This window comes from Haliotis rufescens, unplaced genomic scaffold (genome assembly GCF_023055435.1).
Source record: "Haliotis rufescens isolate VD_foot unplaced genomic scaffold, xgHalRufe1.0.p SCAF_9, whole genome shotgun sequence".
Classification (NCBI taxonomy): Eukaryota; Metazoa; Mollusca; class Gastropoda; order Lepetellida; family Haliotidae; genus Haliotis; species Haliotis rufescens.
In genome coordinates, this window is record NW_025964383.1 from 14,291,512 (window position 1) to 14,406,637 (window position 115,126).

Consider the following 115,126-nt stretch of genomic DNA (forward strand, 5'->3'; position numbering starts at 1 on the left):
TTTACTGATTAGAGGCGATGCCACAGTAGCGAATGTATCCAGAGGATTTAACAAAATTATCATCACAGAACAGGAATACACTCAATAGTCAGGCATGCACATGTTAATATAATCCTCATCTAAGGTTATTCCATCAAACATAAATGCCTACTTCGCGTAAATGATGCTTAGTATATATGCTGAAGGTTGACACAAACAAGCACTTTGTGGCCAGGTAAAGATCTGACTATAACTGTCTCTTTGAATTGACAGAGTAGTGTGATTTACCTTATTTGGTAAGTAGTTACCTGCGTCATCCAACATTATTTCATTCCTTTTTTGTACCGGGTGCCCCTAATGCCCCCGCCCCATTTCACTGCGACCGTGAACATCACGAATCACCCCGAGTAGGACATTTTTTTTATTTTCGTAGATAAATCTCAATCATTTCTTGAAGTTCTTAAATGAATCTTTTTTGATTCCCAAACATTCGTACAGTTCGCGGGAGTTCGTCGAATCGACGAGAAAATGTTTGTTTGTCAAAAACTTTCGTGGAAGTGTCCCCGAATTACAATTTCGTGGCTGTATCGTAATACTCCGGGCGGTCGGGTAGCCTAGTGGTTAAAGCGTTCGCTCATCACGCCGAAGACCCGGGTTCGAATCCCGACATGGGTACACTGTGTGAAGCCGATTTCTGGTGTCCCCCGCCTTGATATTGCTGGAAAATTGCTAAATGTGGCGTATAACCAAACTCACTCACTCAATGTATCGTAATCCATTCGTATTCAATTCTTATGTTCCGTAACAGCTTCGTAATCGCTTCTTTTGCATTCTTGGCTATTCTTAGCGATTCGTGGCTCCCAAAATTGCTCGTCCTCAACCCGAAAACAACCCGAAACAGCCACGAATTTCCCGAGTCAACTACGGATCATGTAAGAATTAAGTAAGAACAACATTCAGCATATTCGTAACTTAGTTGTAGGTGATTCTTACAATTCGAGCATGATACGTACATGAATCTTGTAATTCGTACATTTTTCTTAACCCATTCCTGGCATTCTTCATATTTCTCAACCCGATTAGCCACGAAAGTTTGCATTATTGGCTGAATCATCACGAATTTCTAAAGTTTCCGATTTGGGATATTCGTGGTCATAGTGAAAGGGTGGCATTAGGCGGCGTTTACACAGTGCCGATTATGGCTCCCGTTTGAGATCAGACAGCGCTACGACACGAAAAGTGAAAAAGTCGGATTACTGTCATCAATGATCTGGAATGTCCTATCATTTTCTGAACGCAGTCGTATACGTTCGTAACAGAGTCTTACGGGCCGGGAAAAGCCGGAGAGGTCGGCCAGGCACTCCCAACAGTATTGTGCGTTTGGGAAACTCAGCCGATTATGTCTAGTCGGATTACAATCGTGACTATGCCGTTGCAGATTCTACTGTATCGGATCAAAATCGTAACAATGTCCTGTGTTGTCTGGACGGTGTCATGTGGAGAGGGACGCAGCTGTCATGTTGAACGGGCATCATTTGGAGAAATTGTTCATTGCCGTTTCTTGTCGAGATTGCGGCCAGATCTTGCCGAATGCGAACCGTCTTTGTCGGTTCACTGTCCGGCCACTCTCTAACCTAATCGCATTCGGGAGAATCGGGACGCTGTCGGAACTGATTCGGACGTTTGTTAACATGCGGAAGATACAAATCGGATCAGATTCGGATTGAGAACGGGATTATCGGGATGAAATCGGCAGTAAACGGCTGACTCGGGACGCTTCCTGAACAGTATCTGATTGTTGTTTTTAAATAAATGTTTGTACAATTTTAGGAATTTCCCATCACGAATCACAGGATCTTGATCAGAATTTAGACAAATTTTCATCGGGAATGGTCCTTTAATGGACGACAGTAAAACTCCTGGATGTGTAACTGATCCCTTACACCACCAGTCGCTTGAAAGCGAGGGCATGCTCAGGCAACTTGCTTTGAATTAAAACCTCGATCCATAGCATAATACACTTACACGTATATATGTCGTGTTAGGTCCAGATGTTCTCTGTGGAGGACAATGCACCGGGGCCATTTCCAATCTAGGTCTCGATGCCTTCACTTGTGTCTTGCATAAAACTGAGAGAAACTATATGGACAATTGAATACTAAAGGATATATATCATAAACTTCGCAGACAAAGTGACTGACAGACTGTTTTCAAAAGCCCCAGCATGTCTGATTTAGGCACTATAACACTTAAAGTTGATTACCCTTACAACGTACAATAAAAGCGACACCTTTCCTTGCCATAGGAAGCAGAGTCAATTATATGATACCGCCTGCATCATTAGCATGTGTTTATGAATCACTGTCAAATACAAAAGATGCCAAGGTGAACGTATCCTGCCCCTCTGGTGGTACCCGTCACACACATGCGCAAAACCACATTTAGATTTAGGCTGGAAATCGGCGCAAGATTGGGGTACAGACCTCCTTTAAATGAATCAAGTCAAGCCTGCGATGACTGCCAACTAGCCGGTTATGTAAATTACCCTTTAGATACACCACATCCTTCATTATGTAAGACCATGATTAGGCTTGGTACAAATTGGCAGACATGATCTATTGCATGAGAAAGATGCATGAGAAAGATGTCTCGGACGGAAAGACGAGGAACATTTTGAGGTAAAGGATAGTTGTGACACCGGATGTCTGAAGATCTCTTCATGGAACACGACACACACAGGGACCGACACATGCACGGGGGAGTTGGAACTGGAACAGTGTCCCGAAGCGGAAGGTAAAAGGTGAACTTGTATAATACCTATGGATAGTATACATGTAATGTTTCAGAAACTGTTTTAAATATTTCCATCATTACATTTGCATATATATGCATGGCAAAATGCAAGCGTAGGTATATTTGAAAATTTCAAAGTAAAGTATTACATTAAGCTTGTGGTTACAAGAGGTGATGATCACTCACAGGATCCGAGTCAGCGTTGTGTGTCTAGGAGGAGTATCCATATTAAACTGCACGATCTCAGTGGGCTAGCACAAGGAAGTCTGGACAGTACAATCAGTACTCCAGTACTCACTCTGATCTACATCTTCAGAAAAGTCACATGGCCAGAGCGATGGTAAAGGATAACGAGACTGTTAGTCTACACTTGAAGGAACGAGATAATCCTAATATTTGTAATATGCAATTCTTTTAAAACAGTATAACATTATAAGTTGATTTAATTAATGTTAAAATGTTAAACCAAAAGCGTTTCCCCTGCTGAAGCTTTCATCGGCACATACCTTTCACCGGACATTACCGTACTCATTATACTATACTGAGGTTCTATTGCATCGCTGTTGAATATGCACACTCTGGTTATATAATCTGAATTCACTTTCGTTGAATATATTAATATTTACACATGTGTTCTTATTGCATCGTGGTGAATATACACATTGCATTTATGAACTCTGAATATACTGCGGTTGAACATTCAAGTATTTACACATGTAGTCTTAATGCATTACTGATTTTTACACATTATCTAGTTATGCTCTAATACACTGTTGAATATAATAATAGTTTACATGCCACCTTTAAAGGACAATGTCGAACTCGTATTGATATTTTAATATTTACTCACGTCTTGCTGGCGTATTGTTGAATGTTTCAAAGCTTATAACTTCATCGCTGTTGCATATATATGTACAGTCATAATCGTATTACCTAGACATTTTTTATTGGACAGCCTCCAGGGAGAGGAAGTTATTGGTACGATCCCGCGTCATATCAAACGACGTGAAAAAGTCGTGACATTGCTGGAATATTGCTAAAAGCGACGTAAAACTATACTCACTCACTCACTCACTCACTTAGAGCCATCAGATGGCCAGCGTGATTGTCCGGAAATAACGAGACGGTTGATTGTTATTTACACGAGTACTGCCAATCCTATTAATTGTAATCAATTGTTTTTAATCAGTCATATTACACTGTCATGACTGGACTCAATCAATGCTAACTGGTTTTGATCAATGTAAAGGGCGAGACTGTTCCAAAGATAAATGTGTTCAGCTGGCACAGCTTGCCGCGCCGTGTCACATGTCTTTAGCAATGCAAATTAGGTGACTATTTTCTAGACTTCTGTCGATGAATTTATTAACAGTTTAATTAATCCCATGATACCTGTCATGTCTAGACTATGCTGTATTTTGACTTCTGTTTATCTTAATAGTTCACAACTACAACTATTCTAAGCGACTCAACCGACCCACTCTGATATTAATATGTAAATTTAACCCTGTGTGATATACTAAAACAATATCTAGATAGTAAAATTCAAGCAAAGACATGTTTGTTATTTTTTCTTAATGTTTAACTATCTCGAATACATTTAATGTGTTAATGAATCCATAAACGATTAACTGTTAGTTAATCGTAGCCAAGTCGGGATATCGAGTTGGAATTGGCACCGTTGATTGCGTGTCCTAGCAAATAAAAGCGACAAACCACTTTTTATAATCATACGAAATCACCGAAAAATGCAAATATAGAGTCAATTGTATGATTCCGACAATGTCATCAGCATGTGTTTATGAATAAAAAAACAAACAGTGATGATATACGTACACGTATACTGCCCCAATGATGGCACCGTCACAGACATTGATGAAGGCAAGTCGATTATTGGAAATGGAAAAAAAAACTCGGAAAAAATACCAAAGTATGTGAACTTGACTTATGTTTGTATTGTATAACGTATTGTTGAAAATGGAAACCTTTTGGAAAACAATTACCAAAGTTGCTCAACGTGAAAGTTGGAACTAAGATATTCACCTTGAAGGCAACTCCATCTCTGTTTGCTTGATTGATTTTGAAGAAAGTATTTCCCTTTTCGATGTATCAACAAGCACAGCAATGGTGACATGAGGTGGCTCCATTCACCGCACTCATGACAAAAGCCAGATTTTACAGGCTTAAATGGCTACAGCTGCTGCTGACAACTCCCTGGCCTGCCTTATTAACGATTGAATGGCTGGCGTCCAGGAATTGATGACAGTGAACTTGCTCTATCCAATGTTAAAGTTGTAGACATTTTAACAATTACAGCAAAATAGCATAACTGTAGAATAATTGCTTATTTTATAACGGGGCGGTGGGGTAGTGTCGTGGATAAAGAGCTTTCTCGTCACGCCAAAGACACGGTTCAAAACCGCACTTGGGTACAACACGTGTCAAATACACATGTGAATGCACGTCACTATATAAGTGAAGTGTTTTTGAACACGACGTTAAACCCCAACCACCAACCTTCATAGCTCTCGACATCTTCAGGGCAATTAGGGGCGGTGGGGTAGCCTGGTGGGTAAAGCGTTCACCCGTCACTCCGAATGCCCGGGTGCTGTTCCCCACATTCGTACAATGTGTGAATCCCAAGTCTGGTGTCCCCCGCCGTGATATTGCTGGAATATCGAAAAAAGCGTCGCAAAACTATACTCACTCAGTTATATACTAACATGCAGCAGTCCCTGATTATCAAACGCATTACCCTGTGTCTGTGTATCCTGTCTACAGAAGTTACTATCCTTAGCCCTTAGGATAAATCAAATAAGTTACTGTGTGGAGTAACTGATAAGAGGCGAAGCCACAGTAACGAATGGATCAATGGTATTAAAAAAAAGTATCATCACAGAACAGAAGACCTTATTTAACCTCTCCTCTCAACATAAATGCTAACTTAGCGTAAATGATGCTGAGTGTATATCCTGAAATTTTAAAAATAGAAACACTTTAAAGGCAGCGGTAAAGATCTGACTATAACTTTCTGTTTGTCTTCATCAGTGTAGTTTGTTTTTCCTTATTTGCTGACCCGTGAAGATTCCGGGGTAGAATAGGTCTTCAGCAGCCCATGCTTGTCGTAAAAGGTGACTATGCTTGTCGTAAAAGGCGACTAACGGGATCGGGTGGTCAGGCTCACTGACTTGGTTGATGCATGTCATCAATCCCAATTGCGTGGATCGATGCTCATGATATTCATCACTGGATTGTCTGGTCCGACTCGATTATTTACAGACGGCCGTCATATAGCTGGAATATTGCTGAGTGCGGCGTTAAACAACAAACCAACAAACCAACAAACCTCATTTGCTACGTTGTTACCTGCATCATCCAACATCCTTACATTCCTCTTTGTACCGAGTGCCCCTTACACCACCAGTCGCTTGAAAGCGAGGGCATGCCCAGGCAACTTGCTTTGAATTAAAACCTCGATCCATAGCATAATACACTTACACGTATATATGTCGTGTTAGGTCCAGATGTTCTCTGTGGAGGACAATGCATCAGGGCCATTTCCAATCTAGGTCTCGATGCTTTCACTTGTGTCTTGCATAAAACTGAGAAAAACGATATGGACAATTGCATACTAAAGGATATACATCATAACTTCAGCAGACAAACTGACTGACAGACTGTCTTTTAAAAGTCCCTGCATGTCTGATTTAAGTCATACTAACACTTAGTGCTGCTTCGTATTTCCTAAGTATGTCAACTTAAAGTTGATAATTACCCTTATGACGTTCAATACAAGCTATCCAAAGAAACAAGATTCTAGAAGCAAAGTCGACTGTCCGATTTCGACTGCATCATAAGTATGTGTTAATGAATCACTATCAAATAGCAATGATACCAAGGTGAGCGTATCCTGCCCCACTGGTGGTACCCGTCACATATTTGCGCAAAACCACAAAACGATGTTTATCCTTATATTTGTATTATGCCATGCTTTTAAAACATTGTACTATTTTAAGTGGATTCAATTAATGTTAAAACTGTTTTTGTTTATTAATGTTTAATTGGCTGTTCCTAGTATTACTTTGTTTCCCTGTAAAAGCTTTCCTCGGCATGTATCTTTCCAGGACATTAGCCTACTCATCATAGTGAGTATAGCAATATTCCAGAAATATCAGGGCGTGGGACGCCAGAAATGGGCTGCACACATTGTACCCATGTAAGAGATCGAACCCGGGTCTTCTATGACTCTATGTGTTAGAAGAAAGTGAGCGTAACTTCCTCCACCTGTGGCATACGTCACAAACACATGCAAAGGCAAGTCACCCATCTTAGCCTACTGTCTTTTTGGGAAGTTTTTTTGTCACCCTGAATAATGTTGTCACAGATGCAAATATGAAACTGATGAGGCTGTTTCACTGGTCTCTATGTGTTCATTGAACAGGCAGGTATATCATTTGAAGGGACCTGGGTATTTGCCGGGATATAATGAACGATATCAGATCATCGATATACCTGCAGCTAAAGTAAAACGTCTTGGCCAAATTTTCATGTTTTGATTTTACCGATTCGCAAAGAGACTCGTATGTATTCAGAAACCGATCTGCTAGGAAGGGAACTGGTACCCATGGATATGCCTACTACTTGCAATCACACATACATGTAGGCGTCATCAATCAAGTCAAGCACTTCACATTATGTATTCTCAGTAAAATTCAGATGACATTTTCTTTCATTTCAAACACAGTCGAGCGTTTAAAAATATGTCCTTGTTATCGACATTTACTGAATATTCGACACGGTTGCATGCATTTTCTGGCAGCTAGGATGAACAAGAACTGTATTGAACTACTGGTCAGGGCAAGTCTTTTATTCCTGTTAAGGCCTGATACAGATAAAGTGCATGTATACATATTACATTGGTGCATGGATTCACAAGTAACTTATATCATAGTATATATTCTAGTGTTTGCAAAACTTTGTCTCATTTCATTACTTTGACATGGATATTTACATAAGTTTCTTAATAACCTTACATCGTTCGAAGACAGTAGCGTTTTAAGTTTAAAGATATTCGGATTATGGCAATACATTCCAGGCAGATAGAGGTGTCTTATATTTTCAAATGTTATTTTTCATACTTTGCCAATTGACAGTTTTACCTCGAGTTTCGTCTCGATCACTTTGTCGTCACTCACAAACTCGCTCCTCACAAGGGCTGGAATGGCATATGTTGTTTTTAAGGGACAATAACACGGAGGTCTCCACCACTTCGCGAACACCCAGTGTCACCATTGCGATGCAACAGTATTTTAGGCATTCTGTGTCTAACATATTCCATGAGCACAATGTTTACCAATACGCAAGTGGAGATCTACGATTCAAGCTACCAGTCAACTCAACACAGGCGTACATGTAGCTGTTGAGTTTCATTATTCATGATTGTTTTCAGTTCTTTTATTCAGATTCACTGTGGATCCTACCAAACCGAGAGACTGAAGTGAGCGCCATTGTATATAATTATGAGCAAACAACGCAGAACACCTGAAGTCAAAGACAGAATGGAAATGGACGGAGGATACGGATGGGTGATAGTTGCAGGTTAGAGAGAATGAGTAAATATTGTGTTAGTGAGTATGGTTTTACGCCGCTTTTAGCAATTTTCCAGCAATATCACGACGAAGAACACCAGATATGGGCTTCTCACATTGTACCCCTGTCGGGAATCGAACCCACGTCTTCGCGGTGACGAGCGAACACTTTAACCACTAGACTACCCGACCGCCCATATATTGTGTTAAGCTGAATCAGTATAATTATATGCGGCTAGGAAGGCTTGGCCTCAATGGTATGGACCGACCATTTGATATTCTCGGGACAGGCCGGTGCCTTGGATTTTATCGAAAAAAATATATTGTCCTTGAAAATACTTTGTATAAATAATTATGTTTCGGTATGAATAATATATTACGTAATGCCATTAGAAAGTGGTCAAATGAAACAAATGTTGTATTCTCAGAAAACTGCGATTAGGAGAAATATTGGTTTGAATCCCGAATGGGACTCAACCAAAAAAGTACATGAATTTGTATTTTACTAAGAAAGTGTTATCCCAAATATAACATTTGTAACATTTGACCACTTTCTAAATGGCATCGCTTTTTGGTAGCTTTCGGCCATCGGAGCCGTTACGGTACCAATTTACAGTTGTCAGAGGGGTACACAAAGTACGTGATCTAGACTACCAATTGTCGGACTTACATATTTTTTTGTGGAAGCCTCGGTGGCTGAGAGGGTTAGCTCGCTGTGTGCTGGCCATTAGGTGCCTCACTGAGAATGTGGGTTTGAATCGCGAATGTGACTCAACCCAAAAATGTACTAGAATGTGTACTTTACAAATAAAGCGTTATCCCAAATATAACATTTGTTTTGGGTCCCTACTTTCAATTTGTAAAATAAATCTGGTTTTGCAGTTGTAGCTGAAAAGAAATATCTTGTCTCAATACAAACATATTTTCTTTGTATAATATTTTAATGTAAAAAATACATACTTCATCATTTCAGCTTGTTTTGTAAACAACATGCTCGTTATTGGCCTCATCAAGTCCTATGGGATACTGTTTGTCCAGTTTCTGAAGCGGTTTCAAGCATCAACTTCAGTGACATCAGTAATCCTTGGTATCAAGGCTGTGGCTTTCAGCTTTTCGGGTAGGCATCCATGTTGACTATAACTGTGTGTTCTTATATTTGAGTAAATGGCATTTCCAGTTTTCACAATCAAATTTTGATTAAGCCAACAAAATTATTTCTGACGATTCTGATCAACAACGACTGAGTGAGAAATCCGCCCAAACCATGCATCAGTCATATCAACGTTTGACTTGACTCAAAATTGTGAAGACATGTCCATCCCTCTTATGTACTGGAATCCATAACAGGTTCCACAATATAAAAACATCAGCACAAAGTAAGATGTATTGCTGGGTCCAACAAATGTATTACCAAATACCTTAATAAATCAGGTAAGGTCAGAACTTCTTTTATATTCACATAAAGTGTTTGAGACAAGTGGAATTAATACCATATGAATTCTCAAATACTTAAACAATTTCGTTGCATTTGTGCAATCTCCAAGTTCAATTCTGACAATACAATTGATTTTTCAACTCTGTACACCACTTTCTCACACGATAGATCTTAGTGTAAACTTCATTTACTGATCCATTCGTCACTAAACATGGTGACCATAGATACTCTTACATCTCTATGTTCACGACAATTTGACAAACATAATAGCAAATGACATAAGAAGTTTACTGAGAAAATAACATGTAAAGCACTTGACTCCTTTAGTGATAACCTCCATATGAAAATTGGGATTAAGGCGGTTCATGATGCGCAAGATGAAACTGGCTTCCTGTTATATGTTTGGACCTAATCATAAAGATTCAGAGAGACAAAAAAAACTTCACAAGTTTGAATGACAGGAGGGATGCATATGTTTGTGACTGTTGTCACTGGTCGGGCAGGAAACGCTCACCATACCCGCGGAAACCGGGTATCATCACTATGTGATAGCTGTTCATAATCACATTCTTACGATATAGTCGGAATCATACAATTGATTCTACTTTTAGAAGATATTTCTTATGATCTTGGAGAAACAAATGTTGCTTCGATTATTTTCGGTGTCGTGGACATCAGGTTATACATGTGATTCATTTATTGCAGCTATGTTAGCCCTAAATATCTTAATCACCCGGATATCAATCAGGAAGTTATCCCTTGTCGGATCAGCCTTGACATCCGCCGGCATCTTGCTCAGTATGTTTGCAGAGAACGTGGCCTTCATCATCTTCACTCAAAGCATCCTCACAGGTGCGCTGAAAGCTGTAAGGTGTATGTTCATGCGCAACTGCATAACGATTAATTTTGTTGTTGTTTTGGTAAACCAAAACATAGATTTAAAATCCTTTAATTTGAGCAGTAAAATAATGATGAATAATTCGTTGTTCGAGATAAATGGTGTGCCCATATTAGACTACAGCTCAAATATTAAATCTGAGGAGTTGCATCGTCTCGAAAGAGAGGATGTAAACCATCCTCTCTTTCGAGACGATGCAACTCCTCAGATTTGAAGTTCAAGTTCGAAGTGCATGTTGATTTAATGAGTTGGTATTTGATTAACGGTTGTTTCTTATTTACTTCTTTTTTTATCAGGACATGGAAACATTATGAGACCACAATGGTCTTTTTATAAATCTTCGACGTGGCACAATTGTTCTAATAATTTTGAGCACGTTTGGAGGAGAGTGAAATAGTTTGACACATCAACGACGATTGTGATCATGGCCAAGGTAACCTACATATAGTTTACTTTCCTTGCAGGTTTAGGAAATGCATTCGTGTACGGACCAGGAATCTACCTCCTTGGACAATACTTCGACAAGAAACGCCCTCTAGCGATAGCAGTAGCCAATTCGGGTATCAGCGTAGGCCTGATGGTGTTACCTACCCTCATCACATACCTATTTGACGAGTTCGGGTTCCAGGGTGCGCTTATGCTCTTGGGCGGGGTCATGATGCAAACCGTCGTGTGCGCAGCCCTCTTCAGACCACTTCAGCCTAAGGAACTGGGACTACCAAGATCATCACCAGACCCTGATGACATAAGCGGTTCACCAGCACCAAGCCCGGCCACTTATGTTAATACTGACAAGGAATTGGAAGGATCAAATGAAGAGAAGACATCATTTATAGGAATGTCGCGAGGGGATAAAATGCAAATAGCTTCAGCTGATAATTCCTGTTGCCGTGCTGTCAGAGGCTGCATGGCAACTATGGATCTCTCCTTGTTCAAAAATCCCATTTTCGTCTGCATTCTCGGCTTCTCCTTTTTTGGCCTAATTGGTAACGAGCTGTCAGTAGCTTTCATTCCTTCCCTGGCTAAGGAAAAAGGACTAACGGACATGGAGACAGCATATCTCTTCACTGTGGCAGCCGCTCTAGATCTCTTCAGTCGACTCCTACCAGGAATCATTGCCCAGTTGCGACTCATGACACGACCCAAGATGTTGGCAGGCGCCTTCGTCATCATTGGCATCCTCTTCCAGTTCACGGCCTATTACAAGAACTTTCAATTCATGCTGGGTTTCATAATTGTCTATGGAGGATTTTCTGGATTCTTTTTCTCTCTTCTACCCGTCATTATAATCGATTTAATTGGACTTGATAAATTCCCCAAAGCTTTTGGATTTGTGCAGGTGTTCCAGGGAATTGCTGGAGCGTTAACCTATCCAGTTTTAGGTAATGGGATTTTCTTTCATGTATACTGCTCTTTTTCAGGGGGAGTTTAATTATTCCACAATTCTCCTGCTCACATATGTTAGTTGATTGTTTTGTTTATTTGTTGTTTAACGCCCCACTCAACAATATTCCAGCTATATGACGGCGGTATGTAAATAATCGAGTCTGGACCAGATAATCCAGCGAATCACATCATGAGCATCGATCCACACAATCGGGATAGATGACATGCATCAACCAAGAGAGTGAGCCTGACCACCCGATCCCGTTAGTCGCCTCTTACGACAAGCATAGTCGCCTTTTACGGCAAGTATGGTTTGCTGAAGACCTATTCTACCCCGGATCTTCACGGGTCGCTTACAAATGTAGTATGCATATGTAGATGTTACTGGTATGCCATGGTTGTCCTAGTTCATGCATACGTATCATGTTTCTTTCATCGAGTGCCGGGGGTGAAGAATATATTTAGCGACGAGTGAAACTTTCTCCCTTCAACCGTCACTCGTTGGGAAAAAAACATGATATTTGACGAGACACATGGAATATCCTATTTATTATATACTTGTGTAGTTGTCTACCGGAAATTATATTTTTTACAAATGGATAACCTTGAAACGTAAATTCTCTCTACCCAACACGCAGGGACGTTTCACCATCCCTTTTTAATTACGAAACCGCTGTTGGAAGCGATGGAATACACGCAGGCCAAGTAACAAACAGTCTTGAATAAGGAGTTAAATGAGAACATTACAGTATATAATCCATAAATGACCATCTGAGCATTATTTTGGATTGTCAACGTGAAACTTACGTAAAAAAGAAGTCAACAGTCTGTGTATGGGCCAGACACTACGGTAATTTAAGGGGAGTAGCTCTTGCATGACAAAATGTTATTTTCACTGTAGTGCATTAATATCAAGTGTTATGTTTACTGCAATGAAAAAATCAAAACATGAAAAGTTTTCCACACTAAAGTACACAATAAACAGTCTTAATCCAGATTAACTTCAAGTGAATTTGTATCGTCATATAACGTGTTCACTGAAATGCAAGTAACACATTCAAAAGTTTTATTCAAATATTTGACACATACTTAATTGAAACGATTATTTAAACAAGCACTTGATCGAACTCATTGGCAGTCCATTTCCGTTGGTAAAGACGTTCGCTTGTCACGACGAAAACCCGGGTTCGATTCCCTGCATGAGTACAATGTCTGAAGGACATTTCTTATGTCCCCAAAAGTGATGTTGCTGGAATATTGCTAACAGTAGGGTAAAACCATACTCGCTCACTACCTCCATCAAACATCAAACATATATCCTGATCTGCATCATTAAGGGAGCGGATTTCAGACATACACGGTAGAAGAAAGCCATATACATAGACACATTAGCAGATGTTTCGGTGACTCGCTGGGATGGCCTCTTTTCTCGAAATGGTAAATATTTCAAACACATTTACCTTTCCGGTAATACATAATTATTTACTATTTTAGCCCCATCTATGTTTTACCTCCCTGTTAGACTGAAGATACAAGGTGGTCAGCAAGATGACTTCCAATTTCATTTTTGAAAGTCAAGCTCTACTTTCAGGAACATTCAAGGACCTGACAGGAAACTACAATGTCACTTTCCATTTCCTTGGAGCTTCCCTGCTACTGGCCTCAGCTATCATTCTCACAGAACCACTCCTGCGGAGATGGGAAGCACGTAACAAGAACCTGACGGACAACGAAGTTGCTTAGTGTGATGTCATCTATAAATGTAACAGCTCGGAACGTGACCATGGAGCGCAGGGGTGCAACAGATGCTCGACATTCATGTTTACCCAGCCAACAAAGCATAAAGTCTACACAAATTACTATTAAAGTATCGACCCACATTGTACATGTGAATATAGATCCGCTAATTTTCAAAGGGCACATGCAGTATATATCATACATTTATGACAGGGGGACATTCGAACGAAGGGCCAAGGTTATTGAGGATAAGGATCGAACCGAAATAGGATCAATATTTAATGCTGCACGTTACGGAGAGCAAATGTGCAAAGTGGCAGCGTTTGGGCTGGTAATGCCGTGCGCTTTTTGGACCAGTATCAATAGGTTATTAGGCCTGCATTGGCAAATATATGCGATGTTTGATGAGTGCTGGCTTTCTCTTCTCTGATTCATATAGGCGGCAGTGCAGCCTTGTAGTCAACCGACATTATTGCAGTGTGTGATCACAGTTCTCTATATATTTTTATTCAAACAAGCGGGATGGTTCTATATTGTATGTTATAGTATGATATAATATAAGTATATGCTCCCGTGGTTATCGACCAGTGACACAATACTCTTTAAATGCGCTAATGTTGAATATATTAATATTGTAGTGGTATTGTATCACTGTTGAATATGCATACTCTAGTTGTATAATCTGAATGCGCTACTGTTGAATATATTAATATTTATACATGAACTCTCATAGAATCACTGCTGAATATAAGTAATCTAGTCATAGTCCTTCACTGCTGTTGAATAAATTAATATTTTTCTCTAAATGCATTACAGTTGGATATTTAAAAGTTTGTTATGGGACATAATTCCAACATTGTTGAGCATATTTGTCCATAATCGTGTTATGTAGTCGGTATTGGGTCATCTCTGTGGTCTGTGGATAGGGCGGAAGGTCGGTTGTCTGATCCCCTCTCCACATTATACCAGAAGTCAATCAAATATCGACATTAAGGTGACAAAACAAGGGCTTGTCGGCTCGGGGTCAGTACATTGTGTCTGAATCAGGGATCTATATTAAACGACATCATTGCAGACTTGTACAAGGAGCCACACACACTCGTGTAGGCACTCGCTGGGTGAGTGAAACCTTCAATCCTAGTTAACTTCACCTCACCTTATTTTATTGCAGTTTAATACATAGTCTGATTAAACCTCTTTTGAATATATCATAATGTTCTTATAACTAACTGTGCATGGTCTGCTGAACTGCTCACACTGGATTGCCTTGCACAGAGGCATCACGATTTAAAAGTGAGTGAGTGAGTGAGTTAGATTTAACGCTGATTTTAACAGTATTCCAGTTATATCACGGCGTGTCAGCTTAATGTGGGAGGAAAGCCCAAAGTGATGCAGTCGTCTAAGGCGCCGCGATTCGCTGTACAGAGTTGCGTCCCTTGGGCACGCCAGAAACCTATGATTGTGGGTTCGAATCCCGGTTCGCCCCAATTATGATTCTAGGTTTGTCAGCACCATACCCGTGCTCGTGGGTTTCACCGAAGTTGTAAACGTCTGAGACCTGCATCACTTCGGGCTTCCCTCCCACATTAAGCTGACACGCCGCGATATAACTGGAATACTGTTAAAAGCGGCGTTAAACCCAACTCACTCACTCACTCTGATTCTCTGGGCGAATGCCTGTTATTGCTGGCTTCAAAGTGTGAAGAATATGCCTTAGTCTGATGTTTCTGTGGACATCTTTACAATTTTCGCGAACACCTGGTGTGAGCAATGATTTTTCAGAGGTCTGTTCATACATTCCTAACCCCACGTTGTCTTTTACGCCCAATGAAATCTGCTTCTGTAGATAATCAAGACCGATTTAGTTTCTGGTTTGGACATTACTTATTTGTTTTTTTTCACTGGGCTGTCGGCAATATTAAAGATATGTGACCGCAGCCTGTAAATCGAGTCGGACCAAACCAACCAGTGGTTGACATAATGTACCCCGCCTTACGCACTCGGCAACTAAGTTTACATGAAGTTCGGGTAAAAAATACTTCACTGATAGAATTGTCACGATATCTCAAATATGATTTTCGAGTAGTTATTGATATGTTCTGAGCCTCACGTAAAAAGACTTGACCTAAAGATAGTGAAAGTAATTATTTTTCAACAAAATCACCTTCCACTTTTGACAGACTTTTGCCAACGATGGTGGATATTATCCCAGTGTCGTATCAGTCCTCTTGGCTGTCGCGAATGTTCTCGTGCGAATTCAAGCAGAAACACACATTTCACCTCGCGTCCCATAAACCTCGAGGGATGTGGTGTAGCCTAGTAGTTAAGGCGTTCACTCGTCACGCCCAATACCCGAGTTCTATACCCCAATCTATTTCTGGTGTATCCCGACGTGATATAGCTGGAATATTGGCATAAGACCATGCGCACTCACTGTCAAACAAAATCGCGAAAAGGTGCTGATACTTTCATCTATTGGGATCGATGACATGCATCAACCAAGTCAGCGAGCCTGACCACCCGATCCCGTTAGTCGCCTTTTACGACAAACAGTCACCTTTTACGGCAAGCATGGGTTGCTCAAGACCTATTCTACCCCGGAATCTTCACGGGTCTTCATCTTCGTAAATGACACTTAAATGATACTTAAATCTATGATGAAACTTAAATGATGTTAGTATGTTGTTAAAATACGGAAAAGGCCCAATGAAAGTAAGCAACCAACATGCTCCCAAACATGTTATTAAATTTACAGAAATTAAGTAATCACCCATATTTAAAATATTAATGTTTGTATAATCGAAATAGGGTCGCAAATTCACAAGACAAAATCACAACTTAGTAACGATACGTACGGTTATAATAAAACATTTGGAGATGAAAGTATCATTTACGTACAGGAAAGTATTATCTACCCAGATGATATATTCTTTTTAGACGGTGGCACTGATATGGTTCCATAGTTTACCGCTTGTTGTTTGTTGGTTGGTTTCACACTACACAAGGTTCTTCTTGTACGTACAGATTTCTGGGTTGACATATTGTTTCAATTTCGGAATCGACAGGTAACATGGGGCACGAAATACTGGAATAGGGCACCAAATGCAGGAATGGGGCACGAAGCATTGACGCATGCTCGCCCTTTTACAGCCTTTTCCATCTTAGTCAGATAGGGGTAGGGCCCGTGAAGATCCGGGGTGGAATGGTCTTCAGCAACCCATGCTTGCCGTAAAAGGCGAATATGCTTGTCGTAAAAGGTGACTAACGGGATCGGGTGGACAGGCTCGCTGACTTGGTTCATGCATGTCATTGTATCCCAATTTCATGATGTCAATCACTGAATTGTCTGGTCCAGACTCGATTAATTACAGACCGCCGTCATATAGCTGGAATATTGCTGAGTGCGGCGTTAAACCACAAACAAACAAACAGATTTGGGTAGATACCATCATTTTTATTTCACATTATAGCCCCCTGGTATTCTCTATCAGTACCAGGTGCGTAAGTAAGGAAATTCCCTTTGAGAAATTAACAATATAAGTTTACTCCTTAAATTGTCTATTGACTACACATCTCAAACGTCCGATATTACTCGACAATAATTCTTCATGAGACACGATACATTATTAACACTTGGTTCAGATGTGCATCTGTTTGATAGGGTAGTTTCAGTAAGGAAACTTTTCATTGAATGTTTCTTCATATAGCCGATCAAAACGTTCGCTCTGTGCCACAGTGAACCAATTCTTCCATTCGCCCGACTGACCTGTAAAACACAGATATTATACAGACATGATGTTAAAAATTCATTATTAAATCGCTTATACATGTACAAGGTGAAAGATTTATCGTAACTGCAGAAAAGGTTAACGTCATGCATTTAGAAGATACATAGGAATCCATATGAATAAAGCAGTGTATATATGGTGCCCATACTATAAGGCTAGTTCAAAGGTTGGTTGGTTGGTTGGTTTGATGTTTAACGCCGTACTCAGCAATATTCCAGCTATATGACGGCGGTCTGTAAATAATCGAGTCTGGACCAGACAATCCAGTGATTGATATCATGAGCATCGATCCACCCAATTGGGAACAATGACATGCATCAACCAGGTCAGCGAGCCTGACCACCCAATCCCGTTAGTCGCCTTTTACGACAAGCACAGTCACCTTTTACGGCAAGCATGGGTTGCTGAAGACCTATTCTACCCCGGAATCTTCACGGGTCTAGTTCAAAGGTACCCATCATAAATCCTTCTGTATCTTTAGGGGCGGTCGGGTAGCCTAGTGGTTAAAGCGTTCGCTCAGTCACACCGAAGACCCGGGTTCTACCCGGTACAATGTGTGAAGCCCATTTCTGGTGTCCCCCGCCGTGATATTGCTGGAATATTGCTAAAAGCGGCGTAAAACCATACCAACTCACTCTGTATTTTTAGCGCAATATTTAAAGAGCAATATATTGGTCTCGTTTGATTCCAACATGTTCGTTCTGGTATTTTTATGTCTTTATATTGTTCATATTCATTTAATTTTCTTTGATTAGGTAATCATTAGCCTCAAATGATCCATACAAAATATGTATTGTTGGCCTCTTGCATCGAAGTATACGGAGCGAGTTTATATGTGCTCATGATCAGAATAAAATATTTTATTTGAACATGCGTATTGAAGTACCCTTTCTAAAGTATCCACTTGATCCTTCTTGCCAGTTATTGTGATAGGTCTGGTCTTTAAGCTTTTCATTGGCATGTTTGAGATTTTCAAAACCGCATGCCTCGGCAATTTCACGGTACATTTCCTCCGACAGGGGGCGCTCAAGGTATTCTGCTATTCGTTTGACTATTGACACACTGTCCTGAAAAATATAATTTGATCAGATACACAGCAACGCTTCGCAAAACCCATAAAAGCATCTACGATACAACTCTATAACTGTGTAGGACCCGTATTAGTATTAGTGTTAATATTATTATTATTTACATATTAAAATGTTAAAAAATGGACCAAGGGGGTTTTGGTGATGGCACAGTCAGGCTGGTTAGGCTCATCATCAGCTCAGGGCCCTTGCTCCCTCTACACGCAGCCCAGACAGCGAATGGGACTTCCCCAAGGAAGCGCTGCCTAGTCAAATCCACCCAGAACTTTTCGGAGAATGTGAAGACTCCCCAACACTGCAGCCTTCTGCATTACCCAGATTGCCAGAAGGGCTTTATTCCTGGTAGCAAACCAATGTCAGTCAACAGATTTGGGAGGTACCAAACCTAAGGCACCGAGAACAATGGGGAGTCCGACAACTTTGTACTTTGGATGAAAGCGTGACATTTCGAAAGTGAGGTCCGTATATTTGGCATCTTTTTCCTGAATCTTGTCAATCACATTTCTGTCAAAAGGGTAAAAATATTTAACAATATAAATTATTTCATTGGATTTATCAAAAAGGACAAGATCCGGTTTGTTGGCCTGAATACGTCGAAGGCTGTATTCGGGCCTATTCCAAAGAATTTTGTATTTATCATTTTCCATGTACATATTCTGGCTCGTACCATGGATGGACCTCTGTGTCAAAACCACAAGCATGGCGAAGACGATAATATGATCGAGCCACTCCATCATATCGCTTTAGATACTGTGTTTGTGCCAAAGCTGGGCATCTGCTGTCAATAATCTACATTTCATATTTACATTTGGATTCAAAATCACACATTGACGGTTTCGAGTGGGAAGCGATTAATCCTGAGCAGCAAACAGAAAGGCCAGTCGACCTCATCCAAACGAAGGACTCGAAGCAGTGGTCGTTCAGATAGCCTCTTTTTGAAAAACTGGGTCTGGGCCGATTTTATTTGGCACTTCGCTTGACTGACAATCATTTCTGTACTGTCCAGTAGTAGAGGACCATCAACAAAATCAACATTGACATTGAGATTATGTCCCACTAACTTGGCTCATTTAAGAAAACTGTGGAATGCCTTGTTTTCATCACGTTTTCATACCCTAGATTTCTTGTTTCGTTCAATCAGCAACAACAAAGGGAGTTTGTCCCTAATCGGCCTCCCTAAGTACCTACAGGCCTGACCTTCCACAAGATGGATAATAACTCCTCCTCCAAGTACTCTGACTGATCCATCTCTTCTTCCTTTCCACGTTTCAGATGAACAATGTTGCATTTTCGAGTCTAAAGGATATGCCAATATCATAAGAAAAGGACTCGACAAGGAGAATTTGTTTCTAAGTGTGGATCCTCCGTTGGCAATAAGTTCAAGGTCATCCGTGTAAAGGAGGCGAGTAAGGGGTGTCAAACTAGATCTGCATGTACTTTTGACACATCATCGTGGTTCTATAATTTAAAGATCTATTGATATGACAGCTTTAAAAAAACATCAAACAGTCAATTCACTGATTTATCAACCTGGACACATTCTTCTCCGTTCTGTTGGAGCTCTTAACTTATCATTGGTGGGTTTGTTTGTTTGTTGTTTAACGCCGCACTTAGCAATATTCCAGCTATATGAGGGGCGGTCGGGTAGCCTAGTTGTTAAAGCGTTCGCTCGTCACGCCGAAGACCCGGGTTCGATTCCCGACATGGGTACAATGTGTGAAGCCCATTTCTTATGTCACCCGCCGTGATATTGCTGGAATATTGCTAAACGCGGCGTAAAACCATACTCATTCACTCACTCACTCCAGCTATATGACGGCGGTCTGTACATAATCGAGGCTGGACCAGACAATCCAGTGACTGACATCATGAGCATCGATCTACGCAATTTGGATACGATGACATGCATCAACCAAGTCGGTGAGCCTAACCACCCGATCCCGTTAGCCGTCTCTTTCGACAAGCACAGTCGTCTTTTGCGGCAAATATTGGTTGCTGAAGGCCTATTCTAACACGGATCTTCGCGGGTAGTTTGCTCTCGGTAACATTGGAAGACAAAATGGTGTGTTCGTTGTCGCAATGTAATATGTAATATTGTGTTTCTTTGTAGCACTGTAAGTTGTATTGTGGTGGGTTCCCTGTAGCAATGTCGGGTACAATACGGTGAGTTCACTGTGGCACGGTGCAGTGTACACCTTTCAATATACTTACCTTCTTCAATTCCTCAAACTGAACACGGCAGACATCAATATCTGTTACATTTTTCCACTGACGATCGTGTTCAAGAATGGACCCAAAAGGCGCTAAAATAGGAAGTGTATTTTTACGATTGTGTGACGTATCGTTGAAGTATATTTATGTACGACGTAGTACATGTCACAGCCGTAGCAGTAGTAGCAGTAGAAGTAGAAGTAGAAGTAGCAATAGTTGTAGTTGTGGTGGCAGTAGTGGCTCGCAGAGTAATGTCTGGTTATATAAATATAACCCTAAATCGAAACATAAATAAAATTTCCAAATAATATCGTCAAACGGATGAAAACAAATTCAAAAGGAAACCCGTTCGTGTCTATATTTGTGAAGAGATGAGAAAATAATCTAAACAAATAATCATGATGAAAATGTCACGTCTCTACTCGGTTGTCTGAGACTTAAAACACACACAGCTGCCCTTAAAAAAACCAGCTATTACCTCATTGTTGTCGTCTCTAGTGTCAGTTTCAGCAACAAAACAAGTAAAAAAGTAATTTAGCAACCGACATTTCTTAGACATACTCCTTCTGCAAGCGCACAGAGTATGTGTAATGTGTCAGCATGACCTTTTTACATGTATTCGAAAGCAAATATTTAACGTTATCAACATTATGAAGACTGATGTAGAAAAAGTGTTAATGATAATCATAATCAAACCAACCACATCCGTCTTGGTATAGAGTGACAAATTCGTCCCAGGATCCGCTGAAGGTATGTTTCCCTGCCGGGTTGTCCTTCCACACCTGCTTGCTGGCCTGAGAGAAGGTCGACACGGCAGCGTCCTTCGGGTTTCTATTGACGTAAATCACCTTGCTCTTCTTCTGCCATATGTCCCTTGGCAATTGTCTGGAAAACGAGATTAATGATTTGGATTTATATATGTATATATATTGCCCATCCTATGGTACGTCTTGAGTAATCTTACTCCTTTCTCACTCATTCTGATCCAGAGTGGAGATTATTGTTTCCGTATGAATACTGCGTCTAGAATAGATGACGTATGTGCAAGAAGTTACGTTCTCGATAAATGCGTCTCACGCACGCACGCACGCACGCACTAACTCACTCACTCACTCACTCACTCACTCACTCACTCACTCAGATTTGCTCGCACCCGCAATATGCATGATTATATCGTAAGTATAATCAGGCTGTTACTACCCAGGACGACGTTGAGTGTGGATTATCCTGGGGGACGGGAGGGCATCTATCTCCTGCTCTGTTCGGCAATCCAACCAGGAAATGTTCTGCCAGTGTTTAGCGTACGTTGGTTTGCCTGCCACGATCATGTGAACGATCTCCCAAACCCAGTGAGTACCTTCAAAAGGATTATTGAAATCTTTTTTAAACTCATGCTTGCTGAAAAATATGCCCTAGGGACAGGAACTGATTTTACGAAAATATGAAAACATTTCACCTCCCGTTGCGAGTTCATGTTCCCCATGTGCATATATTATAATCAATAAATCAGTTTAGTGGGCATATACACTTTAATGAAAGGCATGGCATGGCGATACACAAACACACTAGTGCAAGTACAGAAAGTGCACATATACGACTAGTAAGTAAGGTCCGTACACACGAATATCTTTTAGCCGTAGTATATGTCTGATAGAACAGGAGAAATATCTCTTGAAACGATGTTCTAACTAGAGATAATTTTTAATTAGCATGTCAGTAAACTAATACTTGTATATTGAATTCGTTTATTCGACAAATGTATGTAACACGGTTTGAACATATTTTATATCAAAATGAATAGGAAACGATACTGGCTGAAAAGCCCTTAGCCAACAATGACACAGTTGTGGCCTGCTTGGCTTCAGGGCGACCGAATTGGGGACAAGTTACTGTTTCATGAGGCCGTAACATAGTAGTAGTTGTAACAAATGTTATGTCTGGGATAACACTTTCTCAGTAATGTACAAATTGATTGAGTTCCGTCCGGAGTAGTAGTAGTCTAGATCACGTACTTTGTGTACCCCTCTGACAAGTGTAAAATGGCACGCCTCCCATAGCGGAAAGCTATGAACACAGGGTGTTTAGAAATTGGTCAAATGTAATAAATGTTATATTTTGGATAACACAGATAAGTACAGATTCTCGTGCTTTTTCGGGTTGAGTCCCGTCCGGGATTCGAACCCACACTGCCAGAGTGAGGCACCTAGTCGCCAGCACACAAAGTCAGCGATCTAACCCACTCGACCACCGATGTAGTAGTAGTTGTAATGCATTTATATTGAAGTTGAGGACACCAATAACTTCTCTGGATCTGACCTGTCTTTGGGAATGTACAGATATAGATGTCGTCATCACGGACGTGGCGAGACCTCATCGTCTTCATCTTGTCCAACAACAAGGCAGCCTCCACAGCACCATCAATCATCACAAGGTCTATGCTCCAGCCAGACGCCATTGCTCTATCTGCCGGAGTTGCCATCACGAACACACAGTATCTACCAAAACAAAATACGTCCATGATGTTTATACTCCTTAAGGATGCTGCTTCTTAAGGCAACAACCGATTATCGGGAAAGGATTAATGTACCTTCAACAATGCTGACAATACATCTTTACACAACATTCACCTCAACATGACTTGTCTACAGAACATTGTTAATCATTCTTGTCGATACTGATGATCCATCTAAACATGTTGGCATTATCCTAATAGTGTTACGTCAGACAGTTTCTATTCTTTACATCACGATACTCATATATATGCATTACACACTACATGTACATGGGGTAAGTGGACATTAAATAGTCAAATGAATTTTAAATATGTATGTGAATAATTAAATGCTTGTTTTTAACTTTGGTGATGCTACTATTAACAGACATTATTGAAGGCTCTGTCCAGGAGGTTAAAGTACCGAAAAATATTGCACCTAGCTTTGGTTACTAGTGGCCTATAGCCCGTGTTTTAAAACTGTTTATATAATATTGTGATGCTCAAATATTTTTCATGAATTGTTTCTAAATATAGTATGCTCAAATATGTTTTACAACTTGTTTTTAAACAAAACCTTGCATTAATGACTAAATTGTAAATATATTAACTTGGTCTCGTCGCTATATGGCTGCGATAGTGCCGATGCGACGTTAAATTTTAACTCTCTCACTCACTTAATAGTCAAATCATTGAAAGCAACTACATTGGTGACTGGTAATTCTTTGGAGTTCATATAGCAGAATCTGGTTTCTACTTTGCTCTGTATTTCGTTCCTTCGTACAATCGCAGTCTACAAGACTTGCGTACGTCTTACTCGGTCAACGCCATTTACAGTTAAACAGATCAGCAGGACAGGAGCACAATTTGTGCCCATGTTTATGCCTGCTTCTTGCTGAAAAGTCCTATTCTCAAATTTCACATAGCTGTTATCAGCGAGGAATACCTGCATTGGTATCTCAGTAACTTGTTCTGACTCTTTGAAGACAGAGTTGATCGTTTTGTGAAACGGGTCCTGGAGAATACCCGCGATGTAAAATTGATGTATTATTTTACATAACTTGTGACAAGGTCATCTTCCCGAGGCAAGAGCGTTAACTGACTTTATAATTCAAGTTTCTACCCTTGCCGAACTAGACTGGAATTCCTGGCCTCGATCATAGCGCCACCAGTGTATATTACGAGTTATGTCCATTCTATGCCTCTCCCATATTGATAAATCAGATCCCACCTCTCGCATCACATGCATTTGCTTCAAACACAATGGTGACGCCCAGTCAAGACGATCTGATCGACCATTAAGATATATTTTGAGATAAAACGGTTCTTACTTCGCTAAGTACATCAAATCACTCGAGCACCTCGATTATATGCATGAACAGATTTGGAAAGTATCTGTTGACAACGAGTTGGCGATGCACATGTTTTGCAAATCCTGCAATCGACCGAACTCTGCATGACAGTTTACGAACCGAATTTCGATTTCGGTGCGCGATTTTGATTGGACTGTGCATAGACTGGACTGTCCAGCCAAAATCTAACTACATAATCCCAGCCTAGTTCGGCAAGGGTGGAAACTGGCCTTTTATAGTCAGTTAACTCTCTTGCCTCGAGAATATGGACAAGGTAGGCTACCGTTGTGTTTAAAGCGTTCGTTCATTAGGCTGAAGACCCGGGTTCGATTCCCTTCCGGGTACAATGTGTGAAGCACATTTCTTGATCTGTTGTGATATTGATATTGCTAGAATTCTGCTTGACGGCGTAAACTCCATCACTCAGTCACTTTAGCCAAGGCCAGGCACTCGGTAACCTTCCATAGTGCAAGTAACACACATAACCCTATATCTACTACTACTTAAAAAAATTCTCTTACCATTATGTATACATGTATGTACAGGGGCCAATGAAGAGGATACATTATCTTTTCCCTGGTATGTAATATACCAACAAGGAAGGCATAAGAGGACAGGAGCAGTCTGTAACGCGGTTGGTGTTCTAGCTTCTATTGGATTTTGTTTCATCGTACTTGCATCCCTCCCAAAAGAATGTGGTTAAAGATGGACCCTCTATCAATTATTGTTCGATTGTTTCTTGATAAAATGTATTTTCCTAGATCTCCGGCTTGATCGAATGATCATGCCTTTGAACCACTTTTTGATATTTTCGAAGACCTAAATAAATTGAGCGACAAGTGGCATGACTAGTACATGATCATTCATGGTGACTTTACTGCACGAACGGGATCCCTCCCAGATTAGATCGAGAATGGCAATCCTATATATCCCTGTAGAGGATGGCCTTAACTATACGAAGACGATCCTGTTTATCCTCATATCTCCCAGGATAAATTTGTCAATAGGTGTGGATGAGAACTACTATTTTTGAAACAGGACTGGTTTGAGACTCTGTACAGGCAGGCTTTCGGGGGATAGTGGGATGGGCATAGTTATTTGCTAGACTATGTGCTTTGTTCGGAAAATACATTCGATATGTAATATAATGTAAATGTGTGTGGGCAGAACGTTATAGTCTTTTAGTACCCGAGTAGATTTGGTTTCGTACGGATTTTCAGACAACAGATAATGCATTTGTTTCGGAAACAATTATTACTAAAATAACTTTCGGTATAAGTGAATGGTCTATTGTGCCTTTAACCACCTAAAGGCTGCCCTTTATTCTTATCAAGAAGTAGTTTGTTGTTTAATCTTTGAATTGCTAATATTAAGTGAAGAGCCTCTCGTTTAATCTGAAACATATATTGTAATGTATCTTTGGGTGATTGTTTAAGTGGTCACACAGCGTTTGGCTATTGGCGTTAGGCAGGGATGACAGTTGTCACTATTTCTATTTTCATTAAATGTAAATGATACATGTGATTACTTTGAAGTCAAAGAAGTATTGACATAGGCATATATTCATCTTGCTCTTTGCATAACGATATGAACTTCGATAGTACATATCGTCCACAAAGAAGACTTGACAAGTTATCTAAATACTGGAATAAATAGCAGTAAATGTTGATAAAACTAGGATCGTCCTATTTAAAAAAGGCTGGAAGATGACAAAAGTACGATAAAATGTATTTGAATGGAGACCGTCTAGAAATTGAACTGAGATACCAAAACCTTGGAGGCAATTTCTCAAGTATAGAATTTTGGTATGCAACCCAGAAACTATTACCCGAACAAGCACTGAAGGTGACTCGCATTGTGAAATCTAATCTATATGATTTTATAAACTTAATTACTAATTCATGTATTACTTTTGTTATGTTAAAATAGTATCTGATTTGAAGTAAAGAACAGACGTTTTGAGCTTGTACCCATCACTCGACATAGCCCTTTTCCATGATTATGATTGTAAAGCAATCCTTCAACTGGGTAGTAGTGACTCTAGGAGGACCGCCATCGTGGTCTAGTGTTGGAGCGCCCGCCCGGAGAGCGGAAGGTCCGGGGTTCAATCCCCGACCGCGTCATACCAAAAAACGTTATAAGATGGTACTTGTTGTCACCCTGTCTGGCGCTCGGCATTAAGGGGCTAAAACAAGGACTGGTCGGCTCGGAGTCAGTATACTGAGTCTGAGTGGGGTATTCATGTTAAACTGCGGCATGGTATCTCAGTGAGCTAGCACTATAAAACGGCATCAGTACGGACTAGTACAAGCAGCCACACACACACACACACACACACACACACACGTGCATGCACGTCGCTATATAAGTGCAATAATCTTGGACGCGACGTTAAACCCCATTACACCTCACCCCACCTTCAACTGGGTAGGGGTAATTGCACTGTGGCTCGTGGTGAGTTGAGTAGCAATATGATATGACTGAAGGTGCTCTTATTGTTGGGCATACACAGTTAAATCTTTATTATTTAGATATGAATTTTGACATGTGAGGGCAAATCCAGATGTTGGATGTTTTTACTTCTGTTCAGGAAAAGATTATTGAGATTGACAACCAAATGAAGATTGGAAATGTTGCCCTATTTTTTTAAAAATTGGATGTGGATTTGTATAGAAGTATTAAATCAGAAACTTCATTCGAAGAAGTATTCAAATGTATAAATCTGCACAGTGTAAACTCCGCTGCTCAAGACATAATCTCATGATAATAAGCGACGAAAATAAAACATTCCTCAAAATCAAAGATTATGTCTATTTTGAATAATTCTATGCATAAAATCAGAACTTCCTTTTTTTCCTCATATGTACATTTTATTGTGACCTTTGAAAACACACACACACACACACACACACACACACACACGTCGCGTCCTATCGACCAAAATTTATAAACATAAAACGTCAAGGCCATAAAACAAGCAGTTTCGATTTTCCGACGAATCAGATTCCACTGTGTGAAATGGGCAAAACAGCTGTGGAAATGGATCACTGATAATCAGTCATGACGCCAGGCGTTTATATAAAGGGTAAGAATGTCCTGCACACACCATTCACACAATTTGCACAACTTGCAACGAACATGTAATGTATTTGTTGCCAACCATGCACAACAGAGTGCCCCTGTCATACAAAAGGCTGTCGCTTCCCTGCACAAAATGGAGTTACTTGTTTGAGAGGCATTTAGAAGTTGGAGTCCTAAGTAAGGATAGGATTTATGGAGTTGTGGCCGGTTGATGTAATGTTAATCTATTACAACTGCTGCCACTCCTGTTCAAGGTGACATTTTGGGACGGTTGGGTAGCCTTGTGTTTAAAACGTTCGATCGTCACGCCGAAGACCCGGGTTCGATTCCCGACATTGGTACAATGTGTGAAGCCTATTTCCGGTGCCCCCCCCCCCCGTGATATTGCTCTGGAATATTGCTAAACGTGGCGTAAAACCAAACTCATTGCGTTCCACCAGAAACCTTGTGATAGAGAATGGTTTATCTTGCCAAAGAGGTCAGTCGTGATTGACACACAGTTAATTTTTCGCCATCTGTCTCCTTCCCCTTAAGAATCAGAATCCAAGTCTTGATAACGGTCGACGAAATATCGAAGCTTGAACATAAACTTAGTCTATTAACTGCTTCTCGACGATAGTAAACAACCAAAAGTAGTTTCATACTATTAAAGTGATAATAGATACATGATTTCAAAGATTTCACTGCCCAATATTGTTGAATGATTAATCTGTATTGTTAGCATGAACTAAACCAAGTATCTCCTCGGTATTTCGTGATTCGTTCTTATTTAATATCTCAGTCTTCAAGAGATCAGATTGAGTGAGTGAGTGTCTATGATTTTACGCCGCTTTTAGCAATATTCCAGCAATATCAAGGCGGGGGACACCAGAAATAGGCTTCACACATTGTACCGATGTCGGGAATCGAACCCGGATCTTCGGCGTGACGAGCAAACGCTTGAACCACGAGGCTACCCGACCGCCCCAGATCAGATTTAGAGTTGAATGCAAGCACAATTGAATAAATATTGTGTTTTCTCCCATTTTGACTGTTTCAACTCCGTATCCAGCTTACCCTTGGACCTGGGGTGATAGGTGGTGGGGTTACGCCGCACTCAGTAATATTCAAGCTTTATGACAGCGGTCTGTAAATAATCGAGTCTGGACCAGACAATCCAGTGATTGATATCATGAGCATCGATCCACGCCATTGGCATCGATGACATGCATCAACCAAGTCAGCGAGCATGACCATCCGATCCGATTAGTTGCCTCTTACGACAAACAAAGTCGTCATTTGCGGTAAGCATGGGTTGCTGAAGACCTATTCTACCCCGGATCTTCACGGGTCTTAACCAGAAGTAAATATAGCATGTACTTCACTTGATACCAGAACTACCGGGACCCAAAACAATTATTCGATCGGCCTCTCTGACTGCACTGCAATAGTGTCTATAGAATAGGTAACCCGCATTATTTTCCTGTCTGTTAGAGGCTGCTATGGCTGACGAGGTGGGCAGACTCGTCACGGTGTATGTGTCAGCTTGGAAGGTTGATGTGAATCCGATTTTTACAGGTTATTTTGATATCAATCACGCACGCACTCTCGCAGTATGAATGCATCTATATAATTCGTGTCGACAATTATTTTGAAATCTAAATTGATTTTTTATATTCTATGACATGCATCCTTTCGCAATAACATTGCCAGTATTGACATAGATTTAACCAGAGCGACAGCTGCCTGTTGACATAATTGAATCAAACTGTTGCAGAACAAGGGGACGTCGATCCGTCGTAACTCGTCAATTGACACATATTTAGCTCAACTTTGCTTCACTTCACATGCATGATGTTTTTTTATTTGACGCCATTAAAATTTCAGTTTATACAAGCGGAGAATAGTTTCCTCGCTTCACTGACTATCATGGGAAATAACAAATAAACGCAAACAAAGAAGATTTTACCAAAAGAAGTCGTCATTGTCGTCATCTCAGGCTAAAATTGGCGTGGGGTCAACTGTCAGTTCACAGGTCAGTACCGAATTCGACCACCATTAGCAGAGACACGAGCTTGACAACGGCGCCTCATTGATGACACAAAATTGTTGAAGTAGGCTTGTGGGATGTTATTCAAGATCTGGACCAAGGCCAGTAGCAGCTGGACTAACGTCACAGGTTGATTTGGAAGTCGCCGGAAACGACGTTTCATTCCATCCCAAACATGTTCGATGGAGAACAGATCTGGACAAACACCAGGCCAAGTGTAGGGGTGTTCTGTTCTGTGACCGTTATCAAGACTTGGATTCTGATTCTTAAGGGGAAGGAGACAGATGGCGAAATATTTGACCGTTTGTCAATCACGACTGACCTCTTTGGCAAGATAAACCATTCTCTATCACAAGGTTTCTGGTGGAACGCAATGCCACCTTGGGTGAGTGATTGAGTATGGTTTTACGCCGCTTTTAGCAATATTCCAGCAATATCACGGCGGGGGACACCAGAAATGGGCTTCACACATTGCACCAATGTCGGGATTCGAACCCGGGTCTTCGGCGTGACGAGCTAACGCCTTAACCACTAGGCTACCCGACCGCCCCTGTTGTCCTATGAAGTCTGTCACAACACGTGCAACGTGGGGGCGCGCATTGTCCTGCTATAAAGAGACGCAGATGGGTCTGACGGAACGGGAGGGCGGATAAGTCCGTTATGGTATCGCACACCTGTTAAACTGATGACCACTTGAGGGATGATGCAGTGCAGTGATGCCTCCCCGAACCGTTACGTTCACATCACCGAAAGCAGAACGTTGAACAACACACGCGTCTTAACGTAACTTTCAATCAGACAGCCATCACTACTGTCATGACGTAACCTGGACTCATATGTGAAGAGGACAAACCTCCAGTCCTTTAAACGAAGACTCAAATGGACAGGTGTGGAGTTGGATGAGTGAGTGAGTGAGTTAATATTTAACGTCACATCGGCAGTATTTCAGCCATATCGTGACGAGAACTGACATAAAATACAAATGTTTGAATGGAATAAATATCTGTCTCGAAGGACAGTAAAAAATAACTAGAGTATCACAGTTTTGATTTTAAAACTAGTTGAGAACATTAAAAAGAATACATTTTCAATCAACAATACAATATAAAAATGGTCTATAGATCACCAGCAACCAAAGTTAGGTCACCTTACTGGGGACCGTGGGGACTTACAATACTTTTGCTACCTGCACGACTCCCCAGCAGGATTTACACCATCCCTTCAGCCGCTGGTGATTATATGCAATTTAGCCAACACTTAAAATAAACAAATATTCTACGTCTAAAACTGTGGCAAGAATAAATGTACTTTGAATGATGTGGTCTTACATATCCTCTCAGGGGGACAATAATTTTACGTTACTTCAACCCCCTTCGAGGATACAGCCACTGGACTTGGATGACGTGGTAGCACAATTGAAGTCACAGCTGGGCTTTGTGGTCGCATGTTATGCTCTCGTTATCGAGTCCTCAATGCACTAATAGTTCCTAAGCCGGGGATGCTGCAGTCTGAAACCGATTTCGCAGGTGAACCATACGAGCATGGTTATCTTGTCGACCTGACGTCACTCGTGGACGTACAGTGGTCGGTGTGTGGTGTTTTGAGTCTGTTGGTTCTGACCCCACCATGATCGTGTGATGTTATGATGAACACCAAAACGCCTTACAGCAACGCCTTGCGATTGCTCTGTGTTTGAATTGACTCGGCCCCACATGTTTTCTGAATGTACGAATTTCTTTCTTAAAGAATTGTAAAGTAGCAACCGGGATAGACATGCAATGTCTAGGCTCATCATTGCAAATCAAAACAAAGCGTTTGTACCTGTGCTTATCGTACATGATTCTGAAATATCCATGGCAATTGTATTTTATAGTTTATGGTGCACATGATTTTATTCCCGCTATATGACGTGGCATATCGAGTTTATTGTAGCAGAACAGTCGCAAGTGTCGCAGACCTAAGCCTTCAATTATAACCAACACATATTCAAACGTTTTAATTCAGACGGCGATTCTAACGACATGGTTATATTTTCAAGACCAACAACAGGAAGCCCGTTTTATTGCATTCATAGTGTGTACAATTAGCAACAACCATTTTGATGATGCCTGAAGTAAACTGAACGAAAACCTGATTGCATCATGTAGTCAGATGGACTTAACGTAACACCGTATATGCGTCACACAAAAGCGTCTCATGATAATGCTGGAGAAACGCCAGAGCTTAGCAGGTCGTGGATTTGACAATTTGGATGACACATCCAGATACAGGGTCTTGGACTATTGGGTTGTCTTTGCCTCCGAACTGACACAAAATGTTGCACGATAGTACGGCGAATCCAACTGCATATGCCCTGTGGGGAGTTCGGGTTTGGTCGTCAGCAACCCATGTCGGACAGGCTCGGTGGCATCGCGTGTACCCCGAAGGCGTAGATTGTTGCTCACATTGTAAAGGACTGCCATGGGTTGTCTGCTGGTCAAATCGCGATTATTGACAGGTGGCCATCGTATGGCATTGCTGCGTTAAAAAACAAACAACAACACAAATACACACGAAACATTTGGCAGGAAGACTGGTACAGTGCATGTTGCTTCAGGCTTACATAGGTTGGACACTGATAGTTCTACTGTTTATCCAGTTTATTTAATCTAATTTAATTTTCGCTGTGTTCATTGTAATTGACCATTGCCACTGACTTTAAAAGTCCAGTTTCCTCCCTTGCCGAACTAGGTTGGAATTCCTCGGGTGGATCGTAGCGCCACCAGTGGCTATTACGAGTTATGTCCCTTCTATGGACCAATCAGATTCCACCTCCCGTATCACTTGCATTTGCTTCAAACAAAATGGCGGCGCCTAGTGAAGACGATCTTGTCACGTGATCACCTTGATTACAAACATGAAAAGATTTAGAAAATATCGGTTGACAACGTGTTAGCGGTGCACATACTTTGCAAATCCTGAAATCGACCAAAATCTGCTTGACAGTTTACGAACCGGATTTCGATTTCGGTACTCGATTTTGATTGGACTATACATAGACTTATTAGACTAGCCAAAATGTAACTCCATCAGCCTAATTAGGGGGGTGGAAACTTGACTTTTATAGTCAGTTTACTCTCTCGCTTAGGGAAGATGTGTAACGGATAATGCGTCCAGATAAACCATGTCAGTCATTCATATTCACTGGGTCACAACGCAGGTCTCCGGGTAATACCAATTTGTAGACACGCAATATATAGAAAGTGGTGGCAGATCCATCCCTTTCATTAAATAGCAATACGACCGTGTTCGGGCCTCCTGTAAATGACTCCGACGCAACCAAGACGGTCGTGTTATCTTCAGCTTGAAGTGAGAGCATATATTCTCATAAAGTAATGTTTACGTTTCTTAGCGTCCTCTGTGCTAATATTTGTCAAAACGTAAATCAATATTAGTTACGAAAACTATACATGTCCTACCTTTAAGATTAAGTCCTCTGGTCTAGTCAGTTGGTGGGTTTATGGAACAGATATGTCACGTACCTTCTACTGTGACGCCAACATGATGGAGCATTATGCAAACTATGGCAACATGACTCAACATCGAACCATCTGCGGAAACAATGAGTCAGCAATTTGGAACTGATTCAGCAAAAAATGAGTCTGCAAGGTCTTTGCTCGATTAATACATACAAACATGAAAGCCTTTCTTCAACGAGGCAGTAATGTGTGCAAATTAAGCAGATTAGATGCAAATATGTCAGCATCTGCCATTTAAATTATGTACTCAAACTTGTGTATGGCTAAACCTACTTTATCGATGTCATCAAGGGACGGATCTTCCATGGACCTGTCCCCATTGTCCTCAGTATGGTGACCTCACCTTAGTTGCTGGTGATATATAGCCCAATTTTATCTATTGTAATGTTATGAATTGTCATATTTTATGGTTATGTACTAGTTTTAAACATATATCTGTGATAATCTAGTTGTTTTACTGTCCTTCATCGACAGATTTTTATACAGTTTACATATATGTTATTAAAGTCAAATTTTATCTCGTCACGATATGGCTGCAATATTGCCGATGTGACGTTAAATATTAACTCACTCACTCATTCCATGTACCTAAGCAACACACACCCTTGGAAAATGCGGTTAGAACACGTTCTCAGCAACCGATGCTGACTGCATGACCGACTGAATGGGTGGTCAGGATCGTTGCGCTTAATATCAATGACTGGCTTGTCTGAACCAGACTTGATGATTTACAGGCGGCCGTTCATAGCTCGGATATAGCTGACTGCTGCCTAATATTACTGTTTGGCGTTCAACAACAAACAAACAAACATGATAAACAACTACATGTACTTATAAGTTGCCCTCAACTCTTGCCAATGAAGTTTTTATTGACAGCTACACAATTCCATACTGCTTGCCAAAGTGATTCAGTTGTAGTTAATTCTTTTTACGAAAAATGGAACGTTTAAGTGGTTGGTTTGTTGTTTTACGCCGCACTCAGCAATATTCCAGCTATATGACGGCGGTTATATATAAGCGTTAGTCGCATCTTACGACAAGCATAGTTGCTTTTTACGGCAACCATGGGTTGCACGGCTGGCCCAGTCGTCTAAGGCGCCGCAATTCGCTGTGCAGAGTTGCGCCCCTTGGGCACGCCAGAAACCTATGATTGTGGGTTCGAATCCCGGTTCGCCCCGATTATGTTTCTAGGTTTGTCAGCACCATACCCGTGCTCATTGGTTTCACCGAAGTGGTAAACGTCTAAGACCTGCATTACTTGGGGCTTTCTTCCCACATTAAGCTGATACGCCGTGAAATAACTGGAATACTGTTAAAAGCGCCGTTAACCCAAACTCACTCACACTCACCGGGTCGAAAGTATAAGTGAGTTGGGTTTAACGCCGCATTGAACAGGATTCCAGTTATATCAGGTCGTGTCAGCTTGACGTGGGAGGGAAGCCCGAAGTAATACAGATCTTAGACATTTACCATTTTGGTGAAACTTACAAGGTATGGTGCTGACAAACCTTGAAACATCATAAGGGCGGTAAACGTATGAAAATAATTTTGACACAAAATGATAAATTAATAACATCAATTAATGTCATCGTCATTATATACCAGACTTCAAGCCTGAAATAATATCTACACCAACGCCAGAACATTACGTATCGATTATCTGCCGTAACAGATTCAATGGCCCTTTAAAAGCAAAATAGTGATGAAATGTAAATGAATAAATCATTGAAAATACCAGTCCTGACACCGAGTCAAAAGCAGATAGCACCCGCTACTCACATAATTTTCAAACAACATTATATCATCTCTTTCGGACTACCATACCTGATCCCTTCTTATTTATGCTGGTCTAAACCGGCAGTTAGCTAACCTTGGAAAGAGAAATACACCTAGGCTAAGATACAGGGTAAACATGCAGACAAACAAAGGATGAACGACAACGAATGCTTGGAGGGTTCTCATTATGCTATAAGATATGTTTGCAATGAAGACGCATGCTTTGTCAATATTTATAGCCGAGAGTAAAGGGTAAAGTCACACAGGTCACTGACATTTCCCTGCACATGTATGGTGTTGACAACCTTGGATGAACATCCTACAATCATCGAATCCGACAGCTCTCATTCCTTCGCGCTTGGCATGAAGTATAAACAGGGCCGGATAATCAACATGTGTACCCTATTCCTGAGTGTCACGCTTCATATGGGCGGGCTCTATATTGGGGATTGTATTATGGTTATACTAGCAGGCCCCTTGATTCTGTATTTGATAAATAAAACCGTAGTCCCATAAAGAAATCCGTTTTGGTGAAATGATACGTTATCCGTCCGTCAACTTTATAGTTAGTTCATAAACACATGCTTATGATAGAGTCGGAATCGTTCAATCGACCCTGCTTTATGCAGATATTTCTATTAGATATGGAATGGGTTTTTGCCGTTTATCGTAATTATTTACAGATTAAAATAAAAAATGCAGCAAAGAGGGTTTGGGTGATCCTGGCACAGTCAGGATGGTTAGGCTCATCATCAGCTCAGGGTCCTTGCCCCCTCTACACGCAGCCCAGACAGCGAATGGGACTTCTCCCAGGAAGGGCTGCCTAGTCAAACCCACCCAAAACCTTTCGGAGAATGTGAAGACTCCCCAACACTGCAGCCTTCTGCGTTACCCAGATTGTCAGAAAGGCTGTATTCCTGGTAGCAAACCCGGGTACTCTCCCAATGTCAGTCAACAGATTGGGAGGTACATTGTACCAAACCAAAGGCACCGAAAACAATGGGGAGTCGGACAACCTGGTACTTGGGATGCAAGCGTGACATTTTTAAAGCAAGGTCCGCATATTTGCCATGTTTTTTCTCAATCTTACTAATCACATTAGTGTCAGAAAGGTGTTATTTCAATAAAAGCGACAAAAAGATTTCTTCTTTCATTAGAAATCGTTACGGAAAGCAGTCCGTTTTACGAACCCGAATACAATGTATATCATAAGCATGTGTTCCAATTTAGAATATGGAATCCCCAAACTCACCACCGTTGTCAAATCTGACATAAAATCTGCGCTTTCACCACCTCTCATCAACAGTCCTGACCAAGATATTGCCTGGCAACAAACCAAAACTCCAATACCCTTTATAAATCCAAAGAATGAAGTCGGCCATTAACAGAGACGAGTCAACACCCTACTTTCATTGTATTTAATTGCCTCTCTCGCGATACTCAAGTTCAATGTATGTATGAATATATTACGTCCCACGATCAGTGACACAATCACCACAGTTCCAACTGTCACTTGTTTGTAGACAGTGGAGTAACAACCATGCAGGAAAAGCACAGTTGTCGTTGGCTAAACGACAAGTGCCAACACATAATGTTTCAAGGCAAATATTATGTAGTAAAATATGATCGCTTCTTTCGGAAATCCATCGATACGCCAGCAAGAGTAAGTGGCTTTTATCAAAGGGAAGCTACTCCAGTCTATGTGACGTATCTGTCTGGTCTGTCGTATTATTCCGGCTCCATCCAACTATTTTAGATTCGCCAATAGTCCCAAAGTCGCAGATGTCTTTAACCATTTACATGTAAACTGATCTGTCTGAGTGGGGTCTCCGTGTAAAACTGCAATATGGTATCTCAGTGGGCTAGCACTATAACACCGAGGTAGTTCAGGTGAGTGAGTGAGTGATTTTGGTTTTACGCCGTTTTTAGCAATATCATTGCGGGGGACACCAGAAATGGGCTTCACACTTTGTGCCCAGGTTATCAATGACATTTCCCAGTATTGGTTCTCAATAAACTTTCAATGACATTTGCTTTTAAATTCTATAAACGTGAAAACATATTGTAGCCAATTTTTAATAAGTCAACACAAATTATTTCATAGACTGGTTATTTAATCATACCTGGAATCGGACCCGGGTCTTCGGCGTGACGAGCGAACGCTTTAACCACTAGGCTACCCGACCGCCCCTGGGTAGTTCAGGACTAATACCAACAGCCACACACGTGCATGCACGTCTCTATAAACGTAGCATAAACATTAACGAGAGGTTACTGGAAACATATACTTGTACAAAATATAATATCAAAACTTCAACGCCAGAAATAAAACCAGCGTCGATCATGCGCCGAAACAGATTACATTGGGAGTGAACGGCAAAGTTAGCAATGAAAATTATATCCATAAATAATTTAAAATCAGTGATGACAGCACGTGTTCGAGACAAGGATAAGCACACCCTGTCCTTCACCATGTTCATGCTGTAGCTCACGCCAATGTCCCTGAACACATTTACTCTGTTATTACGCCTACCATTAGGTGCGCTGAAATCGGGTTTAACGTCGCGTCCAAGATTATTGCACTTATATAGCGACGTGCATGCACGTGTATGTGTGTGTGTGGCTGCTTGTACTAGTCCGGACTGATGCCGATTTATAGTGCTAGCTCAATGAGATACCATGCCGCAGATTAACATGAATACCCCACTCAGACACAGAATACTGACACCGAAACCCTCAAAAGTTGTATACCAACCGGATACGGCAAACACGAGAGTAAACTATCAAGTAATACTATGTAACCATAACCTATTACAGCTGGGAGCCTTACACTACATCTAAAAACTTTCGTGACATGCTCACTTTTATATTGTTTTCGACACTAAGTGCTGAAATCGTTATTTCTTCTTCTGTATTCGACATTTTTCAGCAATTCTGTTTATTCATTAATGTAAATTTATGTAAACTGTACTCAGACATCAAAAGTAACCCATTCAGCATCCGTGCATCTACCTTGTCAACACTGGCACCTGATAGGGTGACCCGTGAAGATCCGGGTCAGAATAGGCCTTCAGCAACACATGTTTGCCGTAAAAGGCGACTATACATTCCGTTTTACTGTAAGAAGAACGGTTGCGACCTTACTAGACACGATATCCATGTGATTGGTGAAGAAATAGGTGCACGTAAATGACTAACTAACTTATACACATATGTAGTAATGACAATTCAGAGTGTGAGTGTGTGTGTGTGTGTGTGTGTGTGTGTGTGTGTGTGTGTGTGTGTGTGTGTGTGTGTGTGTGTGTGTGTGTGTGTGTGTGTGTGTGTGCGTGTGTCCGGACTAATGTTCAGTTTATAGCGACAAACCACTGAGATGACATTCTGCAGTTTAACACGAACACCCCACCCAGACACAGTATGCTGAGATCAATGCAGCCAAATATTCGAGTCGACCAACCTTGTTTTAACCCCTTGATGACGAGCGCAAGGCAAGGTAACAACAAGTAAAATATTTTACCGTCTTTTGGTATGTCGCGGCCGGGGATCAAACCCCGACCTTCCGCTCTCCGGGCAGACGCTCTACTACTAGACGACGGTCATGTATACACATAGAATGTAGAGTCAAACATCACATTTACGCCTTAATATAAATGAAACACTGTTTAAAGCAGCGTACACCCAACTCCCTCACTTAAACATCACATTTACCGTATTTAGTGAAACAAAATGGAGCCAAAGGTTATGTACATCTGGTTACAAATTAAACAAACACGCAATTATTACGAACAATTAATACGATTCTCACGCCCTGGAAGGATGCATATGCGTGTAACGTGACATGGGCAAATGTGTACCGTGACCTGCAACACAGTGTTAAATGTGAATGCTCACAACCCTACCCTAATGGTACAATTCAATGATCAAGGCTGTACGTCACTGTGAACCTAGCAGAGGAGATATGTGATGTCTGCAGGTACATCGATAGTAAATGAACATCTTACTCTGCTAAATCACTTTGCCAAGTGAACAATTGTTTGAATCACTGCTAGGCCAGGTGAATATATGTGTACTGACGCTAGCTAGGTTCTTCAATAACACAATGTTAGACTACGCAGAGAACAACAATCTGTGTTACTACATAACACTACTCAATGCAGAGTAATGATTTAGGCGAGCCTGCTATTAATCAATCGCACATTGTACTTACCCCTTGAGAAGCTATATAATGGATCATTCAATGCAGTGAGAGAAGTCGGTTTTAGGTCAATGTGTCATCTCGCATATGCTGAGGTCGAAATCCTGGCCTCGTAAATGAACCGCAGCTTTGTCGGTCACCAGGTTTCTTTTCTAAATATAGGCCTGTCTTTATATCAAGAACGCTACATAGCTGAAATGTATTCGACATCCTCATAGTTATTCATTCGAGTGAGTGAGTTGGGTTTAATGCCGCTTTTAACAGGATTCCAGTTATATCACGGCGTGTCAGCTTAATGTGGAAGGAAAGCCCGAAGTGATGCAGGTCTCAAACCTTGAACCACTTCGGTGAAACACACGAGCTAGGGCATGTTGCTGAGAGACCTAGACACATAATCCGGGCGAACCGGGATTCGAACCCACAATCATAGGTTTCTGGCGTGCCCAAGGGACGCAACTCTGCACAGCGAATCGCGGCACCTTGAACGACTGGGCCACCCGTGTCCCCTTATACATTCGAAACCAAGCAATACTTATTGTTTGTAATTCATCTAAAGATTCGTTGCTTAGAGTGAGTGAGTTGGGTTTAACGCCGCTTTGAACAGTATTCCACTGGCAGTTATATCACGGCGTGTCAGCTTGATGTGGGAGGAAAGCCCGAAGTGATGCAGGGCTCAGACGTTTACCACTAAGGTGAAACACACGAGCACGGGTATGGTGCTGACAAACCTAGAAACATAATCGGGGCGAACTGGGATTCGAACCAACAATCATAGGTTTCTGGCGTGCCCAAGGGACGCAACTCTGCACAGGGAATCGCGGCACCTTGAACGACTGGGCCACCCGTGTCCCCTTATACATTCGAAACCAAGCAATACTTATTGTTTGTAATTCATCTAAAGATGCGTTGTTTAGAGTGAGTGAGTTGGGTTTAACGCCGCTTTGAACAGTATTCCACTGGCAGTTATAAGATTCGTTGTTTAGAGAACAATGGAGGAGGTTTCAAGATGTGATCATGTGATAAAGAAGGCTAAATTTCCAGACAAATTAAACAAACAAGAAATGGTTATTCGATTATGATATACTAGTATTTGACATAGGTATCTCAGTTATGATCTGTGCCTTAAGTTTGCAGTATTTCGGCAACTGTTTTCAGCCCAGTAACGTTTCGATAACGTGTGTTTTTTTTGGTCAAATCCCATTTCCGAATGCATGCTTTCTCATGCCGTCAGTTTATTACGTTCATTGGAATCATTATACGAATATACTGTAGACTCCATGCTAAGTTGACAGAACGATGAGGGGGCGGTCGGGTAGCCTAGTGGTTAAAGCGTTCGCTCGTCACGCCGAAGTTCGGGTTCGATTCCCGACATGTGAAGCCCATTTCTGGTGTTATTGCTGAAATATTGCTAAAAGCGGCGTAAAACCATACTCACACACTCACAGAACGATGAGAGTAAAGGACTGTGATGAATCAAGGCAGATAATGCAGTCTTTATGCTGTAAACGTCATGTAGTGGGAAGATACAGATTCTTATTCAGTGTGTTCGGAACTAACATCAGATACTCGACATCAGGAGACCGTTCGATGTATAGTCTAAATTGAGCCAAGACTAAATTGTGCCAACGATTTAGGTTTTTGGTGTGGGGCTCACAGATTTTAGGACTAATATGACACGAATATTGCCCAGTCGTCTCAGGCGCCGCGACTCGCTTTGCAGAGTTGCGTCCCTTGGGCACGCCAGAAACCTATGGTTGTGGGTTCGAATCCCAGTTCGCCCCGATTATGTTTCTAGGTCTGTCAGCACCATACCCGTGCTCTTGTGTTTCACCTAAGTGGTAAAAGTCTGAGACCTGCATCACTTCGGTCTTTCCTCCCACATTAAGCTGACACGCCGTGATATTACTGGAATACTGTTAAAAGCGGCGTTAAACCCCACTCACTCACTCACTTAATTGAGGGGCATTTTGGCTTGAAACTGGTGTTACCCAAAGGCAGTAACGTTTCCTTTTCAAATTGTCATTTGTTGTGTATTTGTCGTGATACTCCCAACTGGTTTGCTTTGGCAGGATGGAGAGGGACGAGATCTCGTGATTTTAAGAGAATTGAAACTACTAATTATAAGGGTTGGTAGCTCACGGAGTGGATTGAGAAAAACCCGCGTGTATCTTATACACCAACAGTGACACTGGACTCTCTCCACATGCAGCGTTTCACCCTAAGTAAACCACGAATGGATAATTATACACCCTGGAATTCAACCTATAGACAACCAATAACCAACCAAATTCAACATTGATATCTGATGTTGATTCAACGTTGACATTTCAACTTCCAAATCCAACCAGAAATGTCATTTCAACGTAAACCGCGACATTGTTCCAACATTGAGTTCGTTATAACCGTAACGTACTGTATATATGGATTCAACATTGATTCAACATTGTCCTGACCGCTGGGTAGTAAGTTTCAATAGTTTCAAATATACCTAAATGTTTCAAATACCAGTACTTAAGGTCATGTATCGAACGGAAAGCATAATGAGTTTCTACACTCGAATTTGTAAAGGTCGCCATGATGTGTCATAGATATAATCTGAAGAAGGAGGTAAGATAAGGTATTTTATCAAAATCACGCGAACCAATAATATGTCAACATTCTGACATGGAGGTAAGATAAAGTATTTTATCAAGACCACGTGAACCAACAAGATGTCAACATTCTGACATGGAGGTAAGATAAAGTATTTTATCAAGACCACGTGAACCAATACTATGGCATTATTCTGACATGGAGGTAAGATAAAGTATTTTATCAAGACCACGTGAACCAATACTATGTCAACATTCTGACATGGAGGTAAGATAAAGTATTTTATCAAGACCACGTGAACCAATACTATGGCATTATTCTGACATGGAGGTAAGATAAAGTATTTTATCAAGACCACGTGAACCAACAAGATGTCAACATTCTGACATGGAGGTAAGATAAAGTATTTTATCAAGACCACGTGAACCAGTACTATGTCAACATTCTGACATGGAGGTAAGATAAAGTATTTTATCAAGACCACGTGAACCAATACTATGGCAACATTCTGACATGGAGGTAAGATAAAGTATTTTATCAAGACCACGTGAACCAATACTATGTCAACATTCTGACATGGAGGTAAGATAAAGTATTTTATCAAGACCACGTGAACCAACAAGATGTTAACATTCTGACATGGAGGTAAGTATTTTATCAAGACCACGTGAACCAATACTATGGCAACATTCTGACATGGAGGTAAGATAAAGTATTTTATCAAGACCACGTGAACCAATACTATGGCAACATTCTGACATGGAGGTAAGATAAAGTGTTTTATCAAGACCACGTGAACCAATACTATGTCAACATTCTGACATGGAGGTAAGATACAGTATTTTATCAAGACCACGTGAACCAACAAGATGTTAACATTCTGACATGGAGGTAAGTATTTTATCAAGACCACGTGAACCAATACTATGTCAACATTCTGACATGGAGGTAAGATAAAGTATTTTATCAAGACTACGTGAACCAATACTATGTCAATATTCTGACATGGAGGTAAGATAAAGTATTTTATCAAGACCACGTGAACCAATACTATGTCAACATTCTGACATGGAGGTAAGATAAAGTATTTTATCAAGACCACGTGAACCAACAAGATGTCAACATTCTGACATGGAGGTAAGATAAAGTATTTTATCAAGACCACGTGAACCAACAACATGTCAACATTCTGACATGGAGGTAAGATAAAGTATTTTATCAAGACCACGTGAACCAATACTATGTCAACATTCTGACATGGAGGTAAGATAAAGTATTTTATCAAGACCACGTGAACCAACATGATGTCAACATTCTGACATGGAGGTAAGTATTTTATCAAGATCACGTGAACCAATACTATGGCAACATTCTGACATGGAGGTTAGATAAAGTATTTTATCAAGACCACGTGAACCAATACTATGGCAACATTCTGACATGGAGGTAAGATAAAGTATTTTATCAAGACCACGTGAACCAATACTATGTCAACATTCTGACATGGAGGTAAGATAAAGTATTTTATCAAGACCACGTGAACCAACAAGATGTTAACATTCTGACATGGAGGTAAGTATTTTATCAAGACCACGTGAACCAATACTATGGCAACATTCTGACATGGAGGTAAGATAAAGTATTTTATCAATATCACGTGAACCAATACTATGTCAACATTCTGACATGGAGGTAAGATAAAGTATTTTATCAAGACCACGTGAACCATGACTATGTCAACATTCTGACATGGAGGTAAGATAAAGTATTTTATCAAGACCACGTGAACCAATACTATGTCAACATTCTGACATGGAGGTAAGTATTTTATCAATATCACGTGAACCAACAAGATATCAACATTCTGACATGGAGGTAAGATAAAGTATTTTATCAAGACCACGTGAACCAACAAGATGTTAACATTCTGACATGGAGGTAAGTATTTTATCAAGACCACGTGAACCAATACTATGGCAACATTCTGACATGGAGGTAAGATAAAGTATTTTATCAAGACCACGTGAACCAATACTATGTCAACATTCTGACATGGAGGTAAGTATTTTATCAAGACCACGTGAACCAATACTATGGCAACATTCTGACATGGAGGTAAGATAAAGTATTTTATCAAGACCACGTGAACCAACAAGATGTCAACATTCTGACATGGAGGTAAGATAAAGTATTTTATCAAGACCACGTGAACCAATACTATGTCAACATTCTGACATGGAGGTAAGATAAAGTATTTTATCAAGACCACGTGAACCAACAAGATGTTAACATTCTGACATGGAGGTAAGTATTTTATCAAGACCACGTGAACCAATACTATGTCAACATTCTGACATGGAGGTAAGATAAAGTATTTTATCAAGACCACGTGAACCAATACTATGGCAACATTCTGACATGGAGGTAAGATAAAGTATTTTATCAAGACCACGTGAACCAATACTATGTCAATATTCTGACATGGAGGTAAGATGAGGTAATTTATCAATATCACGTGAACCAACAAGATGTCAATATTCTGACATGGAGGTAAGATGAGGTATTTTATCAATATCACGTGAACCAACAAGATGTCAATATTCTGACATGGAGGTAAGATGAGGTAATTTATCAATATCACGTGAACCAACAAGATGTCAATATTCTGACATGGAGGTAAGATGAGGTATTTTATCAATATCATGTGAACCAACAAGATGTCAACATTCTGACATGGAGGTAAGATGAGGTATTTTATCAATATCATGTGAACCAACACGATGTCAATATTCTGACATGGAGGTAAGATAAAGTATTTTATCAAGACCACGTGAACCAACAAGATGTTAACATTCTGACATGGAGGTAAGTATTTTATCAAGACCACGTGAACCAATACTATGGCAACATTCTGACATGGAGGTAAGATAAAGTATTTTATCAAGACCACGTGAACCAATACTATGGCAACATTCTGACATGGAGGTAAGATAAAGTATTTAAACAAGACCACGTGAACCAATACTATGTCAATATTCTGACATGGAGGTAAGATGAGGTAATTTATCAATATCACGTGAACCAACAAGATGTCAATATTCTGACATGGAGGTAAGATGAGGTATTTTATCAATATCACGTGAACCAACAAGATGTCAATATTCTGACATGGAGGTAAGATGAGGTAATTTATCAATATCACGTGAACCAACAAGATGTCAACATTCTGACATGGAGGTAAGATGAGGTATTTTATCAATATCATGTGAACCAACAAGATGTCAACATTCTGACATGGAGGTAAGATGAGGTATTTTATCAATATCATGTGAACCAACACGATGTCAATATTCTGACATGGAGGTAAGATGAGGTATTTTATCAATATCACGTGAACCAACAAGATGTCAACATTCTGACATGGAGGTAAGATGAGGTATTTTATCAATATCATGTGAACCAACACGATGTCAATATTCTGACATGGAGGTAAGATGAGGTATTTTATCAATATCACGTGAACCAACAAGATGTCAACATTCTGACATGGAGGTAAGATGAGGTATTTTATCAAGACCACGTGAACCAACAAGATATCAACATTCTGACAGGGAGGTAAGATGAGGTATTTTATCAAGACCACGTGAACCAACAAGATGTCAACATTCTGACATGGAGGTAAGATGAGGTATTTTATCAATATCACGTGAACCAACACGATGTCAACATTCTGACATGGAGGTTATGGAAAAACATTTCCGTGAGGAAATCGGGATAGAATAGATCCGCAGCAACCTATGTGAACCCGTTGATAGTGTGACAGTGTTAAACAACAGACTCACAAACACACAAACCAACCATACACCGACGTCGTGACTCGGGTTTCAATCACTGGATTGTCTTGTCTAGACTCGGTTATTTATAAGCCGTTGTCATAGACCTGGAACAAAATTGACTTCTATGGCTTTAAAAAACAAACAAACAAACACATATCCAAAAAGATCACACTGTTTATATTGCTGCTGTAGTGGGGTAATGTTATATATTGTGTAGAATGAGAGAGGACAAGAGAGATAATCCCGGTAATTCATATGAACCATCTCTACACAGGTTATTCTCTGGATGTGACGTTTCATCGAAATAATGCTGATTAGAAAATAAAGAAAGCATTACGTTTGACAAGGTGTACATGTTCCTGTTTATTTGCTGGGTAGTCCTGTTTACAGTCACAGGAAAAAGATCAACACATCAGATCTGGAGTAATGAAATATTTCTAAAATTCATTCACTTGTGTATTAATACTGTGTTTATATAACTTCAGTCGCTTCTGTTAGGAGTACCGTGTTTAACATATTAAGTACCCTGCTGCAATAACATCACCACCCCCGTGTTTTAGTAAGCTCCACCTTTGTCATTTATCTAAGCACCCGGCGATTGCTCTATGTCAGTTTATTTCACACCATGACCGACAGTTTTACTGCCCTGAGACTGCCCCTTAATTAGTCTGGAAATGTGTTTCAGTACGGGAACGGTTTCTTTAGCTTTGCTTCGTATATTTTATCGAACTTCTCGTTTTGAGCCACTGTAAACCAGTTCTTCCAGTCACCGGATTTTCCTGTTAAGTAAAAAGATGACATCGTATCATTACGCATATTCTGTGGAAATAAAACTGTATTTTAACAATATGGGTCCCAGGTTTTATGGCATTTTGAGAAACAATGGCATTCATAATGTTAAATACAAATTAAATAAATTACAATTTATGTGATTTACAATAACCATGCAACTGAGTATTATGTACATGAACCTTATGATTTAGCTCTATCCTGATATCCTGTTGGGGCAGGAACACCTGGTAACAACACTATGTGGTAATGATTGACAAACACACAAAGCCTACTTCAAGCGTCCCTAACTAATGTTTCACTTTCACATTATTCACGTGAAGACCCGGGTTAGAAAATGGGTCTTCAGTAATCCATGTATGTTATAAGAGACGACTATGCTTGTCGTGTACGACTTGACGGGATCGACTAACAGGCGGTGGTTAGAGCGTTAGCACCTCACACCAAAAAAACGTTAAGATTTCCCAAATAAGTACAGTGTGTGAAACCCATTCCCCGCCGGGGATATTGCCAAATATGTCAAAAAAGCGGGTAAAGCCATGCACAGTTATGTATTCATGCACTGTTGAAATTATGAAAACGCACACGTTGAAAAATCAAGTTGGAGTTAATGTTAATTCATATATCTTCACTTGTCTAGTGAATGGTATTGCGAATGTCGACTTTCATTTGTCTTTAGGTGGAGTAGTCACCTTTTCTGAAGTATCCACTTGAACCCTGTTGCCACTTGAAGTGGTAGGTCTGATCCTTGATGTTCTCGTTGGCGTGTTTCAGGTTGCTGAAGGAACATGCTTCTGCTATCTCAACGTACGTTTTCTCCGGGAGAGGGCGGTTAAGATATTCAGCCATTCTTCTTATCTCGTTCGCGCAATTCTTTTGAAGTAAAACAGATATTGTTGACAAATTAGATTTTATATCGTCTGGAAATTATCATGACCTATTTGTATACACTCTTTTATCCATCTGTGAATATGCTGTGTATGTTTGTTTATTGTTTTACGCCGCACTAAACAATATTCCTGCTACATGAAGGCGGCATGTAAATAATCTGGACCAAGCAATCAAGTGGTTGATATCATGAGCATCGATCCATGACGTCGGGGTGCGATGACACGCCATCAACCAAGTCACGGAGCCTGACAACCCGATTCATTTGCTCCCCTCTAACGACCAGCATAGGTACAACGTTTAAATCAATGTTAGTATATGTATAAAAACAACAAAAACTTTTCTTGGGACGCACCTTTTTCATATCTTCATACTGAACCTGACAGATGGTTAATTTCTCAGCTGTTTTGTTCCAATCATGCGTATAATCAAAAATCGATCCGAACACAACTGAAAAGAAACCAGTGAAAATAATGAAAACAAGTTAAAAAGTGCGAATATCGAACAGTACTGAAGTAGGACCTTCTCATGGTTATTACATTATGTACAGACACTATGTCAAAGACGTATTTTACCTTCCATCAAGGTAATTTATATATGACTCGGACACCCTGGTCTTCATCACACAATGCATGTCGCAAGGGATCGGATGACTAGTGGGATCCGATGGCCTGGCTCGTTGAAATGGCTTATGCACGTCATCGTATCCCATTCCGTAGGTCAATGTTGATGATTTCAATAATTGGATTGTCTGGTCCAGACTCGATTATTTATAGATATCCGTTATATAGCTGGAATTTTGCAGTATTAGACAACAAACATACAATTATATATTTATCTATGTCTTCGTAAAATATGTCTTACTATAACCATCCTGATACAAGGAAAGGAAGTCATCCCATGACCCTGTGAAGTTGTACTTGTCCTGGGAGCCGTCCTTCCACATCTGGCTGCTCTCCTGACAGAAGCTGGACACAGCACAGTCCTTGGGGTTTCTCCAGACGTACACAATCTTACATCCCAGCCTCCATACCGACTCCGGCAGCTGCCTGCATGCATGGGGTGTACATGAACATTGATTTATACATTGATTATTCCTGCGATGTTTTGCAAACGTTACACATCTTAGGTGAATAAATACAGATCTTTCGTAAATACAGATATAACAGCTAAGTAAGAAAAGGACAAAATGTAGAATAAGGATTACTACAAATGCGGATATCCCTATTATACATATACGTGATTGTATATGACTCTGGTAGTATTAAAACCATTCGTACCTTGGCAGTAAATGGGTGTGGAATATCCTTGGTGATGCCAGTTCCTCCAGTTCTTCCTCGGTCCTGTATTCCAACCATGCGGAGTTCTGCCAGTGTTTGGTGTACTCAGCCTTACCTGCCACGATCATGTTGAGGATCTCCCACGTCCAGTGAGTGCCTTGCGTTATTATAAGACGCACATTACGATACAGTTACATTCTTGTAATCTCGGTCATTCAACGTCCCCGTACATGACAGGATAGAAATATAATTTATTGAAATGATTGACTGGAGCCCAGTTTGTTCTAATTCATTGTCTGTCATTAAGTGTTATAGCTTATCTTCAATAGCCATGTTACCTGACTTAGGGTATGTACACAGAAGGATGTCATCGTTCCGGAGGCGACGTGATTTCAACGTTCGTACCGTGTCAGCAATCAAAGTCATTTCAGGAACACCGTCTACATCTGTCATGTCGAAAGTAAACCCGCCCGCCATTGCTATTTTCGCTGGGGTAGACATCTTGACAAACTGTGAAGCAAGGAGGAAATTTCCGCAAATAATCCTGATAAAACCCTTAGATATCAAAAACTTTTATTTGTTGACAATTTAAATGTGTCACAATGAAATAATGCGTAATGTGCCTCGAGGTACATCGATAACTAACGATCATCTTACTCTGTTAAATCAACATTTCTGTGAATCACTGACTGGCCATGCGACTAGATGTGTGCTGACGCTAGGTACTTCAATAACACTATGTTTGACTACTCAGAGAACAATACCGGCGTCACTACCAGGCTAGCCGATTAGACGTATACTTTCGCTAGCCACTTCAAAGTCACTAAATATTACTTCCCAATGCAAAAGAGCGCTTTAGGCTAGGCCGCTAGTAATAATCCGCATATTGCACTTACCCCTTGAGAAGGTATATAAGGGATCCTTTATGCAGCTAGCGATGTCGTTTTCAGTTCAATGTCATCTCGCATATGCTGATGTCGAAATCCAGGCCTGTTTGTCACGGTGACATAAGTTGCAGGTTTGTCGGTCACCAGATTACATGTGCAAATAAACACTCATCAGGCCTGTCTTTATATCAAGTACGCTACATACATGTAGATGAAATGTCTTCGACAGCCAAATAGTTATTCATTCCAAAACAAGCAATAATAACAGTTTGCAATTCATTCGTTGATTAGAGGACGGGGGAGGAGGGTTTTAAGATGTGATCATGTGATGACGAAGGCTAAATTTCACAGACTGTTGACATGACCATGACACTGAACTATCCATGTCAGGTTGACACAGATAACAGGGCAAGATCGACGTCAAAGAGAGATCGTTTCGCTTTACTAAACTACTCAAAAGAAGTTAAGGATCACCCGATTCTTTCATATTGGTAATCTTAATCTGTCATGGCATGAGAGATTAACTATTGTAATATGGAAGAATCAGGTGATCCTTAACTTCTTTTGAGTAGTATATATATTCCAGCAATTCTGATGAAAAAGAATAAACAAATTGCAAGAAATTCTGTGGCATTTGATTGGCTCACCAAACAATTGTTTCGCGCTCATGTTCCTATAAACCAAAACTGACTGCGGTTTCTTGTTTGGCTGATACTAAAATGGTTGGGGCTGGCTGGCATGGCGCTGGATCACATCACCAATGTCATATTTCTATTTCAGTTTTTTTTGTGTAATGACCATATAAGCAGTCTGTTAATTTATTATTGTTGATTAATCTACTTATAAGAATGGAATACAATATACTTTTGGCGCATTTAGAAAATGAAAGCAAATGTCACCTGGAGTACTAGTATACTGAGACAACAATACTGGGAAATGCAAGACGTAGGTATCCCCATGGTAACCAACTGTGTTTCCCTCTCTGCTGATATGTTTATTCATGCATATGAATCGGATTTTCTGCTGATCTGTCTATTTATGCCTATGAATCGGATTTTCTGCTGATCTGTTTATTCATGCATATGAATCGGATTTTCTGCTGATCTGTCTATTTATGAATATGAATCGGATTTTCTGCTGATCTGTCTATTCATGAATATGAATCGGATTTTCTGCTGATCTGTTTATTTATGAATATGAATCGGATTTTCTGTTGATTTGTCTATTTATGCCTATGAATCAGATTTTCTGCTTGGAACAGCAAAATCAGGAAGAGGAATTTTGACAAAAAGTTTCACTTCAGCTTCAGGTATATCAATGATCTGATATCGTTCAATAATGGTCAAGTAGTCAAGTCCCTTCTGCAGATTTACTTATAATTATCTGAACAAGAAAAAAAGAGATCAGTGAAACAGCCTACTCTCTTTCTTATTTTTTACATAAAAATTCAGAGTGACAGAAAAAAATGTCCACAAGATTTTGGGACACGATGGATGACAACTTTCCAATATATCCTTTATGTCGAGCAATGTACCAGCAGCTCCAGATTTTGTTGTCTACATCTCAGAACTTTTGAGGTACAATCAAGCGTGCTTTTTCAAAGATTTCAAAGAGCGTCATACTACCCTTGCTAGAAAATCTTTTGATCAAGGCATCAACATTGTACCATATGTACCCAACACCATTGTACCATATGCTCCCAACACCATTGTACCATATGTTCCTTACACCATTGTACCTTATGTACCATCAACATTGTACCATGAGTACCCAACAACATTAAACCATATGTACCCAACAACATTGTACAATATGTTCCCAACATCATTGTACCGTATGTACCAACACCATTGTACCTTATGTACCATCAACAGTGTACCATGTGTACCAAACAACATTAAACCATATGTACCCAACAACATTGTACAATATGTTCCCACATCATTGTACCATATGTACCAACACCATTGTACCTTATGTACCATCAACAGTGTACCATGTGTACCAAACAACATTAAACCATATGTACCCAACAACATTGTACAATATGTTCCCACATCATTGTACCATATGTACCAACACCATTGTACCTTATGTACCATCAACATTGTACCATGAGTACCAAACAACATTAAACCATATGTACCCAACAACATTGTACCATATGTTCCAAACATCATTGTACCATATGTACCAACACCATTGTACCATATGTACCATCAACATTGTATCCAATGTTCCCGTGGTTATTTTTGCCATTGCCTGTGTTTGAAACTCACTCACTCACTCACTCACATTACAGGTGAATGGTGAATCATCTTGAAGAGGTCAATATAAGCAATATTTGTCTGCATCCCTACATGTAGACAAGGCTTATAATGCTGTTTTGGATGGGAGGGCAATTAGGAAAGCTGCACCGTTACTTACACTTCATGACGGGATTATCGGGAAAATTTCTATTGAATGCACTACTAGTGAGTTGGGTTTAACGCCGTTTTTAACAGTATTCAATGCATATCACGGCGTGTCAGCTTAATGTGGGAGGAAAGCCCGAAGTGATGCAGGTCTCAGATTTTTACCACTTCGGTGAAACCCACGAGCACGGGTATGGTGCTGACAAACCTAGAAACATAATTAGGTCAAACCGGGATTCGAACCCACGATCATGGGTTTCTGGCGTGCCCAATGGACGCAACTCTGCACAGCGAATCGCGGCGCCTTAGATGACTGGGCCACGAGCTCCCTGCTGGTAGAGAACCTTTATTGTCCAGGTAGAAGAAGAGCAGGGACTTGTTTCACATATCGACGCCATGGCACATTTTGGGTGCGGCCATACTAGGCTGAGGTAACCACTATTGCCACAGATCTAGCAATTCATCTTGGAAAGAAGTCAAAGGATGACCCTATCACTGCAGTGGTTCTATGGATTTCTAAGTGATGGCCTGATGTACCTGTGAAGAAGCCTCGATCCCTCGAGATACAGAGAGCGAAAGCTACCTCACTCATTACCTGGCTCGGAGACCGTCACTTGTTATTTTAATGAGCTTGGACACATCATGGATAAGTACAACCTGAAGATATGCCCTCGTTGAATTTGGAATATTGATGAAGAAGGAGAATCATAGCCCACCATCAGTAGTCAAATCGAATCAGAGTTCTCCAGCTAATGATAAGATCAAGATCAAGTACTAAAACTGCTTTGCGGCAATGCATCTGGTAGTTCTATACCACAGTATTTCGTATTCAAGGGCGAGAGGATGTAAAGTTGTAAAGGTGGTCGTTATGGTTCATTCACGTTAGTGACTTAGCCGTATGACGCTGTCCTGTGCTTTGTAGTGATACGTGGTCGACCGGATCTAGGAAGGTCACGTGTTGTCCCGTGTGTCTGAATATGCTTCCACAATCTTGTAATGGTGCTTTGAGCGACGTGGAAAAACCTGGCTGCAGCTGAAGATGATTCTTCTGTTTTTCATTCGGCCGATGGCTTTGTTGGTTTGGGCTTCCGTCAGTCGTGGCATGTCGTCGCTGTTCACTTGCTCCAAGATTGTCATGGCATGCAAATGAAAACCCAACGTTTTCATAGCCAAACAAGTGTTGTTGCACGTGCATATGATGTGGTGTGTCTCGGCGCTAGGCTCTGACGTTGTGTTTTTTTTCCTCCATTATCTCAGCAAATTTCAGCAGCACCTCTCCACACAAATAAATACCTGAGCAAAAGACGCAGAGACACCTGTTTTCCGGACTTACCACAAAGTAAACGATACTCATCTGGAAACAACTCGAACATGAATGAAAATAAATTAAATAAAATCAGCATCAATATCAATTTTATTCGGTTATTTGGTTACCAACGCATAATCATTCCCTGTTCTCCAGGTTGAAGTCAAACAATAGTAAATAATTACCACATGTTTTTCCTTACCTGGGGGGAATTTAGATACATGTTATAAATTCTGTCCTTCATGCCAAGCTTACAAAGACCTCTTTGGATTTCTATTGCACATTTTCGACAATAACGATTTCCCCAAAAGCCAGAACCATTCCGGGAAATGTATTTCAGTACGGGAACGGTTTCCTTAGCTTTGTTTCGTATATTTGATCGAACTTCTCGTTTTGAGACACTGTAAACCAGTTCTTCCAGTCACCGATTTTTCCTGTAAAGTAAATAGATGACATCGTATCATTACATAGATTCGCATGGGAAAAACTGAATTTGTACAGTGTGGGTCGCATGTGAAACAGTTGCCTTCTTGACACCTTCAAACATAGCGAATTAAGAACCAATTATGCATTCATAATGCAAAAATACAAATAAATGGTAAATTCTTTGAACAACGGTAACGACACGCTGGCCACATTTGTACAGTAATCGTTGCATTGTTATAGTATTCATCAACCATAGCTCCGTTCCTAACGACGACGTTACCGCAACGACTTTTCCAGGTCATGTGACTTAGCTTTGTGGAACTAAACCGTGGTCATTAAGGCCTGAGCTAGGTACAGATGGCACATTGACTCTCAAATCCTGTTTCAAGCACCACATGACGCACATTTCGTTTTTACATTACACATACAGCATAATTAGTACCAAGACAGATAATGGTCAGGTGAAATGGGATTTAACGTCGCGTCCAAGATTATTGCACTTATATAGCGACGTGCATGCACATGTGTTTGTGTGTGTGTGTGGCTGCTTGTATTAGTTCGGACTGATGCCGATTTATAGTGCTAGCTCACTGAGATACCATGACGGAGTTTTACATGAATAACCCACTCAGACACAGTTTACTGACTCCGAGCCAATCAGTCCTTCTTTTAGCCCCTTAATGCCTAGCGCCAGACAGGGTAACAACAAGTACCATCCTTTAACGTCTTTTGCTATGACGCGGTCGGGGATCGAACCCCGGGCCTTCCGCTCTCCGGGCGGACGCTCTACCACTCGACCACGAAGGCGGTCTAGACAGATAATGGATTTCACCACATAGGAACTGGTTAAAGCATATGTTTAAGGTAGTCATTCTGTGAATTAGTATGACAGAGACACCTTGAACATGATGCTCGATGCTATCCCATTCTATGACCTTTTAACACCTCCTTGCTCATTTGCGCTAATTTTTTAAATGGATGCTCCCACGTCCAACCTTTTCATCTGAGTTTGAATGATCCTTTCATTCAATTTTGGCTATTTTGCCTTTTACACTCGATGTTTGTTTCTTTGTTGTTTAACGCCGCACTCTTCTGTTTTCAAGCTACACGACGGCGGTGTGTAAATAATCAACTCAGGGCCAGAAAATCTAGTGACTGACCTCGTGAGCATCAATCTACCTAATTGGGATACAATGACATGCATCAATCACGTCAGTGAGACTCACCCCGATCCCGTTTGTCGCCTCTCACGAAAGGCAAAGTCGCCTTTAAAGGCAAGCATGGATTGCTGACTCCATATAATCTGTTTTAGATGACATTCGAGACCAATTATTCATGATATTATTTGTCCTACAATCAATGCAGTTACTTTTCTCAGCTCTTTGTAAGATTCTCTGATTTCATATTCTCATCCTAAATTGATGGCGGCGTAAATATGAAACGTCATTGCAGGGGCAAAACCAGTCTTGATTATCCGCCGAAACAGATTCAATTTTGACTTCGGCCGTACGTTCCCACGAGTTTTTCAGGTGAACAGTTGGCTTTCCTTTGCGTGTGTTTGTGATGAGGCAGGACATGCTGAACCTTTACCGAACATCTGGTATCATCAATATTTGATAGTGATGTAGAGAAAGGTTCTTATGATATAGCGTGCATCGTACAAGGGACAATGCTTTCAGTAGATATGTCTTGTGATGATGTAAATGTTTTGTCGCCTCATCTCATTCTGTAGTGTTCTTGTAGTTACCTTTTCGGAAGTATCCACTTGAACCCTGTTGCCAATTGAAATGGTAGGTCTGATCCTTGATGTTCTCGTTGGCGTGTTTCAGGTTGCTGAAGGAACATGCTTCTGCTATCTCAACGTAGGTTTTCTCCGGGAGAGGGCGGTTGAGATATTCAGCCATTCTTCTTATCTCGTTCACGCAATTCTATTGAAGTAAAAACAAATGTTGTTTACATATTACGTACGTGTTTGAGGAAAGGGGATGAAATTTTATGCTCATTGGAAATGTTTTAACACCACATACATTGAATATATTTCACTTACGACAATGGACAATGATGTCAATAACATTGGAAAATTACAAAACTTAAAAAATACTGCTAGGATTCATAATTGCTGGAACGTTTAGGAGTGTGTGAGTGAGTTGGGTTAAACATAGCTTTTAACAGTATTCCAGTTATATCACGGCGTGTCAGTTTAATGTGGGAGGAAAGCCCGAAGTGATGCAGGTCTCAGACGTTTACCACTTCGTCGAAACCGACGAGGACGGGTATGGTGCTGATATACCTAGAAACATAATCGGGGCGAACCGGGAATCGAACCCACTATCATAGGACGCAACTCTACACAGCGAATCGCGGCGCCTTAGACGACTGGGCCACCCGTGCACCCTGGAACGTTTAGGTCTTTATCTTCTCAGCATTAGCACGAAGAAACGTTTAAAGTGTTCTATTGTTGAGTCACTAAACATTTCTTATCCTAAAATGGGATCATCTATTTGCCTACATATTTATCTGCCTGTGTATAAGCAGAACATAAACAATTTATTTCATATGTTACTTTTAAAAAAGGTGTTATATTATTTGTTATGTTATGTCTTATCATATTGCTCACCTTTTTCATATCTTTATACTGAACTTGACAGATACTAAATTGTTCAGCCCTTTTCGTCCAATCAAAAATATAATCAAATATTGACCCATATGCAACTGAAACAAAGACAATAAATTTGAGAACAACTGCATGTAAATGAGGTTCCGTGACGCTTTGAACAATTACTGGACAGATGTATTAGCGATGCGAAGTCGTAGATGTGTCCGACTTCGGTGAAACAGACTGTCTCAAGAAAGATGATGCCACTTTTTTTGTTCTGTTACTTTCATCTAGACACATGAAAATACCAATACTCCAATAAAGATCACTGATCTTCTAAGGTAATGTATTCCTTACTGTAACCATTCTGATACAAGGAAAGGAAGTCGTCCCAAGACCCTGTAAAGTTGAAGGTGTCTTTTGAGTCATCTGTCCAGACCTGGTTGCTCTCCTGACAGAAGTAGGACACAGCACAGTCCTTGGGGTTTCTCCAGACGCACACCACCTTACATCCCAGCTTCCATACCGACTCGGGCAGCTGCCTGCATGCATGGGGTGTGTATGAACATTGACACACACTTATATCATTCCTGCAATATCCTGCGAATGTTACGTATTTTACGTATATACAGGGACAACAACAACAAAATGTAAACTGACAAGAAGAACAGAAATTGAAGAGAGTAGCACTTTGCGTTACAAAATAGTAAAACAGTGAGGGCCAAAGTACAAACCTATTTTATACTAGTGGCTCTGTATGAATTTGCTGATCAATACCATTCCTACCGTGGCAGTAAATGAGTGTGAAGGATCCTTGGTGATGCCAGTTCCTCCAGTTCTTCTTCAGTCCTGTATTCCAGCCAGGCAGAATTCTGCCAGTGTTTGGCGTACTCAGCCTTGCCTGCCACGATCATGTTGAGGATCTCCCACGTCCAGTGTGTACCTTGTTTTATCATGAGACAAACAATATTATAGAGATGCATCATTAAAGAGTTTATCATTCCACGCCTTCATGCAACGACGGGATACAGATAACAAATGTTAAATACTTGACAGGAAGGTGAATTTCGGCACACTCTTTCTGTCCATTTAGAGACACATCTATTTCACAACTCTGTTACCTGACTTAGGATATGTACACAGCAGGATGTCATCGTCCCGGAGGCGAAGAGACATCAAAGTTCTTAGCCTGTCTGCAATCAAAGTCATGTGAACAACCCCGTCTACATCCGTCAAGCCGTAAGCAAAGCCACCTGCCGTTCCTATTTCCGCTGGGGTCGACATCTTGAAAACTGTTTATAAAATAATTAATGATGAATGAGAAAATAATTGCTGATGTGTTCACTGTGCTCTATACAATAACGAATGGAAGGTTGAATGTTGCCGCCTATCTTGAGTGGATTCTTTATCTGATTGAGATTATGAAGGTGCGTTGATTTCATTCTCCTGAGGACAATGTCGGCAACATGGAGCCAGAATAGTCAAGGGGTATGCATTGACGGGCATGTTCCCTGGAATTGAATCCAATCAGCTATGCTGTGGATCATCTCCAGCTACGAATACAACCTGTTCAAACAAAATATGTTCACTTATCTAGAATAGCCTGACATGAATATGGTCAAATCACCTTTGTTTGATATTTTCAGACAATGTTGTAGGTTGTGGACTCATATGGTTTCAAATAGCTCATACGTGTTAGTCCCATGAATGATTAAACCCAAATCCTTACAAAAGTACGTTTTAATTTATTTATAATTTGACCGGAGGAAAATAATTGATGTGAAGGAAGGAATATATCACTTATCTACTGATGAGGATTGCTATGAATAATCTTGTCAAAGTACAAAGTACAGGATAACACATGAATGAATCATCGAAATTCCAGCGACAGTTCAGGACCACATACTTCATTATATTTCTAAATAATCCATTCCTGTATATTTTATATATCAATTTAACCTTCAAGTAATACTGTCACTTAAACATTGACATGACGCAGAGGGTATATCTAATGTTGAAGAAGACAGGTCTAGTTTCTAAAACAACGGTTCTGACCCTACCTTAACATCCAAGCCGTTTCGACTCCTTAGGTGAATGTGTACAGTGGTACACGAAATCTTCAATGTAAATCATGCATGAGTCATCCTTGCATGACTTGCCATAAACAATATCATAATGATTCGGCAATAGTTAAGCCACGTCACGGAGGACTGCTGGAGAGCAACGTGGAACAATGCGTATACTGTGGCCTGATTCAACCTAGAATAATGTGTCTCTATTGCCCTGGCACAGAGTACAAAACGTTATCTTGGCTGAGTGTTTATCTGTCTGTTTTGTGATATGGAAGAGGTAACTGAGGATGATTCCATCATGATTTATGGTGAATATTGTCAAAACAGTATTGCTGAAGAATATCGATTTTCATGTCATTCCATTATTGTCAAACCTTGATCAAACAACTTCTGAGGAAGAGTCGTATGGCTTTCTTTGAAATCTTGGAAGAAAAAGAATGCTTGATTACTCGAAAGATGTAAACACCAAAGGCTGGAGCTGCTGGAATATTGCTCGACAAGAAGGGAAAATTGACTATTGGAAAGTTGCAATCATCCCTAGGCCTCTTGTCATACAATCTTTTGGAGAGTGTTTTGTTTTGTAAGCTAAAGATATTTCCAAAGGACATAGTTTTCCTACCAATGTACACAGTGGCCCATTTAGCCATAGAACATGGGGCTGAAACAGCATTAAAGTTGTTTAAATAATTACGTTAAGGTAGAGTCTGTGGTAATTTACTACCAGAAACATTAGAATGTTTCCGCGACTTTATAGTAAACATGGGATAAGGAGTCACTATCCAGCAGTGACAATGCCAGGTATTTTCTCCATTGGTAGCACCCTTTACAAACACATGCAAAGGCGAGTTCCTCTGAAAGGTTCGATAATAGTTAAGTATAAGTGTACCCTTATGTAACAAACATGAATCTTATATGCTACTCAAAGTTTGCTTAGGATTACCACTTTAAAAGGAAATATGTCAAAATGAATGCATCTGTTGAAATAGCCAAAAACAATATTTCATGAAGACATGTATAATATACCATAGTTTTCATTTACCACACAATGTTAGTCAGATCACCCGCCAAAATGAGAAAAAAAAGATTAAAATTGCCAAGTTCTTGTAGAGTTGCCGTAAGGACATGGCTTCATGAGAGGGCGATCGGCAGCTCTTTCAACATTTGTTCCAGCAATTGGGATCGGTGACATGCATCAACCAAGTCAGCGAGCCTGCCCACTCGATCCCGTTAGTCGCCTCTTACGACAAGCATAGTCGCCTTTTATGGCAAGCATGGGTTGCTGAAGACCTATTCTACCCCGGATCTTCAAGGGCCGGTCACTGTAACAGTGTGCACTCGATTTCACTTTCAGCTCCCTCGGCCTCGGAAGTTTATAACCCAAAATGCCTGTGATGCGCTTGAAGGTTAACGTTTACATTACCATCTCATCGTGCCAGGTACCCATTAATAGTTGGGTGAACAGAAACATATTTCGAACAAAGTCCCTTGCCTAAGAAAAAAAGCCATGTGCTACATGTGATTCCGTGTTGGGCATCATCAAACCCCCAGAAACTATCGGGAGCCAAGCAGTCACCCATCGAATTGCTCTACGTGACCAACGTTGCTTAATGTTGTCTGATTTGTGACCTATGCGCTATACACAGGACTACGAGTCACCACATATTAACAGATCAATGTGGATACCTCACTGAAATCTATTATTCTGTCAGCGAGCCAGATAATCATGTACTAAAGTATGAATAGTCTTGTAGAGCCGTAGGCATGCGCTGAATGCCTTTAACTCCTTTGCCCTTTACAACCCGGGTTAGAATTTATCTTCATCAACCAATGATTGTCAAGAAGAGGCTAATGGGCTCGGGCGGTCAGGCTCGCTGTCTTGGCTGATGCTTGTCATCGTATCTCAGTACGTAGAAGGGTACTCATTTGAATCGTGGATTGTCTGGTCCAGACTTGTCTTACGTATACTTGCATGTCGTAAGAGGCGGCAAACGGGATGGGGGGTGGGGCTCGTTGACGTGTTTAATGCATGTTATTGTATCCCAAATGCGTAGAAAGAAGTTCATGATGCCAATAACTGGATTGTCTGGTCCACACTCGATTATTTACAGACCACCGTCATACATGTTGAGAGCGGCGTTAAACAACATCATCACCATCGTCTGCTCGGAGAGAAGCACGAAAACACGACGCTCTCTATAGGAGAAGCTTAAATATTATTTACAGACCGACGTCATATATTTTGAATATTGCTGAGTGCGGCGTTAAACATTGTAACCTACAAACCAGATTATTGGCAAAATAGTATGAAAACCGACTGCAAGAATATCTCCAATGACACAATAGACATACTAAATACACATTCAATTGTTTATCTAACTGTGTAGTCTTACAGACAAACAGGTTTATTTCAGCAAAGTAGGCCACAGGTCCATAATGCATACCAATAGGTTTTTTTCTTGCATTCTCGATCGTGCTGGTGTATTTCGCAATAATGTTCACAGTAATACAGTATTAAAGCAATAATACAAGGGATCAATAGAAAGATAATTTACAAATTTATTTTGAGTTTCCTATTTTTGCACTTTACACCAGTAGCACCTTGACAGTATCATATTTGTGTTTTCACAAGCCATTCATCAAATAAATGTTTCTGGTGAACGGTGTGATGTGATTATTAGATGGAAAAACATACTTGTAGAGATTCACAGGATTGGTACAATATCTTCAGAAGTTTTTAAGAAATAATGTTCACTGTAGTACATTATTAAATTAATGATACAAGAGAAAGATAGCTACAAAGTAAAGATGAATTTCTTTTTTGTACTTTTCACAAGTAGCATCCAAGTCATATTTGTGTCTTCACAAGCCATTAGTCTAATAAAAGCTGCCCGTGAGTTGTTGAATGTAATATAAGGTGGAAAACATTCTTCTCGTACTGATTCAGAAAATGACGTGGTATGTGAATGACAATATATTATCAACTGAGGGAGTATTACAATGTCTTCCTGTTTCCAAAGCCAATCTAAAGTAATTGCATCCAAACCTACATATAACCTGCCTGTAAAAAAATAAATTTGGAAGACCGTGGTCTAGTGGTAGAGCGTTCCCCGGAGAGCAGAAGGTCCGGGGTTCGATCCCCGACCGCGTCATACCAAAAGACATTAAAAGATGGTACTTGTTACTACCCTGTCTGTCGCTCGGCAGTAAGGGGTTAAAACAATGACTGGTCGACTCAGAGTCAGTATACTGTGTCTAAGTGGGGTATTCATGTTAAACTGCAGCATGGTATCTCAGTGAGCTAGCACTTTAAATCGACATCAGTCCGGACTAGTACAAGCAGCCACACACACATACACACACCTATGATTGTGGGTTCGAATCCTGGTTCGCCCTGATAATGTTCCTAGGTTTGACAGCACCATACCCGTGCTCGTAGGTTTCACCGAAATGGTAAAGTCCGAGCCTTCATCACTTCGGGCTTTCCTCCCACATTAAGCTGACACGCCGTGATATAACTGGAATACTGCTAAAAGCGGTGTTAAACCCAACTCACTCACTCACTCACATTTCCGCTATCAGCATGAAACTACAAACAATTTAATAGCTGTAGTCGTCTGGCAACACCATGATGTCCATTTGAAAATACATACTGGTAGCTGTTTGGATGCATTTGCTCATCATGACCAGTAACTCTCTCCACTTCATCTTCTCAAAGAACACATTTCTTGCGACAACCAAATCCATGCAGAAGTTATGGAGTTAACATGCTCACATCAATTATGAGATGTACTTACGGACGTACATATTGGGCCTATTGGTAATTAAAAATCGATAAGATGGCCATATAAATTATGAATTTATGCAAATGATCAATTTCATGACTGTCATGACTGATACAGCTGGCCTATCTTTAGGTTCCGCAACGCAAATTGGAATTTGGTACCAAACGTGCAAATAAGACCCTATCAGTTTCTGGGACAGATTTGGTGAAAGGTTTGCACAAAGGCAAAACACCTTTTTACCTTTTCTGTCAATTGAATCAATGCTGAGTTTTTACGCCATTTTCTGCAATTTTAAGGAACACATTGTCTCATTATTTACTTGGTCAGGTGATGAGGATATACTGCATGTCAGAGGGAGACGTTATGAAATGATAAAACATTGATTTGTACTGTACATGTGTGCTTGATTTATTTTATTTACTGCTAATCCACAGGTTAAAGTTTATGTATTGCTATTTGGTTTGAAACTTACATTTCAGAAAGAAAGATCTATTTACGGCAGATGTCAAACAACTAGAGGTTCATTCAACTTTTCTTCGTATATTTTATCAAATCTCTCGCTCTGTGCCACAGTGAAGAAGTTCTTCCAGTCACCAGTTTCACCTACAAAATAAATGTCATATACTTAACATCATCCATGTTTGAAATAATATTGTTTGTTTTTTCTTTAACGCTGCACTAAGCAATATTCAGCTATCCAGTGATTCACAACATGAGCATCGATCCACGCAATTGGGATACGATGACATGCATCAACCAAGTCTGCGAGTCTGACCACCCGGCACTATCATTATCTCATAATTTATTCCGAAGACGGTAGACATGACATGTCAGTGTGTCAAGTTGTGTTGATGTTCTTAACTTTGACATTACTCTCTTATGATCGTTTTTCCATGAGTTTCCCGACTGGAAAATATCGCCTCGCTTGTTTGAGTACCAATACCACCACTGTATTTCAAAACTTCATCAAGTGAAAAACAGTGTTGTGAATCGGATACGGTTCAGCTTCGAGGAAGAAGTCCCTTTAAATATATATTAATTTCGTTATTGTGCAACAGCAAAACAATGGTCTAACGTAGATTCGATCGATGCCATTGGCGGAAGAGCCAAATTCGGGAATCTAACACATCATGGTTGAACTATAATTATTGGTCGTTATATTACTTTCAGTCTAATAATAATCCTATTACCTTTTCTGAAGTATCCGCTCGTCCCTTCCTGCCATTTAAAGTGATAGGTCTGATCCTTTACCTTCTCGCTAACATGTTTGAGCTTCTTAAAGGAGCATGCTTCAGATATATCCTTGTACATTTGATCCGGTAGAGGGCGTCCAATGTATTCAGCCATTCTTCTTATTTCTCTCACACAATCCTGTACAAACATAAATCTAATTGATAAGCTATAAGCGATTGCCTGTCTGTTCAACTCAAACCAAGATGACTTTATATAGTGAACAACAAAATTTCCTGTGACATTGAATAAGATTTCATGCAAAGTTATGTTTTTCACCAAATCTGAAACAATTTCGGTTTGCAACAGTTTTACTCCTGTAAGTGTTCAAGTGGTTTAATTTGCTAACTTCAGAAAACGCGTGATTTCATATAAAAAACATGAACATGCCAAGATGTCAATTCACAAATCAATAGCGTGTGTGTCCACCTCTGGATGCGATGCAAGCAACACATCTTCTTCTCATGGAATGGACCAAGCGTCGCACAAAGTTCTGTGGGATATCTGTCAATATCTGCTGGAGCATGTTTCGAAGTTCCTGGAGTGTCTGTGGAACACGTGTTTGACGTCGAAGGCGCCGATCCATCTCATCCCACATGTGCTCGATTGGTGAGAGATCAGGGGAGCGAGCCAGCCAGGGGATGACATTCACGTTGTTTTGTTGAAGAGAATCCTGAAAAAGTCGAGCAATATGAGGCCGGGCGTTGTCATGTTGAAAGGTAATGCCTGGGCCATGACCATAAAGCGATAGAACAACAGGGCCGATGATCCCGTTGCGGTAACGCAGTCCATTGACATTTCTCTCTACCACTATCAAACGGGTCTTCTGTCTTGCTGTAATCCCAACCCTATACCATAACGCTGCCGCCCTCGAACCGATCTTCTTCCATGACACAATGATTGACGTAACGTTCACCTCGACGTCGGTACACTCGAATCCATCCATCGCTGTGGCTGAGTTGAAAACAAGACTCCTCAGTGAATAGAACTTGTCCCCACTGCATGGCCGTCCAGCGTAGACGCTGTCTGCACCACTGTAGACGTGCTTGGCGGTGGTTTCCTGTCAAAATGGGACGTCTGGTGGGTTTTCTAGCGACAATCCCTGCACATCTGAGGCGACGACGTACGGTTTGTGAAGATATTCGTCGAAGGCCAGGGATGCTTTTTGCAGTCACTGTTGCTGGCTGGAATCGATTTCGTAGGTGTGTTGTTCAAATCCAGTTGTCTTGTCGATTATTGGTTACGCGTGGCCTGCCACTCCGAGGATGACTACATTCGTCTGTTGCCAACGTTGCCATAAACACCAAATGGTGTTTCTGTGGACGTTATATTGTCTTGCAACATCACGTTGACTCGATCCTGTTTCAAGCATAGCAATGGCTCGCAGACGCTCATTTTCGGACAGGCGAGGCATTTCGTAATGTTGAATAATTGCGTAATTTCGTTGTTTGTCTGAGTGGTTGTTGTCAGCACCATGCTAAACAATGCATATGGAATCCCATTAACGCACATGTTTTTTTTTATATCCATTCTTTGGTAGTGAAATGCATGAGGCTTGAATAAAAGTCAACTTATGCATGGAATGCATGCTTTTCTGTAGCAATTCCGTTTTTGTGACTTGATTCCATACATGTATTACAATATTGAAAACCAAACTTTACTTGTTTGAAAGATACACTAAAATATTGGTGTCACAGGAACTTTTGTTGTTGAGTATGGATACTTGTCTGGATTTCCTAAGTAAAATTCGGGATTTCTACTTTCAGCAATACTATTCATGGATATTAGGGACATACCTTTTTCATGTCTTCATACTGCACACTGCATACTTCAAAGCCTTTGTAGGTGTTGAATATATTGGTCATTTCGCGCCTGTAGTCAAAGTACGATCCGCCAGTTGCTTGAAATCACATTTAAAGGAACTAACTACAAATGGGATGGTGTTTGCATGTCGGTAATTCTGACAATGACACTGTAGGTAAAATGTAGGAAAGCTGAAACTGATGTAGGTTTGTTTGGCATGATGGGAGTATATTATATGAGGATGCCGATTTTGACAAAGATGGTGGTCGCTTTAGTCATAGACACGCCCTAGCAATAAGAGATTAATGTATAGTAATACAAGTCGGTGGTGGTAACGAGGATGATGAAGAAGGTGTGTGTGTGTGTGGGGGGGGTGGGTGGGGGGGGGGGGGTGAGGTGGGGGGGGGGGGTACGGTGTGTGTGGGGGGGTAATGTTGTGACGGTGGTAATGGTGGAGGTGTGGGTAGGTGCTGAAACAGTTTTGTTTGTTTAACGTCACGCGACACAGGAGGTGAGAGTTGGTTGTGATGATGGTGGGGTGGGTAGGTGAATGTATTTTTGAGGTTGAAAGGCTTTTGGCGGATTTAAAGTATGAGATTGAAGATGTTGACTTAGCGAAAGTTGCTTGTTATCGTGATGGGTAGATGTTGATCGTTGATGAATAGTTTGTTGTAGTGGTGACTGTTGTTGAAATAATATTGTTATATAAAAAGTTACCTCATGGCATTAATATACTGTTATCGATGGCACCATCTCAATTATGAACATTTACAGTGTGTATGCACTATTAAGCAAACATAAAGTTCTCTTTATAATTAACAGCCTCATCTCTCTCAATCCATCATATACCAATTACATTGTTAATGTATGGCAGCATTTATGTGAAACGATGTCTTCATCACTTACTAAATCCAAGGCCATCGAGAAAAAAATCAAGATAGTCGTTCCAGGAGCCAGTGTAAGTCGGTTTCTGTAACGGGTTGTCTTTCCAGACCTGTCTGCACAGCTGACTGTAAGCGGACACTGCACAATCTTTTGGGTTCCTATTGACGTACACCATCTTACATCGTTTCGTCCATATGGCCTCTGGCAGTTGGCTGCAATCATACGTTGTAAGACCATTATCATAGTGCTATTTGTTTCAGCCTCGCAGCAGCCAGTTGATGTATTCTTAGCAGAAGAACATGAACCAAAATTTCCTTTCAAGAGTTCTTATTGTAAGAACTTGGAAGAGCCGACTACGAGGATCGAGTGGTCAAATTCGGCGACTTGGTTGATTGCCTGTCAGTTTGTTTGTTTGTTTGTTTTGTCATTTAACACCGCAATCTTTCATATTTAAACTGATTCTTACTGTGTAGTCGAGAGTTACCTACCTTCCTTCATAAACAAGGGACAACTCGATCGTTCGAGAAGTTTCATGATGTGACAGAACGCTGACTGCCTATATAAGAATGGCATCAGGGCGAGTCGAGAGCTTTAACGACCTGATCTTATCTACTTGCCACGTGCGGACGGAATCGGTCTGAAAACACTAAAATTCTACAAACTTTGTTGAACGGACATATATCATAATACATAACTATGTGTTTCAATGTAACTAATTATTTGTTATTTATCCTGTATGATCCTTTACTGATTTCACAATTAAGTTCTGAACAAACCGATTTCTGGATTAATCTTTTAAACATCCCACATACTCTAATTTGGGTACTAACACAAGCCATCAGTCAATCCCCCGATCCTGACCGCCCGATCCAATTTATATGCAATCACACACTAATATTGATTGATTAATTGTTGATTGTTTAACGCCACACTAAGCAGTATTCCAGCTGTAAATAATCGAGTCTGGACCCGACAATCCAGTGATTGACATCATGAGCATCGATCCATGCAACTGAGATCGATGACATGTATCAACCAAGTCAGCGAGCCTGACCACCTGGTCCCGTTAGTCGCCACTTACGACATGCAAGCATAGGTTGCTGCACACACTAATAAGCATACTACACGTCTGTATATAATCATACATTTAAATGTATCAAATATAATCTAAACACGAGCTATCAATAGATCCAGATCTATGTCTGGAGTGCCTTTCAATTCAATATAACAGAAGCTCCTACATCATTCTTAAAAAGAAAAAGAAAATATAATTTATATAAATGGCTGGATTTACTTACGACGCTAAAAAAACCGGACCGTTTTATGTGATCATTATATATTACCTGGGCGGGAGATGGGTGTGGAGAATTCGAGGTGATGGCAGTTCATCCAGTTCTTCGTTAGTCCGGTACTCCAGAAACGCCGAGTTTAGCCAATGTTTCGTGTATCCCACGGCGCCTGCCACAACCATGTTGAGGATCTCCCACGCCCAGTGAGTACCTTGTGAATAGGCAGGAGATGCATGTGAAGATTCATTGTAAATGGAATGTTTGTCAATGTACAACATCAACACAGAAGCACAATCCCGATTATCCCTCGCAACAAATTGCATTGGATGTAAAAGGCAAAATAGTGGTGGAATGTACATGGATGGATTACTGAAGTTAACCTAAAGTATTTCAATGAATAGTTTCAAACTGTTCATAACTGGCCTGTTCGTAAGTGATTATGTCAAAACTGATCAAACTCGTAAATGTTTTCCTATTGGTGAAATTGAACAAGGTGTTAGGCTGACTAAATATCATCTGGACGAACACGGATTGAAACTAGATAATACCTCGACGCATATGGAATCAAACTAAATACAACCTGGACGAATACGGATTAAAACTAGACGGATACGGACACAAACCAGATATAACCTGGGCGAATACGGATTCAAACTAGATGAATACGCATACAAAACCAGATATAACCTTGAAGAATACGGATTCAAACTTGACGAATACGGATACAAACTAGATATAACCTAGACGAATACGGATTCAAACTAGCTATAACATGGGCGAATACGGATTCAAACTAGTTATAACCTGGGCGAATACGGATTCAAACCAGATATAACCTGGACGAATTCAGATTCAAACTAGCTATTACATGGGCGAATACGGATTCAAACTAGATATAACCTGGACGAATACGGATTCAAAATAGATATAACCTGGACGAATACGGATTCAAAATAGATATAACCAGGACGAATATGGATTCAAACTAGTTATAAACTGGACGAATAAGGATTCAAAATTGATATAACCTGGACGAATACGGATTCAAACTAGTTATAACCTGGACGAATACGGATTCAAAATAGATATAACCTGGACGAATACGGATTCAAACTAGCTATAACATGGGCGAATACGGATTCAAACTAGCTATAACCTGGACAAATAGGGATTCAAAATAGATATAACCAGGACGAATGCGGATTCAAACTAGTTATAACCTGGACGAATACGGATTCAAAATAGATATAACCAGGACGAATATGGATTCAAACTAGTTATAACCTGGACGAATAGGGATTCAAAATAGATATAACCTGGACGAATACGGATTCACACTAGTTATAACATGGGCGAATACGGATTCAAACTAGCTATAACCTTGACGAATACGGATACAAACTAGATATAACCCGGACGAATACGGATACAGACTAGATATAACCCGGACGAATACGGATACAGACTAGATATAACCTGGACGAATACGGATACAAACTAGATATAACCTTGACGAAAACGGATACAGACTAGATATAACCTGGACGAATACGGATTCAAACTAGTTATAACCTGGACGAATACGGATTCAAAATAGATATAACCAGGACGAATATGGATTCAAAATAGATATGACTTGGAAAAATATGGATACACACAAAACATAGCATGATCAAATACGGATACAAACCAGATATCACCTAGACGGATACGGATTCAAACTAGCTATAACCTGGACGAATACGGATACAAACTAGCTATAACCTGGACGAATACGGATACAAACTACATATAACCCGGACGAATACGGATACAGACTAGATATAACCTGGACGAATACGGATACAAACTAGATATAACCTGGACGAATACGGATTTAAACCAGATATAACCTGGATGAATATTGATTGAAATCTATGACCAGCGAATGAGCAATGCCTTACACTACAGGTCTCACGTATATTCTTGACCTAGATTTTCAGAACATTCAACTATCTCCCTGTTGTTGGTTATATATAATCAATCCGTTCAAAGTAACACGTAGAAACTTGAATGTTCTCGAAGTTTAGATCAATAATATACGATACTCGCTTTCACAGGATTCGATGGCCAAATGATACTTCAATGACAAAAATTTCCTACAGACCTTCATTCGACCTTAAGTCGGCCCTTACGAGGTGAAGGTGAGGTGAGGTGAGGTGAGGTGAGGTGAGGTGAAATTGGGTTTAACGTCGCGTCCAAGATTATTGGACGTGCATGTGCGTGTGTGTGTATGTGTGACTGTTTGTACTAGTCCGGACTGATGCCGATTTATAGTGCTAGCTCACTGAGATCCCATGCCGCAGTTTAACATGAATACCCAACTCAGATACAGCATACTGACTCCGAGCCGACCAGTCCTTGTTTTAGCCCCTCAATGCCGAGAGTCAGACAGGGTAACAACAAGTACCATCTTTTAACGTCTCTTGGTGTGACACGGCCGGGGATCGAACCCCGGACCTTCCGCTCTGCGGGCGGACACTCTACCACTAGACCACGGAGGCGGTCCGCCACTTACGAGGTTTCTAGCGATCACTTCTCACACGAAATGAAAACAGCAGCACTTATTTCTTGGAATGCCTACCTGACTTTGGATATGTACACAGGATGATGTCGTCGTCTCTGATGGAGTACGTCTTCACCCTCTTTATAGCTTCAACCATGAACCCTGCCTGCACATAACCGTCCAGTACCACCAGATCCACATTGTATCCAGACTTCATGGCTCTCTCGGCAAGGGCTGACATCTCCTCTATTGTTGGTGAATATAGATGAATGCTTACCGCTTGCTTTCAGAGGTGAAAAAATGTTTAGATACGATATCATTTGTTTTATCATTTTCATATGAGTGAGTGAGTGAGTATGGTTTTACGCCGCTTTTAGCAATATTCCAGCAATATCACGGCGGGGGACACCAGAAATGGGCTTCACACATTGTACCAATATCGGGAATCGAACCAGGGTCTTCGGCGTGACGAGCGAACGCTTTTACCACTAGGCTACCCGACTGCCCCCATTTTTATATGAATAATACGAAGTAAAAGTGATTGATAAGAATGCAGTATTTAGTTGCTAATATTTCAGTCAGGTTTTGAAATTTTGGTTATGCCTTCTTTAAAAGAAGAGTTGTAGACGTAATATTGCGTTCATTTACAAAGTAGGTCAGGTCATTCACACGTCCTTGAAATAGATCTATGTCATTTGTGTCACAGTTCTAATGTTAACCGTATATCAAAACCAATTTCACAAACCCATCCAGATGAATAACCTACCGTTCATAGTAAATTATATGATCCTAAAATTCGCGTCTGGGTCAGACAAGGCTTTCAAAATGTCCGCTTCTCTTTAAGTCACGCGGCTTAAAATGATAACAGTGGTATGTGTGTGTGTGCACAGACCGTTGTGTTTACAGTGGACGATCAATGTTAAAGGAACACGACAGCCTGTTACAGATATGTGTTTGGTATAAGGGTTAGTTTGTTTTTTACTAAATGAGAGCGCCATTGATGGTTCGTAATGTGGCTAATCCGTGCAATTTGTTCATTTTGTTTTAAAAAGAGCTTAAAATGTTTAGGGTAAATATATCTCATTTCGTTTATGTTAACCGGTCTCTATTTTGTAAGAATAAACTATCGCGCATTGAGCGATTATCTCCTTTAGCTATAGGCGTACATCGTATCTTATTCAAGCTGTATCACTGAGAGTGAGTGGTTATCTCCCTTACCCAAATAGCTCTGTTGCGTACGACTTTTGGAATGCATCGTATGTTATTCAGGCAGCCAGGGAGAACGGTTCAAGGGAGGAAGTCAAGCATGTGACACGCTCTCAATCGACACACTGCTTTTCCAACTTATTTGACATTTCTTTTGAAGTTCTGACAGAGATTATCCACCCGTTCTTTGCTCCGGGGTACACATAGGAAATCAACAGGTTGGACTGTAGTTTGCAATGTTTTTCCTAAGAATGATCAACTCGTTGCGATACACGTATATCACGCTGGATACCGAGTATTTCTGACGGACATTTTCCTAAGATCTGAAAAGTAAAGGCATCTACCTAGGCATCTGCGATATAATTTCGCAGAGATGTAGAATATTAAATTTCCCATCTGATGGTGTAAATTTTACTGCCATGTGTTGTCCGAGAATGCTGTTGAAAAACAGCAAATTTCTCCGCTTTTTATCGTACACCGATAAAAGAACTGTGCGACGATTTTTTTGTTTTATTAAGCAGCTTTACGGAAACTGTGAGCGAACAAAATACTGCCTAATATCTGAACGACATAAATGTATATGAAATGGATTTATATGCTTATGTATAACGTTATACGTTCCATACAAACAAAATCTGCCGTATATGACGAAAACCGGTTTTACTCGATGACGACGAAAGACAGACATACACATAAAAGGGGTCACTGCGTTATTCTTAGCCCTAGGAGGGGGCACGGGTGGCCTAGTCGTCTAAGGCGCCGCGAATTCGCTGTGTAGTGTTGCATCCCTTAGGCACGCCAGAAGCCTATGATTGTGGGTTCAAATCCTGGTTCGCTCCGATTATGTTTCTAGGTTGTCAGCACCATACCCGTGGTCGTGGGTTTCATCGAAGTGGTAAACGTCTGAGACCTGCATCACTTCGGGCTTTCCTCCCATATTAAGCTGACACGGCGCGATATAACTGGAATACTGTTAAAATGCGGCACTAAACACACCTCACTCACCCACTCTTAACCTTTGGATATAGCAACTCAGGTCACTTGGTGAGAATTAGCTGTGGATAAGGATAATATATTTTCGTGGTGTTTTGTTCACGAGGAACCAAACTATTCCAACACAAATATCGATATTGTAATTGCATACGTTTATATATAAAAAAACACATACGAAATGATAAAATAGTACTTCATAAAAAGGAAGTAGTAGCGAAATGGATGGCCCTAACCCTGTCTCACCTACTAATTTAGCCCTCAGATTCCAATATTCTCCTGATTGTGCAATTGTAATCTGACTTATGATACACCATTCAAAATGGAGCACTAGCCTTTTCGTAAAATGTAATAAATTACTGAAAAACGTCGTGGCTTGCTTTATGTCTTTGGCAACGTATTTGGCAACGTCGTAGAAATACGTCATTGGTATTTTGATTAATCTATATCTCCCCTAATGTTCGTTCATGGTATGGAAAATGTCGATGAGTAATATGGAATTTAGCGCTTTTTCGACACAACATAAAATGACTGCTTTTACCATGAAAATATTGTCGTGAATATATAAGCCATTATACGTTTTACCGTGTATCTTAATTTGACACGACGCGCACCTGTTTGACATAAATCTTACGTAATCAAATACCAAAAAGAAAATTTCCAAACAAACAAAATTATCTTCAATATTGGATATGTCTTTGTTCATTATGATGTGATTATTTCTCTTTATCTCGTCTCAGAATCTCGACTCATGTGTCGTGCGTACTCGCCTAACAGGCAGTGCCCTTGTAATGTCGATACTGATGATAAAGGAGTGGTCATCACATCTTCACTTTCTTCATTTAGGGGCGGTCGGGTAGCCTAGTGGTTAAAGCGTTCGATCGTCACGCCGAAGACCCAGCTTCGATTCCCGACATGGGTACAATGTGTGAAGCCCATTTCTAGTCCCCCGCCGTGATATTGCTGGAATGTTGCTAAAAGCGGCGTAAAACCAGACTCACTCACTGCTCCTTTTATATTCCCATCAAAAGATTCAGTATAATAATACTTAGAAACGAGACCTGCATCACTTCGGGCTATCCTCCCACATTAAGCTGACACGCCGTGATATAACTGTCATACTGTTAAAAGCGGCGTAAAACCCAACTCACTCACTCACGCAAAGTGAGGGTTGAAGAGAAGAAGAGAAAGGACATGTCCGAACATCTCTGGCATGATCCAGAGAGGGGAGGGGTTCTACCATTTATCGTATGTATTCCAGATGCTATTGAAAACACATCGGAATCCTAGGGGGACGGCAGCAGTTACGGAAAGGGGCGAGGTTTGCCGATTACAGTTAATTGGTGGCCATTTTGGGAGCAGCGGGGGTTTCGACAGTGTGTATGAGGAAGTACCCGTACGTCGTTGTATGGAATGTGTGTTTGCCTAGCATGGCAGGCGGTAAGGCCGAGTGACAAGGGATATCCCAGCGGACGTGATATTCCTACAAAAGAAATATTTCGAAACCTCGACTAAATTGGCCAAAAATGAGATTGCAGTCGAGGTCGTGCTGGAAGCTGTTCAAAGTGACATATTCAGTTGAGGAACACAGGAATTCGATGATAGCGTGTGTAGCATAATAAATTCGTATAGACAAAACAACACCCCTATATACATACTCACTTTAATTACTCAGTGAGAATGATTATGTAGTGATTGGTGGGCCCACACTCGTGCATTGGGTTACATCGGATTGAACGGGCGTGATCGAGGCACGTGACAGGTGACAAGGGACATATTGAGACTGAACATTGAACTGAACCATAAATAGAGGTCATTCCACCTCGATCTTCCCTTCATCTGACGCACGCTGGTAAGCAATCCTTTCCTCATCACTGGGTTTTCACAACAACTTTTAGCCTAAACTTACTTTTGCAGACGTGAAAAACCAAGAACAAATTTAATGACAGGGAGGTTTTACAAAAGTGAACATAGAGAGTGGGAGATAAGACATTTTAAAGGTATGGACATTTTCACTTGAACTATATCATGTGGAGATTTTTTGGTGGGGTAGCCTAGAGGTTGAAGTTCACACTTCATGCTGACGATAAAGGTTCGATTCCTGTCATGGGTACAATGCGTGAAGCCAACGTCTGATGTTGCTGGAATATTGCAAAAAAGCGGCGTAAAACCATACCCATGTTTGTTGCCACGTATCCATAACATGGTTCCTTATTGGATGATTTGCTTTTGGCCATGTAAGGGCAGAAATACCATCAGTTATTACTGACAAATATCTCTTGAAAACCTTTCAAATGATTCCCTATTGCACACATTACATGTGTGGCTGTGGTTAAATATTTGTTAAGCATGTCACATTTTCGGATCAGTGTTTGTTTGTGTTAGTCAACTGAAATGAAAATGGATCTAGTCTAAAGTTTTCAAAACCCAGTGGTTTCAAATGGCTCAAAGGTAGTATATTCCGAGTACTAACCATTATATATAGCATGTTAAGGAATCCATTTGTATATTATTGACCTGAACAATATGCATATCCAGAAAATAGGTTATGGTTACCAACGTAAACCAAAATAAAATAATAATCAATTACATAAATTGCATCATTTGTTTTGATTTGTTTGCTGTTAACATGGTTAATATTGCACTCAGTAAGATTCTAGCCATATGATGACGGCCTGTAAATAATCAAGTCTAGACCAGACGATCAACCATCGGGGCTAACCACACAATATATTAACTTTTTAACCTCCCACCAATTAAACACTACTCTCTCTTGACTTATGCTCCGGCACGAGACTACACTCTGCACACAACTCTGACATTAAAGAATCTTCTGGGCTGTGACGTTCCTGGGATGTATATTGTCGACATGTTGTGGACCGCCTCCGTGATCTAGTGGTAGAGCGTCAGCCCGGAGTGCGGAAGGTCCGGGGTTCGATCCCCGGCCGAGTCATACCAAAAGACGTTAAAAGATGGTACTTGTTTTTACTTGACTGGTCGGCTCGGAGTCAGAATACTGTGTCTGAGTGGATATTCATGTTAAACTGCAGCATGGTATCTCAGTGAGCTAGCACTATAAATCGGCATCCGTCCGGACTAGTTCAAGCAGCCACACAAACACACACACGTGCATGCAAACACACACACGTGCTATATAAGTGCAATAATCTTGGACGCGACGTTAAACCCCATTGCACCTCACCTCACCTCTACATGTTGTGTATTGCAGTGGATTTTTTACACCCGGGTTTTACCATGTTCATTGTTAAAAGGCCCAAAGCATTTTAAGTTTAGAGGAATTTATATTTAAAAAATCATAACATTGTGCTGGCAAACGTGACAAACATCTCTGTAACTGAATCACAGACAAGTGTTTGTAATTGCAACGAATATTGTGCTAAGATTTTTTTTCTTCAATTTGTTACTTTGAACACAAAGAGAACGATGTATTAATAAACAAATACATTTCAACAATGGTTTACAACATGTGTTCAAGTTCATTAGAACCTTAGGTATTTGTTCAGATACACAAAATATACATCATGTATACAACATTTCTTTACAGTGCAGTTTACACGTTGTACAGCGATGGGACGAGAGGTCGTTCACAACACTGCGAAACTCAATTTCATGATCATAAACATATATGATCTTGGGAATAGTCAGAAAGCTTGACTGCATGCCCGTTCGCGACATAGCATCGCTGTTTCTTTCATAAAATGGAAACATTTTACAAATTCGTCAATATCTATGGCATCTTGTTCCTCCTAATGTCTGAGCGAGTGCACGTTACAATTTAAGTACTTCTTTACAGCTACAGACTTATAATGCTTAACACTTAATTGCGACAAATCAAATACTTCAAATGTGTGAAGCCCATTTCTGGTGTCTCCTGCTGTCATATTGCTTGAATAATGCTAAAGGCGGCGTAAAGCCATACTCACTCACTTTAAATTTGACTATGGTACCCGGTTCTGTCAAATTATCCATTTCCGCCTCAGGTTAGGATGCAGTGATCTAAATACACACATATATCACAGACATACTCATGAAGTCTATTAATGGCATTAAGAAGTGATACACATAAGGAGGAGAATGTATTGACATCAACTTCTTTATCATGACTATCACAACATTTTGGAGTATGTGCTTACTCCTTCTTTGGGTGAGTTTTCATGATTTTACTCCAACTGCATGGATCGATTCTCATTATCACTGGATTCTCTGGTCCAGACTCGATTACTTACAGACCGAGGTCACATAGCTGGAATAGTGCTGAGTAAGGCGTTAAACAACAAACAAATCCTGCCCGACCGCTGGCACCCGTCACAAACACATGCAAAGGCAAGTCAATTGTTCACCTGACAGAAACACGGGAACACATAGTACAAGTCAAAGTAGGGAATTCCTTTGGACATCATTTTTGTAACTGATGTTTCAAATTTGGAAATGTCCGAACGTCTCCAATGACTATAATGTTTCTGAAAGTTTTACTGAAGCCTTGAAGGTTGCAACAATTTCTCAGCATAAGGTATCCTATAAATCAGTCAGCATGGTTGTTTCTAGTCTCAATGTGTCATCTCGCATGCCGATGTCGCAATTCTGGCCTGTTTGGCACGGAATCATTATCTGCAGGTATATCGGTGACTTGATTGTATATGCAAATACGATATGTACCCCCCTGGAGTGCCAAGCACACGACACAGCTGACATTTCACTTATTCCGAAACAAACAATACTTACTGTTCGTGACCGCCTCCGTGGTCTAGTGGCAAAAAGTAACACAAAATTTGAAGATATCCTACGCAAAAATAAATCAAATTACAGGCAAAATTACAATGTTATCGCTTTCAGATATACTAACGATACAATGGTTCCAATGCAGAATATTATATACTTCCTTCCAACAATGATTTGTCAACACTAGGCTACATGGACAGCAGTAGTTGTAGTTTCTGTGCCACAGACACAGAAACACCTGAACATTTAGTCTGTATTGCATCACATCTGGAAACAACCCGAACACTCGCTGTATAACAAACATCAAATCAATATCAATATCAACTTTATTCATGTTGTGCTTAGTTATACAAGTAGAGACACTGACCCAGTAAACATAATCATTATCCTTCAAACACTTGATTTTCTGAAGTAAGCTAAGCAAACCTACCCTATTCCAGGAGTTCCAGAATGAAGTGAAACAAAACTATATGAGAACAAAATGTTCGTTCTTACTCGTGAGTGAGTGAGTGAGATTGGTTTAATGCCGCTTTTAACAGTATTCCAGTTACACCACGGCGTGTCAGCTTAATGTGGGAGGAAAGCCCGAAGTGATGCAGGTCTCAGACGTTTACCACTTCGGTGAAACCCACGAGCACGGGTATGGTGCTGACAAACCTAGAAACATAATTGGGGCCAACCGGAATTCGAATCCACGATCATAGGTTTCTGGCGTGCCCAAGGGACGCAACTCTGCACAGCGAATCGCGGCGCCTTAGACGAAAGGGTCACCCGTGCCCCCTTTACATTTAATAAAGACTGGTCTTGCCATGCTCTATTTCTGTGAAAACCCTGAACACTATTCTAATATGACCATTAAATGCCACCTTTGGGGATTATTTCGGCACATTTTGCCTACGTGTGCCTAGCGTGTTGATAATTATGAATTGTAGGGCATCGTAGTATAAGGGAATGATATAGATAGAAGAACTGACACAAGCTGACACTGGGAAGGATTAACCTATCATCATACAATCGTAGTTAACTTAACCATTCCGGGAAACGTGTTTCAGTAAGGGAACGATTTATTCAGCTTTGATTCATATATTTTTTCGAATTTCTCGCTTTGGGCGACTGTGAACCAGTTCTTCCAGTCACCGGTTTTTCCTGAAAGTTAAATATATAACATCGTATCATTTCATAGAATATGTGGGCATAAAACTACATTTTAACGATACTTTCACAGTACACACAGTTGCTACCAACACAAATAGTGAATTTGCCAACCATGGTGTTCCAGAAAGCGTATGGCAGTTGTTCAGTGAATATGTGTAAGGCCACTTGTGCGACGCTATCCCATGCTGTGGTCATTTCAAACCTCCATACTCACTGGCACGTACATTTAAAATGGAAAACTTGTGAAGTTCAGGTGCTGCCGGGTCCGGAGTAGCAGGAAACTTTACACTTTTCAGTTTCAGTACAAGTGATCCTTTCATATAATTTGCAGTATTTTGCCTTTTACTCTCTGTCATTGTGTGTTTGTTTGTTGCTTAACTCTGCACTCGGCAGTATTCCAACTATATGGCGACGGTCTGTAAATAATCTTATTTGGACAAGACAATCCAGTGATTGACATCATGAGCACCTGCATCAACAAAATCAGCGATTTTGACCACCCGATTCCGTCAGTCGCCTCTGACGACAAGCCCAGACCCGTGAAAATCCGGGTGAGAATAGGTCTTCTGCAACCCAACCAAATAGCGTCAAACAACAAAAAAACGACATGCATAGCCGTCTCTTTCGTGAACACCTTGTATCATGACTATTTATTAGTGATTCATAGAAACAAGCTCATGGTTTGTTTGGAAACGATCAATGGTTGCAAATTGGTTGGTTTGGTTGGTTTGGTTGGTTTGTTGTTTAACGCCGCACTGAGCAATATTCCAGCTGTATGACGGCGGTCTGTAAATAATCGCGTCTGGACCAGTGATTGACATCATGAGCAGCGATCAACTCAATTAGGATACGATGACATGCATCAACCAAGTCAGCGAGCCTGACCCCCCGATCCCGTTAGTCTCCTTTTACGACAAGCATAGTCGTCTTTTACAGCAAGCATGGGTTGCTGAAGACCTATTCTACCCCGGATCTTCACGAGTCCGATCAATGCTTTCAGCAGATATTTCACATGATTATGGAAACTGTTTTGTGGCCTTAATTTATATTTTACAGTTCGAGTAGTCACCTTTTCTGAAGTATCCACTTGAACCCTGTTGCCACTTGAAGTGGTAGGTCTGATCCTTGATGTTCTCGTTGGCGTGTTTCAGGTTGCGGAAGGAACATGCTTCTGCTATCTCAACGTACGTTTTCTCCGGAAGAGGGCGGTTAAGATATTCAGCCATTCTTCTTATCTCGTTCACGCAATTCTTTCGAAGTAAAACAGATGCTTTTGACAAATTAGATATCACATACGCAACTGACTAACATTTTTATACATAACTTTACTAGAAAGTATTGGCGAAACATTAGAGTCATACTGTCGAATAAAACTTACTCCTCATTGACAGTGTTTTAAAGTTACATGTAATGTAAATATTACACTTGTACTTGCACCATGAGGCACATTAAACAGTACTGTCAGGATTTATAATTGTTATAACATTTTGGATTTAATCTTCTAAGCATTATCAAACGTTAAAACGGACTATTGTTGAATCACTTAAACAATTATTGTCTTGAAATATGGTTATCCATTTGCTTCCATACATATCTGCCAGTGCATAAGCAGATCATAAACAATTTATTTCAAATGTTTAACATTTGAAGTATATTTGCTATAATATTTCGTACTGTGTTACTCACCTGTTTCATGTCTTTAAACTGAACTTGGCAGATACTGTATTGTTCTGCTGTTTTCTTCCAATCAAATATGTAATCAAAAATTGACCCGTACGCAACTGAAACAAAGACCAAATTTGAGAATAACTGGGGTTGAGGTTCCGTGACGCTTTGAGGTTCCGTGAAGTGAAATGGAGTTTAACGTCGCGTCCAAGATTATTGCACTTATATAGTGACGTGCATGCACGTGTGTGTGTGTGTGTGTGTGTGTGTGTGTGTGTGTGTGTGTGTGTGTGTGTGTGTGTGGCTGCTTGTACTAGTCCGGACTGATGCCGATTTATAGTGCTAGTTCACTGAGATACCATGCCGCAGTTTAACATGAATACCCCACTCAGACACAGTATACTGACTCCGAGCCGACCAGTCCTTGTTTTAGCCCCTCAATGCCGAGCGCCAGACAGGGTAACAACAAGTACCATATTTTAACGTCTTTTGGTATGACGCGGTCGGGGATCGAACCCGGACCTTCCGCTATCTACAGTATTGGTGATGACACATATCGTTTGTTCTGTTACTTTACTAAACTATATCATCTGTACGTTCATTAATAAGAACAAAGCTATCTTAACGCCAATAAAGATTATTGATCTGGGTCTTCTCATATGTGGTGACCCATGAAGATCCGGGGTAGAATATGTCTTCAGCAACCCATGCTTGCCGTAAAAGGCGACAATACTTGTCTCGCTGACTTTGTTGATGCTCGATCCCAATTGCGTTGATCGATGCTCATGATGTCAATCACTGGATTGTCTGGTCCAGATCGCCGTCATATAGCTGGAACATTGCTGAGTGCGGCATTAAACAACAAACAAACTAAATCTTATGGGGTAATGTTATCCATACCGTAACCATTCTGATACAAGGAAAGGAAGTCGTCCCATGACCCTGTAAAGCTGCACGTGACGTTCGAGTCATCTTTCCAGACCTGGTTGCTCTCCTGACAGAAGTAGGACACAGCACAGTCCTTGGGGTTTCTCCAGACGCACACCACCTTACATCCCATCTTCCATACCGACTCGGGCAGCTGCCTGCATGCATGGGGGGTGTATGAACATTGATACATACATGGATCATTCCTGCAATGTTTTGCAAACGTTACACATCAAAAACAAGAAGAAATGTAAACTGATAAGAAAAATAGAGGACAGCACTTTGCGTTACAACATGGCAAGAAAGTGAGTGATTACCACTATACAAATCTGTAATACATACCGGTGGTAGAGGGCGATTTTTGTGGGAGATTTTATTATTAATACCATTCTTACCGTGGCAGTACATGGGTGTGGAGGATCCTTGGTGATGCCAGTTCCTCCAGTTCTTCTTCAGTCCTGTATTCCAGCCATGCGGAGTTCTGCCAGTGTTTGGTATACTTGGCCTTGCCTGCTACGATCATGTTAAGGATCTCCCATGTCCAGTGAGTGCCTTTCGTTATCATAAGACAAACATTGTTATAGAGTCGTCGCTGTCATCTGTTTGTCATTCAACGCCCTTATGTAACGACAGGACACAAATAGTAAATGTTCAAAAGCTGAACCGGAAGGTGAATTTCAGCACAATCAGATGTCCTTTAAGGGACACATATATTTATTTGTTACCTGACTTTGGGAATGTGCACAGAAGGATGTCATCTTCCCGGAGTCGACGAGACTTCAACGTTCTTAACCTGTCTGCAATGATAGTCATTTGAACAACTCCGTCCTCGTCTGTCATGTCGTAAGGAATTCCCCCTGCCATTGCTATTTCCGCTGGGGTGGCCATCTTGACAAACTGTGACCAAATGAGAAAACTGCTGATATTGCTGAATGTGGAGTTAAACACACACACACACACACACACACACACACACACACGCACACACACACGCACACGCACACACACACACACACACACACACACACACGCACGCACACACACGCACACGCACACACGCACACGCACACACACACACACACACACACACACACACACACACACAATGAGCTCTATATATTAACAAATGGAAGGTTATCGTGACCCTTCTTCTGATTGGGTGACATTATGAAGGTGTATTTGTTCACATGAGTGATAATGCTGGCCACATCCAGCCACCCTAGTCAGGGTGTATCTACAGATGAACATGTATCCGATCAGCTATGCTTTTGCGCCCAAGTAACGTACACCGCCTGTTCCAGCCAGCTTGGCTGCATGTCAAAAATATCTGGTGGATGTGTCAAAGAATGAGTAGGATAAGATTCAGCTATCAAAGGTGGGCAGATATTAGTTGCGTTGTAAAAAAAATTGATTCCGGTACATTGACATCAGACTGATATTAAGTCGTTAATTTTGGAATTGTCATCAAAGTCTCTCTTCTCTGATTATAGAGTCTTCTCAAGGAGGTTTTAAAGGGTTTTCATTATTTTCAAACTCATTAACATAGTCACTTATCAAGAACATTTTGACAACGATATTGTTAAATAAGAGACATATTAGTTGCCCTTTGTTGAGTATATTTAGACAGCGTTATTTTTTATAGACTTGCATGGTTTCAAATTGCCCAAACCGTTTAGTCCCATCCCTGCAGTAAACTCAAAGCCTTTTAAAACAAAACGTTGATTGATTTACATTTTAAACGTGGCAATGACGTGATGTTAATGAAGGAATACGAATCTTTGAACAACAGTTCAACACAATCTATGATCGCAAATAGATGACTACAGGCCATGACCATGCTTCACTTTCTTTCTGAATAATCCATGTCTGTAAATGTTATACAAACTATTAAGTAGTACTGAAAGTTAAAGCGTTGAAAATTGACATGATGTAGAAAGTATACTTTATACTAACCAAGACACGTCTAGTTTTCTAAAAAACTGTTCCGATCCTACCTCAACCTACCTACCTTTCGACTCCTGAATTAAAAGTGTACAATGGTAAAGTCTTCAATGATAATGATGCATGACTCACCCTTACATGACTTGCCATAAACAGTATCATAATGAGTCGGCAATAGTTAAGCCACGTCACGGAGGACTGCTGGAGAGCAACGTGGAACAATGCGTATACTGTGGCCTGATTCAGCCTTGAATAATGTGTCTCTATTGCCCTGGCACAAAATACAAAACTTTTTTTGAGATTTGGAAGAGGTAAATGTGGCTGATTCAATTGGCATAATTCAGCATTTGCTTTGTGGTATATAAACGACGTGATAAGATTCATACGATAATATAAGAAACAATTAACTTCTGTAAAAAAAATAATTATAATGATGAATTGAATAACTAACATGTGTGCATGAATTTGATATTAACACATCATTCTAGCCCAAATCCAGAATCAGACTAAACACTTATAGCGGCGGACTAAGATTGAGATGCATACACAATCATATTTGTAACTGAAATCGTTTGTTTGTTTAATTTACATGACCGCGGCGTGTGTATAATGAAGTCTGTACCAGACAAGACAATAACTGATCTTATGAGCAAAGTTGTTGAAAACATTGCGTAAATTTAAATTTTATGGTAATGTGTTTATAGAAACGTTTGTTTTAGAATGTTTCAGGGACTATATCACATGAATCAGCAATCGTGTAGTCACAGATTCATGCAGGGGCAAGTTCACCTTCAAAACTAAAACAACACTTCCAGACTTTGACCTGAATCAAGATAACGTCTCCAAGGTCCGAAAATGAGCAAAACTCAAGACTGTACAAGTAACAGTTCAACAATTACTGGCATTGAAAGATTCATAAACTTTTTACCGCTGTTTTGGCTTTTACATCCAATGGAATCTGTTTTGGTGAATAATCGAGACTGGTTGTTCTCTGGCATTGACGTTTCATATTCACAATAAACTATTGACAATTACATCAGTCATGGGCTGGTTGTGGTTACTGGATGTGGCGATATTGGTAGCAGTGACTTGGTGGTAGCCATTGGCTGGTTGTCGTTACTGGATATGGCGATATTGGTAGCAGCTACTTGGTGGTAGCCATGGGCTGGTTGTCGTTACTGGATGTGGCGATATTGGTAGCAGTGACTTGGTGGTAGCCATGGGTTGGTTGTCGTTACTGGATGTGGTGATATTGGTAGCAGCTACTTGGTGGTAGCCATGGGCTGGTTGTCGTTAGTGCATGTGGCGATATTGGTAGCAGTGACTTGTGGTAGCCATGGACTGGTTGTCGTTACTGGATGTGGTGATATTGGTAGCAGCTACTTGGTGGTAGCCATGGGCTGGTTGTCGTTAGTGCATGTGGCGATATTGGTAGCAGTGACTTGTGGTAGCCATGGACTGGTTGTCGTTACTGGCTATGACGATATTGGTAGCAGTGACTTGGTGGTAGCCATGGGCTGGTTGTCGTTACTCGATGTGGCGACATTGGTAGCAGTGACTTGTGGTAGCCATGGACTGGTTGTCGTTACTGGATGTGGCGATATTGGTAGCAGTGACTTGGTGGTAGCCATGGGCTGGTTGTCGTTACTGGATATGGCGATATTGGTAGCAGTAACTTCGTGGTAGCTATGGGCTGGTTGTCGTTACTGGATGTGGCGATATTGGTAGCAGTGACTTGGTGGTAGCCATGGACTGGTTGTCGTTACTGGCTATGGCGATATTGGTAGCAGTGACTTGGTGGTAGCCATGGGCTGGTTGTCGTTACTGGATGTGGCGATGTTGGTAGCAGTGACTTGGTGGTAGCCATGGGCTGGTTGTGGTTACTGGATGTGGCGATATTGGTAGCAGTGACTTGGTGGTAGCCATGGGCTGGTTGTGGTTACTGGATGTGGCGATATTGGTAGCAGTGACTTGGTGGTAGCCATGGGCTGGTTGTCGTTACTGGATGTGGCGATATTTTGTTTACAATGACTTGGTGGTAGCCATGGGCTGGTTGTCGCTAGTGGATGTGGCGATATTGGTAGCAGTGACTTGGTGGTAGCCATGGGCTGGTTGTCGTTACTGGATGTGGCGATATTGGTAGCAGTGACTTGGTGGTAGCCATGGGCTGGTTGTCGTTACTGGATGTGGCGATATTGGTAGCAGTGAGTTAGAGGGGCTGATGAATCGTTTAAGGTATAGGAAAGAAGGGGGTGTCATATTCAAGAATAATCTCCCTAAAATATCAAATAAGTTCAAAAGACAGTTGATTAAATGACTTACTGTATTCCTTCTGAAATACTGTTATCAGTCGTGCCATGGGCCTGTATAGTGCGTTTACCTTGAGGGTTGCCTTTCCAGATCTGTTTTCTGGCTTGGTTGATACTACACATTCTCTAGTGTTTCTCTAAACAACATAAACTTACGTGTAGTGTTGCATACTGCGTCGGTGGTACCTCACGCAGCATAATCGTTTGTTTGTGTTTTTAACCACTGTAATAATGAAGACATGAAGCTTTATTGACAAGGGGCACGGGTGGCCCAGTCGTCTAAGGGGCCGCGATTCGCTGTTGCGTCCCTTGGGCACGCCAGAAACCTATGATTATGGGTTCGAATCCCACGACTGTGGGTGCCAATGTATCTTGAGTGGGAGCAAACAAATAACGTATATGGGTGGATCTACCCGCCAGCCACCCTCGTGTAAGTGCGAGCGGGCGAGAGTCAGTTTCGGTTTACTCAGGGTACAATTGCAAGCCATGTTTACCACACATGGCCTTCAGACATTGGACATGGAGAACATACGTGATGCTACAATGACACTTCGTGAGCGGGGAGTCCCCGGGGCCATCGGAAATATGTCGACCTGCCTATATAATGCGGAGTGCCTACATAAGAACATAGGCTTCTGCCGGGACCATAACGATACACCGATAAACGACGTGTCAAGTTAATGGATTTCCATTCAACGAAGTTTAAATCTTTTTAAATGAACTCACAATGGTGCTTGCACAAAATGGTGGTCATATTTATTGATAGTGAGATTCCATATTATCTAATTGCATTATAATACGCAGACGATGTTTCGTTTGTTGTGGCAGTGCTGCAGTAGAAAATTAACGTTCTTTAACATTTCTAGGAAAGGAGGTAATTATTACAACACACAACAACAACAACAACAACATAAATAAATAAATAAATAAATAAATAAATAAATAAATAAATAAATAAATAAATAAATAAATAAATAAATAAATAAATAAATAAATAAAATAAAAAATAAATAAATAAATTATGGTGTTTCGACGAGGCTTAGTATGGAAAAACTGTTGTGATTTTATATTATCAGATTTATAAATTACGATGATGAATAATTGATACCTTTCATTGCAAGGCGCCTTAAAATATCTGACAGTGTTGTCGTTCCGATCTTGTGAACCTTCAAATTGCGGTTCAACGTACAACAAATTAATTGGAAATGTCCAAATATCTTTCTGTAAACGGTAGCTTCGTCTCTATGAATAGACCAATCAGAAGGTACTTCAGGGGAGTTCTAATATAGACTCACACTGCAGTCTGTCTATGACAGAGGCACGTGACGGAACACACACGTCGGGCAGACATGGGTAACGTGGGCAGAGGTGAGAGACCGACACAAAAGAGACAGGGGTGTCCAGGGCCCGGATTTTCAGGGGGCACCGTCTGAACCTACTAGAAATATCATTAATGCTGTAAAACTAATATTTAGGGCCTCCTCTCAAACCTTTCTGACTGTGAGTGTCTATCATTTTTAAATCATTTGACATAAATGGATTGACAGAAACTAAATTTGATGATACATACTGCGAATAACTTTATGAAAAAAAATATAGCCTATCCAAAAGACCTTGGTGGAATTTGTGTTCTCGTAAAAAAAGAATGTTCTAGATCATGTTAAAACTTCATGTATCACAGAAAGAGGTGCATACCTATTACTTGACAAGTCACTGTTTGGACTTCAACGACACGTGTTACATAGTTGTGTGTATATTCATCCAGAAGGATCTACATGGTACGACAGTAATGTTGGATCTAAGAACGGTATGGATGTTGCCATTTCAGGATGAACTGCTTGACATTCCAGGTGATGTTGGTGACGTTTCGTGCATTTTAGGGGGTGATCTTTAATGAAAGGACTGGTGAAGAGCCTGATTATGCGGAGGATGATATACTTGAATATCTCAATGGCCAGGATACTTCTTACTGGGACTTTCTCTTAGACAAATTTTATCTCTGTAGATATTCATTTGATACAGTTCTTAATAATTTATGAAAATGTTTGATTAATTTATGTATAAATTATGAATGGAAGTTATTCCTGGAAAGGTGACTTTACATTGTTTGCAATGATGGGGCAAGTGTTATCGATTACACCATAGACATATTTGACTATATACAACTATTGAGTCAAGCTTCATTCAGCATTATCTTGCCAGTGCCGTACTGGGACAGCACGGGACTGAAATGAACACGTTAAAGGTCGGTGATCCTCAGTTGTCCGATCATACCCGCCACTGGTGATATCATTTTCACTGTATGCCTCTATAATTTATCTGGCGGCCGCCAGATACTTCCACTGGTGAGATCATTTTTCACTGTATGCCTCTATATTTTGCCAGATACTTTTCGTTTCAAATTGGCTTACCACAACTTCCAGATCAGTGCCCTGGCAATCGACAGGTTGGAGATTGAGCGTTGATTCTAAAGTAGGTATCACCTGCTTTATGAGCCATTAGCAGAGAATTAGTAGACTTAGTGCTGATTGGGTGCTACGTTGGGGCTAACTCACACATAATGACAAATGAAAAGTTACTCATACATACCCAGCTACCTCACACACGTTGACCAGTGCATAGTTACTCACATAATTATACAGTGTCCATAGTCACTCACAGTAGGCCTATATAGAGTGAACTCTATGGTCTCACATACAGTGACCAGTGTGTCATGTCATATGCCATGTCGTCATATGTCATGTCATAATTGTTTTTGTCATGCATTGAAAAGGACAATCCCCCGAGAGCTTATTTTTGCCACATGTAGTCAATTTACTGGGGACATCACTATGGCAATGGTGTCCATAGCATCCATTTATTTGCAACCCCAGTGGCCAATTTGTGTCCACGTGTACACGCATATAATGTGCTAAATCCACTTGCATATAATGTGCTACATCCACTTGTTTTTGCGTAGTGATCCTTTGTTTACATTGGTTGTACGGCTCCACGTGCTGTCATCGAAGCCCAAAGGTGAGTGAGCGATAGAGTCACTTTGATGCGTAAATATGTATTGTCATGCAACTCACTGTTGCAGTTGGAGTAGCATTTTTATAAAATTATGCAAAACAATATGTAAAGCACCCCAAAATACTTGCATTATTCGTTCTATTCTGTTTTCTGAAAAAGCGTGTTTGTTTACAAACAAGAGAAAAATCCGGTCACGTGATATGCAAATTAGCCCGTGGCAGTGGTGTTATGCTGAGTCACCACTGTGCCGGAGTGTGATCACTGGATGTTACTGTGCCTCAGACGAGTTTATCTCTGAAGGAGAAGACAGAAGATGGCCCACAGTCACGTTCATCCCAGAAGGAGAAGACAGAAGATGACACACGACCAGGTTCGTCCCAGCAGGAACTGACCGCAGAGAGTGAAGTGATATACATCGATACTAGTCTCCCATCCAGTGATTGGTATCATTTCGATTCTAACGATGGTTACATCGTGGAATATGTAGCAAGTACCAGCAGTGTGTACTTGCCACCAATTGATATGGACATGATGGAGAATGCAGCAAGCATTAGCAGGGGCACGAGCTGCCTACTTGTGCATGATTGTAGTCTGATACTGTCCGATGGTATAATATTATTTAACGGCCAGCCAAAAATCCTCTAAGGTTTTGTGGCATCTCAACAAAAGACTCAGTTAAGAAAAACAACTCATTATGAATCAAGGTGACATCGCTGGCAGAATCTAACAATGCAAACGTTTTCATAACTCTACCACTCTGTCCATACACAAGAATTGGCACAATCTGAAAGAACACTGTGTTTCAAAATGACTGCATCTTCTTGTTTAGTGCTTCAACAGTTTCTGAATTATTTCGATGCAACAATGTGTGATGTTTCTTGCCACATCCTGGTTCTCGGCATGCCATCACAGAGAAACACTTATCTGCTGTGTGAGAGGGTTTCAAGCTGTTGAAACAGAGTTTATTCTCAGGGACGACAGTACTTCGTTCAGGAACAGCCTCGTTTGAAAACAGTGGGCAGTGATATAGATAATGAGGCTGTTTACACATTGGGCATGGTAACTTTGAACGACTGTCATATTGCTTGACTGAACCTTTTCGAGCAAGCGGAGTCTTACTGTTTTGTATGTCAGGCATGGAAACTGTCGTAGCATATACTGTGCTTTGTCTTTCAGGTCCCTTGTACCCTGAAGATCCGTCATGTTTAGTCAATTTCCTCTGGGTTGATGTATGAGCAGCGAATGCAACAGCATATGGGTTGAAATCTGCATCTACCCTGTCTCTAAGCCAATCGTTCCAATTGAGATCATACAGGTTGGGTTCTCTGGTTCTTGTGATGTGTCGCACAAACTCATTCCATTTTGTCGTTTGGGAAGCGTCTTGCAATTCTGAGCACAATATCTGGGCTGTGTAAATCAGACAAATACTGAAATTGCTCAAGTGTTGTAATGCAGTCCCGAATAGTGACGTAGAACTTTCGAAGAGATGGTGGGTCGTGACTTGCAATCATCGATCCTGAGGTCACTCTGTCCAAGAAAACTCTTGCGACCTTGATACGATGGCCGAAGGCACGCTTTAACTCTTGTAGTGCTAAAGCATAGTTGCGACCTGAATATCATAGCCCTTGCACAAGGTGTTTTGCATCCCCTTCCAAGTGAGACTGAAGTAAGTCCATTCGCCGAACATCAAGTATTCCGGGTCGAGTATGTACTTGCGCATGAAACTGCTCGATGAAACAAAGCCATTCAATAGCTTTACCACTGAACTTCGGTAAGTTGACCTTAGGCAGATCGCGCTCACTCTCAAGCTTGATAAGAGCATGAGTTAGGTGATCTTTATCTGAAGAATTCACCTCTGATATCGTTTCTTGTCCAAGAATGAGGTGATCAATCCATGCGTCCATCGGTCCAAATGGTTGACGGTTTTGCAGTGACAGGAGGTCGAGATACCTCGAAACTGGGAACATGTATGTTGAGTTGTGTTGGTTGTGATCTGAGTGTTTCTTTCATACTTGGGGTAAGTGCTTCTGAATGAGGGTTTTGTTGATCCACGTTACTACACTTGACAGCACCATCAGATGCTTCCAACCACTTCTGAATATATTCCCGTTTTCCATGCTCCTGAAAATGAGTTTTCCTATCAGCCACATTACTACCTACTTCAAGCATGTCTTCACGCATTTTCACCTCCAAATCTGCTTTATCATTTCTGTGTTTTGCTTCCTGCTTGACTTGTGTGGCCTGCATTTCAGCAATTTGCTTAGACTGATTTACATGAAGTTCAGTCATTTTTGCAGCAAGTTTTGCTGCTTCCTCAGCAAAAAATGCTTTCAGTTTTGCTTGTTCAGCTTTAAACACCATATTTGTATTGCTGCTCTTCCCTTGGCTGTAATTGTCATTTTCACTTTCAATTGATCTATTGTCACCTTGTGAGCTTATCACAGACAGACATTTAACAGATTTGCTCACTAAAATGTCTCCAATTTCTTCCAGTGCTTTATTTGCAATTATCTGCCTTTCCTTAAACAAAACCATTGCCTGCTGACATTCTGTTTCACCTTGCAGCACTGACAAATACTGCCTATGGGCATCATACAGAGCTTTTACCGCCACTTCAATTTTGTTGCATGTCACTGATAATGTTCGTTTCGACCTCTTTTCCGTAATTTGAGACCTTGCCGTAAATAATTGCCGTCAAACGAGCAGCATAACCACTCCTGGCATACTTCAAGTCTTGTGTTTCTGTGTTAAACTCGTATCTATCGGGATTAATTCCCTTTGTCAATCTGCTAGACTGTCTCGGCAAACCAGGCTCAGAACGAGTGTTTCGCAAGTGTTTAGAATCACATTTAGTATTAAGTGACAGTTTTGGGGGCTCAGCTTGCTTAGATTCCATCTTTAAAGGATAACTGAAAGTTCAAACACTTCTGTGCTAGATGAGAGGAATGTACTGTTTGAATGTTACAAGGCGTTCAGTTTTCGCGCACATGAAGAAAAGAGAACAAAGACGTATTAGTGTCTTTAGATATTTTAATCCGCTGCAATCGACGAGAAATACACAAATGGGCTTTGAGATTGAGTTGTGATTGTGTTTTACCCATCATTACTTTGTTTTTCTTCGTGACTGGCATGCGAAATTACAACGACATGCAATCCTCTCAATAATAGTTTCACCAACACAAGGGAGATAACTAAAAGATAATTATTACGGACTACCGCACAAAAGAAATAATCACACAAACTGTAAACAAATTAATGCTGGTCGTTAACACAGATGCTATCGACAAGGCAATGATGTATAAAATCCAAATCGGTCAAATGCCTTTGATGAAAATAAGGTAAATGTTACTATAATTAAGTAGGGTCCACAGACGCTCCTAAAAAACCTGACCCGTGAAGATTGCGGGGTAGAATAGTTCTTCAGCAACCCATGCTTGCCGTAAAAGGTGACTATGCTTGTCGTAAAAGGCGACTAACGGCTCGCTGACTTGGTTGATGCATGTCATCGTATCCCAATTGCGTGGATCGATGCTCATGATGTCAATCACTGAATTGTCTGGTCCAGACTCGATTATTTACAGACCGCCGTCATATAGCTGGAATATTGCTGAGTGCGGCGTTAAACAACAAACCAACCAACAACCAACCTAAAAAACCTGTCCACTTCATATGAATAAAATTTATTAAGAAAACCTTGATATATTTCAATAACAAACAGCATGGATCACCAAATCTGAGTCAAAACCATGCAGAAAGCAAGGAGCTAACTTGCTAACAACAATTAAGAGATATAATCAACATACCAACACGGCCTATTGCTAATCGAATAATAATAATAATAATATGGTCTAATGCAAGCATTCCATTTTAGGACCATTTTAGGTCATTCATACTATACTCAACAACAAAAGTTCCTGTGACACCAACATTTTAGTGTATTTGTAAAGTAAAGTAAAGTTTGGTTTTCAAGCATAGAATCAAGTCACAAAAACGCAACTGCTACAGTAAAGCATGCATTCCATGCAAAAGTTGACATTTATTCACTACCCAAGAATGGGTATAAAAGCACGTGCGTTAACGGGATTCCATATGCATTGTTTGGCATCGTGCTGAAAACAACCACTCAGAAAAACAACAAAATAACGCAATTATTCAACATTACGAAATGTCACGCCTGTCCGAAAATGAGCGTCTGCGAGCTATTCGTATGCTTGAAGCAGGATCGAGTCAACGTGATGTTGCAAGACAATTTAACGTCCACAGAAACACCATTTGGTGTTTATGGCAACGTTGGCAACAGACGAATGCAGTCAGAGACTAACCTCGGAGTGGCAGGCCACGCGTATCCAATAATCGACAAGACAACTGGATTCGAACAACACACCTACGAAATCGATTCCAGCCAGCAACAGTGACTGCAAGAAGCATCCCTGGCCTTCGACGAATATCTTCACAAACCGTACGTCGTCGCCTCAGATGTGCAGGGATTGTCGCCAGAAGACCCACCAGACGTCGCATTTAGACATCCCATTTTCACCGTCAAGCACGTCTACATCGGTGCAGACAGCGTCAACGTTGGACGGCCATGCAGTGGGGACAAGTTCTATTCACTGACGAGTCTCGTTTTTACCTCAGCCACAGCGATGGACGGATTCGAGTTTACCGACGTCAAGGTGAACTTTACGTCAATAATTGTGTCATGGAAAGAGATCGGTTCAGGGCGGCAGCGCTATGGTATGGGGTGGGATTACAGCAAGACAGAGGACCCTTTTGATAGTGGTAGAGGGAAATCTCAATGGACAGCGCTACCGCGACGAGATCATCGGCACCGTTTTTGCGTCGTCATGGCCCAGGCATTACCTTTCAACATGACTACACCCGGCCTCAATTGCTCGACTTGTTCAGGATTCCCTTCAACAAAACAACGTGAATGTCATCCCCTGACCAGCTCGCTCCCCTTATCTCTTACCAATCGAGCACATGTGGGATGAGATGGATCGGCGCCTTCGACGTCAACCACGTGTTCCACAGACACTCCAGGAACTTCGAAACATGCTCCAGCAGATATTGACAGATATCACACAGGACTTTGTGCGACGCCTGGTCCATTCCATGACACGAAGATGTGTTGCTTGCATCGCAACCAGAGGTGGACACACACGCTATTGATTTGTTAATTGACATTTTGGCATGTTCATGTTTTTTTTTTATGAAATCGCGCATTTTCTTAAGTCAGTATGGCAAACTAAATCATTTGAACACTTACGGAAGTCTCTAATCTGTTGCAAACCGAAATTGTTTCAGATTTGGTAAAAAACATAACTTTGCATTAAATCTTATTCAATGTCACAGGGACTTTTGTTGTTCAGTATATATACAAAACATGAATTGATTTGTTGAACATAAACAAAAGTAGGTAGGTTATATTCATGATCACTCGGGTTATGAGTCAATATTACTGTGTTTTCAATGTAGAGCTCGGTTTTAGATTTAACGCTAAATTGAATTTGGAACGGGCAAGGAATATCCGATTATAAATCAGTATCTGGAATGAAGTAGTGAACTGCTTGCACACGTGTAAAACAATTCTTTTTTCCATTTCTGTCAAACGAGTGAATAAGAGGGCTTTTGCGCCACTTTCAGCAGTTTTGAAGCAAACTCATGGCTAGGAGACCCGTGAAGATTCCGGGGTAGAATAGGTCTTCCGCAACCCATGCTTGGCGTAAAAGGTGACAATGCTTGTCGTAAAAGGCAACTAACGGGATCGGGTGGTCAGGTTCGCTGGCTTGATTGATGCATGTCATCGATCCCAATTAGTCACTGGATTGTCTGGTCCAGACTCGATTATTTCCAGACTGCCGTCATATAGCTGGATTATTGCCAACCAACCATGGTTAGGAATTGCAACACAGTTTAGCGAATTTGGGCGCCTTAGATTACTGGTACAGCAGATGTGGTAATAGTGTGCAAATAATACGTTGCAGAAGGTGAAGTTTAAAATTGATTAACCGTTGATTTGCGTGCTAGATTTTATAAGTTTTTAAAAGAAAGATATTTTTATGGCAGACTTCAAAGGAGAGGCTGCTTCATCTTTTCTTCGTATATTTTATCAAATCTCTCGCTCTGTGCCACAGTGAAGAAGTTCTTCCAGTCACCAGTTTCACCTGTCAAATCAATGTTATAGAATCAACATCATCCATGTTTGATATTCATATTGTTTGTTCGTTGTTTAACGCCGCACTCAGCAATATTCCAGCTATATGACGGCGGTCTTAATCTATTCTGGACCAGACAATCAAGTGATTGATATCATACGCATCGATCCACGCAATTGGGATACGATGACATGAATCAACCAAGTCAGCGAGCCTGACAACCCAATCCCGTTAGTTGCCTCTTATGGCAAGCAGGGGTTGCTGAAGACCAATTCTAACCCGGATCTACACGGGACTCAAGCCAGATAGGAATTTTTTTACATAGCCCATGTAGCCGTCGTATATATTTAATAATAAACTTGTTGATTAGGCGAGACATTTAAAAACAATATGCAATATAACGTTGAATATCTTCTTTTTTGACTACAATAAGCGGAACCTACTGCAAGTACCTCCTATTTGTCTGACAGTGTGTGTTGGGGGTGGGTGGGTGTGTTTATGTATACAAGTGACGTCGTTTGCAAAGATTTCACGGAGAAACTCTGAACTCAGCAAATTGCCATTCTACAAATACATGTTCCCTATCTCTTGTTCCCACATATAATACAATCACATACACTAACAATATGTGCTTTTTGATTGATGTTTTGTTTTACATTGAAAGAAGCATATGCAACAGTAAAGACATTGCCAAACAGATGCTAAACAATGATACCACTCAGATAATCTAATACGAAATAGGTCATAAATACATAAATAGGTCATAAACACATAAATAGGTCATAAATTGACGAAATCTAACGTAGGCGTCATAATTTCATTTAAAACCTGGATCAAACTTGAGTTCCTAACGTCTGAATTGGAACGAAACACTGAACGTTATTGTCTGAATTCATTGTCCCCATTCGACCATGACAAAGTGACAAAATACACGCTCGTTGAGGACATCGGAAGTAATGAGAGAGTGAGTTCGGTTGAATCTAATGTCTTTTTCAGATAGACTTTGGACTCTGGGGTCAATGACTACCTGTTCTGATCTGAACATATTTGCATACATAAATACAAACTATAATTTACGCTATAGGACTTAAATCACCTCAAAATTGAATATTTTAACGAACCGCCACATGCATCCTGTGAACGATCCTTCCCCTGCAAGCTCACGTTCACGCCACTGTCCGTATCTCATAATTTTCTCTAAGGCAGGCAGTCCGCATGTTTTGACGTGGTAGACACGAGATGATAATATGTCAAGTTGGTTGGCTTTATTTTAAATACCTTACCGATCAGCTTTGGGGAGAAAGTGCTTATAAAAAATATTTTCTTTCGTTCTGATGCATAAGGAAAACATTGGTCGTACGAAAAGTTATTACCTCTGGCGGGTCAGTATTCCACTTTAGGTCCACACTATTTCAATTACCTTTCCTGAAGTATCCGCTCGACCCATCCTGCCATTTATAGTGATACGTCTGATCCTTGATTGTTTCGCTGGCATATTTGAGATTTTTGAAGGAGCATGCTTCAGATATATCTTTGTATTTTTGTTCCGGTAGAGGGCGCCCAAGGTATTCAGCCATTCGTCTTGTCTCCCTAACGCAATCCTGACAAAAAGACTCATTATAATTTTAAAGATATACATAAGTTATGCTACCATATACACATATTCCTTATTCTAAAGATATACATCAGTTATGCAGGGGGCACGGGTGGCCCAGTCGTCTAAGGCGCCGCGATTCGCTGTGCAGAGTTGCGTCCCTTGGGCACGCCAGAAACATATGATTGTGGGTTCGAATCCCGGTTCGCCCCGATTATGTTTTTAGGTTTGTCAGCACCATACCGGTTTCAACGAAGTGGTAAACGTCTGAGACCTGCATCACTTTGGGCTTTCCTCCCACATTAAGCTGACACGCCGCGATATAACTTGACAACTGTTAAAAGCGGGGTTAAACCCAACTCACTCACTCGCTCACTCACTCAATATAGTAACGGTAGAGACATTAGCTCACGGTTGTGTTTGAATTGCGAATGGTTCCAATGTTCTGCGACTGCAGGTGCCAATGTATCTTGAGTGTGTGCAAACACATAACGTGTTTATAACATAACATCACTATCAGAGAGCACAACACATTTTGCTACTAAGGATTTCAAGAACTGAATGCACCCTCAACGTCAAAGACGCCGTTCCCCGCCTTCGTGGTCTTGTGGATTAGAAGCTGCCCAGAGAGCGGAAAAAAGCTTTATACCAAAATACGTTAAAAGAATGATGATACTTGACGGCCTGGTCGAATCATTATACTGTGTTTTAGAGGGATATTTATGTTAAACTGCGCCATGACATTAAAGTCAATTCACCTGATTTACCAAAGATGTCGTAGGACGACCAAAAAATTAGGCAGATACATTGGCATCCTTGAAACTGGGTTAGCACAACGTTATGTTGCAAATTGCTTGGTATCAGCCAAGGTGTGATGAGCAGGGCATGGCATGGAATCGATACCATGACGTCATCACTTCGTGATTGCCACCACACTCAGAAATGACCTGCTTTAATACTCATACAGTATGTAATGGTCTCCATGTGGCTGGCCTCCGGTCAGGAAGGGCATGCATTCCCATCTCACTGACCCGACATCACAGGCACGCACGTTTGGATTGGGCTTGAAGATCACGTCAATTGACAGACCAGAGCCCCGTTCCACAAAGCCATCTTACGGCTAAGGTGATCGTAATTCCCATACTTTAACACTAGCTTACGATAGTCGTAGCGCCAAGATCGCTTCGTGGAACGGTGCCCAGGACTGGGCTCCAATACTTTTTACTGATTAATTGAAATATTGTCTAAACTTTACAGATCGTCGTCCCCAAATGTGGTGTAGACAAGGAGAGGATTGAGGATTCCAACGTAGCAATCAGACTCATTGACGATAACGCACGACGTCATCGTGCCAGGGTCGTTGATACCTACTTCGAGCAGGAGATCAATTACCGAATAGAGTTGCCAGTTCGGTCACCAGACCTCACTCTGTTAATCACATGTGAAACGAGCTCTTAAGACGAATTATCAAATCGTCAACTCTACAGGAACTCAACAATGCCCTCACTGAAATGTCGAACAATCTTCCCTTGGAAACCATCCAGATACTTTTTGAAACCATGAGACGACGGTGTCAGGCTGTGATCGCATCACATGGATCACATACGCGCTTCAGAGAGATGTTTTTTTACAATGCATTTGTTTTCGTTATTTAAATACGTTTCAGTTTAAGTCAGATACTCGCATTTGGAGTGAGTGAGTGAGTGAGTTGGGTTTAACGCCACTTTTAACAGTATTCCAGTTATATCGCGGCGTGTCAGCTTAATGTGGGAGGAAAGCCCGAAGTGATGCAGGTCTGAGACGTTTACCAGTTCGGTGAAACCCACGAGCACGGGTATGGTGCTGACAAACCTAGAAACATAATCGGGGCGAACCGGGGTTCGAACCCACAATCATAGGTTTCTGGCGTGCCCAAGGGACGCAACTCTGCACAGCGAATCGCGGCGCCTTAGACGACTGGGCCACCCGTGCCCCCTTTATTTGGAGTGAGATCTGACTGATTATTGGTCACATTGCCATTGTGTGGCACATGACAACCGACTTCATTAAACATCTTTTCACACAATATTTTCTTTGGCTATGTTGTATCAACAGATGCAAACAATTTGATGTATTACCTTTTAAGTGGGGATCCTCAGCAAACGTTGAGTGGTATATCTAATTGTCTGGATCATGCCAGTGAAGCTCTGCATTTGTTCTTTCCAAAATATTATTCATATATATTTGTGACATACCTTTTTCATATCTTCATACTGCACACTGCATACTTCGAAGCCTTTGTAAGCGTCGAATATGTTGGTCATTTGAAGTCTGTAGTCAAAGTACGATCCACATGGTGCTGGAAAAGGTATTTGAAGAAACTAGCTTAAAAAATGGTGGAGAATATATGTAGGGAATTCTGACAGTAATATTTTGGGTGATAAGGAAGAAAATGTTGATGCGATTGGTGGTTTTAATCTTGACACAATGGGAATAGAATATTTGATGACAATTTTGATGAAGAGTTCATTATGGTGATTATGAGGCCCAGGAAATAAGTAATACGGGAACATGGTGTTGTTGTGCGCTGCTTTTGTAATATCAATATCCCAGCAATATCACGGCAGGGGACACCAGAAACACACTGAACCAATCTGGAGTGATGGAGCTGCGCTTTCGCTGTGGCAAACAAGCGCTTTAACCACGTGGATGCCCTACTGACCAGTTATACATGGTGGTGATTGTTAAGGAAAGGGTTGTTTGTTTGCTTATTTGTTTGTTTGTTGTCTAACGCCGCACTCAGCAATATTCAAACTATATGACGGCGGTCTGGAAATAATCGAATCTGGACCAGACAATCCAGTGATTTATATCATGAGCATCGATCCACGCAATTGAGTAACGATGACATGCATCACCAAGTCAGCGAGTGTGACCAGACGATCCCGTTAGTCGCCTCTTACCACAAGCATATTCGCTTTTTATGGCAAACATGGGTTGCTGAAGACCTATTCTCCTCCGGATCTTCACGGGTAAAGGAAAGGGTTGAATTGTGCTGACGCGGTGAACATTATTTTTGGAGATGACATGATGGTAATACGTATAATTAAGAACAGAGTTTCTGGTGGCAGTTGGTTGTTGGTGGTGGATAATGTTAGTGGTGATGTATGTGCTGTTGTTAATAGAGGATGTGATGTCGTATTTGAAGACGAGAAGTTTGAGATCGAAGGTGTTGCCTGAGTGAAAGTTCTCGTATTTGGCAGATGTAGATAAATGATGAACATACCGCTGCAGTGGTGACAGTTGTTGAAACAATAACGATAGAAAAAGGTTATTGCATGTAGGTTCTGCTATTGGATTGAGTGAGCGAGTATGGTGTTGCGCCACTTTTAGCAATATTCCAGCAATGTCACTGCGAAGACACCAGAAAAGGCTTCACACAACTCAATAATGTATATTGAGAGTCTATATTACCTTTTAAGCAAGCAGGAATTTCCGCTTTTAAAACGTCATCTCAATGTTTTACCCAGTATATTATTCATTAATGCCACCATGTATGTGTACAAGTGTTTACGGCACTTACTAAATCCGAAACCATCCAGAAACAAGTCAAGATAGTCATCCCAAGAGCCAGAAAAAGTTGGTTTCTGTAAAGGATTGTCTTTCCAGACTTGTTTGCTGACCTGACTGAAGGAGGACACTGCACAATCCTTTGGGTTCCTACTGACGTACACCACCTTACACCCACTCGTCCATATGGCTTCTGGCAGTTGGCTGCAGTCATAAATAGTATTCAATTTTAAATGTAACGCCACAATTATATAGCCACTGTTTCTCTAAAATGAAGTCTTTGATATGCATTTAGAATGTTAAAGAACATGAATACATGACGCTTTTTTATGGATCGCATCTTAAGTTTCCTATTGCATCAAAATTACCGCGCAAAGCTAATTATAGATGACATATAGAGAGACAAGTCTGAAGAGCGTTGTGGGGAATAATTGTACTCGAGTATCTACCTTCACCCTAATGAAAAAGAATTGTCCATGGTTCAACGATACCTGCCTATTTTGAATCAAGTCTTAAAATGGACAAGTTATTGAGCAAATACAAAATTATCAACAGGCAAAGACAACCAAAAAATCTTAGGAATTTGATTCAGTTGTCATCACTCCACGGATTTCTAAGTGCGTTGACAAACGTTGCCTTAGTTGCAGCAATAGTTGAAGGCTATTCAGTCCAAATTACAAAGGCTACTAAATTCACTTTAAAACAAAATATGACTTGTGATACTGGAAATGTTATTTACTTGATTGTTTGTAGTGGGTGCAATGAAAAGTATTTCATTCACATTAAATGTGAAGGCGAAAGTTATTTGTCCATTGTCACCTTGGTATTGTGACGTCATGGTTCTCCTAAATGTTACGAGGTCACGTTACTATATGTTACAACTTCATGTCCGTTATTCATTTTAAAAACACCCAGCGTTTTCTCTGCCCTTTGTATAATACCTCGGAAGGAGATGGGTGTGGAGAATTCGCGGAGATGCCAGTTTCTCAAGTTCCTCTTCAGTCCTGTATTCGAGAAATGCTGAATTCAGCCAGTGTTTAGTATACCCCACTTTGCCTGCAACGATCATGTTGAGGATTTCCCACGCCCAGTGAGTACCTTATGGAAAGGCAGAAGATGCATGTGAAGATTTATTGTAAATGGAATGTTTGTGAAGTTATCCAAAATAAGTTTAACGAATAGATTCAAATTCAAAACCGGTTTGTTCGTGGGCAATGATGTCAAAACCGCGCAAGCTCGTGAACGTTAATCACTTTGATGAAACCGATCAAGGTAAAGAGGTAACTGAATCTAATTATGACGAATATGGATTCAAATGTGAATCATGCATGACGTATTGGAATTGTCTCAGGATACTGGTCACCTGGACGCTATACTTACTTAATTTCCTGACTGTTCTACGATTATATCTTACTGATTATGTATATTTATATGAAACCTGACTGAGACATACATGTATATATTATTAGTACAGACCTCAGTTGAAGTCATTGATCCATTAAGTCGTCTCATGTGATGCAGATGTTCCAGGGATCAAACCAAACCTAGACCAGTATTTATTTCTTGGAACCCCTACCTGACTTTGGATATGTACACAGGATGATGTCGTCGTCTCTGATGGGGTACGTTTTCACCTTCTTCATAGTATCAACTAGGAACCTTGCCAGTACAACGCCGTCCAGTACGACCAGGTCCAGATTATACCCGGACGCCATGGCTTTTTCGGCAAGGGCTGACATCTCCTCTAATATGTTGATGAATATTGATGAATGCTTACACCTTGCTTTCAGTAAGTAACAAGAAGTTTGCTGACACGACAACTTCCATCCACTTCAAAGTTTCTTTTTATTTCTATATTTTTCAAACACAACAAAAGTGATTGATCAGAAGTTAGTAACTAAAACTTCATTGAATAAAATTCTGGTTGTGCCTTGCTTTCAATATAAACGTCAACAGTTGAAATATAAAATAGACAACATATCCAAAAAAGATAATAAAACGTTTCTACAAAGTTTGTATCACACCACAGGTGTAATGTAGATCGTACCAAAACAAAGTTCACAAAACTATCCAGTTCAATAACCTACCGTTCTTTGCAAATGACACAATGTTCAAATCTGCGTCTTGGTTCGACTAAGCTTCCATTTCGTCTGCGTGACAACAGTCGTGTGTGCACACATATGGTGGGGTTTATGTGGGACAATTAATGTTGAAGGAACATGATGACACATACACGGCTAGGTCAAGAAGATTACTATGTCATTGTATTCAGTGGGTGGATTTTCCCTATTCTGATTTATTAATACCATTTGAACTTTATTTTTCCAGGTGGACAATTGACGTACCTTTGCATGTGCATGTGACGGGCGCCACCGGTGGAGCAGGACCTTTGTGGTAGTGTTTCATAAACTGATATATGACGCTCCATATAAATGGTTTAACACAAATGACATGCAAACAGTGACGCAGTCAGGAAGAGAGTCATGTATCAGCATAAATCAGAATATCTAGTGTCTTATGAGCTAAACAGATATGAGGACACCATGAGTTACAATTTCACATTTTCCAATTCCTCACACGGGAGGTACGTACACAATTTCCGTTCTTGTTTTCGCTTTTGTGATGACAGCGTTTGCTGATTATGTGACTATGCCAGACACGTGCGTCTGACCTCTGACTGACTCTTAATATTTTTGTTCTCATTGTCCCAGGTTTGCTAACCATACAACTGTCGTCCTGCCTGTACCTGTCTGACAGATGCCATGATATCGATGGTCGTATGTTCGAAAAACCTCTTGGAAAACAGCGAAGCAGGGGCTCATAAATAATTTCGTTTAATCATACAAAACGAAGATTGATATAGACTGGTGTCTATAATCAATTGCGTGGATCGATGCTCATGACATCAATCACTGGATTGTCTGGTCCAGACTCGATTATTTACAGACCGCTTTCATATAGCTGGAATAGTGCCTGTCTGACAGATGCCATGATATCGATGGTCGTATGTTCGAAAAACCTCTTGGAAAACAGCGAAGCAGGGGCTCATAAATAATTTCGTTTAATCATACAAAACGAAGATTGATATAGACTGGTGTCTATAATCAATTGCGTGGATCGATGCTCATGACATCAATCACTGGATTGTCTGGTCCAGACTCGATTATTTACAGACCGCTTTCATATAGCTGGAATAGTGCTGAGTGCGGCGTTAAACAACAAACAAACAACAAACTATAATCAATCGTGTACACTATAATAATGGAATAACAATAACAATGACCCTCATCAATGCTGTTTGTGGTTGTCTGCTGAACGCGCCAAACCAAGTTGTCAGTTGCCCTTTCTCTTGTCCGTCAGACCAGTGGTCATTCATTAAATGTATTTGTCCTCACAAATCAAGGCAGGTCAAAGGTAAGAAATTGTGGTATATTTGAATCACACGTCTTAACTAAAATTAAAAAAGATTATAAACCTCCGGTGACGTCATCCTATTGTTCTCCAGTCGGGTTAAATCTCATAAACAGGGACGTGGTAATGTCCCAGGGATTTTATATATTATCCCCGGGATTTATTAGGATGTTCAAGCCATATTTGCTATATAATGTGTTATAATATCCCAGGGATTTTATATAATGTCCTGGGTATTTTATTAATATAACTTCCTTTCAGATTGTAACATGTAATGTAAAATCAGATGACAAATGTTTACCTTATATTCCCGAGGATCGAACTCGGAACCTTCATATCTCTAGCCCAGTTAGTGTACCACAAGGCTACAGAGGTGTTGATATGCCGCACTGCTTTTTAGAATGTCCTTTTCAGGATCCGTACGCCAGCAACAGATATTTTTCGCCCGTTTTCTAAGGTTCATGGAAAGTATGTTCGAAACATAAAAATGTTGATAAATGTTGATTTAAGTTTCTTTTTTCGGTTCATAAGTTAGATAAAACACTTCCCCTCGGATTTTTATTATATCTAAAACCGTTATCCTTGGGATGCGTGTTTTAAATTGAAAAGAACCCTTGGACGTGCTTTACTGTACACTTATAATGGGTTGAAATTTAGTTTGGGGATAATTTTAAGGTTCAAAATCGGTTTATAAGTAAGATAAAACACTTCCCCTCGGGTAGTTATGATATTTAAAACCCTTCCCCTCGGAACCCCCTCGGGATGCGAATTTTAAATATCATAACAACCCTCGGACGTGTTTTATCCTATACTTATAATACCACGATCATACATGTCCCTCCATTCCCAAAGTCTCCTCGATTCTGATCTGGTTCTGACAGATATGAGCTATGTTCGTGTTTTTCACCTAAATGGAAACGGAACAGCCCAAACTATTTTTCTTTGAAACGGCCAAATAAAAGTCGAAGTGATAAAACTTACATATTCACCTTCTCAAATCAATGCCTTCACCTCAAACAAGCATATCTGGCACTACGAGCACAAGCTAACGCGGGCGATGAACGGAATGACGAATGTATTTACTAATTCTATAACTTCGATAATCATCGTGACAGTAAACTAAATGGTAATTCGTGAATGGTAATTGTGACACGTTTTATTCTCATTTGTAAGCCGAGGCAGGAAGGTTACAATAACCCATGAACCTGGCATGGATGGATGCAACACACCGGGGGGCCACCAGAAATGGGCTTCACACAATGCACCCATGTCGGGAATCGAACCCGGGTCTTCGGCGTGACGAGCTAACGCTTTAACCGCTAGGCTACCCGACCGCCCCTCTTGATGTTGAGGCGGTATAGTAAATATCGAATAATATAGAAGTAGTTTTTTTACAGCATTATGTATAATAATAATTGCATTAATAAGTCATAAAACATATTTGTTCGTGTAATTTATCGTCCCGCAATGACGCTATAATGTTCTGCAGACAGGAGTGAGTGAGTATGGCTTTACGCCGCTTTTAGCAATATTCCAGCAATATCACGGCGGGGGACACATGAAATGGCCAAAAGATAATTGTTAATTGATTACACCAACACGTTAAGTTTGTTTCCTTAACAAACCTGTATCGGACTATCCAAATGCATAATCGTTGTGGATAATTTTTGTGAAAATGAAAGAAAAATTTATACAGGGTGCTAAGTGTTTTGACATGACACCATGCAGCAAATGACTGCCACAAACAGGCCACATCGGTGCAGAGTACTGCCACACGGAAACACATATTTCGCTTACACCTGAGCTTCTCAATCAAGGCTTTACCATCAAAGGCGTGGTGAATGTCGTTCCTAAAGGTTATGGTAGACATTCATATCCCATCCATCACGTTTTGCCTTGTTTTCCCAATGGAATGGAGTCTCAGCAGACAATCGAGTCGCTGACCAAAGCAAATGATATTTATGGATTTCTTATATTTCTCAATGTGTAGGTATATTTGATTATGAAATGATCCGCGGTCCCAATAGGTTGTATTCAAGACATTCAAACCCTACAGGGGCGGTCGGGTAGCCTAGTGGTTAAAGCGTTCGCTCGTCACGCCGAAGACCCGGGTTCGATTCCCGACATAGTTAAAATGTGTTAAGCACATTTGTGGTGTCCCCCGCCGTGATATTGCTGGGATGTCGCTAAAAAAGCGGCGTAAACCCGTACTCACTCACTCACTCAATCAATCCATCACAACACATTTGACGATGTGTTCGTGGCACCAAAAGAAACTATCACCACACAAAAAGGAGAGGAACCGCATACCTTCACACTTTGAATTCGGCCCAGATACCTTCCGGAAACCTTCTCTAAAGATGGGGAAATTGTTGAGGGTGCATCTTGTTCAGTTAAGTGTGAAACATATCTGAAAGGTATCCGGGTGCAATCAATCTTTTTATGTTTTGGGCATAGTATCATACAACTTCAGTAATTTCCTCCCTCATGTTATTTCTTAATATCCTCAGGAAATTGAGAACCTGTAATCTTTGAAATGTTTTTCACTGAAACAACTGACTCATTTGTTGACATAACTGTACAGTTCTGTGAGCTCGGCGTTCCTGTCAAAAGCGTTCTTAGATCAGCTCTCAACGAACGCTGCTGTTTTAACAAGAAGGTGGTTGCATGTTTAGCGGAGTGACCGTCACCGTAGCGAGAATTAAGATATGATTTTAATGAGATTGAAGGGCGGTCATAATCACATAAATAAATTGCAAGTGAGTGTATTTGTCGGGATAAAAACCAGATCCCTGTAAGAATATCGCAGTAGTTATATTAACATGATGGCAAGTCAATTGTGAAACAGTATTTTCCATACAGTAATTATTTCTTTAAACAATAACGTATTGATTATTATATAATTATTTAGTAAAGCGACATTATTAGTGAGAAGCAAGTTATAACTCACAGTTTGCACACCGGTGTTTACGTTGATATATCCATAAATAAAAAAAATATTAAGGGCAATTCTTACTTACTGGAGAAGGAATCAGCCCACTGAATGTTGACATGACCATTGCACTGCAAATTCCGTGTTAGCCTGGGCTGACACGGTTAACAAAAACATCCAGGCCAAAGGTCTGGTGAGTGGTCGTATGGCGTTAATAAATCTTACAGCGATAACGTCAATCTGAATGGGTAAATAGCTTCGTTAGATACAGTGCAACTTAATTAATATCACCTCCTCAGCTGGCTGCTGTGAGAAGACGTAGCGAGATAAGGAGGGCTTGGCGAGACTGTACACACCAGAGACCCGGGAAGATCGGGGTAGAATAGGCCTTCAGCAACCAATGCTTGACGTAAAAGGCGACTATGCTTGTCGTAGGAGGCGACTGACGGGATCGGGTGGTCAGGCTTGCTGCCTTGGATGATGCATGCCATCGTATACCAATTGGGTAGATCGATGCTCATGATGTCAATCCCTGGATTGTCTTGCCCAGACTATATTATTTACAGACAGCCGTCATATAGCTGGAATATTGTTGAGTGCGGCGTTAAACACCAAACGATACGTCGTGAGTCCATCAGCCCTATACACAACGTGAGGAGTGACCATGCTTGTTGTAAGAAGCTACTGACGGGAGGGGGTGGTCAGACTCGCTGACGCATCCCAATTGCATGGATCCGTACTCATGTTGTTTATCACTGAATTGTCTGGTCCAGACTCGATATATATATATAGCTGTAATATTGCTGCGTGCGGCGTTAAACACCAAACAAAGAAGCAAACAACGCCAAGCTGACCTGGTCTATAATCACAGGGTACCGTGGAATGAAGGATGTCTTCACAGGAAGGGCACTCGTGAAGAGCAACCTCCTCGTGGTGAGTGCTGGGTAGCGCTAATAGCTCTTCCCCCGTGTGGAACCGGGGTAGAATATTTCCACAGCACCCCATTGCTGGTCGTACAAGGCGACCGAATTGGGCAACCTGTTTGCCGTGGGTTGCGCCCCTGTGTCGGCGGAGGACGGGATTCTGGTGGTTGAGGGCATTGGAGCCAGGAACCGGTGTTCCTTTTGCCCAACACACCACTTCGACCCTTACTTCGCCTAGACGGGTGGTAGAATGGGCCCGGTTCTATCAATCGGCTGGTCATGCCATGCCCTGTGTATGAAACATGTTCATATTAAGATATTTCAATTTATGTGAATGTTGGGTATGTATGTATGTATGTTATTAATGTATGATATAAACTTGCCTAGAGTCCCATGCCAGAAGGCGGTGGCTCATGGGCCAATCTGGTACAATCAACCTCTGAGTTCTGTCTGTCTCCAATTTGTTGTCATGGGCCGAACCAGCCTGGCATTATATTTGGTAGACAAATTCAGCTATTCACGTTGCTTTTACTGGAGTATAACACCTCTGTATCCCTGATGTTTGCATGTTGGAGATCCGATGCACTAAAACATCGCTCTTTGTGGCACTCCATGGTGGGTGGGGAGCAGGGGTGTTGAAATATTTTCTTTCATCATGTCTCACCAATACCCTGGTTCAACCCGCTCAAAACGACGACATATTGATCTTGATGAAACTGCTCAAACCGAAAACAAATCTCCTGTTTTAGATTCATGGGCCCGATTTGTTGTCATAGAAGCAGCTGATAAACAGCCACTCAAACTCAACCCCTTTGCCATTTCCAAAGCTGTATCTGGTATTTGTGGAGAAGTCAAGAATGTGACGCGTCTTCGTAGTGGCTCGCTCCTTGTTGAGTGTTCACGGAGACAGCAATCTCTCAATCTGCTATCTCTAACTACATTTGCAAATATTGAGGTTGCTGTGTCCGTGCACAAAACCTTGAATTCTTGCCGAGGCATTGTTCGAGACAGAGCTCGTTGCCTGTCCGACATGTCAGAGCAGGACATTACAGACGAACTAAAAACTCAAGGAGTGACAGCTGTGAAGCGTTTCACTATGAAATCTAGAGACGGTGACATCATTCCGTCCAATACGTATCTGCTTACTTTTGCACTTTCTGCAATTCCTACATCCATTAAAGCTGGTTATCTCAACATCGGAGTGGAGGTGTATGTCCCCAATCCACTCCGATGTTTCAAATGCCAAAAGTTTGGGCATGGGTCTAAATCTTGTGACCACTCAGTTATCTGTCAGCGCTGTGGTGCCGACCATGACAGCATCAACTGCACATCTGAAATAAAATGTCCAAACTGCAAAGGGCAACATCTAGCATCATCTAGATTATGTCCAGTGTGGCAAAAGCAATCCAAAATCTTAAAGCTCAAACACGAACAAAATATCTCGTTTTATGAGGCAAAGAAGGTTATTGAAAGTCAGTCTTCATCAATTCAACTTACCAGAACCTATTCTGCTGCTGCCACTATCTCTGCTCCTCCAACTCCCCCAACAGTATCTATTTCTATTCAAACAGAGTTGACATGGGTCACTTCAGATAAACCGATCAGCCTATCTTCTCTTCAAATCACTTCAAATACATCTTCGACTCAAACTGTGAGTCAATCGGAACCCTTGATTGCTAACTCTGATGCTGTTGCGCCAGCTACTACAGAGTCAGAGGCCACAGTAGAGCCTGCAACTATTGATTCAGATGTTGTTAATTTGACAAGAAAAGAAAGAAAAAAACTAAATAAAAAACAGACAAACAGGAACTCCTCTTCTTCAGAGATAGTTATCCATAACTCCTTCGATGCTCTGGACATGGATGTAACCCCATCATCACAGAGCAGTAGTAGGAGTCCTTCCTCCTCACGTGTACGTGAGCGTTCACCAATTGAGCCACCATGAATCAATCGTCCAACATAATTCAATGGAATTGTAGAGGATTTAGAAATAATTTTAATGATTTACAACTTTTAATACAAGATTTTAAACCATTAGCTATGTGTTTGCAAGAAACCTATCTTAAAAACACAGATAAATGTGATATAAGGAATTATAATATGTATAATTTCTTCTCACCTCCAGGAGTAAAAGCCACTGGAGGTTCTTCTATCTTAGTCAGAAGGGACATTATTCATAGAGCTATTCCTCTTAAAACCAATATTCAAGCCGTTGCAGTCCGGCTAACATTTCACATCGCCTTCACTCTTTGCTCTTTGTATATTCCACCATCTTCTCCTCTTCAGCAGGCCGATCTTCAGTCTTTATTTGACCAACTCCCTCAACCTTGTGTCATCATGGGTGACCTAAATGGACATAACCCTCTGTGGGGAAGTGTCGATACGAACGCTAAGGGTAAGGTCCTTGAAGATTTTATTACAAACAATAATTTATGTATATTTAATGATGGAGCAAACACATATTTACATCCTGCAACAGGAACTTATTCAGCATTAGATCTGTCACTCACAGATTCTAATTTACTAAACGAATTTGACTGGTCAGTCCATGATGACCTATGTGGAAGTGACCATTTCCCCACAGTATTAAAATCTGTTCTGCCTACCGATGAACCACCTTCCACAAGGTGGAATTTTAATAGAGCAAATTGGCCCTTATTTCAAACTCGTTGTTTTGAAACACTAAAACCAGAAACTTTCCAAAACATTCCAGATCCTATTCAGCTGTTCTCAGGACAACTGCAACACATAGCTGATGAAACAATTCCTAAATCCTCTGTGAACCCGCACATTCGCAAACCATGGTTTAGCGATGATTGTAAACAGGCTAGAAAGCATAGGAAGAAGGCAGAAAAGTTTTTCCGCCGACACCCTACGGTCCATAATTTGAATATTTTAAAAATAAACAGTGCAAAGGCTAGACGAACATTTAAACAAAATAAGCGTCAGTCTTGGAGACATTATGTATCCAGAATCAACTCACGCACACCAATATCAAAGGTGTGGAATATGATTCAAAGAATTAAAGGCAAGGGTTCAAAATCAAGCATTAAACATCTCAAAGATGGTACTGATATATTAACAGACAAATCTGACATCGCAAATAAATTAGGTGAAACTTTAGCCAAGCATTCTTCATCATCCAACTATGATCCTAAATTTCAGAAATTTCAGCAACAACAGGAAAAGAAAAAGGTTAATTTTAATTCTGATAATGGTGAAGACTATAATGAAGTGTTTTCACTACATGAGCTCAATACCGCCCTTGGGCAAGCTAATGATACTGCAACTGGAGCAGATAATATTCATTATCAGCTTTTAAAACACTTGCCTGAATCATGTCTCCAAACACTTTTAACTATATTTGATGCTATTTGGACATCAGGGATTTTTCCTCCTTCATGGCGCGATGCGATTGTAGTCCCTATACCAAAACCAGGACGGGATCATACAGATCCATCAAATTACCGTCCGATATCTCTTACTAGCTGCGTTTGCAAAACTATGGAACGTATGGTGAATAATCGATTAGTTTGGTATTTGGAAACCAATCATCTCATTACAGATATACAATGTGGTTTCCGGAAAAATAGAAGTACCATTGATCATCTTGTGCGTTTAGAATCGTTCATAAAAAATTCCATTGTACATAAACAGCATGCTGTATCCATCTTTTTCGATTTAGAAAAAGCTTATGATACAACTTGGAAGCATGGTATTTTAAAAGATCTACATAATTTGGGGTTAAGAGGCCGTTTGCCTCAATTTATATCCCAATTTTTAACAGACCGACAATTTCAGGTTCGTGTGGGTTCCACCCTGTCTGACCATTATAATCAGGATCAGGGTGTCCCACAAGGCAGTATTTTGTCTGTAACTCTGTTTAGCATAAAGATTGATAGTCTGTCAAAGGTTTTAAATGATTCCATTGCTGGTTCACTTTTTGTGGATGATTTTAATATTTCATGTCGTGGTAAAAATATGCGTACCATCGAGAGACAGTTACAGCTATGTCTCAACAAAATCGAAAAATGGTGTCTTGAAAATGGTTTTAGGTTTTCAAAAGCTAAGACCAATTGTATTCATTTTTGTAGAAAATACAAGCACCACAAAGATCCAGAACTATTTTTACATGGCACTCCTATCAAGGTTGTAGAAGAGGCCAAGTTCCTGGGTCTCATTTTCGATCACCATTTAACTTTTAAGCCGCATATTAACTATCTTAAAACTAAATGCCTGAAGGCTCTAGATTTGTTGAAAGTTGTTGCCAACACGAAGTGGGGAGGTGATCAGTCAACTCTCCTACACTTGTATAGGTCTCTAATCCGCTCTAAATTAGATTATGGCTCCATCGTTTATGGTGGAGCCTGTAAGAGCAATTTACAAAAATTAGATTCTATTCACCATCAGGGCCTAAGACTATGTCTTGGCGCCTTTCGAACGTCTCCTCTGGAAAGCTTATATGTAGAAGCTGATGAACCATCGTTAAAGCAGCGGCGTATCAAATTATCGCTTCAATATATTGCAAAATTACGTTCTAACCCGTTAAACCCTGCATATAACTGTATATTTCAACCCCATTACGAAGACCTTTTTCATAGTAAGCCTAAGCTGGTCCCACCACTAGGCATTCGGATTAAACCCCACATTACAGCTGCACATATTGATTTAGAAAATATTTCTCCTTTCAGGCTTCTGTCTTCCCCTCCTTGGCAACTTATCAGACCGGAGGTGGACTTGACTCTCACACAATTTAAAAAACAAGACACAAATCAATTAGTATATCAGCAAGAATATTTACAAGTTAGAGCTAAATACGAATCCCACCGTTCTATTTTTACAGATGGATCCAAGGACGGCAGCACAGTCTCCAGTGCTGCTGTCATTGGATCAAAAACCGTCTCATCACGTTTACCAGACTATAGCTCAATATTCACCGCTGAAGCCAAAGCAATATTAACTGCTTTGGAATATATCCACAACCAGTACAGTTGTAATCGGTTCATCATCTTTTCAGATTCACTTTCTTGTCTACAGGCAATCAAATCTAGCTCTTCACATCATCCATTAATTTTAGATATTTTAGAATTATATAATGACCTTGCTACTGGCCAACACGACATCGTCTTTTGCTGGTTGCCCAGTCATGTTGGAATCACGGGTAACACTATGGCTGATGCTGCAGCAAAAGCAGCTCTCAACAAATCTGTGACACCACTTCTTCTACCATACAGTGACTATAAACCTGTTATTAGATGCTATATCAAAGACCTAATGCAGAAGAAGTGGGACACTCAAGTGGGTATAAATAAATTACATGCCATCAAAGCACATATCGGTTATACTTACTTGGGTTGTCAGTCCAGATTTGAAGAGGTCATTATGCGACGATGTCGTATTGGCCATTCTCGTTATACTCATGAGTATTTGTTGAAAGGTGAAGATCCTCCATTTTGTGTCCCTTGTGATGAAAGAATCACAGTCAAGCATGTCTTGCTTGACTGTATCGATTTTTCCATCACAAGGGAAAATTATTTCCAGGTTTCATCCATAAAGGATCTTTTTACTGTAAGCCCTCGTTTAATTCTTGGATTTTTAAAAGAAATAGAATTGTTTGATAAATTTTGATATGTATTGTAAATAAATACGTGATTTTAATTTGGTATAATGAACTAGTAACTGAGATTGTTGGTGGCTGTACCTTCAAAGGGGGTTGAAGTAACGTAAAATAATTGTCCCCCTGAGAAGGTATGTAAGTCCCATTTCATTCAAAGTATTTTTCATTTTCCATGTTTTTAATCGTAGAATTCTTGTTGTTTTTTAATGTTTTGGCTTAAACTTGCCGACAATCACCAGTAGCCAGAGGGATGGTGTAAATCCTGCTGGGTTACCATGTAGGTAGCAGAAGTATCGTAAGTCCCCATGGTACCTAGTATGGTGACCTACCTTTGGTTATTGGTGATCTATAGCCCATTTTTATTGTGTACTGTACTGAATTGTTATGAATTTTATTCTGATATGCTAGTTTTACATCTACATCTGTGATAGTCTAGTGTTTTTACTGTCCTTTGTCGACAGATTTTAATGTCTCTATGTATTAATATATAACTTGATTTAGTCACTATATGGCTGAAATATTGCCGCTGTGACTTTAAATTTTAACTCACTCACTCACTTCACAGGAAGTCGACCTGCTGGAAACATAAACATTCCATTTTTCGCAAGATCAGCTTCTCATGCCATACATCTAGCTTTAGAACGTTGAGTGTGGTGCATTAGTGATTGTATATATGTATCTCATAGTCAAATGCATTCATCTATGTATTTGTGTGCAAGACTGTGATATGATAATGATATATAAAATGATAAATAAAAATCAGAAATGCAACTATTATAGTTAGTGATGTATGTTATCCGGACTGACGGCTTACAGCAACATGCGACATGGTCTATTGTACCGCTAAGCCTTTATTTGCCCAAATCTCACGAAGTCGACCAGGGGGATTAACGTACCCGTGTCCACTCATTGGAAACTCGACTTTTACAGAAACCGAATGGAGCTGGTTTCACCAAGCGCATGTGCTTGCCCGACGACTTAATAAACGATGATAAATTAGGAGATAAACATACTGTGTTTTCAAGGTTGAGCTGGATTTCAAAAGTTACATTTAGGGCGGTTAAATCTACAGCTAACCTAGCTCTACATTGAAAACACAGTATGTCTATCTCCGTTCTACCATGACGAAATAAAACGCGAACTCTTTGATTTTAGCAAATACATTGCGTGAAGCGGCATGGGTTGAGTCCAGTGTTTTGTGTGGGTTGTCGATCTGAATTACGGAATCACCGACAACAGCCTTTAAACAAAATATGGCGCTCTATATGCTCAAGCAGTTTGTTTACACCATACTACTTCACTCGAATATATGACAGGCACTGAAAGCATAAAAGCACGCCAACTTGGTTAGCTAACACGAGGTGGTCACCCCTAAAGAAAACTAAGCAAGCTTTCCAAAGGTTTCGCTCTACACCGAACGCCACCATTATGACGTCACTTTGCGCATTGTGACGCAACAGTTATCACGTCACAGTCGTATATAGAAAGGAGCCGAATTCAAAGCTCTCTGTTGTCCCCAAAACTTAAAATACATTCTCTTTGTAGACTTCTATCGTGTTTTCTGCACGAAATGTATTGCCACATATATGAATATGGTAGTAGCCGCAACTTTGCATTTTGGCACCTGTAATTAGAACTATGCCTACCGACAATGGCTGAAAAAAGTACTATTCAATGATTATTAGCTTCCGCGGTGAAGCGGTCGTCAAACCAGCTGTTTCAATCAGAGGGGTTTTATTGTGATTTAATAGACTCTGATTGACAAATCAGAATCAAGAAATTTCGAAATTTACGGTAGAATAACTCATAATCCATTCTCATTCGATTCAGGTATATGGAAAAGCCCAAAATATTTCTTTGAAAATCGCCACACAAACGTGTAAGCGATGAACCTGATATGACGGCATGACGAATAAGAATATTAGGCGCTGCCGAAACACGCTCTCGCATGACAGAATGCGATTGACGAATGTATTCACTACTTCATGTTATTCGTGAAGGGTATATTGTGACACGTGTTTCTCTCATTTGTAACCTGCGGCATTCGTATATAATTATATAATAAACCATGACCCATGCATTCGCACTGGTTGGCTGCAACGAAATAATACTGACATTTCACATAGAAACTGTTTGTGTTGGGCTGGTTTAGCTTGTCTGTAATATTGATATGGGCGAAGATTTAAAATTTGACATTTGAAAAACGTGGTTGCCTGATCATGAAAATCTGCATTACTTAGACGATTTAAATAACATTTAATGTTTATGTTATATATGTAGGTCTCACATCTATTGGGTCCTTGTGGTGCCTTGTCTCAATAGTGTTTTTTTATGTTGCAGTGCATTGACTTTGCATGAAAGGTTACAGCAAAAAATAAGTGATCGGTGATGATACCAACGAATCTGAAGATTTTGTGCTGATAGTGCTGCATCAAAATGTTTCAATGCAGAATCGTGTTTGAATGAGTTTCGGAAAACCAAATCAATAGTCTCAGTGAAATGTGGAAATTGTTATTCTCGTTGAAAGAGTGAGTGAGAGAGTGGGTATGGTTTTACGCCGCTTTTAGCAATATTCCAGCACAAGAAATGGGCTTCACATATTGTACCCATATCGGGAATCGAACCCAGGTCTTCGGCGTGCCGAGCGAAGCTTTAACCACTAGGCTACCCGAGTGCCCTTCGTTGGAAGATCTCGTTGACATGATTTAATGCCATCAGGGTCCATTTACAATGCGGCAGATTCCACTCAGTGAAGGCTCATGGTGCTACATTCTTATTGCCCTGCTTAATGCATCGGGGTGTACTCGTTGCTGATCATCACACTTCCATCTCTCATCCTACCGGGTACCCATTCAAAGAAGCACATTGCCTTGCCTTTGTAATCGTGTTGAAAACATTACCAGGCCATTACGGACCTTCTACAAAAGGGGACACGTTCTTCTCTATTTGCACATACTGTCTTGGGTGTCTGTCCACTTGATCTGCGGCCGGTTGCATGTGGATAGAGACGGCATTCATGGCAGCAGTGAATTCGT

The 115,126-nt window shown here is 40.7% G+C and overlaps 5 protein-coding genes across 12 annotated transcripts; 1 reads left to right on the top strand and 4 right to left on the bottom strand.

Annotated features, from left to right (window-relative positions):
* Positions 1-2,545: 2,545 nt before the first annotated feature.
* LOC124150250 (monocarboxylate transporter 13-like) lies at positions 2,546-14,622 on the top strand. 4 transcript variants are annotated; one of them, XM_048390711.1, is made up of 6 exons: positions 2,546-2,779; positions 8,222-8,370; positions 9,334-9,477; positions 10,501-10,647; positions 11,158-12,075; positions 13,671-14,622. In XM_048390711.1, the coding sequence occupies exons 2-6, from the start codon at positions 8,292-8,294 to the stop codon at positions 13,820-13,822; spliced, it is 1,440 nt and encodes a 479-aa protein (XP_048246668.1). In that variant the 5' UTR covers positions 2,546-2,779; positions 8,222-8,291; the 3' UTR covers positions 13,823-14,622. The 4 variants fall into 4 exon arrangements, with proteins under 4 accessions (XP_048246668.1, XP_046378175.2, XP_046378174.2 ...); XM_046522219.2 differs by having other exon boundaries at positions 8,235-8,370; XM_046522218.2 differs by having other exon boundaries at positions 2,546-2,772.
* A 2,633-nt stretch (positions 14,623-17,255) lies between these two features.
* LOC124150218 (sulfotransferase 1E1-like) lies at positions 17,256-39,479 on the bottom strand. 3 transcript variants are annotated; one of them, XM_048391563.1, is made up of 8 exons: positions 39,358-39,435; positions 33,378-33,446; positions 23,220-23,398; positions 22,104-22,260; positions 21,604-21,788; positions 20,904-20,995; positions 18,491-18,671; positions 17,256-17,582 (listed from the first exon to the last, which is right to left on the bottom strand). In XM_048391563.1, exons 3-8 carry the CDS (start codon positions 23,380-23,382, stop codon positions 17,485-17,487), a joined length of 876 nt encoding a protein of 291 aa, XP_048247520.1. In that variant the 5' UTR covers positions 23,383-23,398; positions 33,378-33,446; positions 39,358-39,435; the 3' UTR covers positions 17,256-17,484. The 3 variants fall into 3 exon arrangements, with proteins under 3 accessions (XP_048247520.1, XP_048247518.1, XP_048247519.1); XM_048391561.1 differs by having other exon boundaries at positions 33,315-33,446; positions 39,358-39,434; XM_048391562.1 differs by lacking the exon at positions 33,378-33,446 and having other exon boundaries at positions 39,358-39,479.
* Positions 39,480-45,931: 6,452 nt separating this feature from the next.
* On the bottom strand, positions 45,932-50,010 carry LOC124150207 (sulfotransferase 1C2-like). The gene is made up of 7 exons (XM_046522150.2): positions 49,627-50,010; positions 49,069-49,240; positions 48,731-48,887; positions 48,315-48,499; positions 47,806-47,900; positions 47,255-47,435; positions 45,932-46,552 (listed from the first exon to the last, which is right to left on the bottom strand). Exons 2-7 carry the CDS (start codon positions 49,229-49,231, stop codon positions 46,455-46,457), a joined length of 879 nt encoding a protein of 292 aa, XP_046378106.2. The 5' UTR covers positions 49,232-49,240; positions 49,627-50,010; the 3' UTR covers positions 45,932-46,454.
* A 3,423-nt stretch (positions 50,011-53,433) lies between these two features.
* Positions 53,434-62,812, bottom strand: LOC124150243 (sulfotransferase 1B1-like). 3 transcript variants are annotated; one of them, XM_046522207.2, is made up of 7 exons: positions 62,686-62,812; positions 57,481-57,651; positions 57,146-57,302; positions 56,717-56,901; positions 56,381-56,475; positions 55,511-55,691; positions 53,434-53,771 (listed from the first exon to the last, which is right to left on the bottom strand). In XM_046522207.2, the coding sequence occupies exons 2-7, from the start codon at positions 57,641-57,643 to the stop codon at positions 53,674-53,676; spliced, it is 879 nt and encodes a 292-aa protein (XP_046378163.2). In that variant the 5' UTR covers positions 57,644-57,651; positions 62,686-62,812; the 3' UTR covers positions 53,434-53,673. The 3 variants fall into 3 exon arrangements, with proteins under 3 accessions (XP_046378163.2, XP_048246745.1, XP_046378164.2); XM_048390788.1 differs by lacking the exon at positions 62,686-62,812 and adding an exon at positions 58,420-58,866; XM_046522208.2 differs by lacking the exons at positions 57,481-57,651; positions 62,686-62,812 and adding an exon at positions 58,420-58,867.
* On the bottom strand, positions 62,612-101,630 carry LOC124150206. Its single transcript, XM_048391112.1, has 20 exons — positions 101,554-101,630; positions 100,785-100,952; positions 100,150-100,306; positions 99,222-99,412; positions 97,894-97,997; positions 95,486-95,666; positions 89,623-89,867; positions 81,374-81,545; positions 81,044-81,200; positions 80,622-80,854; positions 79,743-79,837; positions 79,126-79,306; positions 77,956-78,047; positions 76,905-76,926; positions 70,044-70,211; positions 67,475-67,631; positions 66,153-66,343; positions 65,240-65,343; positions 63,404-63,584; positions 62,612-62,816 (listed from the first exon to the last, which is right to left on the bottom strand). The coding sequence occupies exons 1-20, from the start codon at positions 101,612-101,614 to the stop codon at positions 62,719-62,721; spliced, it is 2,958 nt and encodes a 985-aa protein (XP_048247069.1). The 5' UTR covers positions 101,615-101,630; the 3' UTR covers positions 62,612-62,718.
* Between the last annotated feature and the right edge of the window lie 13,496 nt (positions 101,631-115,126).

What these genes read in the sequence shown, in the direction of transcription:
- LOC124150206 (XM_048391112.1), bottom strand. Translation starts at nt 101,614, where the DNA reads ATGAAACACTACCACAAAGGTCCTGCTCCACCGGTGGCGCCCGTCACA. An exon ending in TCTGGATGGTTTCGGATTTA is followed by an intron (nt 97,998 to 99,221) that starts GTAAGTGCCGTA and finishes TACCTTTTCCAG; the next exon opens with CACCATGTGGATCGTACTTT. An exon ending in AAGTGGATACTTCAGAAAAG is followed by an intron (nt 78,048 to 79,125) that starts GTGACTACTCGA and finishes TTTAACTTTCAG; the next exon opens with GAAAAACCGGTGACTGGAAG.
- LOC124150250 (XM_048390711.1), top strand. Translation starts at nt 8,292, where the DNA reads ATGAGCAAACAACGCAGAACACCTGAAGTCAAAGACAGAATGGAAATG. An exon ending in TGTGGCTTTCAGCTTTTCGG is followed by an intron (nt 9,478 to 10,500) that starts GTAGGCATCCAT and finishes CATTTATTGCAG; the next exon opens with CTATGTTAGCCCTAAATATC. An exon ending in GTTAACCTATCCAGTTTTAG is followed by an intron (nt 12,076 to 13,670) that starts GTAATGGGATTT and finishes CTCTACTTTCAG; the next exon opens with GAACATTCAAGGACCTGACA.
- LOC124150243 (XM_046522207.2), bottom strand. Translation starts at nt 57,643, where the DNA reads ATGTCGACCCCAGCGGAAATAGGAACGGCAGGTGGCTTTGCTTACGGC. An exon ending in GTGTACATATCCTAAGTCAG is followed by an intron (nt 57,303 to 57,480) that starts GTAACAGAGTTG and finishes TGATAAAACAAG; the next exon opens with GTACACACTGGACGTGGGAG. An exon ending in CTTGTATCAGAATGGTTACA is followed by an intron (nt 56,476 to 56,716) that starts GTAAGGAATACA and finishes TCTTTGTTTCAG; the next exon opens with TTGCATATGGGTCAATATTT.
- LOC124150218 (XM_048391562.1), bottom strand. Translation starts at nt 23,382, where the DNA reads ATGGCAACTCCGGCAGATAGAGCAATGGCGTCTGGCTGGAGCATAGAC. An exon ending in TCTATACCAAGACGGATGTG is followed by an intron (nt 20,996 to 21,603) that starts GTTGGTTTGATT and finishes TTCCTATTTTAG; the next exon opens with CGCCTTTTGGGTCCATTCTT. An exon ending in AGTTTGAGGAATTGAAGAAG is followed by an intron (nt 18,672 to 20,903) that starts GTAAGTATATTG and finishes TATATTTTTCAG; the next exon opens with GACAGTGTGTCAATAGTCAA.
- LOC124150207 (XM_046522150.2), bottom strand. Translation starts at nt 49,231, where the DNA reads ATGTCTACCCCAGCGAAAATAGCAATGGCGGGCGGGTTTACTTTCGAC. An exon ending in AGTATGAAGATATGAAAAAG is followed by an intron (nt 47,436 to 47,805) that starts GTGCGTCCCAAG and finishes TTACTTCAAAAG; the next exon opens with AATTGCGCGAACGAGATAAG. An exon ending in AAGTGGATACTTCAGAAAAG is followed by an intron (nt 46,553 to 47,254) that starts GTGACTACTCCA and finishes TTTACTTAACAG; the next exon opens with GAAAATCCGGTGACTGGAAG.